The sequence below is a fragment of the Cheilinus undulatus genome, linkage group 13, assembly GCF_018320785.1.
Source record: "Cheilinus undulatus linkage group 13, ASM1832078v1, whole genome shotgun sequence".
Lineage (NCBI taxonomy): Eukaryota > Metazoa > Chordata > Actinopteri > Labriformes > Labridae > Cheilinus > Cheilinus undulatus.
The window spans coordinates 40,204,481-40,348,659 of NC_054877.1; the positions used below are offsets into that span (position 1 = coordinate 40,204,481).

Consider the following 144,179-nt stretch of genomic DNA (forward strand, 5'->3'; position numbering starts at 1 on the left):
GTCACTAATTTTCTTTGTCCATTGTCTCTCATCTGTGAGTTTCACCAAAGAAGAAAAAAGCTTTCAGGACACTTTGATGTAGAGTTATATTTTACTTACTGTGATCAGTGCAAACCTAATACTGCTGAAGCTTAAAAGTTTTGGGCTGTTTAAAGACACTTCAAAGAAGTTTCAGTACTACCCAGGAAAAGCAGGATTTTTTTCTCCTCCATGATTTAAGCGAACTAATCCTTTAAGTATTCTTCAGTGATAGCTGTGGTTTCAAATGGCTCTCTGTGGTCTGTCTGGTCTTTGTTGTGAGCAGACGAATCACTGTCCAGATAGAAATGCTGTCATGATGTAATCCAATGTAATACAGAACATACATAAAAATCTCCCATATTTTACTCTGTAGTTTTAACACGTATGCCTCTGAACATCTCTAGATCTCAGCACAGTGGATCCCTCACATCTTTCTGAGCTGAGTATTTCCACATCTCTCACAGCAATTTAAGGTTTTAGGAAAGGTATCAGGAGGAAGAAATAACACAAAAAGAAAACGACAAAACATTGGAAACAAACTGACAAAATCTGACACTTGACAATGGTTATTTTGCCTTGAAATCAGTGTAATGTGACATATTCATAGCAACAATAAACATGCAGAAATTTACAATTACAATACAATTACACATTGCATGATACATTTTGATCTGTGGTTATTTGGTCTGTGACAAAAATTTTCATCATTTACACTCCCCTCCAAAAATTTTGGAACTGTGAGGCCAGTTCTTTCATTTTTGTTGTAGACTGATAAAATTGGGGTTTGGCGTCAAAGCAAGAATATGAGCCAAGAGATCAACATTTCAGCTTTTATTTCCAGGTATTTACACCTGGATACACAACTTAGAAGATAGCATTATTTGTAACAGAACGCCAAACTTTGAGGTGAGCAAAAGTATTGAAACAGACTTATGTTACACTGCTACACTGACCCCCGCTAAATGTCACCTGACTCTAGGGCTAGAGAGCCCATAACCTAGTGCCTTACCCTACGTGATGCATTTTACGTGTAATTGTTACCTGGGTCTCCCTCGGTGTGTGTAAAACTCCACCTGTCTATGTTGTTTGTGTGGGTGACTTACTGCCCTGAGATGCCGTGCATGCCCTGACCAGCTCGCTCTCGGCCGGACGCCAATGCCGGTCTACTGCCGCCAGCCCATGCTTGGCAACATGGTACGTATGGGCGGAAGAAGAGATGGGACTTTTCTTAACATCATACTTATACCCTTATACATGGCTTTAGCCATACATACGGACTTTACCTCTGAGCTATCATCCATTGCCTTCATCTTTTGTTCAAAATTATCAAGGCAACCGCCGTAGATGTAACCAAAACGGTACAAACATGCAACAGGTTTTGAGCAACAAGCTTCCCTGCAGCAAATTCACGCAAAATTTACGAGAATTGCAAGGCCTATGCCCAAAACTCCCTTCAATAGAAACGCATTCAAAATGCAATTGTACTTAATCAAAATTTAAGAAATATCGCTTTTATTTTGCGAAAAACTGTAGTTGTTACCCAGCTTCTGTCTTCCTAAGAGTTTATGTTTTTCAGTCAGCTGTGTGACTGTGGTTGTTTAGTTTTGCCCTTTTGGCCTTTTACCTAATCTTGCAAAGCAAATGGATACGCCTGTTTTCTTGTTTTTCCACTGGTGAATCCATGTTGTTAAGCTCCCATCTGAACCGTTTGGGCCCGGTTAGAAACTGACAGGACCAATCAGCGACAAGGGGCAGTACTTTCAGGTTCGGCAGAGTCGTGACGTATAAAAAGCAGCAGCAAGAGCTGGTGCAGTTATGGAGGCAGAGATTAGCGTGGATGCTGCTAAAGCGGCAGTTTTATCAGAACTTGACGACATTTCTTTGTTAAAAGAAGAACAAAGAACAGCAGTGAGTTGTTTTCAAAAACAACAAAAGTCGAGTACTTACATGTCTATAGTCGCCATGTTTCACGTTATTCCTCAGTAGCTGCACACGCGCAGCTCGATAGCGGCTACGTCACGTGTTTTGTTGCTCTGATTGGCCCGTAGAGATGTGACAGAACATTCATCAAGTCACACTCCGAGTTTTTTTCAAAGCCTCTGGCTTTTTCGCAAATGTTTCCTATTGAAGTTTTCCCAGAGGGATGTCAAACAAATCTATCTGGCGTGTCAGGTTACCTTTTACCAGGAGTTTTCTGGTTTTGGCCTTTGCCTTTTTTTGTTTTGGTTTTTTCCCTTTCCCATTAGATCATTCATGATTCTAGTGGTTATCCCTCTGGGATAACTTTAAGAAACCCTTAGTCCGGACATGTGTCTCACATTCCCAAACCTAACATCTTTAGCAGGTAAATTCTCTATAGGGTTTAAGTCTGGAGATTGACTTGGCCAGTCTAAAACCTTCTACTTCTTGCCTCTGACAAACTCCTTTGTTGTTTTGCAGTGTGTTTTGGGTCATTATCTTGCTACATGATGAAGGATCTCCCAATCAGTTTGGCCTCATCTTTCTTGAAATTGGCAGACAAAATGTTTCTGTAGACTTCTGAGTTCATTTTTGCTGCCATCATGTGTTACATCATCAATGAAGATTAATGAGCCTGTCCCAGAAGAAGCCATGCAAGCTCAAGCCATGACATTACCTCCACTGTGTTTCACAGATGAGCTTGCGTTTGGGATCATGATCATGACCAGATCCTTTTATTTCTCAAACTTTAGCCTTTCCATCACTTTGGTAAAGGTTCATCTTTGTCCCATCAGTCCATAAAACTTTGTCCCAGAGTTTTTGAGGCTCCTATCTGTACTTTTTTTGCAAATTCTAGCCTGGCCTTCCTATTCCTATTGGTAATGAGTGGTTTGCATCTTCTGGTGTCGCCTCTGTACTTTTCTAATGAAGTCTTCTGTGAACAGTAGATGGTGATACCTTCACTCCTGCCCTCTGGAGGTTGTTGCTGACATCACTAACAGTTGTTTTAGGGTCTTTCTTTACAGCTCTCACAATGTTTCTGTCATCAACTGATGCTGTTTTCGTTGGTCTACCCATTTGACGTTTGTTACTGAGTACACCAGTGGTTTCTTTCTTTTTCAGGACTTTCCAAATAGTTGTACTGACTATGGCCAATGTTTTTGCAGTGGATCTAATGGATTTTCCATCTTCTCTCAGCTTCACAGTCGCTTGTTTTTCACCCATAGACGGCTCTCTGGTTTTCATGTTGGTTGCACCTCTAACTATAAATGCAGTCTGCACAGGCAAAACCCAAATCTGAAACTGAGTGTAGACATTCAGTGCTATTTATTGTTTGAATAATCAATGTAATAGGACACACCTGGGCAACAAAACACACCTGGCTGTCACATGTTCCAATACGTTTGCTCACATGAAAAATGGGTGGGTTCAAACAAATGGTGCTGTCTTCTAAGTTGTGTATCAGACCCAGATGCAAAAGCTAAAACATCTTTTGAACCACCTTTCATTATTTGTCAACCCAAATGTTTTCAGTCCACAGCAAAAATAAAGGGATTGGTCGAACTGTTCCATTACTTTGGAGGGGAATGTAGCTTCTATCAACCACCACAAAGGATTTGATGTAAACAATCAAGATTTGAGTAAAGTGTAGACTTGCAGCTTTGTTTTAAGGTGTTTCACAGAATTACTGCATTGCCAACTAGGATTTACAGCTTTTTTATTCCAGCGTGCCTTCATCAGCTGCCTGCAGGCTTGCAGTGATTTTTTATGAATATTACCTGCTGTGTTCACAGACACACTCAGCCTGACTTCAAGGAAGAGTTGCATTAGAGGGCAGGCGGGGAAAAGTCAGGGGGGAAAGCATGGCTGTTTGGATACACACATGTAGCTTACCCTGAAATGTTTTAAAGGCTTTTTATGTGTGAAGCAGCGTTCATTTAGTCAACCGAAATCATTCATCAACTTTTTTTTCCATGAAGAAGGTGAGACTACCTTAAAAGTGATCTTTGCATTTTAAATCTCTGACATTAAGTGAGCATAGTTTTGTCAGAGACATTCTCACACATACTGTGCATGCAGTGTTGCTCCAGAGGTGTGCTCCCTCATCAGGATGCATTTGTAGAGCACAACCCAAACAGCAGAGTCAAGTGATCGCAAGAGCATGGGAGAACTAGGAGAGCAGTGAGATCAAGTGATAATGAGTCCAGCATCAGAGTAGGATGTAAACAGATTGCCTTGCTCTTCTGAGTTTTATTTCCTTTTCATTTGATATTCCATGATTTTTTTGTCCTTCTACCATTGATGAGTATCAGAAAATTAAAAGGTTTATGTTTTCTTGAAAGGATCTGTGGTTTCATATAGAGACGACTGGTTTTCCACCTCAGAAGTGATGTTTTCTTTTATCCCTTGTGTGATATAACCTCTCTGAATCATCTGACTGACTGAAGACCTGCAGATTATGCCCCAAGATGGGGCATTATGTTGACACAGCGATGAGCTTTAGTATTGAAAGTCCACGCATTGTCTTGCATTTTGAAATTGACTGGATAATTTGTACATTCTGCTTAGTTATCCACGAGGATCAAGCCTGTACACAGATTGGCTGGGCCCCTTACAAACCCAGAGAATGGGCCCTCCCCAGGTTTGTGGTATTGATAGTGTCAATGTTGGTTCAGAGGTGCTAGCATCCTGGCTAATAGTTACCTCATTTGGGACATTTGGGTTCAGATGTTGTAATTAATTTGTGACATTTTTGAACCACTTTACCTACCCATTTTTAGCGTCAGTATTTGCCACTTTTTATCAGTTTTGCACAATTTCTGCCCTTTTTCCTCTGTACTCATTCTTGCCACTGTACACCAATTTTTGCTAACATTTTAACCGCTTTTCACCACTTTTACAATAAAATCCCATTTCACCACCTTTTCTGCAACTTTAAACCCATTTTTGCCAATGTTAGCACCTTTTCATCACTTTATACCTGCATTTTTGTGAATTTTACACTCCACAATTTGAAATGCCCACTTTTGCCTCTTTTTTTTTTAAAGATATATTTTTGGCCTTTTTACCTTTATATGATAGGACAGTGGATAGAGTCAGAAACAGGGCAGAGAGCGGGGAGAGACATGCAGAAAATAGTGCCACAGGCCAGATTCAAACCCGGATCACCTGCTTACATAGTGCGCGCCTTAACCACTCGACTACCAGCACGCCCACTTTTGCCTCTTTTAACCCATTTTGCCACTTTCCACTTATTTTGTGCCTCTATCATCCAATTTCCCACTTTAAACATATATTTGCAACTTTTTAAATCCTATCTCACCACATTTTCTGCCCATTTTTTTTTTGTCATTTTTAACCCATTTTAAGCCTGTTTTTAAGAAAAGGGGTTACAATTTTTAAGAAGGCTGGCACAAATAAATAAAAATATTTGTTGCTTTGATAAGAGTGGTTATCATTCTGGGGGAAAAAGGCTTAACTTAACAGTGGACCATGATTTTGCTGACTCTGTAGGCCCTCTACTGTGCAGAAAGCTCTCCCTTTTATTCCCCTTCATGGGCGGCCTTGATGTGGATTGACAGGTTTCGGTGGTCTTGGCTGAAAATAGACCCAGTATATCTCAAGTGAAACAGAGAGGTGTGGCACTTCCAGCACATGGCAGAGATGGTCCAGAGGGTGCTGTGGAATAGCGGATACTGATTAGAAAGGGAGTGGTTGCTCCAGAGTGAGTGAGCTTTGTCTGGGAAACCGCTGTTTGGATGGAGTATGTGGGACTCGAGGGTAAAAAGTTAGTGCTGGACTGTGAGCCATTCAAAGCAAAATATTTCTCCACTGTGTGTATAATCTGTCCATGAAAATACAAGCACAGGTGAAAGAGCAGGAGGAGTGTGTCTGTGTGTGCATTCCTGCACAAAGCAGTGTGAGAGAGCAGGAGCAGCAGGTGGGTTCAAACTTGTGTGCCTGGGGAAGTATTTGCATAAAAAAAGGTTCCTTAGAAAGGCTCAGAACACCCAGTCTGCTCCAGCACCTGCTGCTAGCAGCTGCTGATGGTGTACAGTCATTCTCATTCCTGGTCAGAGCAGCTGTGATAAACACTCTAAAACTTTGTGTCCTGTCCTGTTGGTTAGAAATATTAATCCTAAGTTTAAATCTGCAAGATCAAAGTTAAAGAGCTGGTTAAATGGATGTAGAACATCCTGATGTGTTTGAGGAAAGCTCAGTAAATTACTACAAGGTGGAAGAAATAAAACATCAATATGATGAAGAAAAAGTAAAAAAAAAAAAATCTTCGTCTGAATAAATACAGCTGTGAAGAGGCAAAATATGCGTTTTGTTTCCAGCAATATAAAGCAAAAGAGAATTCACTTAAGAACATGGTATCGTTTAAACTTTCTGATAAAAAGTATTGATATTATGGATGAAGACAATAAGATGTATTAATAAGGGCACTGATATTAGTGAAAATTAAAGATTTACATCCTTTATGTGAATATACTCCAATACACATAAGAGTTATTATTTATGCATGTCAGTATTCAAATTAATTTTTTAAAAATCAACTTAAGTGTTGATTAATCATTAACTCTTGTTAAAAAAAAAAGGACTTGTGTGCATCTCTACCTCACAGTCTAGTATGCTGCAGTCATGACGAGGGACATAAACAGGTTCCTGCATATCATCAACTCTGCAGAAAGGGTGATTTGCTGCAATTTACCATTTCTCCAAGACTGCCCCAAGACTTTGAGGTATGCAGATAAAGTTACTGACCCCTTTCAAGCACAGACAAAGGCTGTTTGAGGCTGTCCACTCTTGGAGGAAGTTGAGGTCCATGAGGAACAAAATGTCCCATCAGAACAGTTTCTTCCCCTCTGCTGTCAGCATCATGAGTAGTACTCCGGCCCTCAGTTTAGAACTGCTCACTATTATACTCCTTTAGACAAATGCACTATAAGCTAATCACCAGTAAACCGGCAAATCTGAACTTTAATTTTTTAGCACCGTTGTACATACTTTTGTGATTAAATATTTTTATTCTGCTACATTTTTATATTTCTTAAATTGTCTAGCCTCTTAATATTTTCATTAGACTTTTAATATTTTTATTCTTCATCAATGTTCTGCACACCAAACAAGTCATATTCTTTGTATATGAAAGTGTGCTTGGTAATAAAACCTTTATTCTGATTAAAATACAACAAATAATCTTTAAAGGAATTGTTGAAGGTGCGGGGAGTACCAGCAACATCTAACGATAAATTCTGGATTGTGATGCTCATTTCCATGGTGGAAACTGTGGCAACCAGTGATATTTAAAGGGGACATAGTATTATGCAAAAATCACTTTTTCAGGCTTTTATAACAAAAATATGTGCCCCTGGCCTGTCCACAATCCCCTCAAGTACCAGAAATATCCATTTACTCCCCTCCTCTCTTCCTCAACCTTTCAGAAAAAGTGTACTGGAACAAGCTGTTCTCAGATTTTCCCCTCATGATGTCATGTGTGGAGTTAGCTCCGCCCCCAGGTTCGGTTGGCCCTCCCCACTTGGAAGCAAGTTCCACTCTCCTCTCCTGATTCTGCCAGCTGAAAGGAGGATCCGGAGAGCCAGATCCATAAAGCCACATCCATTTCCTGAGAGGGGCAGAGTCAAACCACTCAGTAAGATTTAAAGCCTCATTCTGAGCAGGACTGAAACAGAGGAGTTTTTGAACAGGCGAAACTCTAATATAAACTTGTCTTAAAAGGGAAAAATATGTCCCCTTTAAAATAAATGGGTATCTGTAATTTGGTTCCTTTTGTGGTACCCTAGTATCATGCAAGATGCAAAAATCCAAGATGCTGGCATCTATGGATAACCTGATACACCTTCGATATACAGCGTTTGGGAAAGGGCAAAACCTTTGAAAACAAAACAAAAACAAAAACAAAAAAAACTTGAGGGTGATTAGATAAACGTTCTGTCACATCTTTACGGGCCAATCAGAGCAACTAAACATGTGATGTCATCGCTACCAAGGAGTAAACTGCATAATGCCTAATGCGAACCATGGCAACTGTAGACAAGTCAGTACACGACTTTTGTTTTTGAAAAGAAAACACTGCTGTTCTTTGTTCTTCTTTTAACGAAGAAATTTCTTTAAGTTCTGATTAAACTGGAGCTTTGGCAGCATCCAAGCTAATATCTTCCGCCATAACGGCACTCGCCTCTTGTTGCAGCTTTCTTACATCACGACTCTGCCGTGCCCTAAAGTACTGCCCTTCGACACTGATTGGTCCTGTCACTTTCTAACCGGGCCCAAACTGTTCAGACGGGAGCTTTGCAAGTTGGATTTGCCAGTGAGAAACAAGGGAAACGGGCGTATCTGTCTGCTTTGCAAGGTTAGTCCATGGAGGGGACCCTCAATAACTATGAGTAAAAGGCTTATTCTTCTATTAAATAAAAAATATATATAGTCTACATTTTTGTGTTCTGGTGATTAAATGGTAATTTTGATGGACCTGATCTACTTTTAATTATTATGTTTTATTTCTACCAGTTTTGTTTGGCCAAATGCTACTAGGCCAAATATTACATGCTGCACCACTAAGTATTCACATTTGCACTCACTATCAGTGAGTTTCCCTATGAAGTTTTTGTACCTGGTCTGGAAAAAGTGGCATCTGTGCACCCAGACTTGTAGCTGCGGTAGAGTTTGTCATCTCTCGAGCAGACAGTTGGAACATTTAATACCCAGTTCCTGCAGTAACATGTTGATGTGTCCTTGGTAAGGACACTTAACCCCAAATTGCTCCCACTGCTGCATCAGTGGCATGTGAACCAAATTGGGTGGGATTACTGTGGACTGCTTCATCAGTGAGTGAATGGGTATGAATGTATAAGTGTGACCTGTGTCATAAAAGCAAGGGTTAAAATATGACTTAGTATAATATGTCTCCTTTAAGTAGTAAGACGACTAGAAAAGCTCTATACAAGCTCATGTTTTTGTGCCATTTTCAAACCATGCACTCACTGTATACATGATGCGAGTGCAGAGTTCTGTCTGTTTTCTGTCCTTGTAATAAATTTCAAGAATAAAAGCCCCGGATTTGTACTACAAAAATGCTCTTCTTCATCTTAAGAGGATCTGTCAGTACAGTACATCCAGCATGGAGAACCATGTGGTCAAAATAACCTACAGGCACATTGACAAAGTCTTTTTTCTGTCACTCTCTGACTGATAGAACATCGTTCAGCAGCACGGCTTCCTGTGGCTCGTGTCTCTTCTCTACTGAGATGCATCTGCCAAGATAAAAGACCTTCCTGCCTAAATCAATATGTAATCAATGTTTTCCTCTGTGACTAAGCTGATGTGTCCCCAACAAGCCTGAGACAAAAGGAGCTCACTGTGAGGGACAAGTCAGACAGAAATTGATCTTGTTTCATGAATTAATGCAAAACATTCAGGGTAACAAGTTATTTTTTTATCTACAACTGTAATTACACCATTGTACATATTTCAGATATCAGTATGCATGCATTTATACTTCTGTGTGGGAATCTTTACTTGTTGCTGAAATATAACCGAGCATGTAGGCTTCGTTGTTTTGTTTCTGGGTTGGCGTTTTAGGGACTGTTGAGACATTTCAGCACATGAACTCTACTCACATGATCATTTCCACTTCAGGACATTAAAAACTCAGAGAATTAATGTAACACTAGCACCCCCTAGTGGTCATGTTGCTCCTGGATTCAGATAGGACACACATACAGTCAATACTATTACATTTTCAGGTTTCTTCCTGGAAAGTAAAAAATAAGCCCACTATTCAAGAATTACTCCTAGAATATTGTCTTCTTTAACTTTTTAATTAAATGTCATAGTAAAAACACTAACAGATCATATAAATATACATTTTTAATCAAGAATATCACTAAACAGCTTCCTCTTCTTGGACTCTCCAGTCTGGATTTCCTGCCAGTGTGCTCTCCTGTGGATGAAGTGAGAAAGGGCGAATTTTGCCCACACGTGACGAGCGAACTGGTCCGACCTCAGCTGGTTTTCATTCGACGCTGGAAGAGAGAAAGATGGGAGAATTTAAAAATGCTGAGTTATTCTTTAAATTCAATATGGTTTCATGTTGTGTGCTGAGTTGTTTTACCAAGTTCCTGTGCGATGTTCTGCCTGTGACTGACTGAGGCGCTGTTCCATATGGCCTCCAGCACCCGACTGCCCAACCTGGAGCACGCCATCTGAACAAACTGGCCCTGAGGAGAGGGTGGGACCATGGAAAGATAGTTTAAACATAGAAATGACTCATGGGACTGTAAAAGAATCGAGTATCCTCAACTGTTAATGTCATCTTGTTCTAATAAGGTACCCCGTTTAGAAGGGAGCTTTATTTTCTATACATCTACGACTGAAGACTTGAAAAAGAGAAAGGATCAAACAAATATGAATCTCTTGTTGTTAAAAGGGAAGATTTACTCCTGACAAGTTACACTTTAAACCCAGTAGTTAAAATCTCACTGTATTTGTTTAAAAATGTGTAAAATTAAAAGATTAATTCACCACTAAATAAAATCAAAGTCCTTTTTTTGCAAGTTGCCAGTAATCTTGGTAATAAAAACAAAAGCTGGCATGATCTGGTAGGCAGTATTTTGTATATTAGTGGAAATCTTTAGTATATTTTTTTAGTTGTTGTTATGTATGGAAGCCCTAAGTGGACATGGATCATAAAACTGACTTAACAGTTGATGAGCAGATGTAAGACAACCACAGGGATGGTTCAGAACTCTATTATTCTTATGTAAACATAAAAAGTGATGCAGATGACACTGCTGAGCAATGCTGCATTCAAAGGCTCCTTTTGTATCAGAATTCTTTTACATGTCAAACTGATTTTAGATGAAGTTTCTTTTTTCTTGATCAGATAGAAGTTACAGTGTCACTTCAGATTTTTAATCACTTAAACTTGATGTTTTTGTTTCCTCCAAGGGTGTCAAATCTACAGAGACGGGAAACTTGTGGAGAGGTGCTCTAACAAGCAGCTGAGTTTGAGGCAGATCTGTCTCCTGACTTCAGCAATTACTGTGAAATGTAACTCATCAAAAACAAACAACAGCATGAGGTACAACTGGGGTATTTTTTTTCCTCCTGCACTTATTTGATAGGACAGCTGAAGGGAGAGAGGAAAGGGTGAGTGAGGGATAACTGTGCCTAAGGGTTGATGATCAGGAGTTGAACCAGCAGCCTTTGTGATGAGGACTGTAGCCCCTGTAAGTGTGACGCCTGTTCCACCATCTAAGATGAACCAGCACCCTGACTGTAGACTGTTTAGAGTCACCAAATAGGAAAAAAAAAGACCAAAACCAATAATGTGCTAGATATTATCTCAATTCATTCCGGTGCAGGACTTTTGAGATGGTCTTCTCTAAGACTACAATTCCTGACTTGGCTAAGTCCTTCTTTTGTGTCTTGGCAGTTGTTCTGGGGTCTTTAGACACATCTCTCACTCGTTTTCTTTCCAGGGTCTTTGAAATCTTTCTCTTCCTACTTCTGCCAGGCTTATTCTGGACTGTGTGGCTCTCATTGAATTTCTTGATTATACTTCCCACTCCAGTTCTATACACTTGGAAACGCTGAAATAACTTTTTATATCCTTCTCTTGCTTTGTGAGCATCAACAATTCTTTCTCTCAAGTCTAAACTGATTTCTTTTGTTTTTTTGGCACAGTGCCTTCTCAAGTGACAGCCTAAACTCTTTTTGAGGCTTTTACACTGTGTGTAAACTGGGAAATAACTGTTGGTTTCAACTTGGTTTTACAATCTTTGAGTATTCTAAAGTTAAGGCACATCATTGACCAAGAGTGGTTTTTGCTATGGCTTGACTACAAAGTCGGTTCTAAAGGGGGCTAATAATTTCACCCTGGTAGTTTGTGGTTTTAGTGAAATAATTTTGATTCTGTGTGCAAAGTAAAATAATTTCAGCATCCAAAATAAAACTAGGATGTTTGGAAAAGCTGTGTTAAAAACTCTCCACTCTGTTTAACAGCACTTGGGAAATACTTGAGAAAAACCAAAATTTCCATAGGGGGGCTAATAATTTTGTCCTCATGTGTACACCAAAAATAAAAATTAAACTATGACAGTCATTATGCTTCCGCCACACACCCAGTCTGAGTTGACAGTGAGTGCCATGTGTAAATTTGTATAAACTGGGGGTTGGCTTTGTTGACTGCTGCCTGTTTCTAAAAACAACCCGACCTTTAAGGGGTGGGCATGTTAACAGGAAGCACTCTGTTTCTGAGAACTGAAGCAGAAGAACAGGTATGCCAGGTGTAGAGGGAGTATGCATGACGCTGATGACAAAAAAATAATAAATACAACAGATGTTTCAAAAGAATCTCTCCAGGCATTCCTGAGACAAAACAAATTCATATGGAGGGGATGGAATAGGGGTCACATCACATGAACTTTGACCATATCAGTTCCTTGTTCAGTCAGGCGGACATCCGTGCCAAACATGATAATAATCCCTCCAGGCCTTCCTGAGATATTACATTAAGACTGGGACAGGAATAACATTTATTAAAGTGTCTTTATAGGACATAAAAACTGCAGAAAGAAGCAGACTTTAACTTCATGTCCTTATTATTTATCCCATCACCCATTTCTGTGAATTTGTGTCATTTTTAGCGCATGAGTTTTGGCCAAAAACGTTTCTTGACCTTTAACAAACTAAATCGAATTAGTTCATGCTCAAGTCCAAGCAGACATTTGTGCCAAACAGCAAGATATTCCCTCCAGGTCTTCCTGAGATACTGCCTTCACATAAACGGGACAGACAGACAGACGACCCGTGAACATTCAGCCCTCAGACACGCCTCTCTCCAGCATGGAAGAAGAACAGGAATCGTTCCCTTAGACAGCTGGTCATTGTAGTTTTTATAACACTCATTTGTACAGGATGATTTTGTTTATTTGGGGAAAATGATGCAGGAAGTGTATGTAATACCAACGCTAAATAAACTACAACAGCCATGTTGAAGGAATGAAAACTGCCGGTGACTGACTCACACACTTTTATGCATCTTTTTTCAGAAGAAAACTTCTTCAAATGTGAAATGGATACATTACACTTTGATTAATTCAAACAAAGTGAAGGCATAAATGAGGGCTTTCATAGTTAATGCATTAATTGAGATTAACTACGGTCTGTAATTATGTGAACACTCACAATTTTTTCCTGGGCAGCCACCCAGGTGTATGAATGGTCACCAGAATACATTTGGTTATTTTTAGGTGCTTCATCTAATGTGTTGTTCGACAAACACAAGCAACTAATCATTCCTTATTATAAACAGCACAATATTAGATAAATTAAACTTTAAAAAAACAATCTATTTGCAATTTTGGCTCACACAATTTAAGGCTGGTATGAATTGTTATATAGAAAGGGGTGATCATTTCTTTTTTATTCTTGTTTGAATAAGAAAAAAACATACATAAAGAATAAAAGTAGGATTTTTGTAAAAAAACAACAACAACAACATAATAATAATAATAATAATAATAATAATAATAAATGTACACATAATTTGTAGAGCAGAGAATCTCTGCTGCAAGAAAAATTGTATCAAACTGGCATTTTGACACATTTAAGGTTAAAGACATATTGCACTGTTTGTGATTTAAAAACTGCAGCAGGCCATATTGTTATTACATCTAATTTGCAATTAATTACCCAGTCCTAGATGTATATCGATACATCGATTGGTTGATTAATTATCCTATCAGATCGATAGAAATTGAAGATATCGATCTACATTGTCACCTTCACACTATGCTTTTATTTTGAAATGCCCTCTGCACACCTGTTGACAGTTTCCACCCACCAGCAGCGTCCTCAACAAGCTAGTGGTAGCTAGCTAGTAGCTCTTGGCTGTGTGGACAGATTTCAGACAGAAACTACACCAGGGTGGGTCTCTCAGCTTATTTTGCTGACTACGTCTGCTTTTTAATCTGTATATAGCTGCCGTATGAGATCTTTCACGGATAAAGACCACTCTCGTCTTGTTAAAGCTGAAGTAGTGCAAGTAGTTTCTGCTACAGGCAGCAAACAGAGAGGGTAAAATTAGCTGCTGCGTGTCTGATTTGATGAAGCCTGATGCCTCACTTTTTAATTTATAATGGAAATATAAGCCATCTAAACTCTCCTTGGTTCAAGCAGGACAGCTGATCTCTTTATCAAGTACACCAAAAAGGTACCTTAAAACAGTACCTTTAGTAAGTGTAACTAGTAACTTTCCTCCCTTGAATTCTGCTTAGGATTCAACTTTGGCTACAGGTAGCCCTGAACTGGAACTTCCAGTATCCAAAGTTAAATTCTCATGATTTGACATCCTTACTTTTCCATTTAAAATATTCTAAAGTTCCTCTGATGCTCATACCTCGAGTCTCTTGAGGATCTTCCCCCTTCCCTTGTCGCTCGATGTGGTGATGAGAGCCTGCAGCACATGGCTACCTGAGGGGTCAGAGGCCAAGTTCAGGAGGTCAGCGGGGGTCAGAGTGCGCAGACTGCTGAGGAGGAGCGAGCGTTCTTTGAACCTGGACAGCGCCTGGACGAGGAGGGAGCCATGGTAACAGATGGAGGACAGCGGGACCTAGAAACCACGTAGCAGATGTGTAAGCCACTGCACCTGAAACACTTACTCAGCATCAAGCTGCAGTCAGCTTTAATCACCTCTCAGCTGGTAATTAACTGAAATGTTGAAGACTACAATTAAAACCAAGCACCAAATGAGCTGATAAGACTTCTCTGTGGTGTTCACCTCTGTCTGCGTGCTGCCCTCTGCTGTCTCAGTGTTGTAGTACACCTCATAGGTGAGCAGGGACATGAAGAGAGGGAGGCAGCTGACGTGTCGAGAGCCAGGCTCAGCGCAGTGAAACGCCTGGGAGGGATCATATCAGCGGGGGTTTTATTAGCCACATATCAATGTTTGATTTTCTGTTATTCTCTCATAAGTTACACCATAAAATAGAAGGCATGAAAAGAAAGCAGGGCATTCTTGTAACGATGATTTACTACCTCAGTGGACAGTCAATAAGAAACTCTCTGCCATACTTACATGGAGGAGGCTCTGCATCAAGTCTGCCTGTTTCTCCCCGCTCTCTGCACAGCTCTGTGCCAGCTGGACGATCACACCCATGTGACCTGTGGCCAAGATGGCCTCCAAACCTTCAATGAGCTCATCAAATAGCTTTAGAAACTATGAAAGGTGGCAAAAGACACAAAAATGTCAGTTATTCGTGTCGTTATAAAATCCCTACTTCACTGTGTGGCATGAAAACAGACCAGTTTGTATTTGGCAGAGGCCGCCGTAATTCTTTGTATGGGGAAGTTGGCGATGGGATGGAGGGCCAAGTCAACCAGGTGACCCTTCAGGTGACTCTTATAGAGATCTCGAAGAAGGGCCTTGTGGGAAAGCTGTATGATGGTCTCTATTAGGCGACTGGAAGCCTGGTCCTTGAGAAAAACCAGGAGTGGACTGAAAGAAGACCAAAACATAAAGGTAAGGTATATGTCATGGCAAAAAAGACTTATATCAACACAAAAAGAAACAACAGTAAAGAGAGACTTCCCTACCTGACTCCTGGAGCCGCACTGCGACTCGTCAGATACTCCATGATGCGTTTGAGGAGCTGTTTGCAGAGTTTGGGCCGTTTTCGGTGACAAACTGTCAGCATGGTCTGAAACACTGCGCTGGCTGCAGCATCTGTCACACTTACTAGAGAGGAAAGAGACACAACAGAAAGGAAAATGTTACTTGAACTCTCAGCTATTTTAAAGACACCCTATGGCAAAATAAAAAAATGATTTACTTTCAGTGTGCCTTGGTAAAAAACACTACTAGCTTCCTTGAGGTCTAATAAACATTAAAAGGGCTTCTCTTTCGGGCTAGACTGATAAATCTGTCTGGCTTTATATCTGCAGTAAGCTTATTGCAGAAAGAAATGGGTAAATATCACATTTTTTGTGCTGAAATACCACAATATTGCAGACTAGAGGTCATAAAGGGCATATAGCAATTCATTTTTTCAGCTGGGGGCACTATCAAGTAGATATTTCAACCGTGATATGTCCATCTAGTACACATCTCAGCTTCTCTCAGAGAAAAAGTAGGGTATACCTATCAATTAAGCTACGTTTTCTTTGTACCAGTTATTCCTTGATTCAAATAAAATACCCCAAATCCCAGATACAATTCACATTTATCATTCTGAACATGACTTAATAATGCACGCGAGGCAGAAATTGATGTTTTCTGAAAAGATAAATAGAAAAACAGTTTATTTCTGACAATATAGTTCATTCTAATTATAACCAACTGAGCGCAGAAAACATTTGTTTTAAAGATTTCCCTGCAGCCTTTGTTAACTTCCTAACAAACAGAGCATTAAGTGTCTCATTGAACAGAATTTACTTCATCATGCTTGTAAAAATGTTGCTTGTTTTATGTAATAGTTGCTGCTCTGCTAACTTCCGCCAATATTAAGACAAATTGGAAGAGCTGCATAAACTTTGATTGTTTTCTTCCTCTAGTTATCAAGACAAGCTGGGCTGAATTGACTCAAATATGCAGCCGTTTTACCGAAGAAGCTTTGCAAATGAGACGGAAAGAAACCAATTTACAAAATGCTTGCAAAGGGTGAAATGTATCTCTGACTGTGCTGCCAAAACAAAATCCATCTGATGATGCTACCTTAATGTTTGCATAGAAATAGTCTGAGAAATATGCATACAGTTTGGGAAAAAGGGCCCCTATCTTTGCAAATAAACCTCAACGAACACAAAACAAAAACTCACAAACACTCAACCTCAGAGACATGAAAGTTAAAACAGAAGTGTCTTTAATGAGCTGAATGTTACTGAACGTGCTAATAATGAATTTTCAGATTTCACTGAAACAACACCACCTTGGTGAAACCTAAAAAAGATATTATATGGCATCGATTAGTGATGTCTGAATTTTTTGTACGTAAGTCTGGTCATTTGGAAATTTCTGGGACTCAACCAGGTGCGTACTACCAACTACCATACTACCTACTTTACCCTGTGTGTGGTGGCTCTTGAGCCACTGACTCCAGCCTCAGTCTACTCCTTGTGAAGCATCTTCCCACACTTTTCCCTTCCAGTCCACTTTCTATGAATATGATTTGACAGAACCTCTGAGAACAGCTTGCCCTTTCATCAGTGACCTTCTGTGGCTTTCCTTCCTTGTGAAGGGTGTTGATGATTGCCTCCCCTATGATTGTGGTTGTATGAATTAAACCAGAGTGAGAGAATGAAGGCTCGGGAAACATTTGCAAACTGGACTTTTTCACAATATTCTAATATTTTAAGACGGTAGACTTTTGATTTTCATGAGCTGTAAGCTGTATTCATCAAGATTAAAATAAAAAACATGTCTAAGAATACTTGATTTTGCATGTGATTAATCTAGAATTTATGAAGTAAATCATGGGAAAAAATGAATTTTGATATTCTAATGTTTTGAGATGCACCTGTTCAGTGGCTACAAGTGGTGGGCGGCTGCTTTACAGTTTAGATTGAGCGTTTGACTGGGATTGTGGATCTGAAATGCTATAAAAATGAGAATAATTTGTGTAACCAACTTGTAATTCTGGTCCCGATGACAAAGGGATATAACTGTACCTGTTTCGCCAGCCAACTGCATGCACTCCTGGCCGCAAATGCTATGATAGCAGTTTAAAATACACATCCCCTACGGTGCTGAAAAAAAAGCCAACACTTAGCAGTAGAAGCTAAACAGCATGATGCAATGCAAACTTCACAGCAGAACTAACAATTATAAATGTAAAAGTCTATCAGCAAGACTACAAGCACAGATACTGGATTATTTCAGGTTTCTTCCAACAACAGAAAGTCATGAGTTGGACATGAGTCATTCAATATGCAACTGTGCTAAACAAGGTAAAACACTGCAGCAACACAGCCAACCTCCAGCACACATGACAAGACACCAGGCTAATTAGCAATTAGCATTAACAGCTATTCTTGCTATACCTTGCCAATATGTGTACCCAAACCAGCACTGAATGACACACTTTTAAGCTTTATTCATAAAGACTTGGCTTTTACAGTGTAGCTGATAATGAAAGTTTCAGACAACTGCTTACTGAGTATCAGTCATGCTGTTTATCTCCACTCGACCTTTCATCACAGAAACTTTAGTGCTTCCACTGTGTGCAGCTTTGTAGATGTAAAGCAATAGGGAATTCTTGCAAATACAAGTGGACTTATTAAATGCTCAGAAGGAATTATTTACAGAATATTTTTTTTAACTTCTTAGATCTCTGAGGACCTAATTTTTAAGTGTTTTGAATAGCGGGATCCTTAAAACTTTGCCTTTGCTGTTATTCTCTACAATATTGAACAGCTTACTGTTGTGAATTATGTGTAGGACATGTTTAATATCCAAAATCAATGGGTGCGTAGACACGTAGATGTATTGTGGCCTCTGTATCACAGTATGTATCATATCCTGAGGCTGTGGGGAATGTAAATGATTGCATACTGTACCAATCTGAGCTAAACCAGGAAATGCAGCTACAGGCACACACTTTATCCATGGGTGGAGACGATCCAGGGTCATTATGCAGGTTCAGGATCAGAGTATTTTTTATGGGCATAGTACTCCTGCTGGATTGCTCCAAAAACAAAAGTAAGGAGGAGTTATCAGGTTTCTCAGACACTGAAACTAGTTTCACATCTGTTGGGAGTCTTGCAGCACAGAATGGAAATGGAGAGACCTTCTCCTTAATCAAATCCATTAAAGGACTGATTGTACTAACCTTTTAAACTTTACTGACATGTTTCTGCTGTTATGCATTAGTGTGTATTGTGGGCAGATAGCTGTGACAAGTCATATACAGGTCCCAGTGGTGTATGCTGCTATAATCCATTCTCTGATAATCGGCTCCTCTGTGTTTTCTGTCTGTAAAAACAGCGGGCATAAAAGACTACACTCTTGTCCCAGTGCAGATCTCTATTATAGCTTCGAGCTTTCTCTACAGTATATGCACTAACCCTGAGGTTATTCATTGACTGTTTCATTTATTTTTATTTAAATCTGCAAGGCCAGATTTATCATATAAATTATTACCCAGACTGCATTCTATTGAAAAACTCTGCCCTTGAGCTCTTCCTCTACAACTCTCCTCAAATGCATTTAGCATGCTTTTATGTTTTTCTGATTTCCGGGAGAAATGTCACAAATGGTTTTCTGGATGTCTCAGAGATTACCTGAAAAAAACTACCATTGAAAAGATCACGGGGCATTCATTGCAGACTTTACCTAATGTTAAAAATCAGTTACATTTGCTTTTCACAAACATAAACCTTGCAAAGCAGATTGATTTGCCAGTCTCCATGTTTTTAATCTTGTAAATCCATCTTGTTAAGCCTCAGTCTACAATGGATGTGGTGGACCAAAAACAGTTCTAACAAATCAGCATCATTTGAGGAAAACACGGCGATAGCTACAGGTGGGGTTAAGTTGTACTCGAAGGTGTTAGCAATGTCTGCCGCAAGTGTTGCAATGAACTGGGATGTAGCTATAATACTGTGTCAGTTTCATCAGAACTGTTATGTTTCTTTATTAAATAAAGAGTAAAGAACAGCACTGAACGCTTTTCAGTGCTGTTTTGTGTTCTTTTTTTATCAGATAGCACTGCCCCCTGTAGGAGGTCCCAGAACACTACAAAGCTAAGTTGACTATCAACCTCTAAATCAGCTGCTGTAACAAAAAAATAAATTGTAAAGGACCAGCCAGTCATACTTATAGATGATTGGTATCAGCAGCATACCTAATTTTCTAATGTTGAAAAAAATAAGTCCCCTTGCTTGGAGAGATTTTTCTTTACAATAAAACTGAATTTTCTGTGTTACTTGAGTTTGGATTAGATAGAAAATGACTCACGGTTCACGTTGTCCATCAAGGTCTCTGTGAGGCTTTTCAGCTCGTACCAAAAGGACGTGGGAATCTCAAAGTCAGTCAGCTGAGGAGAAATGTTTCGTTCTTTTGCACCTGAAAGAAAAGAGGGAGAGATGTGAGGCAAAGACGCTGTTTGATTTGAAAGAGACAGGTGCATGGTTTTGTGCTGTGAACAAAAGGAAGCTAATTGCTGGCTGCTCAACAACACAGTCAGGAGCTGTTGCAGCAGTGATTCACGGCTTTAGAGTTCCACTAAAACATGAGCACGACTGCCAAAAAGAAGTTCAGACTCCATCTCAAGGTCAAAACTCACTCATAACTTTATTTACCGACATGATAGTTTATCCCTCAATGTGACCTTCACTTTCATGGAGTAACATTGGGCCTCATTCACCAATCATTCCTCAGAAGATATCTGTTCTTTAAACCTTTTTACACAGATTTTTATACAATTCTGATAGTAACCAAAGTTTCTTTATCTGTGATTTCATTCTTAGCTAAAAACAAAATCCAAGAAAAATCCGTGGAAAATGACTGATATCTTGCTGCTTCTCCTCTCTTTACAGTGTGCCTTCTGTGTCTGCACACTGCCCTACAGCCTCATGCCCTTATATGGACATAAAAGGGGCATTTCTCAATGTTAATTAGGAGAACATGCCTTCAGCCTTTAAGCACATGGCATTCATCATTTTAGAAACATGGGTGTAAACAATTCAATGGTTTAAGACCATGTCATGAATCCCACATAGACTTGTCTTAGAAACTTTATTAAGAACAAATTTTAAAAAGGCTCATAGAAAAAGGTCATAGAAAAACAGATAACTCTCCTTGTAAATATGTATGACTACCCTCAAAATTATCATGCCTTAGGGTTGTCTTGCATATCAAAGTATTGAAGTTATTGTTATCTGCATATCAATGTAACATCTCACAATCTGTTTACATTTTCAAAGCTCCTACAGTGAAAATGTGGTGTAAAAACATTTTTAAACATGGGTGACAAGTAAAAACAGTTCATAATTTTGTCATGTTGGACTTTTAATATCACTTAAGCTCAAAAGTTTAAACCAACTCTAGGCGTGGAGATACATTTTGTTGTGGTTACATTTCTTCAATCTTAACATTAACAAATATGCTGTATTTATAATAGTTTGTGTTAAAACTAGGACTGCAAAAATGTGTTAATTACAATTCACTGCTATATTTATTTTTTTAACTTCATTTAGTGATGCAAAACAATAAAAGACAAGTGAGAAACATGGCACATTTCAATAGTTAACCCTGGCTGATAACAATGCATTTGAAGACTGTTTTATGTTCACAGTAATAATCTGGAACAACTATCTTTTTTGGGAATCAAATTAATGCAAAGAGATTTACTTTATGGTAATATCTTTTAGGTTATTGTTTAAATTAGTGTTTTTCTCTCCCTCTCTGCAGTCTTTAGAGTGCCACCATGTACAGTCCTTACACTTTGGCTAATTGCACGTGACACAAGTGAGCGTCAGTGACAAAATCTGCTTGATTATATCGAGTTACAGTGTAGTGTTCAGACAGCTTGCCAGTGATGCAGCGCAATGTGGAGCTTTCTCCCTGTTGTCTGTTCCTATTTTACTCTGTCGCTCACATTGAAAAGAGCAAGAAACAAGGAAACAGATGGGCAGCAAGGCAAAATGAGTGTCAGGCAGAATATTCCCTTACTTTTCTTGCTCTGAAGAGCTTGTAAGCTTGTTTTACAAAAGACTTTTACACTGCAGGTCACACCCTTTCATGCCACTCACTGCATGTTTGCACACTGATCACAGAGGCTGTTATAGAAAATGGGCCATGAGTATTAGTTAATCCCATTCAAATGCATCTAAATCCATTTACACGCCACAGATGAAGTAGTGAGGGCAAACTGGGGTTAAGGACTATTGACATGTGATTGCAGGAGTGGGGGATCGAACCCAAAACCTTCTGACTCTACCTACTGAGCCGAATCTCACAAGGCTTGACTCAAATGCCTCCCAGTACAAAAGGACTGCACGTCCGTTTCTTCCCTTTCAACACAAAAGTGCTAGATGAAGTATTTTTTTACAAGGAGAGACTGAAATTCAAAAGGGAAAGAGCTAAACATTAAAGAATCCAGTGTGGACAGTGAGTGTATAATGCAACGCAATGTCTGACACTTGCATGGTGCTAGCCTCTCTTGTGGCCTCCATAATGTTACCCAGCCAGCTTGCTGTAGATCTTCTCCTCTTACTCCTCCCCTTAGCCATTCCTTGCTTGATGGTTTTCTACAAACAACAGTGTCTAGAGACCACAACATTTCTCTCTGGGGACAAATGTACCAGCTCAGTGCAAACAAAGTCACTCTGATCTCCCCATATGTCTGACTTAGCTACGACTGACTTTGAGGCTCAAATGTACTGTGAGTGTAACGTAGAAAGGTCAAATCTGTGCTCGGTCATATCATGGGTGTTCATTTGAATGTTTGCAGAACTCTGAGTGTCAGAATCAGAATCTCTTTATTGTCCCATGGAGGGAAATTAGTGTTGCAGCAGGAGCACACAAAAGACAAGGTACACAAGGACAACTTCATCAGTGAAAATAAGATCCAATTAAAAGACTAAGAGTCAGACATAAAATAAACAACACAATATAAGAAACACCTCACACATACACAAAATCACTTACAAAACATCAGTCCAGAGCTCATACCAAAAAGGAAAATTACTGCCAAGAAATGCCAAAAGTGCAATGTGAGTATGCGCAAATAAGAAATAACAGTGCAGGACGAACAAGATCAACCTAAGGGCTAACTGACATTAAGTAAACAATTTTCACCGGGGATAAATGAGACCTGTAGTCTTTAAGTCTTCCTCATAGGAGCCCTGAAACAACGGCCCTGAAACGAGTGTTGCAAAAAACACACTAAAACTCCTGTCCAAACTCCCACCAAACTATCAAAAGAAGAACTGGATAAGAAAAGAGGTAGTTATTTATTTAAAGAGCTAAAGGAGTGCTTCGTATAGCCCAGCAGGATGCTGTCTGTCTGGTAAATATCAAGCACGTCTCTCACGGTGTTTAAAATGCACTTCACGCCTGAGGGCTATGCTGTCTTGAATTGAGGAGTCTTGCAATCAAATTAGCACCCTGCAAGTTTTCTTTATTAAATACTTAATCACTGTTTACTTTAAATGGGTGATTATGACAAACTGAGAGGCAAAAGTTTCTTCAAAGTCTGTGCAGAATCTCAACAATCAGTCCCTGCGGGGCGGGGACGGCTCCAGTTTGACACATTTCATATTGAATGATAATTATTCTGTGTATTCAAAGCAACAATGAAATCCTTAAATAGCATAAATAAGTCCAATTACAGATGTCTATCAATCCATCCCTTTCAATGACAAATCTGTAAACAAAGTGCACTGCTGTCTGACTTTTACACTTCATGGCCATTGCTACTTTTGTTCACATTAATTTAGCTGCGTCCAACTTTTGAAACTAACTCTTTCTCTATTCCACACATTAAAGTTTCACCCAGGGTTAATGCAAGACCAGCCGGTGCAAAGGCTACAACTTTTAGTTGGTTATAACTTCGACCTTTAAGTCAGATGAAACATTACAGCCTGGCGTCCTGATTCCTATGATATATATGTTTTTGTCCTTTATAAATCCATAGTACCCTAAAGATTCTGCAGCAGCTACACATCTCAAAAGAATCATACTGCTTATTTTATCTGCAGTCTTCACAGTCCAGGACTCAGATGTGTACGATGCCACTGAAAAAGGCTGTAGATCTTAGAAGACAAATCTTTAGGGAGGAAGAGAGTTTGCTTTCCCCAAGCTTGGCCAAGTTCTATACTACATATCGAGTTTATGCTTGCCTGTGTTTTATCTACGTGTTGCAGTCCCCTGTGGTGTTGATGATAGAGCAGAGGATTTTCAAAGCTTTGCACTACTTAAAGGCCCTCGACATCCAGAGATAATCTTTCTGCTACACCAGAGAGATCTAACACCATGACATGGAGGTAGCAGACAGCTTCAAATGGCTTATTTTACAAAGTATGGTGTTTATTTTTCTATTTTTTTTTTTAAAGGATAACAGCGATTCAAACAAAGAAATATGGACTGCAGACTTCAGCATAGCGTACCAAGAGGAAGAGAAAGTCCATCGTCATGAAGGCTTTAGGTGGAAAAAGACACAGGGGTGGGTAGCTCTGGGAGGAAACCAGTACAATGGGCCACAACACTGGCCAGGGATCTCATTAGCTGTGTTTCCGCCTGGTGGCCCTGTGTGACTGAGTGTGGTTTGATTTGGTTTGGTTTGGTAACCCCCAAAACAGTTTCCAGACACTTGTACCCTCACTGGTGGGTGGACTATAGGGGGTATGCATGTGACATCACAGGCTGCCACTCCAGCAACTTAGAGGCAGAAAGCATGAACTGGTGACATAAATCAGTTGGGAGTATAAAGCAAACAGCTTTTTATCAATGAAAAGTGAGGCTGTTTTAATAACTACATCCCAATAGTGTTCACTGTAGTCAGTAACACTTCATGAAGTGAGCATATCTGACACAATAACAGTTTATATTTCTATAATATGGAGTTAAGAGTTGAATCATGTGCATTTATCAATCTAGATTAAGTAAGACAGCTGGGTACATCAATCTCATATCAAAATACACCCTGAAGTTTTGCTAACACATTTAACATCTACAGAGTGATGTCTATAAAGATTACCTAAAGTAAAAAGAAGTAAATGAATTACTGATCACACATCAACTGATCTAAAGCTTTGTAATTTAAGAACTCCTACATAAATACAGTTTCAAATCCATCACTGATGAACCTAGAGATGTGAGCCTTTAGGCTCTGCTTCATGTACTTAGAATCAGGTCCATAAAATGTTAGGAAACTTTATTTGTGGCCACGTAACAATGCCCATGGTCCAAGAAATAGTACGGATCTCTGTCAAGTCTGAATATCCCTAATTTAACCCTTTGAGGTCAAAGGGTAGTTCCTTGATTTAAGAGATTATAAATACAGTTAGAGAATTACACTACAGATTACTGGGAGAAGTCAAATCTACAGTGAGAGCATACATGAAGACAAGAGAGCCTTTTAATATTTTACTTAAAATAAAGGCTTTCAGAGAAAGTTCATAAGTACAGCCGTTGGATGAATTATTTCTAGAAGAACTTCCTCTCCTCAGTATGAACCAGTCTACAATCTGTAGCCCCCTATTTGGCAGCCACTGTGGAAAGTTTGCAGAGTTGTCTGAGCATCACTGTTATAAAACAATCCAGCATGGCCCACCTTTGGCTAAGGCAGTAGCTCCCAAACGTTTTTTGTTGGGCCCATCTTTGGCCCCCCCTGACCACTGGGCTTAAGACGTTGGGTCTCTGCTTTGGCAGAGTGCTTGGCCAGCAACTGAAACTGAGTATTTAAGACTCTACAAACTCTGTGTAACTCAATTTAAGTCGACAGTAAGTGCAAATAACTTAATTGTTATCTGGCATGACCTTGAAGCTCCCAGCCCCCTGTGGGATAAGCATAGGCATAGAAAATGGATGGATCTTGAAGCCGAACTTGCCATTCAAAAGTCTCTGTCCTTTATCTATTTCTGCTTACTTGCTATCAACAACATCACTATGGCCCCCCTTTCTGATCTCACAAACTACCAGATGGGTTGAGGGTCATACTAGGGGTGGGTAAAGTATCGATTAATCGATGCATTGCAGTAACTCCCCCCCCAATTCAAAATCGATTCAGCAAATCCTCTGAATTGATTCACCTCCTGGCCAGTGGGGGTCGCTGTGCCTGTGATTCACGTTGTATGGACGGAGGCTGCACTCGACCAAACAACAACCAACCATAACCATGTTATGTGAAGGTTATCACAATTTCCAAGAGGAAAGAAATATTATTTAAGTTTACATGCAAAATTTTGTATTTTCAAACTGTCAACAGGTTATGTATTTCTACTTGTGTATTTCTACTTCTTACTGAATCAACATTGAAGCATTTAAATCAATATCTAATTGAATCGATATGGAATCGAAACGCAACCTAAAGAATCGAATCCTGAGGGTCTTAACAATACCCAGCCCTAGGTCATATGGAACACATGTGCAACATTTAATAAATGTGATTTTGTTGTTCAATGTAGTGCAGTCAAAATTTTCTATCAATTTCAATGATTAATCACAGGGGTGCAAAATGCGATTAAAAAATGTAGTTTTGACTGGAACACATAAAAATTCTCCGTGCTCTTCATTTTTATAATTACATGGAAGAATTCCATATTCTATAGCTGTCAATGCCATCCTAGATTGACCAGTAAGTGGACGGTCTGTCCTTGGTCTGAGCCTCTCCTGTTTCAAAAGCTAATAAGAAGTTTTGACTCAGAAGCATGTCCTTTCTGACTGTTTTGGAACTATCATCTTTAAATCAATCAGTAATGCAATCTTTCTCAAATTATTGAAATATGTGATAAATTAAACATAAAGCCTAAAATTAATCAGATCAATTTTTTAATGGACTGACAGCACTAAGTCTACGTACTGCTTTATAAATAAGATGCATGGTCATTTTTCTACTGGTGGCCACTGTGAGATTTTGTTCTCAGTAAAAAGGGGCATATATAACCTGGTAAAACTGCAGTAGCTACACAGGGAAGCATGCTCTCAGAGCCACCCAAGTTATTTCAGCCCGAGCAGAAAACCCAACTAGTGAACTCATCTCAGCCTTGGCTTTGCTCTGGTTTATATGAACTGCACAGAACTGGACTTTTTAAATGAATCCACAAAATCTTCTTCCAGAGTCGATATCTTTCATTGAATTTTACCTCCATAACTTCCTCTAAACTTGCTTCAAGGGTGGAGCTAACAGTGCCAAATTGCCACAAACCTAGATTTAAGCTAACTATGAATACTTGTGTTTGTTTGTGTGTGTGTACCTGGACGAGCCTCCGTGCGTGGTGGTCCAAGGCAGCCAGCCAGCACGTGTAAAAGTGTACGGACCACATGTGAGCCGTGAACGTGCTTGATGAACTCTGCGCTGTTTTCTCTCACCACCTGGCTGACAGACAACACCTGGGCCTCCAATAATCCACAAACCTCCTCCTCTTCTTGTTCGTCTGTTGCAGCAGATGGCTCCTTCTGTGACGACTCTGAAAATAAAGGAATAAAGTAAGAACACAGAGTTGACTTTGTTTAAAGTTGTACTTGCCGGTTTATGACAAAGTAAATAAACATGTAGTGGTACCTGACCACCTGGACATCTGTCTGATAGCACTCTCCACCACATGGCCCCCACAGCGGTCACAAGATACCGCTTTGAATTCAGACCCTGATTCCCCACCCAGCTCAGCCAAGACCTCTGCTACCTGGTCAGGGCTGGAGAGAGGGAGTAGATGCTGCAGCGTGATGCTTCCTGTCCGGTCCATCGCCACCAGGGTCCCTTTACCTTTGACTTCAGTGAGGACGTTTTCCACAAAAATCTCTACAGAAAGAATATCAAGAATCAAAACAAAACATGTATTTAAAAATCAGCAAGGGATGTGGACTGGGAGGCCAAATTATCAACTACGCATGTTTCAGGTAAAATGAATAGAACTCTGATAAGAATATTATGATAGGAAAACACTGGGTCTGAGATAAACAAGAAAAACTCAAAGGTATAAACAGATGTTTTGTACTTAGCGGCTTGACATTTCCATTAGCAATACAAAAAAATAGAGAAATTATACAACAGAGAAGACAGAAATAATGGCACTGAACAGTGGTTAGACTACATATAACAAGAACTTTTTGACTGTCTACAGTTCTGTTTAGAAAAGAGCTGAAACTAAGATTTAATACAACAATAACTGGTGCACAAAGATATGAATAACCATCATTTATAACTATGAATGAATCAGCATCAACCACAAATGACAGCAAACTGAGCATCTTTGAGTTTTATCTAAACACTGCTTGGTAAAAGAGATATTTTAGAGCTTTAATAATGACACAGAGAGAACTACTTGGCCCTACTTTAGTAATAACAAAGTCAAGTTTACTTTTATAATATTGGACTGAAATTAAGCTCATTGAACCAACGATTCCCTTGTAATCTATTACTTTTAAATAGTTCTATATTCTCCTGTAAGGAAATTGTATTTTTCATAGTTTACATTCTATAGTTATTTGTTGTTTCCTTGCTGCCGTTGACACTCAAATATAAATAAAGGACAATCTTATCTTCCCACAGAGAAGTTCAAGAGGACATTTTTCTGTGTACTGATGATTTAGTAGTTCATTTGCATATTCCCAAGCTGTAATCATCACTCAATCCTCTGCTTTCTCAGATCTCCTGAGCAGTAATCCTTCTCACCTCTCTCCTCATTATCTTCAAAGCCTTCACCGAGTCTTTCCCCAACTCTGCGGAAATATCCCACACTCAGGGCATCCAGGCGCTTCCTGTCACCGTCCGCCTGACTGTGTTCTCCTTCTTCACCTCCCCTCCTCTTCCTCTCTCCTCCTCCTCCATTTTCATGAGGATGTTTCCTCTTCTTTCCTCCTCCTTTCTGCAGCCCCCTTTCCTCTGGTTTAGCCAGCATAGCTCAGAAAAACAGCAGGTTGAAGGATGAATGTGTCTATGTTGTTAGGAGATGCTCAGTCTGATCTTCAAGCTTTAATGAGGTCAGATGTGAGTAAAACAGGAAGTAGTCAGTCATTAGGAAAGCATGGTTAATATCTGCCTGATTTAAGAGCAGCATATCTTTATACACATGGATTTAAAGAGTGCAATACTGTTTCAAAAACTTAAGAATTTCAGCTCAGAGGGATTCTTAAGGCTCTGGTATAGTATTAGGTAAGCAGCGTGCATGTTATGATAGGACAGGATTTATTTCATCATGATTATCTCAAATCTCTGCACATTTGAAAAAAATACAAAAAAAAACCCCATATGATTACAAAGGCAGTTCTTGCTTTGTGGCAATCTTAAAATCGGTTGCATTTTCTGTCTGCTGGTCATTAACGCAGTGGAGTCGTAGACTGAGAGATGTCAAGGAAAGTTTAGTATTTATAATAAATGTTTATCTGTTGGGTAACTACAATGAACGCCGAATTCTTATTTGTCAACTGATGTTTTGGATAATGGTAATAGCCCAGATAACTACTTTAATACGCTGCCAGTAAACGCTGCCAGATCATAGTCATGTATTTCTGAAGTGTAGTTTTGTTTGGACATCGGTGGAAACGGCGTTCATGCTAACTCTGTTAGCTAAATCGATATTTTACAGAACCGAGCGACCTAAGGCACATTGTTACAACACTTCCAAACAAAACACTTTCTTTTTACTATCGAAATTTTAACTGATAAAAACAGTGATATTAGAGGGCAACAAACTGTACGTTTACTCACGTGTGAGACAAGCAGACCTGCGTTGTGTTGTGGACGCGTAGTGATGACGTCAAGAGAGGGGACGTCAGAGGATTTTTTTTTTTTTTTTTTCAGACGCTGAAGAAAATCGGAGAAGCCCATTATAAAATCTTGCATGGCATTCTTTCGGGTATGCATACTTTTCTAAAGACATTATGACGGAATTTAAAAAACAAAACTTTATGTTTCATGAAAAATCGTATTATTTTAGTCGGAAAAAATCACAAACATAAAGCCAGATTCTCTAAGTCCTTCCTTAACTTTGATATTTTCGTAATAGAAAGAAATACTTTCAACAGATTGAGGTATTGTTACACCTTTAAAATTTAGGTTTGATTTTAATTTGTTGTAATATTTTGCTAATCCATGTTTTTATTTGATATCTTCGTTTTTGGAGCATCAATGTTGCTTAAAGTGTTTGCGGAGTCACAAAGACTTAGGATACGTCTCACTTCTCTATGTGTCCTGAGTCTCTGGCTTTTCCTTGGATCTTAGTCCCTTTTACCAGAGACCAACAGAGGGACTGAAGGAATCAGAGCCGATGTTTTAAGGGAGTTCAGTTTGTGAGCTCTGGGAAGCCTGCTCTCATCTGTCTCTGATCAGCGGTCCTCAGATCTCTGTTCTCAGTCCTTCATAAGTTAAAGGAGTCTGATATAGACTTTAAGATGGTGGGTCAGGAGCTACTTCCGGTTTGTGTGAAGACTGAGGACCAAGGATGAAATAAACAATATGGGATACATGGAAATAATAACAAGCCACCGCCGCACAAGACAGTCTGGCTGCAAACCATTCATTTCTGACGGCCACTCTCACAACTGTTCATCTGAGACACCATAAATCTCAGAACGGAAATACACGCCAAACGTTCAAATAAAATCAGATTTAACTTTTGTTTAGGGTTAAGGTAGCAGTTATGATATCAAAATTTAAAAGTCAAAAACCTGACCTCCAAATCTGTTTATAAATGTTTAATAAAGCTGAGTAAACAGTCTGATTACAGGATAAAAGCTCATGCTCTGTAAAAATATTCTAATCCAGCCAGCCCAGCATACATAGCTCCATGATCTATGTAGCTAATGGAGCTACATAGCTAACATAGCTTTGTACCTAATGCAGCTAAGCTCACAAAGCAGCAATGTAATCTACATTAGCTACACATCTACATTAGTTATTCAGCTTTAGCTACATTTACTAAGGCTCACGTTGCTAAAACTTAGCTGTAGATAAAGGAGCTACATAGCTAGTGGAGCAACATAGCTAGTGGGGCTACATGGTTCACACAGCTGAAGCTAAGGTCATTTGGTAACAATGTAAGCTATGTCTCTATATTATCTGCGTAGCTAGGTTAGCTTTAGCTACTTTTGCTAAAGCTCGCGTTGCTAAAGGTAACTTAACTATAGATAATGTAATCATGTAGCCAGCGGAGCAACATAGCTAGCAGAGCTATGTAGCTCACACAGCTAAAGCTAAGCTCACAAAGCAACAATGTAAGCAAGGTATCTATGTGATCGATGTAGCTACATTTATCAGACAAACAAACAACAACAACAAAAAATAAAGCAGTTAGCATAAGCTTTAGCTCCATTTGCTAGCCCACAATGCTAAAGCTAATTTAGCTACACTGGCTTATGTGCTTAAACTAATTACATAGCTATGTTAGCCTTTAGCTAATAAAGTTAAAGCAAGCCACTTATTGTATAACTACTTCAAAAACTGATTCATGCATAATTCAGCCCCTGACTAGACCAGTGACCTTTTTTCTATTTTATTTTCTTTGTAAAGTTGTGTAGTCTGTAATGTTTGCAATGTGGTTGTTTTACGAATGTAACTGCCAGACTTTGCTGATAAATAAAGTTGAATTAGAAAGAACTCTAAAACTGGATATATGTCTGAGATTAACGATGTCGAAGATGAGCAGTTTGTGACAGCAGCCATCAGCAATGTACAGTCCGAGCCAAACCCTTCTCTGTTCAGGTATCTGCAATGTCACCTGAATTTTCTTGTCTAATGATCATCTCTTTAAATGTAAACCCTTACCCTGTACCTAAATTTCTCCAAAGGCACTGATTAATTCTCATAATCATGAAGCAATCAGCTCAGGAGAATGTCTAAGCATTAATTCAGCTATGACACTGGTTTTGATATCAAGATGAATGATTAAAAAAAAGTGATTTAAATGTTTTGGCTGTGTTTGTTAGTTTTGGAACTAACAGAATGTGGCCAGTGCACTTTGGTAAGGACTTTAAGCACACATTTTTCCTTTTCTTAAGTTTCCATGACTCTCCCTCAACTCCCCTGGTGACCCCCACACCCATCCCCAACCTGAGGGTCAGGACCCCCACTTTGAAAAATACAGAAATAGAAAACTAATTACACCAGTATACTCTGGGGTATCTGCAACATTTAATGAATAAGTATTTGCATATATCAATACTAATTTTCAATCATCATTTTACAGCAGGATATGGTCATATGCACCCATTTGGTGCACCTTGATTGCCCATTCCCAGCAGAGGGCAGTGTGGTAACTCTGCTGGTGAAAGAGTTTAGACACACTCACAAAATCCTCTCTGTGGGTGGTGAAGATCAGAGGTGTGGGCTGGAGCCTAGACATGTGAGTCAGTCAAAAAAAGATCCACAACTTGACTTCAGCCGCAGTGACTCAGGCCTTTATCTGAACTTTTGACATGGCAGACCTTCCCAAACACAAAGCAGAGCGGCGCCGGGAGGGTGTGTCTAAAAAAAAATAACCTGATCCAATTTTAAGCATACCTTTAATCCCAGCACATGCTGTCATGATACTTTTAATGTTTTATTTTAAGGTTAAAGCCTACTTTAAGTGCCAGAAAATAGCTGAGTTTTCAGAGTTTGTGTATTGTTGCTTACAGAAGTATGTTTTATTTTATAAATTCACATTTTCCAGCAGGTATGTGAAGAATTTGGTCCAAATAAACCAAGCAGAAATACCTTCATTCCAAGCAGTATCTCTTTGGGGCTTATTTTGAGCATAATGTTGTTTTTCCTGCACTATCTTATAATAGATGATCTGTGCTCCTTCGTGTTTTCACTTCCTGAGGGTTTTTATTGTTCAGGTCTGAGGTACATGCTTTGTTTAAACTCGAAACAGCCCCATAAGCAGAGTTTTAAAAACCAAACCAGACGATCTCAGCAAGTTTAGAAAAGTAAAAATCCAAAGCAACCAAGTTTTATGTGCTACTTAATCCCTGTGCTGTTGCATTTTAGAGAAAGATTCAAATTAAAGTAGACTTGTGAAATAAAACTCTACTGTCCTGTTTGCAATAATGACAGCATCATACTTCCCCATAAAAGTGACGTAGCCAGGTTACAGTCCATGTTGGGGCATGAACTTAAATGAATCAGACATGATTCAAGTTGAGCTGTTGTCATTTCTGATCGGTATGGAAACGCAGCATAATGCAATACTTTCCACTAGTCAGAGAGAAAGAGGAGGTAAGGTACATGCTGAACTGGTTGCCAGTCAGTCACAGGACTGACAAATAGAGACAAACAAGCAGCCACTCTAACAATCACACCTACAGGCATTTTAGAGTCACCAGGCAACCTAACAACCATGTTTTTAGTCTGTGGGAAGGAGCTGAAAAAGCCAGAAAAGCACAGGGAGAACATGCAGACTCTGGACACAGAAAAGATGCTGTCAAACGGGGATTCAAATCGTCTCGCTGTGAGGTGACAGCGCTATCCAGTGTGCAGCCCCAAGACTGGATAATTCTAATCAATAAGTCGCTACATTCACCCTTACGTAGCACCAAATTCCAATACTGGTTTTCTTATAAGTTTTTTTTTAAGTTACCTTAACTCAGATACTTTCTTTGTGTACTTGTACTTTTTAATCACATATTAAAATCAGAATTTCTAATTTTACTTCATTAAGTTTTAACCAGAGTGACTACACTTTTACTTGAGTATAATACTTTCACACTTTAAAAGGAAATGGTCTTTAGTGTTTGAGTTATTTGGTGCTGATCCACCAGTGTTCATTCAACTCTGAAAAGCATCAACTGATCTAAGCCCCGTCCACTGTTGAGTTTCCCATCATGCCCTTGGGCAGAGTGTTTTCACATGTTCTATACATGTCTATCTGTGCTGGACGTTTACTCTTGTACAGGGATCCCTGCTGGGGTTCTTTTGCTTATGTTTCTCATGGATTGTTGTTGTTTTTGATGTTAGACAAAGTTGCACCATGAGTGAAGTTATCCACCCAGTTACAGTTCCACCTGTGACTTAAGGTGATCTTAAGGGATGCATGGAAACCCTGCCATCGCTCTGCTGATGCCTGAAGTTTTATTCAGCCCCTAACTCTTCTCCTTCGTCCTCAGCCACCACCAGAAGCTGCCTTTTCCTGCCTCCTTAGCCAGCTCTTTCATTGCTCTTCAATGACAAGGTCCTATGCATCCCATGTCACAGAGCAGACGAGCAGTCCAGGAGCCAACAAACCTAATTAGGGATAAGGAACATTAATTTTTATTGGTGTAACTGCCACTCCTTAACAATCTAAGTCCTTATCAATATGACCTTAAATCCTTTTCAATTGTTTTTTGGTTGCAACTACATTTTGATTTTAGCTGGTATGAACTGAAACGAGCTTTTCACAAAGTTTTGTGATTGTTTTGATTGGATGATAACCATCCCAGAGCAGCAGGAGTTGCTGATAATGAACGGTAATAAATGTCTACACTCAGTTTCAGATTTGGGTTTTGCCTGTGCAGATTGCATTTATAGTTAGAGGTGTGACCAACATGAAAACCAGAGAGCTGTCTATGGGTGAAAAACAAGAAATTGTGAAGCTGAGAGAAGATGGAAAATCAATCAGAGCCATTGATCAAACATTGGCCATAGTCAGTACAACCATTTGGAATTTCCTAAAAGAAGAAAGAAATCACTGGTGTACTGACGAACAGAAGTCACACAGCAAGACCAAGAAAAACAGTAACAGTAGACGGTAGAAACATTGTGAGAGCTGTAAAGAAAGACCTTAAAACAACTGTTAGTGACATCAGCAACAACCTCCAGAGGACAGGAGTGAAGGTATCACCATCTACACATCTACAGTTAGTGACATCAGCAACAACCTCCAAAAGGACAGGAATAAAGGTATGACCATCTACTGTTAGTGACATCAGCAACAACTTCCAGATCACAGGAGTGAAGGTATCACCATCTACTGTTAGTGACATCAGCAACAACCTCCAAAAGGACAGGAATAAAGGTATGACCATCTACTGTTAGTGACATCAGCAACAACTTCCAGATCACAGGAGTGAAGGTATCACCATCTACTGTTAGTGACATCAGCAACAACCTCCAAAAGGACAGGAATAAAGGTATGACCATCTACTGTTAGTGACATCAGCAACAACTTCCAGATCACAGGAGTGAAGGTATGACCATCTACTGTTAGTGACATCAGCAACAACCTCCAGAGCACAGGAGTGAAGGTATCACCATCTACTGTTAGTGACAGCAACGACCTCCAGAGGACAGGAGTGAGGGTATCACCATCTACTATGAGTGACATGAGCAACAACTTCCAAAAGGACAGGAATGAAGGTATCACCATCTACTGTTAGTGACATCAGCAACAACCTCCAGCGCACCAGAGTGAAGGTATCACCATCTACTGATCACATAAGACTTCATGAACAAAAGTAAAGAGGCTACACCAGAAGATGCAAACCACTCATTAGCAAGAAGAACAGGAAGGCCAGGCTGGAATTTGCCAAAAAGTACAGAGATGAGTCTCAAAAATCTTGGGATAAAATTTATTGGACTGATGAGATAAAGACTTTACCAAAGTGATGGAAAGGCTAAAGTTTGGAGAAAGAAAGGATCTTCTCATGATCCCAAACATACAAACTCATTTGTGAAACACAGTGGAGGTAATGTCATGACTTGGGCTTGCATGGCCTCTTCTGGGACGGGCTCGTTAATCTTTATTTATGATATAACACATGATGGCAGCAGCAAAATGAACTCAGAAGTCTACAGAAACATTTTTTTCTGCCAGTTTCAAGAAAGATGCAACTAAACTGATATGGAGATCCTTCATCATGCAGATATTGACCCAAAAACTTTTTTATCATGACATGTGCTGCTGACCTCTTGGCCAGGTCGCCCTTGTTAATGAGATCTCGACCTCAATGGGAATTGTCTTGTTAAATAAAGGTTAAATAAAAAAATAAGAAAATAAAAAAACACACTGCCAAAACAACAAAGGAGTTCATCAGGGGCAAGAAGTTGCAGGTTTTAGACTGGCCAAGCCAATCTGCAGACTTAAACCCTATAGAGCATGCATTTTACCTGCTAAAGAGGAGATTGAAGAGAATAGGCACCCAAAAACAAAGATCAACTAATAGATGCTGCAGTAAAAGCTTGAAAAAGCATCACAAAAGAAGAACATAAAAGAAGTTTGGTGGTGTCAGTGGGCCACAAGCTTGATTCAGTTATTGCAAGCAAAGGATTTGCAACTAAATATTAAGTTTTATCTCTCTTTGGATGTTACTGACTATTTAAATAACAGAATATTTAATTTTACAAGTGGCAAAAAAAGAATACGAGTATGGGGAACTCTGACAACCATAATGATAATGCTTACACAGAAAAGACATTGTTGTGATAGATTCATCCAAATCTCTGCTGGTCTCTGGGTAAATTATTCAGTCGAAGGTCAGAACAGAATGTATTATATGTTTGGAAAACACATCGCCTGCATTAAAACCCAGAGGAGCAACTGACTCTGACATTCTCCAGATTTCTTTGGAAAGCTGGATCATGGGGTTTAAACAGGGAGGCAGAGCAACAGATAAATCATTTGTTGAGCAGCAGAGCTCCTGTCTGTTTGTGTTCATCTCCAGAGCAACTGCAGCGCATGAATCAGCCTCAGCACAGCAAACTGTGAATGAACACTGCAAATGCAATCAATTAAGGCTTCAGTATCACGCTGTCATACACAGACGCATTTCATCACGCCATTGTTGAACGCACACACGGCTACTGATGTCATATGCTGAACACTGTAATGAATTACACGAGGCACAGACGCAGCTGCTAATATAGGAATGAACAATTGTTTAGACCTAACCAAGTTGGTATAAATTCTTCATTCCCCTTAAAGTTGTCTGTTTTTTCTTCTCCCACGTTGTTGTTTTGACACAGTGTGAAAATAATCTCATTTTTCTGTGCTGAAAAAGGTTAAAAGGTTACACCAGTGTCTCAAACAATAATGCAAATGCCCTGACTTAAACATTTATGCAATATAACATCAATTTGATGTAAAAGCACCTGTTCAAAACAATACAAAAGACACTTTTTTTTTTGCAAAGGCTGAGCTCAGTAGATTAAGGCCTTGTTCATTTATCCATCAAATATGATCTGCCGCTATAATCTATGAAAACTACCAGAAATTGTCAGGGTTAGCTTCATATTTGAATGCAAACAGATCATTTTTCTCCCTGACTTTATCTAAAATTTTTGAAAGGCTCTAAGCAGTGGAAAAGAGTCAGGGGGAGCGATGAATTCAGAAGCATGAAACGTTTTTGGAAAAATAAAAGATTTTTATCCTGTAAGTGCTGCATGATTGGTGCAGTCTTCAAGCTGCTTCATCCTTATTTTTGTCTTCCCAGTATGTCTTATCCATTTATCCATCAGTAATATATGTGAAATAAATAGCATTGATTTAGACAAAGTCTGTTGCTTTTCTGCTGTTTCTTCAGTATCCTTTTCATATCATGCTCCATACCCCCCATAAAGACAATCTATCTGCAGACCACAGCTCTCATGTGCCCACTCTTGCAGACCACTACTGTGGGATACTTCCTCTACCAGGAAGAAAACTCTGCAAACTGGTGAAGATGGCCCGCTCTGTGGACAGTCTGGAGATTGTGGCTGTGAGGAGGGGGAAGGACAAAATCACATCCACCCCTCTCAGCCTCTCCAAGGCAAAATGTGGCAGAAGGCTCATTCAGCCATCACCTCATCCCACCCAGGTGCGAAACTGAAAAAAACTTTAGACACTCCTTTGTACTCAGTGCCATCAGACTTGACAACAGCAGATAGGGTCTGCACAGTCTGATTTTGCAAAAAAAACAAAATAAAAAAAAAAAAAAAAACCCCAATCAGTTTCTGCCATACTTTAGCACTTTTTTGTTATATTATATTATGTTATATTATATTATATTATGTTATATATCATATTATGCTATATTATATTATATTATATTATATTATATTATATTATTATATAAGATTATCATGTTATATCATATTGTGCTGTATTCTATTCTGTTCTATTCTAATAAAATGTGTTATATTTTATTACGTTATATTATATTTATTATAATAAATTATAATATATTATATTATATATCATATTATATATCATATTATATATCATATTATGCTGTATTCTATTCTATTATATTCTATTATAATAAAATGTATTATATTATATTATATTATATTATATTATATTATATTATTATATAAGATTATATAATATTATATTAAATATCAAATTAAACTAATTATATTATATCATATCATGTTATATCATATTGTGCTGTATTCTATTCTGTTCTATTCTAATAAAATGTGTTATATTTTATTACGTTATATTATATTTATTATAATAAATTATAATATATTATATTATATATCATATTATATATCATATTATGCTGTATTCTATTCTATTATATTCTATTATAATAAAATGTATTATATTATATTATATTATATTATATTATATTATATTATATTATATTATATTATATTATATTATAACATTTGTGCTTTTCTATTATCCCAGAAATATTCATCATTGATATTAATATAATTATTTGTATATATCTTACATTTTCTATATATTGCCTGTTCATCTAGACTGCACATATAACATCCCATTCTTATTGGACCATTTTTGCACTATCCCATATTCATGTCATACCATTGCTGTGCACAACACTGGCTGCTAATAAGTGGCACATGTCACTTTACCCTGACATGTGTCACTTTAATTGCTATTGACTGCACAGAATGTTAATTTTATTTATCTCCTGTCCTTTAAGTTTTCATTTAATTTAATTGCATTGAATTGTATTAGTTTATGTATGTTGCTAATTCTTATTCAGTTCTATTGTATTTTTACCCTCTTCTCTTTCTTTGTTGAGATGCTTCCAGAAATTCCCTTAAAGTCTTATCTTGTTTTATCTTATCTTATCTTATCTTATTTTGAAATACACAGGGACAAACATACCTTGAGTACATATTAAAGCATGGTCAGTGTTAATTCTGTCTACAAAAACTATGACTAAAATTTCTCCTCTGGGTGTATATAGTATGTCAACATTTTTATCACTGTATCTTAAATCAATTAAAGTATTGCTAGCTCATTAATGTGAGTGTTTTGAATTTATGTTTATGTCACAATTTGGATGGTTAAACAAGTTGAAAACAAATAATATTTGGGCTAGAATGTCGGGTTTTTTAACTAAAATCTGAACTAAATTGTTTATTATTTTTTGTTGGCTAACACTACAACTCAAAAGAATGTAAATGACAAAAAGTAACTTAATTTCTGGAACATTTTGATCTAAAGACAAAGACTACAACTGAATTTGAAATATCTGTCAAAATTAACACTATGTCGTGTGGAAAAACATCATTGATTTTGAATGCCTCACAGTTCAACACTAACATTTATTCTCATTTTAGTCTCCATGAGTTGTCAGAATTTTTAATTTCAAAGATCTAGTCTTATCTTGCCTATTTCATGTAAAAAGGTGGTTGATAAACATTTTTAGTAACATTTTAGTCATCAAAATTAGGACCCAACTTGCATCCCAGTAGCAGCCACCCGTGGATCTTCCCTCTTCACCCAAAGCCATCCAGAGGTTTTCCTCGCGGTGTCATTCATGAACTGGATGGCCCTCTTCTCTGCTGCTCCTACGATGACCAGCTGGTCTAGAACAAATCCACAACAGTCAACTTCTATGGGTTCATTGACTGTTTTCCAGCTTCTTTCCTGGCACTCCTCCACCAAATCCTGGTATTTTGCCTCTCTTTCCTTGTTTGCATCCTCAGTGCGCTCATCCCATGGAACAACAAGTTCCAGCTGTTTGGTCATCTCAGAGGTGATGATCACGTCTGGCCAAAGTGATGTTGCCAAGATGTGCCGAAGGAATTTTAGCTGCCTCAGCTGCCAATCAGAGGCTGAGAAGAGGATGACTGTCCTTGTTCTTGTTTTTTGGCTGGGTGTGTCTCCAGCCCTGGTGAAAATGACTGCCTTTTTTTTTTTTGCCCTTTTTGGCACATGCTAGTGTCTCTTTGAGCTGTTGGCAGTGTCTGTAACACCACCGACAGTCTTTAGGAGCCGCTTGTGTCACCAGTGATACCGACTGTCTCCAGGGGATTTTAGGGCTGCTGTTTAGGGGATGCAGAGTTTCCAGAGCAGAGTGAGCTTTGTTTATTGTGTGGTGTGGTGAAGGTGAAATCAAAGCAGGACAAGCCATGTATTAGCTCAAGTAAAACACTGAAAGCAGGGAGGGAAATAGTTGAATACGTGGCCTTTTTGGTGGCATTTCTCTACGCAGAAAGAACTTCTTGCCCCCCAGTTGAAGTTCTCTGCTGCAGCATGACTTCATCTGCAAAGAACCTATAGACAATTTATATTTTTGAAACATTAGTATAAAAACCAAAGCTTGAAAACATTTTATTATTGTAATTTGGCTTGATTTGAAGAATACCACCCCTTCCTGAATTTTATAGCTCACCCCATAAATATTCTTTATGTTTATTGTATTATTAAAGGCCGGTTGTCATTCAGTGAGAAGCAAAAAGTGCCAAAATAAAGTCTTAACTTTCACATATAGAAGGGAACTTTCAGTATTTTTGAAGTTGAGTTGTATGAGGTACCTAGCAGTAGTAGTTGCATTAGCCTCCAGTGATTTCAGCGAGCATTACTCCTTTAAGAAGGACTCGCTGCTTGTACCTGCCAAGAAGCTAGGCTATTCAGTGCAACAGATGGGTACGGTTTCTCAGTGGAATTTAGCAAGTTTCTAGTAAAAGTGGAATGCAAAGCAATGTTGGCTGAAACGTATATACTACATATTATAAGCTCTTGAAGAATTGTATTTTTTACCCAGAAAGCCTCTGTGTTTTTGTCACTATTTTGCAAAGCAGGCTTTGGCTACTGCTCTTGCATTGCAAAATAGTGACAAAAACACTGAGGCTTTCTGGGTATAAAGTAGCTTCCAAAATTGTTGATAGTGTGTACATTTGAGCCAATATTGATTTGCAGCCCATTTTTACCTAAAACTTGCTAAATTCCGCGGTGGCGCATTCATCTGACACCTCCCCCACCCCCGATCTGAGCTGAGCTGCTGCAAAATTAGATACTGATGTTTCCTGTCAGGATGCTCTACAGCTCCAGAGTTGATCTGGAGGAGTGCTGATAGGCCCGTTTATCCTCAGACAGAGCTGTTTCCCCATGCTGTCTCTTTTTGACGTTTTCACACACGGACTCCTGAAAATCCCATGGAAACTTTCAGGCAGACTGTCCCTGAAATCTTCCTGAGTTAGAAGGCTCATATAGGAGACTGACCCTAATTTCAACATCCTTCTAGGTGGGCGTAGAGTCCATCTTTATACCCTGGGGCAAATCACACCCTTTCTAATAGGTTTATGTCAGCACTATATCAACATCACATCAAAACAGGATGCAAATGAACAGCAAACTATCAGAGCAAAATTGTGTCAATGCTGTGGACTTGGACCCTGTAGAAATGGAAAGTCGCTTTTAGAACAACTTTCTGACTGGAGATGCGACAGTAACCGTGGTTCTATATGTATCTTAATAACTAATTCCTGCAACCTAAAACAGTCAACATGATAATGAAGTGAGAACGATGAACATTAAGTTGGGCAAAATAGGCAAGAAAAAAAAATCTGACTAAAAATTTAATGTGCCAATGTTGTTACAAATTTGCAGCTTGATGTAAATGCATCAGGTGGAGGTGAAGATAGAGCAAATATTAAACTACAGTGACAGTGCCACATGCCACTCTTTCCCCATTGACTCTCTCTCTCCTTCCCTCATTTAGCAGTCAACAAGCAAACAGTAATCCATGCTTATCATCCAAATGAGAGAATTTCACCAAAAAGAAGTTAAAGGAAAGTCTTTTGATTAATGATTTATGGGCCTCTAGATTGCAGAAAATGAACACAATCATATTTTTGGTGGGGCGATAAGAACAGCATTTTATTTTAAAAAAGGCTAGAATTTATTTGACTATAAGGGGGGGAAGGGTTAAACTTTTGTTATTAGTAGGTACAGACAAAGTCGTACTCCTGGTCTGTCCTGATTTCACTCATCAGTGGAACTCAGGTCATTTGCAACTATCAGACAGCAGTATGATCATATTAAATCTGAAGTTTTGGTTGTGTGTCACGAATGATTCAGTCAAACAGTGAATGCTGACATAAGACCACCACTGTTACAGAGTTGGAGTCGGCCAAAGCAGAGGCAGGGATAACAAGTACACTATATTGCCAGAAGTATTCGCTCACCTGCCTTGACTCGCATATGAACTTCAGTGACATCCCATTCTTAATCCATAGGGTTTAAAATGACATCAGTCCACGCTTTGCAGCTATAACAGCTTCAACTCTTCTGGGAAGGCTTTCCACAAGGTTTAAGAGTGCGTTATGGGAATTTTTGACCATTCTTCCTGAAGAGCATTTGTGAGGTCACACACTGATGTTGGACGAGAAGGCCTGGCTCTCAGTCTCTGCTCTAATTCATCCCAAAGGTGTTCTATCAGGTTGAGGTCAGGACTCTGTGCAGGCCAGTCAAGTTCATCCACACCAAACTCTCTCATGCTCGGCCATGGAAACCCAATCCATGAAGCTCTCTACGCACTGTTCTTGAGCTAATCTGAAGGCCACATGAAGTTTGAAGGTCTGTAGCCATTGACTGCAGAAAGTTGGCGACCTCCGTGCACTTAACGCCTCAGCATCCGCTGACCCTGCTCCATCATTTTACGTGGCCTACCACTTCGTGGCTGAGTTGCTGTAATTCCCAATCGCTTCCACTTTGTTATAATACCACTGACAGTTGACCGTGGAATATTTAAGAGCGAGAAAATTTCACGACTGGACTTGTTGCACAAGTGGCATCCTATCACAGTACCACGCTGGAGTTCACTGAGCTCCTGAGAGCGAGCCATTCTTTCACAAATGTTTGTAGAAACAGTCTGCATGCCTAGGTGCTTGATTTTATACACCTGTGGGCATGGAAGTGATTGGAACACCTGAGTTCAATTATTTGGATTACTACCACTACCAAGCACAAGCAGTTAAAGATGGGCAGGTAGGATTCAGTCACTGTTAATGTTAAAAAGAACATAGCAGAGAACTTTTCTTCATGAAAAATGAAGCTCAATCCATTTACTATTGACCCCCACAAATCAGTCATAGGCAGTAAAAACCCAGAATTTTTACCAGGGTGGTCAGGTGTAAACTTTCTTCATTGGTGTTTTATTCAGTTTGTTCTGAATATTTCTCACAGAGTTCTTACATTGACTCAGCCTGAAGTTTTCAAGATACCCAGGTAAGAAAAAAAATGTCCATTTGCATTTTTACATGAGGCTCATCCTGGAGAATTTGGGGATTATTCAAGAGTTAGACTCATGTGTGAAAGCACACAAACATAGCTCTAATTTTCATTAAAAGCTGCTTGTTTGTGTTTGTTGTAGCTCTGTTCTTTTTTGATCCACATAAGTCACAGGAAAGGTAAGAGTGACTGGGTTATTATTTAACAGAGACGTGTCAATACAGTGCATACCAAAAATACTCTGCTGACACTCCTTGGTGCAGGGGCAATCCTTCTGTACTGTAATGTTAGCAGAAGACTGCTTCCCCGATTTCACCCACATACAATGAATAACTGCAATTGATTTCTTTTATTAAATTCTTTACTTCTCTCTGAGACACTTATACAATAAAAGGGGCACATTTCTCTTCAATCCCATCTCCCAAAGTCAGGAAGTTTCCTTTGGCCGGCCGCTGGCTGTTTGGTTTCCCACGAACAGCCAGAGAGCCAGGATCCAGTCCCATCTGTTATACTCAGATACTCGGCGAACCCGAGTCACCTTTGTGTTTCCTCTCACGCCCACCGCTCTGCAGAAGCTGCAAGTGCTGTCCGAGCCATTTATCATGCTGCTGTCAAGCCAGCAGCATCAACAATCAGATTCGTAAATGGAAAGCATTTTTCAAAATACAAATAGTCATGACAAAACGTAATGTATGGATGCAAGCTGTACAATTTTTACAGAAAAAATCAGGTTTTACAAATGGTACCAGAGGCAATATACAAAACCATTTCTTTAGGTTACACTACTTTTTTTTCAAAGAGGGATTTATCTTCAAAGTTTGGTTCCTCTTATTTCAAACAAACTGTTCTTACAACTTTTATTTTTTTCCCCTTTATTTCTTGAGCTGCTAAACTTAAAATCAAACCACTGGGTCTGGAGCAGCAAACACAAAAATGCCATTTGGCTAACACATTATTGACCTCTTGTGGTCACATGATTACCATGATGTCACTTCCTATAGTAAATGTATATGTACTTTATTTATGTAGGCCTTAATAATATCCCACAGGTGTAAGTACTTTATAAAAAATCAAATACCAAAGCTCACAGCACAAAACAAATCAATAAAATCAAAAAAATAAAAGCATTATTAAATACAAACTAAGAGGATTAGAGTATACAGTGTTTTGTGTTGTACAGTGATCAGTGTTGGGATTCCTTTGCTCATGGTTCCAGCGAATAATTGTTGTCTCTATGTAAAACACATCTGCACCATGATTGAAGCCGACTATCACGTTAGTCAATCCCTGACTGTGGAAGGGATTAACCAACAATATAGAAGGCAATACAGACTTTAAACTCAGGGTGTATCCTCTGCATTTGTCTCTTCTCTCTGGCCATGTCTGGCTGGAAGGAGACCTTTGGGAAGTCCCATAATGCACTGGAGTGATTATACATCCTGTCTTGCTTGGGAACGCCTCAGGATCCCCCAGAAGAAGTTGGAAAGCATCGCTGGGATGTCTGGGTTGACTTGCTCAGCCAGCTACCACCATGAAGCCCTGTCGTATATTCATTTCTTATTCTTTTACATTTATAAATAATTCATTTCAATTTTTGGGTGATAAACATAACCCAACCTTGTTGAGCTGGTCCCTTATGGACCCAGCTGGGTTTCCAAATTAACCCAAAATAGTTGTTTTTTTAACCCGGCTATTTTAAGTGTGTAGAGAACACACTCTTTTTATTGTTTTAATTTCATATTAACCACAATCTTTACATATTACTTAGGCTGATCTAAATGGTTTTTACTTTAGTTCGTTTGATGCTTGTTTCACTGTTAGTGCTTTCCTTCCTCATACTTGTCCTTTTTTCCATTATCATTTTAACTCTCTGAATGTTTTTAGTTCTTATAGCTTCTCTTTAGTTACTTCTTAAAACTTAAGTCCTTGTGGTTTTTGATTTTGTGGTTGGGTTCCTGTGTTGGCTTGGTAGTCATGGGTTCTTATGATGTAATGTCTTAGTTCTCAGGATGCCTTAGGATGTCTGGGTTCCTGTGATTTTCTAGTGGGGGTTTTTGCATGACGAAGCACTTTGACATAGATAGAAAGCATTTGGGAAAGGGCAGAGCCTTTGATAAAAAACTCGGAGGGTGATTGGATGAACATTCTGTCTGTCACATCTTTACGGGCCAATCAGAGCAACAAAAAACATGACATCGTAGCCCCAAACCAAGGTGCACCGATACTGACAAGTAAACCGACAAGAGCTGCATAACGCGAACCATGGCGACTGTAGATATGTCAGTACATGACTTCTGTCATTTTTGAAAAGAACACAACTCAATGTTGTTCTTTGTTCGTCTTTTAACGAAGAAACGTCACGACTCTGCCGTGCCAGAAAGTACTGCCCACACTGATTGGTCCTGTCACTTTCAAACTGGGCCCAAACTGTTCAGATGGGAGCTTTGCAAGATGGATTTGCCGGTCTAACAACTATAACATGTATGTATGCGTGGGATGTCAAAGAAAATAATTCACCTCTTCTTCTTCTTTTTGACATAGTGTACCAAATTTGAGATTCATAAAAAAACTAAGAAAATTATTAAGAGAGTCCTATTCAAAATAGGCAGCAGGACAGTTAAGAAAGTATACAACACACCATGGGTAGCCATTCATACAACATAAAATACCTCATTCAAAAAACAAGAAAAAAACAGGACAAACTAACATAATATTAGTCAAAACTGAGGACAATCACGCATGTATTATGTTTGACTTCTAGGCCTGGTGTGCCTGCAGCCTGGTCATTTATCCACTGAGATTCAGCTCATTCAGCTGAAGGACTCTTTGTAATTTCTTTCAAGTAAAAGGAGCAACAAACTTACCCACATTTTCAGCACTTCAGTTCTGACCTTTGGACCTACTCAGATGCGCCTCACTGACGCTCCCTGATGGACTGGGGTGGGGTAAGAAGGCACAGCATGATGTAAAGGAAGAATGACAGGGAAGTGATGAAGGAACAGAGTTTGTTGCTATGGTGACTGTTTATATCAATGCTGCATGTAGTTAGACATGATCACAGAGTCAACAGAAGAAGCAGAAGAGAGGATGAAGCGTTTTTTTTTTTTATGCTTGGCAGAAATCTCATGAGTCATGTGAAAGTAGCAGGGTATACTGTCATCATCCCCTCCGAATCAGGTGGGAATTTTCCTTATTATTTTCCTCTGTGATCTTAAATGGCTCACCTGGTCCTCACATGAAAAGTTTGGGTTATGTCAGGGAGAAAACTGTGGCATGTGTGGTCACATGGGCAGCTCTCCACCAGTTAATTCAGGAAGTTTTCAGGTGTTTTTTGTAAAAGCACTATGGCTAGCGATGCTGTTTCACTTCCTGTTTGTGTATGCAACCCACTGCCACTTGACTATACGCACCGTGTGTTAATGGAAGACACCACAAGGGGGCACACAAGAGAGCTCAGCCATATTCAACTACCTGATGTGTGGGATGTAAACTACAAACATGGAGACACGAGCAGAGGCAACAGAACTAACTTTAAATTAACATTAATAATGGATAGTACAGATGTGAATCTTTCAGTGTCTCATAATTAGACGGGACATTACCAGTAATGTACCAATAAAGTAAAACCTGAAACAAAGAGACAATAGCTTGTTCTAATATTGCAAAATAGTTTGTTATGAATAAAATGTGTGAACTTTAGCAGGTCATGTATTTATCCAAAACTTGTAAAAAAATGAACACAAATCTAAAGCCTTCATTGTTGACAGTGCTGTAGATGAGCAGGTGTTATGGTTTAACAAGTCACCGTGTTAACTGGTGACTTATCAGATGGAAAGTGTCAATGGTTTTCATAGTTACAACACTGTTAAAACACTGAACATTTTCTGTTATGTCTAATTCATGCTTTGAAGGTATGAACTTGATTTACCCTGAACATGGAGGCTGTTCAAGATTTCATTATCTGTTATTAACTCAGACGTAGAGTCACCAGTTAAAATGGTCACTTGTTAAAACCCGTCTTTGACATGAAATGATGATAGATCCTGTTATCTTTATTGGCCGTGTTAGTCAGCAGTTGTTGGCTGATGTTCTACTAGTTTTTTCCCTGGGTGTAGCCTATGTATGATGTAAACTCAGGCGTATGACTCGTTCCTGAAGAATGCTACATTACTAAAATAGAAAAAGGATGTTGTATTAATCATATTTGCATACTGGTGCAAAAACTTTGGTCCATCATTAATTCTTTTCATAACAGGTTCTTTTTATTTTTTCATTATTTTATTTTTTGTGTCTGTCCAAGTCATTTAGTGATTGATTACTCAGAGCTGTGACTGCTGTCCCACCTCTCTCTCTCTCCCCCCGTCCCCGTCCCCTGTGCACTGCTTCAAACATTAAGTGTACAAATTTTGTGCTCAGCCACGAAACTGAGAGTGAATTGAAAAGTCGCTCTCCATCTTTCCAGCTTGACACAGCATTTTCCGATGCATGAGCTGTTGCTGTGTGATGCTCTCTGTCAGACTGGATGGATCCAGTGTGTTTTTTCAAGGAGTGAAAGAGGCACAGAATCATCTTCACTCCTTTTTTCTCTTTGCAGTGCAAAAGCATTTGACACGCTCTGTGAATTTTCACAGTTAAAACAAATAAAACATGTCAGACTCATTGTTCAAAGTATGAGTGTGTGATGTTTTTCACTGGATTACGGACCCAAAAAAATGCGTCCAAACAAATAAATAAATAAATTAATTAATTAATTAAAAAAAAAACATTCAGTGTTCAGAGACCTAAAGTCTAAAAACTATTCTTTAAGGAGAACAAGAGTAACTTGCTGCTCCAAAGATAGTGCAGATAATACATTGGTATGTTAGTCGCAACCATGTACACATTATATTAGTTGGTTATGCTAACAGCTAAGCTCAGAGCAACAAAAGCTGCTAATTCTAAAAACCCAGCTAAAGAGTCACATTAGCTACTGATTCTCAAAGCTCAGCTAACGGGCCACACCTGCGAACTACTTTAGCTGCTAATTCTAAAACTCAGCTAACAAGCCACACTAGCTGCTAATGCTAAAAATTCAGCTAACAAACTACTTTAGCTGTTAAAACACCAGCTTACGGGCCACATTAGGTGCCAATGCTAATGCTAAAAACTCAGTTTACAAGCCAAATTGGCGCAAATTTTTAAAAGTCAGCTAATGAGCTACATTAGCTTCCAGTGCTCAAAACGCAGGTAACAGGCCACATAAGCTGCTAATGCTAAAAGCTCAGCTGACAAGCCACATTCACTGATAATGGTAAAAACTTAGCTAATGAGCCACATTAGCTGCTAATGCGAAAAGCCCAGCTAGCGAGCCACATTAGCTTCTAATGCTAAAAACTCAGCTAAAGAACCTCCTCCAAATGTTTATTCAACGCTTTCATTCATGCTCAGATGTGACACTCCTGGTGTAATGGTTTAAATAGTGGCCGTGTCAACTGGTGACAGCTTTCATAGATGTGGTTAGAAAAGATGGAAAGAGTCTTTGCAACCAACCCTCATCCGATATGCATTTAATACAAACTAAACTAACACAAATAGACTATTGACTGATAGTCAATCAGAAATACTAACTTTTTTCCTTTTTTTTTTTCAAATTCAAGCATTGCTTTCCAAACAGGTGGGTGCCTGTATACACATACTGCACTGTGAATGTTTACATGTTTTGTTCTATAAAAACATGAAAACATAATTTTTGTGCGGTATTAGTTTAAGCAGACTGTGTTTGTCTATTGATATGACTTAGATGAAGATCAGAATACATTTTATGACCAATTTATGCAGAAATCCAAGAAATCCCAAAGGGTTCACATACTTTTTTCTTGCAACTGTAGTTGGTTTGTAAATCCACTGGGGAAAGAAAGAAGCAGCAGTGACCGCTGGCATCTGGGATGAGATTAGTTGATAATAGAGTTCATCCTTCTAATATTGATGTTTTTATAATCTAAGAGACGCCAACTGTGGCCCTCTTCCTAACTCCACAGCAGCTGGGCAGCTCAGAGCAAAGTAGAACCATCTTCTCTGAAAGCAGTGTTATTTGAAGAGACAGAGAAATTCAGAATTGCCTTTACAACTCTATTCTCTGATGACAACCCCACACTAGAGCTCAAAGCCCCTGCAGACCCTTCTCAAGAACACATGAATTGCCCTCAAGACCACTTCTTAAAGCGTGCGTTTGTGTTCACATTGATCAAAGCACCAGGGGTCAAGTGTACTCTCATCGGGGCCCTAAAGAGAAACTATCCTACGTCCAAATGTGGACTAGAATCCCGCAAGTGCATACAGCAAACAGAGATGATTTAGCCAGCATGATGTAACCAATGGAAGCCGACTGACGAAGGAAGGCAAGTTTGAATTTGTACCAATGCTTTAGTTCAACACTATCATCATACTGATGACTTCATTATAAACTGTTGCCAAAACACACACACAGAACTACAGTCATTCACTTTCTGCTCTCATTGGCTGCAGGCACTTTAAAATACCGAGAATCAGTGAGAGAAATCACCCAGTGTAAAGGTTTCATCAAAATGGGGTCTGAGCAGACACCTGAGACCAGTAGCAGACCCAGGATGTTTAAGGGGAAGGGGTGAAAAAATAAAAAGGACACCTAAATAAACAGATGAGAGTGCTGAAAGGGCTATAAGGGACATTTTATAGTGCTTTGTATACTGGAATCACATCCTTGAGGGCAGTTTATTCTATCTTGTTCACTAAAAGCACTCTAGAGGTTACCCAACCAAGTTTAGTCTTGAGAAAAGGCACCCATAGGAGCATTTTAAGTGTTTTGAAAGGGCATCCTAGAGGGCACTTTTTAGTCCTTTGTTCACTTGAAGTGCACCCTGAAAGACACCTCTCTCTATGGGAAGGGCAGGTAAAAGGGCAGCTCACTATATTTTGTTCACTAAAAGAGCACTTTACCATGCACTCCCTACAAAAAGGGCACCCGAGAGCAGTTTAATATGTTCGGATTGGCACCTTTAAAGGCATTTTACTTGATTTTGTCCATTGAAAGGACGGCTTTGAAGGCACTTTACTATGTTTTATATACTGGAAGGGCACCCAAGAGGGCACCTAACCAAATTTAGTCTCATGAAAAAGCACCCTGAGAAGACATTACGTACCTAGAGGGCACTTTATAGTGTTTTGTTGACTGAAAAGGCACCCTAAAAGGCTTTTTTTTCTCTGTTGGAAGGGCAGTCAGGAGGGCAGTTCTATATTTTGTTCACTGAAAGGGTGCACCATGTCCTGCCTGCAGAAATACTTCGTCCATTGGGGATCTACCCTTAAGGGCACCTTACCATGTTTTGCCCATTATAAGGGCAGCTTTGAGGGAATTTTGCTATCTTTTATTAACTAGAAGGCACCGTAGAAAGCACCAAACCCAGTTTTGTCTTTTGAACAGGTGACCTAGAAAGCATTTCACTTTGTTTAGCCCTTTGGAAAGGCACCTTGCAGGGCAGTCAACCAAGTTTTGTCCAGTGAACAGCACCTTGGAGCACTCTAAGAGTGTTGCACCCTAGAAGCCACTATGTAGTGATTTAGCCATTGGAAGGGTACCCTAAATGACACTTTTTCAATGTTTTTTTCATTGGAAGTGCAGCCAGGAGGGCAGTTCACTTTATTTTATTTATTGAATGGCACTTCACCATATTTTATTCATTGGAAGGGAATCCTACCGTGCACTTTATGTTATGTTATGTCAAATGGAAGACCACCCTGGATGCCACTTTATCACATATTCCCCACAGGGATGTTACCCTCAAGGGCACTTATCACATATTGCAAGCCGGAAGGGAACCAAGTTTTGTCGAATGACACAGCACCGTAGAGAGCACTTTGTCCACTGAGGGTACCCTAGATCCTTGGTTCTCAACTGGTGGGTCAGGACCCAGAAGTGTGTGCAAAGCTATTTTCAGTGGGTTGTTAATGTTGACCTGGAAAAAATTGTGGCAAAAAGTCTATAATGTGCTTTATTTCGAAGTAAACATCTTCATCTCACATCTTTTGTTCCTTTTCAAGTCCAAGATACCACATTTTTCATTAAAAGCATTCGGGTACGGTTACTAAAGATCCAAAATTTAGGTCACAACTGGTTAATAAGGAGGTGGAGGTGGGTCCTGGCACCAAGCCAGTTGAGAATCACAGCCCTAGAGGACACTTTACCATGTTTGTCCAATGAAAAAGCACCCTGGATGCCGCTGCATCATCTATTGCCCACTGGAAGGGCACCCTAGAAGGCACTTTATCTTGTATTGTCTGTGGAGGGGCACCTTAGGGACACTCAAGTTTTGTCCAATAGAACTGCACCCTGGAGAGCACTTATAGAGTGTTTTGCCCACTGAAAGGCACACTGGAGGGGACTTTATCACTTTAATGCCCACTGAAAGGCACACTGGAGGGCGATATATCATGTTGAATTTACCTTGTCTTGCTCTCCCTGCCCCCTCTCTGAGTCCATCAGTGCCTCAGACTGAAATCAACAATATAAAACAGCAAACTCATGCTTGGTTTGTCTCCCAGATCTGTTCTCATGATAAGAAGTCAGCCTTTTTGGCATGTGATCAGATGTATCTTTTGATGTGGCTGGATTGGTTGGGCTCTGAATGCCCTCTGAGGGTTTCTTAAATGTAGAACTGAAAGTTTGCAGGGGAAGTTCAATTTCCTGTGAAGTTTTCTACATTGTGACTCCTGTGACAGTGACACCCTGGGGTTTTCTCACCCTTGAATCATACAATCACACTTACTGTGGGTTTGGTCGAGTTTGGTTGTTAAGGCTATGTAATTATGCATCTCTTCATGGGCTGACACATATAGGGTATTTCTAAAGCAGCCATGGCCTTATTTTTCACTTTTTAAACTAAAATTCTTTTTATATCATGGATGTTTTCATTATTAAGTTTGTTCTCTGTCTTGTAAACATGTCTGGAGTTAAAGCCTCAGATTTACTCTTTTATTGGATAAACACATTCTCTCATCACATCTTTTCACTTTCCTGCAATCCACTGTCTGTCTGCTTCCAATCTCTTCCTTGGAAAAAGTTGGGCCAAGTTGCGTAACAAACGTATCTCATAAGACTTCTGGTGAGAGTGCTGCTCATCATGTAGTGAAACAGTACGTGCGCTCTTTTACGCAGCGCGCCATAATCGCTCTCAGCGGAGCGGAACCTCGTCGGTGGGAGTGAGAAACTTCAGGCCAGAGAGGGTGGGGCGTGGTGGGCCGAGCTGCGAGAAAGAAGTGGGTGTGTTTTTTGGTGTGAGTGTATGAGTGTGTACATGAGCTTAAAGTGCCGTGCAGAAGGCTACATACCAGGACAGGCGTATAAATATTTCTGATCCAAGAGCGCAGCGAGAAAACTCTCCAAAAGTTTCACGCTGAGGGAAACTTACTGAAGGCGAAGCAGAGGATTTCATCGCTGATCCGGAGGAGAAGCCACGAAGATAAAGTAAGACTCTCACTGACTTCTTCTCAAAGTTTCTCTCTCTTATGAGGAGACGTGAACTTCAAGCGCTACGGCGCATGACATAACGGTTTCTAACAGACCAGAGAGACTCTGATTAAAATGTTAAAGGTTAAAATGGAAATCTCTCACTGGAAGAGAGTTTCTCAAGTCCAACAAGTAAAGACAATTGACATTTAAGCGTATTTCAGTTCACGCGTCAAAGGCTTTTATTGGCAGAAAGGTTCAAGGCTTTCAAATGAATTTCATCAATAGACTTAGAAAATGATTCATGGTGACTGATAATTTATTGTTAGTTTAAATAGATGGTTGGGTAGAAGTTTTGATTGGTCAGGGTTGTGTTAACTTCCACTTAACTCATGCAAAGACCAGCTAACAAAATGATTCAGTTAAAATTAATGAGCCAAAAGATGTACTTTACTCAAGTATAAATGTATTAAAATAGGCAAGGCAAGTTTCTACTAGAGTACCAGAGCCATTTAAATCACTTTGTGGGATTAAAAACAGAACATTTATAACATAAAGAGTCTTAAATGGCAACAAAAGATAAAGGGAACTAAAGAAAACATCATTTAGCAGAAATAAGAATTTATGAAACAAAATAGAAAACCCTCAAATATTGCTCCTGCTCTGTGTGCCTTACAGTGTTAGAGTGCTCTCAATTGTAGACTTACCTTCCCAAAGGATGCAGATTCACCTGCTGGTCTTGCCCAGTAGAATTAGATTCTGTTTAACATCCACTCTAGAACATCTTGAGGATTTAGGCTCACAGTTTGCCCTGTCTGTGTTGGGCACAGCCCTAAGCTGCCCTGGAAACCCTCCTCAGATGCTTTGGTAGAAAAGCCCACTAATATTGTTGAGATGTTTCTAGCGTGACAGGTCCACTTTTTCTCACAGGAAAATAAATGAAGCTCACTTCAGGCTAGGGCTGGTAAATTAAACTAAATTTAAATTAAATCACAACATGGACTACTGCAACTTTCAAACTGCAAAAGGTGAATATTAATTTAACCAGAAGTGTGCGTCTAAATACTAATTAACATTTTTTTTTTTCAGCAGAGATGTTATGCTCTACACATCAGGGAAACATTTCAATTTCTTAGAATAGTTTGCAAAAAATTTTTGCTTTTTTTTTTCTCAATGAAAATGAAAATGGCATGAAAGTGATCATTACCTTTGATACAACAATTATAATCCAATTTTTCAATATGAATCCAAATTAAATATTTTCCAGAATCATTAAGCCCTATAGTTTACTCTATCTAATGTTGTGTTGGTCAAAACAGTGTAATTTGTTATTTGTTTTTGTTGAAAAATACACGAGATGAAGAATCAAGAAAATAATCTCATATTACAATGCAATCACAATTTTAAAAAAATAAAATAAAACTGAAATTGTGGGTTGGAAATTTGCACGTTTTGGGTCTTGAGTATGCAGTCAGGAGAATTTGCACAACCTTCAGGACCTTACTCTACTCAGAAGCGGTCTGTAGCTCTGACTCTGGTCAAAGGAGCATCTGTAAATACTGTACTGCCCCATCATGCCTTCAATGACAGCTGCTCCCAGATGTAGGTCCTCTAGAGCGCTGTTAACTGCATGATCAGCACTTCTTATTACAGACAAATATTTCAAAATAAAATTTCCCACTTGGTATTTTGTTGAAAGGCATTTATTATGAAAGAATCCAACAGCTGAAGACTGAAGCCCTGAACCCTGGCTCTGGGGAGTCTTCTCTTAGTCTTTGTCAGTCTTCACATTATGACATTTCACCAGTCTTTGGTTGACATGCACAACTCAGTTTACGATTTACAAGATTAAGAGGAAGAAGTGACCACATACATGGAGCAGTAGTAACCACTGTTGACTCACAGCTAGAAGGACCCTGGTTTGATCCCTGTTTGAAGTTTTTTTTGGACTTAAGGGAGCCAAAGTTGATGTCTGTGTGCCCCCCTTGTTCAGTGGCTGCGGTCCTCAAAGAAAGAGGCGTGGGTTTAGATCAGGTCACCTGTGGCTCTTTTCCCATGATGTTGAGGGATGTTTAGAAAAACCATGCATTTCAGTGAAAACAAATCTTATAAAGATCATGATCCAAATCAGGCCGGCTTCCTAAAATGACTCTTGTGGCTCCTTTCTCACATGTAATTCCCCTCTCCATCTCTCTTAGTGTGTGTAGTTACTGACTCTTACTGACTCTATTGGCCTTGTCTCTCAAATAAAGGAATAAAAGCTCAAAAAAGTTAGTTGGACTTGGAAAGGTTTAGTACAGATGAACAAAAAAATATATATCTCAGCACTTTCAAATTTGTTCAGTCCAAAGGCAATTTTAAACTTCAAACAACAGTATGTGGAAAAGATTTTGAAATCTTAGAAAATAGATATGAAATAATTAATTTCAGATGATGACCTTTACAAAAAATAGCTCAACAGATTGTAGCGATGGGGATTTGGGAGCTTTTGAGAGATATGGATCATTTGGCTCAGCTCAGCAATGAGAACCCCCTCTTTAGGCTCCCGAATGGGTTGTAACTCTGTTAATTTTTGCTCTATTAAAAAATCCAATTTAGCAACATTTGATATGGTTGGTCAGGATTGATGTCTTTTCACTCAGCTGGTATCTGTTATTATTTAATCAATGAAAATCTCACATTGAATTTCCCAAAACGTCCCATCTCCCCAACATTTTCATTGACTGCAACTGAACGATTGAACAGTTTAGCGGTTTTGGAAGATAATCTAAGTGTGATTTTTTTCACCTTAAATGCTTCTTATGCATTTCTCAACAAACTAGCAATCAATCACTCTGTATTATAACCAACACAATATATATTATAGTCTCAACTAAGGCTGAACAATTTTGAAAAAAGTGTCTGATTGTAATTATTTTTGACTTATTGCAAATTTGATATGATTTGTTGTATTGTAGGGAGAGATGATTTGATGTCTTTTTCATTTTTAAAAAGAAAAAAACACAAACAAACAAGAAAAGTGTTTTTTTTTTTTGTAAACTATTCTAGAAAAAAATAGCACTTGAAGATTTTTGTGATGTGGGGAGCAAAACATCTCTGCATAAAAATAAGTGTTAAACTCTTGAAACACATTTCAGGTCAAAGAAACATGCTCAGTCCTAGGCTGGACCGTATGACAACCCAGAGAAGTGTGTATACTCTTCATTTATCCTCAACCTTCTTTTTAAATTTGTCCTGCAAAGTAAAACCACCCCTTATTTATTTTGGTTTGTTTTGTAAGCAGAGAAAACTTTTGTTTTTTTGTAAAGCTTACTTTATATTTAGTTTCAGTGTGTTATTCTGTTATTTCTAGTCTACTGTAATAACCTTGGTCCCAGATAAATGCCTCATGTGGCAAAAAGTGCATGATGTGCTTTTATTTTGAAGGACAGATTCCCATCTGTTTGTTTTGTCACAATTTTTGTTGCATCTTAAGCCCAAACTGCCCATAAATCATGATTAACATTTGGTTATGACATTTTTAAAAGTGTGCTTGACGGAGTTGATGGTGGTCCCGACTCTAGACCAGTTTAGAGCCACTGATGTAAACAAAGACATGTAGGAGCACCCTGCATATTTAGTTCATCTAGATGGTTATTTGTCCCTTCACTTCTCTGCCTTAGGGAGAAAGGATCATTATGAAATGAACAGAAGAAGAAAAGCAGATTTTACCATCAGCACCAGCTCACAGACTATAGGCTAAGACAACAATGTGCATTTTGAAGTCACTATTCCATGATTCTTGGGATGTGTTGGACAGCACTGTACTAGTTTTCTCTGCCTTTTTCATCCTAGGAGTAAGGATTTAGGAGTGGGTATACTCTGCAGGGAAAGAAAAATAAGTATCTGCGCCACAGGTGTATCTGCAACACATCCAACTCTGCCCACAGAATTAGCAGGGCCCCAGTAACCCAGGGAATGGGTCTTCCCCAGTTGGATTTACTGATAGTGTCATTGTATGTGTGCTAAATCCGTAGCACTGGTGCATCCTGGCTAACTAACTAAAGTGTGTGAGATTACTAAAGGACTGTGATGTTGGAATTATTCATTTGTTCCTCTTTTGAACTCCTTTTCACCACTTTTCCACTCACTTTGGCCACTTTAAATTGCCAGTTTTTGTCAATTTTGCACACTTTTGCTTCTTTTGACCCATTTTTGCCACTTTTTAAACCCCTTTTCACACATTTTTCTGCCTGTCTTGGCCACTTATAACCAAATTTTTGCCACTTTCCACCTTTTGATGTGTCTGTTACCCAGTGTTAGACACTAGTAGCTCTTTTTCACCACCTGTCATGCCCTTTGTTGCCACTTTTAACCCGTTTTAATTCTGTTTTAAGAAAAGGAGTTTTCATCTTGAAGATGGCTGTATACTTTGTCATATATAAGTTAACAATAGTGGCTGTTATTCAGGTGAAATAAATAAAATAAATGATGGTTATCAGCTAAACCTCAAAATGGATCATGATCCTGTGACCTCTATGGGCCCCCCTTTTGGCTGCAGCTAAAATTGAATCAGTCAGTTCTTGTCATTGGTTCCTCCTGCTCAGAAGAAGGCCTTCTTTTCCGCTTAACTCCAGTAAGTTTGTTTGCTGTTGTGTTCACTTGAGTTGCATTTTCCATGTTGAGTAAAAAAGGCTTAATTGGCTCATTTTCATGCCTTCAGCCTTGTTTGTTTCTGTCCAAGCAGCTGCAGCTGATTTGATTCCTGCTTGTGATGGCATTCCTGGCTTTTACTGAGCTTTAACCACTTAATGTTTGTCTTATTTATCGATTCATTATTTCTCTTACTACAATCGCCAGGCAAATAAGCCCTGCGTTTGTGTTTTGGGAACAGCGTCTTGGATTCAAAGTGCTTATCTCGAGGGCCAGTGGACATACCAGCTGAGAGGGCACGCCAACACAAACCGAGAAAGGAGAAGTGCAGAGAGAGAGGGAGGAAATGATGGAGGGAGTGATATACATGTGCTAGTGATAGGCAGGAGAGTAGAAGAGATGAAGAGGAAGAAACACTTCTTTTCAAGCTCGGCTGATGGCTGTATTAAAAATCCATTTAAGTTTGTGCGACACAGTGCGAGGGACGAGAGAGACTGCCAGGAAATTAATCTTGTGGAATGACTTCTCAAGGTTTTAAAGGAGGTTGAGTGGATGAGTCTAATTGGGCAATTTCGGGCCACCAAAGGTGCAGCAGAGAGATAACTGGTTTTTTTTTTAAGCATGAGAAGACACAAATTACCAAGTAAAAAGCCTCTCAAAGTGTTTCCTCAGTAGTTATATCAGGAAAGAGCTTATGTGTGCAGCATTTTTAGGCCAATTATAACTGCAAATTTCACTGTGTCACCCAAATATCTTGTCACCTATTGTCTGGGAGAAAATAATGAGCTCAAATTCTCTCTTTCTCAACAAAAATATCCCAATTCCTGTCAAGCCATCTAATTGAATTCTCCATCTTTGTTCCTCGTTCTGTGCTGAAGTTAGTGATGAAGGAAAGCAGCAGGTCAGAGTGTGACCTCAGATCTGGGTGGAGGTGATGTTGCAGTACACACAGCTGTCGCTCTCCATTGTGCTCTTCATAATGATTAACAGTGTTTGGAAAAATATTTGGATGATTTGGAAACAGTGTAAGGGAGGAGAGATATGATATGACCGACAGATGAACCCAGACGAGGAGTTACAAAATGAGAACTTCATGTTAAACAGACAGACCAGCTCTTATCTACACATATGGATCCTGAGCTTCTTATGCTGTGAGGCGCCGCACCCTCCCTCCTTCTCCTCCTCAGCTGCTGTGCCCTCTGACCTTCACTGCATAACTTCACTATCGTTGCCTTCACACATCACTAGAGAGCTCGGCCTGATTGATACACATGACCAGTGCAAACACGCAACAATGGAATCAATGGAAAAGTAGCTGCACTTCACGAAAGAAAGGACAGAATTCAAAATCTGCTAGAAAGTAGGGCTAGGCAATTAATCGAAAATTACATTAAATTGCAATTTGGCCAGCTGCAATTTTCAAATAGCAGAAGGTGCGATATTTCTTTAATTCATGTCAAAATAGCAGTTTAAAACTTTTATTTTGCAGCAGAGATATTATGCATTACAAATCATGCAATCATCCACAGGCAATTTTTTAGAATAGTCCACAGAAATCCTACTGTTTTGTACTTTTTTCTTATTAAATTTGAGAATGACATAAAAAATGTAACTCCCTTTAGTACAGGAATGTCAAACTCAACCACAGAGGGGCTGAAATCTGAATTAAGGTCTAACCTGAGGGCTCAACAGGGTCAACATTTAACCATAAATGGTCAACCTTATTTTCACAGATAGTTAATTAAGGGTGAGAAAAACTGATGGAAAATGATTTTGATATTTTAAAAAAGTCAAAATGAGAGGTTTAAAGGCTCAAAATCTGAGATAAAAAGTCAAAATAATTGTTTAAAAGGTCAGAATACAAAATGAAAAGTCATCAATATGTTTTCAAAAGGCAAACATCTGAGCTCGAAGGTAAAAATCATGAGTTTAAAAGGTCAAGATATAGTTAAAATTTAAGATTGAGAATCTGAAAGATAAAAATATGAGATGAAATTTCCAAATTGTGAGTTTAAAAAGTCAAATTAGGGATTAAAAGTCAAAGTTAGGGGTTTAAAAGGGCAAAATATGAGATTAAATTTGAAAACATGGTCTTGAAATTTCAAAATTGGAATCCAAATTTTCACATTATGAGATAAAAAGTCAAAATGCTAAGTTTAAGTTAGAATTTTATTTAAGGCAGAATGAAAACACAAATTAATTTCTCTCCCCCATTCCTTACTTTCTGTCTCATTATTTTTACTCTTTACTTTTTCAAATTTTTATAATTTAACAAAGGATATTTTAAATCTTCAAGGTTAAATTCTCATTTCTATACTGAAGTAAATCTGCAGACCTCAGACCTGCAGGCCAGTTCTAATTAAAATATTATACGATCCTGCGGGCCAGCTTAAACTGCACCATGGGCCGGATTTGGCCACTTGGACCTTGAGTTTGACACCCTTGCTTTAGTACATCAGTTACTATCCAATTTGCAATACGAGTCAAAATCATCACAATTAGATTTTTTTCAAAATTGTTTTGCTCTAGTTTCATCTAATATTGTGTTGTTATAATACAGAATGATTTTTCCCTGTTTGTGTTTGTAAAAAATATAATATAAGGAAGTCAAGCAATAATTGCATATCAAATTGTGGGAAAAAAATTGCTATTAGATTATTTTCCCAAATTGTTCAGCCCTACTAGAAAGACAGTGAGAGGTCATTTTAAGGGAAAATTGTAGTTGATGTAGAACAATAGCTTTAGGAAAAGTACACACTTCTTTTTTTTTTTTTTTTTTGTGGTTCCTCTTTATGTTTCTGTACAATTACAGAGTATTTCAGTTACATTTACCCAATTTAACTTGGCAATTCTATTAACTCAATTCATGCAGACATAATTACAAATATAAGTTAGATTTACTCATTATTAATGATTTGTTTTACTTCATTCCAAAGCTTTGAAATCTGCTCAATTTTTGGAGTGTAACAATGTTCACTAGTTCACTAGTTAATCAAATAAAGTGCACTAATATTTTTAGAGTGTACACTGCAAAATAAAAGGAGTTGAGCTGAGTTAAAAACATGGAAAGTCTCAACAAAAAAAAACTTTACTTTTGTGAGTTCCAACAACTAATTTATTTTAAATGTGCTGCAATCACACTAATTTAATATTTCTGAGTATTAAAGGGATATTTCAGCATTTTCAGCAGTAGTTGTGGTATTATCCTCCAGTGATTTTAGTGAGCATTGCTCCTTTAAGAAGACTCGCTGGTTGTACTGGCCAGGAAGCTAGGTTATACAGCGTAACAGATGGGTATAGTTTACTCCTGGAGTTAAGTAATTTTTTGGGGTAAAAATTGTCCACAAAACAATGTTGGCTCACCATCAATTTTTTTAAGCCTTAGTTTCATACCCCTCTGTGTTTTTGTCAGTGTTTTGCAATGCAAGAGCATGTTACTGGAGGCCAAATCCTGCACTGGAAAATTGTGACAAAAACACAGAGGCTGTCTGGGTAAAAAAAAAAAAAAAGCTTCCAAAGTTTTCAATATTATGTATGTTTGAGTTGTTGTTTTGTAGCCAGTTTTTCTCAAAAAACTTGCTAAATTCCACTGATTAATTGTACCGGTTACAATAGGTGCTGCACAGTTGCATTAATAATGTATGGATGTTCAGATTCTCACAGTAGCCTGTCAAGTCTAAGCTTTGCTTTATTTTGCCAAACTGAGCACCGTTAGATAAGGACGAGATGCATTCTTTTCATGCATGTAGATTTTTTTTTTCCATGTGTAGTGCTGCTGAAATGCACACAAGATGATAGTTATTCCACAAACGGTTGATGCATAATAAGACTTTATGATCTGATCCAAACTGTGATGGCCATTTCAGACTCTGTGCTGTATATTGCTGCCTCACAGCTTGATTTTCATTGCTTCATGCACATTAAAAAGTCAGGGCTTTCAGATTACCTGCATGAGCATTGCATCTCCCACACCAAAAATCTGGAGAATAGAGAGCTCGCGTATTTTTACTGCGAGCTGCAGGTATCTTTCAACCAAAGTAAGATTTATTTTCTGGCTTTTTTATGCCTCTACAGTAGGGATGGGACAGCGGATAGAGTCAGAAAAAGGAGAGAATGTAAGAAAGGAGCCATAGGCTGGACTTGAACCCAGGCCAGCCTCATACATGGAGAATTTTTAGCTTATTTTAGCGGGTGTTTGTCCACATCTGTTAAATATGTCCCAGCTTTTCACAGTAAAAGCCTGGTTTGGCATTTTTGTGGGAGCAAATACGCTGACTTATTATCTGTGCTAATGCAACCCAGTTCACCAGTGAAGCCATCTGTTAACAGACTGGTGACCTTCGAAGGGCTCAGTTATGTCTGCTCATCATCATTGCTGCTCTTTCTATCATAAACAAATAATGAGCCACGTCTATTATACATACCTCTGTGCTGCACTCATTATGATCCTATCTGAACAAATTTCTGTCATTAAAACAACTCAAAAATCTAGTTTAAAGCCTTTATAATAAAAGAATACTTTATCTTTCGAAAATGTTGGGTTCAAATCTGGTCTGACTTTGCGAGAACCTGCATAAGTTCATGAGGGTTGAGCTTAAATTTTTGGTCCCCATGTATGCTCTAGTATGGGTAGATTTTAAAAGAACTCAGCTTCATTTTCATGCAGTGAAATGAATATCAGATTGGCTGTCATCTACACTCAAATTACTTGTTTGAAAAACAGAGAATGGTAAATCAACTTGAGTGTTTTGAGGGATAAAAGACAGCCCAAGTTTAGAAACAAGAAACTCTGTATTGCACAAGCATTGAATGTTAGACAGTGGCAAACACTTTTTAAAGGGGTGAGGCTTATAGAGAGGAGTGTATGTAACTATCTAATAAACCTAAAATCCTCTGATGCTAATTACAGTCATGTGTGTTTTAAAGAGCAAACAAAACTTTAATGGTGTTTTAACAGTTTATAGCTTTATATATGGTAGAGAGTGGAGATATGGACGTCATAGTGTGGGGGGTTAATGGGACTGACTTTAGCTTCAATGCTTAAATGAAGTGAAAAATGTACAGTATGTATGTTAAGATTTTTTTCCTTTCCTTGTGCCCCCCAAACGCTACAATAATATAAAATCATAGCAGTTCATCTCAGTACAGTTTGTTGTTAGCTGGTGTCACTGCCTTCATTAAGAGTTAACAGCCAGTTACATGCTGTGTTTTTGTTCATTTTGAAGCAAATTTCCCAAATCTGTCAGCCACAGTGGTGTATGGGTCATTAAAAGCATCATAACAGAGAAGTTTGTGCCAGAAAACAGCACAGAACCAGGCAGCTGTGCTCAGATCAGAAGTTTTTTTTTTTTAAGAGAATCATATTTCTTATGAGTGGGCGTGGCTTCAGCTCATTAATGGACACACCCACACCATCCTAGAGCAGATTTTACTGCCTCATTTTTCATGACTTTGAAGCTTAATTTTATAAACTTACCAGATGTTTTTTAAAGCTGTACTTTGGCCTGGTGCTTCATTAAAAACAGAGGCCTGTCATACAACAAACTTAAAACATTTTTATCACATTACAGGGACTTTAACTACTGATTCTACGTTAAAAACATCATGTAGTCTAAATGTACAGTCTTACAGATTACCTTCCAACCTGCTAACCCCAACATTGGAACTTCAAAAACCCTGTAGATTCTCATTAATGATTCAAATGTTAAAATATAAGTTTATTACATACTGTTAATCATGGTTAGGGTTTATTTTTACTCTAACATCTTTTTTTTTTTTGCTAATATTAATTATGTTGGTATTTCCATACTCATTTTTTGCAGACACCCATATGTAGCCTATATATCATGTATATGGTTTTCCTTTAAACTCCAGCAGGGCTGCCCCTGGCCAAAGTGAGGCCCCAAGCAGACTCTGATATGAGGCCCCCAAACACTGTTTATGTGAATGATTGGAGCCTCTTCCTGTTATACATGTTCAATGTTACAAAACACAGCTCAGAATAATGGGAAGGTCTTTACTCCACACTGATTGACCACTGGCACTCATGCTGCTTGGTGGTAAACCATGAATGTTTTGTTTCAAACATCATGCAACATTTGTTGTAAACCATTCGTTCACAATGAGCTGAAGTATTTGTACAGAGAAGGGCCAGGCAAAGAAAACTAGAACATTCTTTAAGTCCCAAGAGCATGTTTGGAGGCTCCAAAAGGACCTTTTGAAGTCTGCCTTGACGTTTCCTTACAAAAAGCCATTGCTAACAGTCATTTTTGATGGTTTTATAAAAGCTTTTAACTTTAATTTGATCAAACATACAGAATATTCAGATCTACATTTTTTTCTGTTTTGTTATGTAGCAGCCTGATTCTACAGTTTAAAAAATCTTTTGTCTTCATTAATCTACTCTCAGAACCCAAGAATGACAAACTGAAGCCCACACTGCTCTGTTTTTGTGAACTCCAAGCAGGCTTTCATGTGTTTTCCCCTAAGGAAAGGCTTCTGTCTAGTCACTCTGCCATAAAGCCCAGATCAGAGGAGGGCTGTCTTTCTGGAACCCTGTCCCATCTCCATTCAGGATCTCTGGAGCTCAGTCAGAGTGAACATCAGGTTCTACCAGCTCTGGAAAGAGTCCTGGTTGTGCCAAACGTCTTTTATTTGAGAATTAAGGAGGCCACTTTACTCTTGGGAACTTTTCGTACCCCTCCCAGGATCTGTGCTTTGTAACACCCTGTCTCTGAGCTCCGAAGGCAGTTTGGCTTGGTTTTTGCTCTGGTTTTGTCAGCTGGGAGGTGTGTGCCTTTCCAAATCATGTCCAATCAGGTGGATTTTAATCAAGCTGTAGAAACATCTCATCAAAGATCCAGAGAAACTGGAGGCACCTGATCTAAATTCTTTTTTTTTTTTTGCAAAGGTTCTGAATACTTTATGTGATGTTTCAGTTTTTAATTTTTAATGAATTTGCAAAAATTCATAAAATTCTGCCTTCACTTTGTCATGATGGAGCACTGAGTGTAGATCAATGAGAATAAAAACATTATTTTTTTCACTGTAGCATCTGGCTGCAACATGACAAAATGTAATAAAGGGAAGATGGTCTGAATTCTTCCCAAAGGCACTTTATAACAATGGCTCCAGTGAGTTTCTAAGCCCAAAAATGACAGCCATATCTAAATATTTACCAATATTTCACTGGCTTTAAACTAACGTTTAACTGTGCCAGATAGACCTACAGTCATCCTGATACTCCAAAGAGAAATATCAGAGCCTTTGCTCTCAGAAATGGTCAGGGGTTTGCTTGTCATCCCAGGGATTCATGGACAGTAATTATGGGGCGCCTTAAAAGAGATGACAAAGTGATGCATATGTTGACGTAAATCAGACAAGCAAGATTTAATTGAGATAATAACTCAAGCAATATTTGCACGTACAGATAAACAGATATGATCTAGTTTTTGGTCCAATCTCATTTATGTCTCAGTTTTAATGAAGATAATTCCATTAGACTTAAGATCAAAGATGTCCTCCTCCCTCCTCCCTTGCTGTTTAATGTAGTTAACTTTTTAGTTTGATTACTGTTCTTTTGTCGACATTTGGTGTGAGACATTTCGCCCCTGGTCGTAAAATCTGAGGATGTACAGGAAAGACAGGATTATCTTTAGTGTGACAAATGATCTAATCTCACAGGGATTATTGGTGCAATGTATGAAGGCGGGGATGTGACAGTATGATAAATCATAAGATTTACTGTACTGTACAGGACACCGACACCCCTATATGAACACACTGAGATATATACACACGAACTCCATCAGTCCAGCAGCTGGGCAGAGGCTGATGGAGTCCAGCTGCCTGTAGGAGGTATGTGAGATTGCTCAAGGAGCACTGCCGACAAGGACAAAAGGCTAAATACCCCAGAATGCTTTGGGAAATCCTTTTGGCCAAAGAGGGTGCACTTCTGGAACGTTGTAATTGTGGGAAAAAGTTAAAGGAAAAGTGCATTTGGTGGTGGAGATGAAAGGGAGGGAGAAGAAGAAGTGGAGGACTGTTTGGCTAATCAGATTGTTATGAATACAAAGTCCTGTTGGAATGAAATGCACTGGAGCGCACTGCAAATGAACTCTGCTGAGTCTGTGTGCAATCTTGTTTTACAAGATTTACATTTCTCTGTCTGCTTTATTGGAACGGTTGTTGAGCTGCAGAATATTTTATCACATTTGACAAGATGCTGCAGACAGGTTTGATTTTATTCTGCTCTGAGGTTTATGAATTTCCCTCAGCTTTCAATTGTTTTACTCTATTATAGTAACAAAAACGGCTACATCTATTTCCTACAACAAAGAGCATTTAAGGCTGGATCCAAACCTCAGAACATTTACATGCACAGTTAAGTTGAGCTACAGTTAAAGCTCAGTAAGGCCAGTTACCATGACTGCAGCCTCTGTTCAAGTCTACAAGCATGCAAGATTAAATCCATCCCAGACTACATTATGTTGGAGTGCCGGTCTAACTTGTGGACATTCAGTTACATTTTCAGTCAAACCATTTACATATATTTTAAAAGTCCAGAATTAGTGGCACTGATCCTACCAATTCTGCCTGAACGATAAGAGCCGAATCCTGTCTGAGAGCCGTTTCGCAATATTATTACCATCACCAATTATATTTTATATAGATTGTATGTGTCTGTGTGTTATTTGATTGATTAGTAGAGATGATCTTTTGTCCTCTACCACAGGCACACCATGCATTAAGGACTATTGTTTGATGGTGTAACATTAATGTTTTATGTCAGGTGTGTCATACAGCCCAGCCAATGGGCAGATGTCATCTGACCTGCAAGGTGTTTAGGGGGACAGTACATTTTGAAAAACAGTTGCATAATATTTCCATTAATTTAAAAAATTGAGCATGGTTCAAGTAAATTACCTACCCAAATATCAATCATATGGTATGACCTTAATTTTGGAGACATGTCCTGTTGTTCTAATGAAACTAAAATTGATTTGTTTGGCAATGATGGCCATTGTTACATTTGGAGGAAAAAGGGGGAAGCTTGCAAACCTGAGAACACCATCCCAACTGTGAAATACAGGGGTGGCAGCACTATGTTGTGGGGGTGCTTTACTGCAGGAGGGACTGGTGCACTTCACAAAGTAGATGGTATCATGAGGAAAGAACATAAGGTAGAAATATTGAAGCTACATCTTAAGACATCAGCCAGGAAGTTAAAGTTTGGGAGCAAATAGGTCTTCCAAATGGAAGCATATCACCAAATTAGTTACAAAGTGGCTTTAGGACGACAAAGTCAATGTTTTGGAGTGGCCCGACAGATCCCTGATTTCAATCCTAGAGAAAATTTGTGGACGGAGCTGAAGAGGTGTGTGCACTCAAGGCGGCCTACAAACCGGACTCAGTTAGACTGGTTCTGTCAGGAGGAATGGGCCAAAATTCCAGCATGCTCTTGTGAGAGGCTTGATGAGGGTAATTTATCGTTATCTTAACCGCCCTAGCACGACAAATACACAACAAAAAACTAGTGTTCTTTTGCTCAATCATGAGTAACTCTAAGTTTTAACATTATTGTTTGCAGTTTCACTTGCTCAGAATGCCTCTAGCATGCTCAGGTAAAGCTAGTGTTGCTAAGCTTACTTTGATAATTGGGGAAAGAAAAGGGGACAGAGAGGAAGAGGTGGACTCCTGGGTTCTGAACCTGATTTTTGGCTCTGGTGGCAACCAGCCAAGGATAGTCCTGCCTGAGGTCGTGCAACTACTAGTGATGGTATAAAATATGATTGGCTGTATATTGGTATGATGACATAGCACACTGAGATTGGCTGTACATTGGAGAGTTTAAGGAAGTAGTCTGCAAAATCTGGAAAAAATGTTTTATAGAAAAAGAAGACATCCTAATTAGTATGTTCAGTTCTGAAATTTGGCCTGATGGTTAATTAAATAGTCTTCTGGCACTCAAAAGAGATACAAAGACATAACATACTTTTCTTAATTTCTCACCACAGACTTTAACCACGTTTTTTTTTACATTTCAGTGTTTCAGTATAATTTATTAACAGTTTCTTGTGTTGAGGTGATGGCGCTTGATCACTCTTCCTTTCTCTGAAATATGATTTACTATTTAATATGATTTTCCTCTTCGCTTCTCAGAATGCCAGGTGAGCGGTTGACAGTCAGAGGCACAGCAGATGTTGGGCGTTTCCCTGGAGCAGCCCCGCCCACCAGGGTGGAGCTGAGCATTCAGAAGGAGGATAAAGATGACGAGGGCGGCTGTCGCAGCTGGTTCAGGAAGATGTGTCCTTGTTGCTGTAAGCGTCAGAACAGCATTTCCTATGATGTCACGGACAAGGTGGAACTGGTCAAAGTCCCGACAGCAACTCCGACCAACGACTCCACCAAGCCGAAGGCTGAGAACGGAGAAGCAAAAGAGATGGAGGGTAATGTCACTGACTTTTGTGATAAAATGGGAATCAGTTCTAGGTCAGCTTTTGTGGTTTAGTTTGGATATTGAACTAACACTTCATACTTTTATGTCTCGGCTCAGAACTGAAGCTGTTGGTGCGCTCTGTGGATCTGCTGAGTGCCAAGAAGGGTCAGAACAGACTGGAGCACCACACCGACCTGTACCACGGGGACAACATGATCATCCGCCGAGGACAGACCTTCCAGATAGAGGTGGAGCTCAGCAGACCCTTCAATTCTGAGACTCACAAGCTGCACCTGGACCTGAGGACAGGTAGGGATGGATGGACAGTGTATATGTGTATGTTTGCACTTGCATCTTCAAAACACACCAGTAAAGACAGTCCCAGCTGTGCCTAATAAACTGACAAACCTGTGGAAGGCAATGGAAGCAGTATACATGAACAAAACCACTGAGGAAAGAAAAAGACCTGATGGAACTCTCAAGGTTTACAGAGTATCCCAGCTTATTTAAAATGACAGAAATCCTAATTTCATTTAAAAACGTACACAAATCATGTTAGCATAAAAGTCTTTACCCTTAGCCAAAAGGTATTTGAAAGCAAGAGGAGATTGCAGAGCTCAGAACCAGCCTGTGTTCACCCCAGTTTAAGCAGAACCAAAGTGGGAGGACATGATGGACATGTATCACCACGTCTAGCTCCACTTTGGCCAAAGTCTTTCTTGCTGTCCCGGGATTCCTTCCTCAGTTTCTTAAGTTTATCAATTATTTGGTCTGGTGTTCAGGTGAACCCAGCCTTCGCTATCTCTTCCACAAGTTCAGCACAGAATCCATTCTTTCTCGGCTTGAACGTGCTGGCTGTCAGTCTGAAAGGCCAATGGGAGAGCTTGTTATCAAGGCGTTTGGGAAGGGCAGGACCATTCAACAAATTCACGATTTGTGATTCAACGAACATTCTGTCCATCACATTCATCTCAGGTTAATCAGAGCAACAAGACATGTGAGTAGTGGAGTAGTAGCACACCCTAGCTCTACAACAAACCTACCATGGCCAGTTTGGAGAAGAGCAACAGTGTCTTCTCCACCAATAGGAGCCTACAGTGAGTCTCCTTGCTCTTGTTTTAATGAGGTCCAGTTCTGATTAAACTGCCTCTATATCAATGTTACAGCCGGGCTAACCACTCCACCAACTCCCATTGTACTGTGTATACCAGTGGTTCTCAACTGGTGGGTTGGGACCCAAAAGTGGATCCCTGAGCAGTTTTCAGTGGGTCATGAATGTGTATCTGGAAAAAAGGGAGGCAAAATTCTTTGAAGAACACACATCCATACCTTTATTTTACTCTGATTTATTCTGGTAATGGGTAAATGTAAAAGTTTTATCAATATTTAAACTCATTTAGCTTCTTCTCTTGCAATAAAATAGTTGCTTTTACCAAGATAATGAAGTAATTTCAGAAGATCTCTGGAAAAATGGCTAAAATTTACATGCTATCATGGGGAAAGGAGGGTGCAAAACATGCCAGTTTTGTCCTCTGTCTTTGTCCTATCATAAATTCTCAAAGATCTTTCCAACATTTTTAATTACTAAACATGCATTGTTGAATTTTTTTGGTAATATGGGTTGTAATTTGGCATCAGAGACATTGGTGGGTCCTGAGGCTGGACCAGTTGAAAACCACTGACCCACACTCGTGATATGTCCTTCCATGTTAAGGCTTCAGGCATGTGTTGAATAATCCACAAAGATTTTTTTGAAGCACATATCAAGGCTTGTGTTGATGCAAATGTGGGTCGAACCATGTGACTGATTCACAAACTGGTGTGCGATTTGAGATATGAGGGGCAGTGAAATGTAACGGATCCTCCCTCCCATTTTGTGGACTTGGGACTTTATTGCACATTCCATTTTGACCACACCATTGTATCATAAAGACAGACAACTTAAGTAACTCTTGCAAACTCAAATCGTAGCAGGTCGGTTTTCGCCATAAAAGCTTAATGCTGTTTCTTGTTTTTATTGTGTAACGGAATGTGATCCAGTTTTGATAAAACTGCCGCTATGCTCCACCGAGTTAACCACAAGTAACACGGATGTTGCTGTAGCTCACAGTACAACTAAACCCCGCTCGCATCTACTCTTAAAATAAGACAGATTGGTCAAAACAGAGTCTGGTTTGCTGTAAAAGTTGCAGATTAGAGCTTTGCAAGATCCTGATGACAGACATGGAGCCGGGCCAGTCCGTCAGTTTTGCAAGTTTAATCTTTCAAAGCTCTGATCTGAAATGTTTTTGAACTGCAAGCCATGTAGCTATAGCATCAGTTATACTAGAACTGGTTGACATTTCCTTATCAAAAGAAGAGCAAAGGACCACACTGAAAGCCTCTATGGCAGAAAAGTTGTTTTTGCTCTTCTTTCAACTGGCCATCTCACAAACTGGCTTAACTAATAGTGACTGCATGTCCAGCTTATGTTATGTAAATGGGGATTCACTAAGACATTAAAGTGCAAGTGCCTAAATGTTAAAGTTGTATGCTTAGAATTGGCCATATTGGACAATAGCTGTGTGGTATTAATGGAGGTTAATGTGACAGAACTGTGGGGCACGCCGTACAAACAAAGATTCAGTAGATAATCTGTGTGCTTTACCAGAGCGAGTTGTTGTATCCACCATGAAACAACAGATGTGAAGAGCTGCTGGAGTTTTGCTCCAAGCCTGTGTGAAACCCGGCGTGAAGAGCAACTGATTCAAAACAAAGCATGAGAAATGTGGTCAAGATGCCACGCATAGCTCGCACATTAAAATAGAGCAGAGCAGCTCAGTCATAACCGCACCACAAGTTTTGGATCCCGCCCAGTATCCCTCGGTGTTAACAGTTTCCAGACTCCAGGACACCGGACACCTCGCTCTGGTATTCCCAGGCTTCGTACCAACACTGATCCACTGTGCATCGGGAATAAACAGCCATTACATCACCAAGGAGAGAGTTACTTTCACCTGCTGCTTACAGTTAAATTATAACAAAGACGTGAGAAAACTAATTGGCACTATTATCTGAGTCAACCACCTTCGACAGGTTTTCATTTCCTTTATGTTCACTGTCTTAGTCCATGAAGTTTAAAGTGCTGCACTCTTTGTCACTTCCTAAGCTGTTATTTTTGGTCAGCGAGGAAGTCAATTTTCATTATGGGTGAGGTTTTCCAGCAGAAAAGAGAGCGTTTTTTCATCGATTTCCTTTTAAACAGGCAGGGATGAGAGAGGAAGTCCTGGCGGCGCTCAGATAGAGAACAATGGTTTCTTGATAAACTCCATTTTCGCCTGAGCAAATTGTAGCTTAAGCCCAGCAGGGTGCCAAAGAGGAAAAAAAGCAGAGAGGAAAGCATCCAATAAGTCTTAATTCAGCCAGTAGGTTACAATTAAAGCCTGTGCAATGTTTTTAAAGTGTTTTGGCCTTCAGGGAAAACGTCAAATCATGTAAAGAGGCAGCTTCCAAGTTAGTAGTCATGGATTAAACATTCATGGATGGGTGTTTCTGCTCTGATATGTGCGTGTGAGCAGTGTGGGAGGCTTTACAGCTTTAAAAAGATGTTTACTCAGACAAACTATGCACAGCCGGATGAAGGGCTGTGATGCATATGGTTTTCTGGTTTGATATGGTTGTGTGGGAACAGGCAATTACAGTGATAAGAAAAACTGTGTTTACTATGATTCCAGCTATGATGTCACAATGAATCCTCGGGGTGCCATTTTGTTTGATCTAAACTTTAAGGTTAGCTGGAGTTAAGTTAAAGGAGAGTAAGTAGAAGTACTTTGAGAGGCTGTGCAGTATTTATGAAACATTAAAGACAAGAATTTTCAAAGAAGGATCCTCAAAGATAAAGTTTATGTGCATTTAGACATTTAGATGTGCTCTCTTTGGAGCAGATTCCAGCCAAAATGTCAACTTCAAGTTTTGATAAAAGAAGCCAAATGTCAGAAGTGCAAGAAACTAGCTCCTAGAGAATCTGTTTGAGGCTGGCTCCAAAAACCAAGGACCTTAGTTTAGATCAACTTCTTGTTGACTGCCCAAACTTTTTTCGCAACGTAAGCCCCAGTTTTGCATATTTTGCATAATTAGGGGCAATGCTGCATGACTGAAAGGTTGGCATGTTGTAGCCGATTGCCAGGGGTTTTAGTCTTAAGATATACTTGCTGGTATGATGCCGACATGGATGTATCATGGCTACCATACGTCCCATGTGTCCATTTGACATGTCAGCTCTGCATGTCCAGATGCAGTATACATGTGTTGGTAGAGCCAAAGGGGGTGTAACAGTCAACACAGCAGCAGAGACGATAACAAGGAGGTCTGGCTGCAGACTGCAGATCTCAGGTGTCCCCTCTTGCAGACCTCTAAGGTGAGACATCACATCTATCAGAACAGAAGGGATGTACAACAATTAGACGTTTCTTTTTTTTATTTACATTCAAGAATAACCACATCGCAAACATTTCAAACTCAGCAACATTTCCTAAATAAAACAGTTTAAAAGGTTAGAGGTCTAATCCAGGATTAAATTATGTATGGACCCATTTTAGGAGTAGTTTCATGAAATGGTGACTCGCCTTAGCTTCCTTAGCTTTAGCTAAAGCTGTCATAGCTTAACTAGCTACGTAGTTAACATTATTATGTGAGCTAATAAAGCTACATTGGCTTAAGCTAAAGCTAACGTAGCAACCATTAACTATTTCTAGAATGGGTCTAGCTTTAGCAAATGTAGCTTTGTTTGCTTTAAATTAGGCTAAGTAGCTACATAACCAAAGTAGCTTTGTTAGCTCTAGCCTTAGCTATGTTAGCTGCGTTAGAGTGTTTACTCTGCTTTATTAAAGATTTGATATCAGGTTTTGCAGGCCTGGTTTCTGACTTTTCCCCACCCTTACCTCAATCCTTACTCAACCCTAACATTTAATCTGATTTTTATTTTTAAAGTTTTAGTGTGGATTTCCATTCTGACGGAGGCGATGTCTCACTGTACTAGTTTAGGTTGGGTTGCGGGGGCTCGTCTGAGATCAGTCCTCCACATCTTTACAGTTTGTCACTGCAGAGATACAACAAAGTCCATTAAACCAGCTTGCGACATAAATTCTGTTGTATGAGCCAACCTGTTAAAATAATGCACATAGCATCAGTGTCTAAGCTCAATCAGTGACCATGCATACAGATGACTTTCAGCTGAGTGTTTGTATTGGTTTAGTTTTTCTTCAGATACACATCTAAAAATACAGTATATAGATTTCAAAAAGGTTAAATACTTCCAAAATAAACTTTGCTGATGACTTCTTCTATTTACCTGCTGCTATGAATACAACAGGCTGAAAGTCACCAGTTAACATGGTCACTTATTAAACTATACACAGCATCTTCATACTTTGAGAGCAACAGCATTGAACACAGACGTCTTGGTGAGCCATTGTTTTCTGAGATACACTTATGACGCCAAAAGATGGTGATTGCTATATCAGAAATGTTTTATGCCAGTGGTTCCTAAAATGGGACTCTCAGAAGGGCCCTAAGCAACGATAATCTTTCCCCTCAATGACTAATCTCAATAAGACAATGCCCTGCTAGCAAATGGCGCCAAATTTTGTGAAACAACTTTCAGGAAGCTGTGGGGCTAAAAATGAATCTGAGACATCACAACTACTAACACAAAGATAGAAAAATAGGAGGAGTCATGTCTTTCCATCAGCTTCACCCATATTTATGCTGAGAGTCAAAGACAGAGCCATGCTTTGACAACTTCCTACCATGTAAGATAAGCTTACTAAGTATGGTCAGGGATGGGGGGTTTGAAACCGTTTTCTTCTGCCAAAGGGAGGCGTGGCTGAAAGAGTTTAAGGGAACCAGGCTGCAGACATCCATAAATGCATGTGCAGTTGGGTCCCAGTTTTTTATTGGTGAACTGAGAGGACTCATTAGTGGAAGCTGTTCTCTTTAGTGCTGTTTTCACAAATTTAAGAGGTACATTCATATATCTCAGCTACACATGTTTACAGAACATCTGCAACCAGGTGCTTTTTAAAAGTTTGGGAACTGCTGTCTTAAAGTAACTTTTAATTAACCTTAAAAAAGTGAAGAGGTGGAGCTGAGGAGAACCTTTAGCCGGCTAGCTAACATCTGCATGTCAGATCAGCCACCCCCCCATATAATGGGTGAGTTATTTACAATTATCTCTCCCATGGACTGTGTGAAAAGAAATGAGCAATTTCATAAGCACAGGAAGTTTGAGCCCGATTGGACTATGCACAGCTGAGTTAAAATCAACTTCCTGTTCGTCAAGAAATGTGCACTTGAGGTCTTGCCACAGCCACAGCTTTTGACTAATAAAAAAGTCCCAAAAATATTTTCATCATCATGGTCTCTTCAAGGGCTATGACAAAGTACAAGTTGACCAGATGAAATCCCCCAGATAAGTTCGATGAAGTATGACCCCTGGAACACGCCCAAAATACCCACATTTTTGCAATTTTATTGAAAATGACAGATTTCCTGTTGGAGGTAGAAACATGGTCCCATTGGGTTTTTTGTAGAGCTCCCCAAGCCGCATCTACACACCAAATTTCATTACTCTAGGTCAAACTACCTTTTGACTGTGTTCTTTTAAAGCACAAAAGTTAGCGCTATTGAGGCATTTGCCCAATTTTTCAACATGTGACATCACAATTTGTCTCAAGACTTCAAGAGACAGACATACTTTACCTTTTAATTGTGTGGAAATGTACTCCAAAATGAATGTACTGTATCACTCAGAGCACTTTTGTAACATCTCATGCACTGAAATACAAATATTTAACTTCTTCTGTTTTCGTGTTGTGTAGGTCCCCTGCCCATGGTGTCCAAAGGTACCCATGTCATCGTCCCCCTGGTGGATCACTTGGAGGACGAACGCTGGGAAGCCAAGATAGTCGAGCATAACGGCAACAAGATCAAGCTGTCGGTCAACTCCCCGGCCAACGCTGTGATTGGCCTGTACGGCCTCACTGTGACAACCAGCTCGACAAAGGGCGAAGCAACAACTACTTACAACTCCAGCAAGAACATTGTCATGCTCTTCAATCCCTGGTGTGAAGGTGAGATTGGCAGTGGGTGTGAGCTGGGCTGAGGATTTACAAGAATGTGGAAGGGAGGAAGGAAAGAAGACGTGCCAGGGGTGATAAGAGGAGAAAAATTAGAGGAAGGGAGAAACAGCTTCACATAGCAGGCTGAGAGTAAATAACAAATTATCTTGATTATTATAAAGATTATGTGGAATGATTCTAAAAGTCAGTGTTTTTCCAGTAGGGGAGTTGTCTGAGGTAGCATAATTGTGAGAGAAATTGTTCCCAGAACACTGAGCTCATGAGCAATGTCATCATTGTCTCAGCACTAAGTAGCTACGTGTCATTTTTGCGGTTTAATCTCTGAGAGGACTCCTGATATAAGGTTACACAAGGGTGAGAGAGGCCAGGTCCATCCATGAGCATGTTGCCGTCCATCAAACTGCTTTAGTGTGACCCCGTGTGTAACTGTGGCGTTACGTAACTCCACTGGCTATGATTCAAAACTCCTGGCACTCTAAGTTATCCCACTTATGCACTCTTGAACTATGTTTGTGATCCAAACCGTAAGATGAAACAGACCTTCAGGAGCGTCACCAGAAAACTTTTGTACGTACAGACATGCTTTTATATCACTGCTGACATTAATCAAGCAGATACAACACTATTTCTTTTTTTATTTTGAAAGTTAATGCACTGATTGTTTCCCAAAATTATTAAAAGGTAACATTACAGAGTGCAGACATTTGGTCAATTCGTGCTTTAAACATTTCAGAAAATGTGCAAAACAGATCAGTTAAGTCGCCGAAGTGTTAAAAAGGAATCAACCGGATTTGAAAGTATTCCCATAGGAACGTCACATTTAAGTACACTTTGCCAGTTAATCTTTTAATTGCTGCTGATAATCCTCGTGTACTTATAATAATCAGGCCTTTTTTGCCTGTTGAAATTAGATTCTTTTCTAGACTTGTGCCATGTGTTACGTGTATTTAGTTCTTCTTAGAAAAAAATACAGTCTCTCTGAAATCAAACACAAAAGTTCAATGTTTTTCGGGACGCATTCCTGACAAAAATATTATGAATAGGAGGAGTTTCACAAGCAAGGATATACAGAGATATCCATACATGTACTTGAACTTCTAGCAGTGGCGGATGTAGAAATTTTGGGGCCTTGGGGCCCAGTCATGGGGCCTTCCCAGTTTTAATTTCGTCAACTAAAACTATGACTAAAAATATTCATCAACATCCTTTTTTTTCCATTTGAAAAACTAGACTACGACTAGCCAAAAAAAGATCTTTGATGACTAAAACGGACTTAAAGTAAGTTTAGTTTTTGTCAAGATGACTAATACGAGACTAAAATGTAATTTAGTTTTCGTCCAACATACAAAATCTATGCTATTTCTCCACTGTGGGTAAATCTGTCAATACACAATGCATCTGTAGCTCTTCTGCCTCTAAGCTGTAGAAAGCAGCGACCCAGGTTTGGTACGGTGTGTAGAGCATGGTACCATGATTTGGTACCAGATTTAGGCAAAAGAATAAATGCTTGGTCTGAAAGTTAAGAGTAAAATGTTAGGACATTTTATGGACTAAAATAAGATTAAAATGTTTTTGAGTATTTCATCTGCTAAAACTAGACTAAAACTAAAAGGATAGAAATGACTAAAATGTGACTAAAAACAACCAAAAATGATTGTTTTGTAGTGTTTTTTGTCCAGAAATGTACATTTGTAGACTCTAAACTCTCAACTCAGGACCCACCAGTCTGTCCTACAACAGATCACAATCAAAGTTTCCAAAAAATGTTCAACAACACATGTTTTGGTAATTGCATACTTGATTGAATAATGCAGTTTGGAGTATGATTGGACCCAAACACCTGATATAAAAAAGAAAAGGGACACAACTGACACATTTTATACTCTATTCCCCACCATTATGTGTCATTTGTTGCCAATTATTGCCAGAATGGGAGATAAATTAGTTGAAATATTGATCAAACATTTTAATTTACCCAATTTCACAGTAAAACAGGGTAAAATAAAAGATATCGATGCATGTCCAATAAGGACTTTAGGATTCTGCCACCATTGTTCTTTTCAGACACTTAGTCACGACCCACTAAAAACTGCTCTGCTACCCACTTTTGGGTCCCGAACCACCAGTTGAGAACCACTGCTTTAAACATTTGGTAACCACATGACATCAGAGCAATGTAACACTAAATTGGTGTGTTTATTTCAATGACAGATGACCATTAACTCAAAGAAAAGAAAATTGTTCAAGTTTTTAAAAGATTTTGGTTTTATTTATCAACTAAAATCTCTCAAAAAGTGGCCAACTATATTTCTTTTGTTGATATGTTTGTTTTATATCTATTATATAATATTTTGTCAATTAACATTTATACTAAATGGCTAGTTTTTGGTGTTTTTCAAATGAAGAACTTGAAAAAAACATTATCCACACAAATGTATAATTTTAAACTATAAACTATAAACTATAACATGACCAAGTTTACTTTTTCTGCATAAAGGGCCCTATCATACGGCCAGCGTCGCTGCTAATGCAAGACAAAGGGTTCAGTTAGTCATGTATTCAGGGGGTCCCTAGTAGTCCAGGGCTTCAGACAGTGGTAAAATCCGCCTCTGACTCCTGGTTGACACACCTCTGAAAATCTTATGCAGGTCAAAATGAGGATTTTTTTGTACCCCTTTGACTAATTTGTCAATGAATTACATTTCAGTTAGTTGATAATGCTATAGAAATGACTAGTCAAGCATTTACAAATGCTTCACCAGTGCTTAGTAGTGTTTACTCATTAAAAGATAATGAGTACTGTTTTCAGAGCAAACAGTACAGTCCAAAACCCTGTTGGAATGAGAGTATCAGTGTAAGTTAAATAGTTTTATTATGATTCTAAGCTGTGGCTTTGAATAACAACCCTAACTCTTAACTTTGGGCTGTGCTTTCCAGTTAAATCCCACCCCAGTCACTTTCAGCAGAATTATGCCGTCACTTTCATTCATTAAACCCAGCTGGTGTGAGCGGACTGATCGAAAGTTTCTGAGCTGAAGCATTTCCCTGGAAATACAAAGTTAGATGGCCAAGAAAAAACTCCTCAAAAGCAACAGGGGGTGCTGCAGCACCCTCAGCACCCCTACTTCCTGTGGCTATTCAGAATTTCACTACTCCAATATAGGTTTAAGCAACAGTTCAGGGCAGAGACACCTATGTTCTCCTGCTGAATAAGCTCTCTGAAATAGAGAAACAGGAGGCCGTACGCTCATGCTGGCTGCTGTCCATCTTACCATAAAGGAGCAGGAGTCAATGCAAGAAATGAAAACGATGCTCACAGACACCAAATCTAAATGAAATACAAGGTTTTAAAGATGTAATGACGTTAATGCTTTTTAAATTTACATCCATGTTGAAACTTGTTTAAAGTATTGCCTATAACATGTGCCATGCAGCTCTGGGTAGCACTGTGAGATTTTGGCCACCTGGAAGCAGCAGAAACAGGATGTAAACATGCTTAATGAACTTTTCTGTATATCTTTCTGTATTCTGGCCTGCTTAAGAGATGCATGAATTCTTAATCAGCTGTTAATCATGCAAACTGGTCATTCTTGTCTGTCTTGCAGCTCCTCTGAGGAGTTTATGAAACAGACTGATGCCCTGATATGACCTACCAAAGCAAAAAAGACCACAGCAACCAGATTAATGATTTCTATCAATTTAATTTTGATGCCTGTTACCACAGCCTCAGGGTCTGTGTCAGTCATAGTGAGTTAAAGCATGCTGCAGAAAAAGCCAGTTCACATTCCTACTGCAAAGTTTCTTGACAAGTGACATGACTCACTGATGAAAAAGCAATGATTAGATTGTTTACACCTTCACAGACCTCAGCCTTGTAAAACTTTTATAGCTTCATGACCCACCATCACCATCAGTCTCTTCAACTACAAATCAGGACCCAAATGTCTGAACCACTCCTGTATATTTAATAAAAGAAATTCTAGTTTGGACCTTAGATGGAGCAAAACACATGACTGAAAAGAATCAGGATAAAAATAACCTACTTTACTCAAACTTCCTGTGACTATGTGAATTTTTGACTTAGCAGTCCTTCTCCAGAGGTTTAAGGAGTTAGCTTGTTATCATGGGAAAAGTAGCTTTGTCATCCCAAGAAAGAATTGAAAAGACTGTAGAGTTGAAATTTTGTTGAAACTTTTGCTCCACATATTCGTGACCCACTGAGAACAGCTCCACGGCCCACTTTTGGATCCCGACCCACCAGTTAAGAGCTACTGGCCTAGTGGTCTCCATGCCCCATGCACAGAGGGTGTTGTCTACAAAGCAGGCAGCCCACCCCGGCTCAAGTCTGGCAGAGGTGACCATCTAGGTCAGTGTTTCCCAGTGTTTTCCTTGGAGCCCCCCAGGACCAAAGTGAGAAGAAAAAGTGGCACACTGTCGTCAAAAAACAACATAGATTTTAATTTTTTCACTGATAAAACCCTAAAAAAAGGTCTATGCCTACTTTCTTATCAACAGACCTTTGTATAAAATACTGAATAGCTGCTTTATCCTGGTTTTAGTCAATATTTGCAAATCGAATTTTGGCAGCCTCAAAGCAGACAAAGCCCCGCTTTGGCACCACCCCTGGGGGTTCCCAGACCTATTTGGGAACCAGTGATCTAGGTCATGTGACTTATATGTCCAGTTTTAAGATTTTTTTCATTTTATCATAAAAAGTTGACAGTCAGTGTTTTTTTAAGGACATGAAATTGAACATCAAAGAAAGGGTTAAAAAAAAGCATTTTAATGTCAAATAAAAGTTTCTTATATGGATGAGAATTGATAGGAACCATTGATATCAATGCCATTATTGATTTGTTTTACTGGTTAAAATTTTCTTAATTTTTTTTTGAGGGGGGGGGGGCAATGGTATATAGGTTTTCACTGTTAACTCAAATTGTATTGATCTCTTTACCTCTGAATACTGAACAAGATGTTTACCACCCTCAATGTGAGTCAATAACAAGCACATTTCAATCTCTGAGTAAACAATTTTAATGATAAAAATGTTAATGCTAAAATGCTACTAATAATAAAACCAAATGTTTGCGAGGTGAACATGCTAAATGCATTAATTATCTTTTTTATGGGAGGGGGATGTCTCAGTAAAAACAAACCCTGGATCTTCAATCCATAAACTTGAATTAGAGTGCAATACTATGACTCATTTTCTTTGAAAGATAAAACCTTGAAATAAATATAAACCAGTCTCTGCATCCTGGATATCTGGACAAAAGAAAAGAAATCTTGTATAAGATTAACAGTTGTTGTGTTAAAAGATGCATGTCTTGCATGAAATCACTGCTCAACAGATGTTTTTGTGATTTTCCAGCATGTTTACTTCCTTACTTCTCTGTTTTGTTCCCATCGCTGACTGCCTCCCGTGAGACCATGATTTTTAAGGCATGTTGAAGTAAGGCAATGATAAGGGAATTGTTAAGATTAAATGCCAATGATGTTGATAGATTGAACTAATTGGAGCCAGTTCTCAACTGGAATTGCTTCTTGATTTCCATCACAAAAATTGGTATAATCCCAAATCTTTATCTGGAGGTCAGACCAGGAAACAGCTGAAGTAGAGTTGGACAGTGGAACTGAATCCATGCCTTTCTGGCTCAATACTACAAGAGCACAAAATTGTTTAAAGAGGAAACCTTTTTAATAAATACTGTATATACATTTAGCTTCTTAATTTTGCTCTAAAGGTGCATTAGATCAATGTTAATACCTCCACTTAGGAGGTTATGTGATCGGCAGGGTTTGTTAGTTTGTTTGTTTGTTCGTATGTTCGATTTTTAGCAACATAACTCAGAAAGTCATGGATGGATTTTCATGAAATTTTCAAGAAATGTCAGAAAAGGCATAAGGAAGAACTGGTTAAATTTTGGGACTGATCCGGATCACTATCTGGATCCAGGACTTTTTTTAAGGATTCTGTACTATTGGGAGATAGGGCTAATGGCAGAGGTCTGCGCTGTTACCACTTTACACCAGGAGATGGCAGACATGAGTAACTTCAATCCCAGCAGCACTTTGGGTGTGTTTCTATTCAAAGTCTTGGAGTTTAATAGAGTTTGAGAGACGCATGCCCAGTCGAGGAGACGAGTCGGAGCGTAACAGAGAGAAAGACAGCAAATTGTAGTGAGAATACTTACAATGCTGGGAGGAATAGAGGAATATTAACCCTTTGCCATGATTTTCAGTCTTCCGGTGAGACCATGGGTGCTTCCGCCATGACAATCCACATGTAGCGAAGCCGGTACTTTGCCTCACCGTGTCTCCACCCCACCGGGGAGGGAGTAATCAGCAAATTAGATTTTGGGAGTGATCCAGATCACCGTCTGGATCCAGGATTGTTTTTAAAGGATTCTTCACCATTGGGAGAGAGGGCTAATGGCAGAGGTCTGCGCTTTCTGAGTGTTTTTCTAGTTAGCTTTGAAATGTACACATTTTTCTCCAGTGGGAGCACTCCCCCGGAGCCCCCTTGAAAATTTGACATATGATCCGGATGGTATCACCTCTGCTGTGATTTTTAACCCCCGATCACAACTGAATCAGTGAAGTTATCTCTCCCTCACGCTCTCGTGCATGTGCTTGGGATGCAGTGGTGATTTTGTCCACTAAAGCTAAGACTATCAGTCGACTATTTTTTTCCCTGAAAAAGACAAGACTATGACTAGCCAGAAAAAGATCTTTGGTGATTAAAACTCTGACCAAAAGTGTTCATGACAGAGACTAAAATAAGACTTTAATGCTCCTACATAAGTATACCTGTCTGGCTGTTTTGCCATTTGAGACATCCCTAATTTTAATCATTGCAACTTTAAACAGATTTTAAGCCAAAGCCCTCAGATTTACTTGCACTAAATTAGACTTTGCTGGCTTTTAATAACCTACATAAAGGGTCCTATCATATGCATTTTAGTGTGCAGCACAAGTGTCCCTCCTCTTTCCCACCTGGTGCAGCAGTCCTTTCTATACTGGGTGCTTGCATTGTTCAAATAGCAAATTGAAATGAGTTGAATTTATTTTTTATGTATTTATTATTACAGTTTAGCACCGTTGCATTACACAGCATGGAGCTGCACAGAAAATTTACAGCTATTTCTGATTCCCAACTCAGTGTTGCAGTGTGATACTTAGAGGATGCATTAGAAAGATGGACGGATATCCGTGAGTTCATCCAGTTTGTGCACCTTCAGGACAGCAAAATGTAGAAGGACACGCCTCAATGCATCCCCAGCCTTAAAAATATGGCCCTTACATTTCAACTTCATTCACAAACTGTTGGTATCTAAAGAGAAAGTACACCCCGTTTTTTACCTTGTGTCATCTTATTATTCAGGTAATAAATATCAGGAAATGAGCTCCATTTTTATTCTGCTCAGTTTCTTCTTTCTGCTGAGCGCTGCAAACCATCTACACAGGATATTTCAGCAAAGAAGTTTATTTGCATCACAGCTAAATATATAAAAAAACAGTCGGCCTGGATTTGATAAAGAGAAATTCTGTCTTTCATTATGGCGTTGCTGCTTTTGGCGGAAAGCCCAATCTTCTCTTCCCCCACTTCAATCTCCCTTTTCCTGAAACCAATCTCTCCCTTACGCTCATAAAAGTAAAAATCCTACAATTACTGTATAAAACCGCCACGGGGCAAGCTCTCAGTAATCCTGCAGCTGGTGACAACCTGTCCTCTCCTTGGCTTTTACTGCATCCATGTGTATTTCCTGACTTTAGACGCCCCTCCCGTCCAATCCTGCTGTCTTTCTGTTGTCTATTGACCCATTTCCCCCTTCACTGCCCAGTGGCTCTGTTTTCTGGCTTCCTCCTTCTCCTTTGTACCCTCCTGTATGTGCGCCTACCTCTCTTTGCATTGCAAAAATCCTCACTAAGAAGTGAAAACCACAATTATCACAGCTGCCAGATGCTATCAGCGTCACCTCCCTCCACTTTCTGCAGTAAAATCTCGAGACACGCTGTTATTCTTCACTCTCCCTCCACCCGTTACCTCCCAAGCATAACTTCCCTCTTCCTCCCAGCCGTCCCTCATGATTTTCTCTGACCTCTTCCTTCCACTGTTGTCTTCTCATGCCCATCATGAAGAGATTCTGATAGATTACTGCTTTCCTTTCACGTTCCTTGTCTTGACATGGTGGCGATCATGGCAACATCAAAAGACCAAAAAAAAAAAAAAAGATGTAAATAAAAAGATCATGTCAAAGGAGCACACCCAACTCTGCAGCACTGATGTCATTCAAAACAAGCTGTTTCCCCATGAATGAGGCCGGGCCTCACTGCAAGGTCCATGGTCTCATTGTGTTTCTTAACCATTTCCCGGCCTTTGGGACTCATCCACGTAATTTGTGAAAAGAGAGCGCATTCTTTAGAGGTTTGGTCACTAAAACACAGAATAAAGCACAGTCTGGGTTACTCTCACAGACAAGGAAGGAGGCAGAACCTTGTCCAAAGTCAATGTGATTAAAAAACATCCTGCTGTTCAACAGAAAAGGGACTCCCTGTCATGGTTGGTTTGGTAGACCCACACTAGGTCAAAAGAGATGAAGACAGAAGTGCGGAAAACACAGAATAAACCTTGAAGATATACCATCAGTACTGAGTTGATATTATGTTTTTATCTCTCCAGAGGACACGGTGTTCATGGACAATGAGGAGGAGAGAAAGGAGTACGTTCTGAGCGACGTTGGAAGGCTCTATTATGGCACAGAGAACCAGATCGGGGCTCGCACATGGAACTTTGGACAGGTATCAAGAAAAGACACGTCTAAAAAAGGACTGAAAGCTTAATTACATCAATCAGTTTGTTTACATGCACAGCAGAGTCGATAAGCACTGAGGGAGAATTGATTTATTGACACAAGTGTGTCAGACTCTTTACCGTAGAAGGAAATAGATCTCCTTTCAGCTGGTTAGTATAGCTTTAAGTCATGTGACCTGCATAAGGGCCTGAAGGTGTTGCACAATTAATCTAGTTGCAATCCTGAGGTCAGGATGTGCAATTACATAAGTGCTTTAAAGGCTGCAGTTATTTTTGTATTAAGAAGTATTTGAAAGGTTTACAGAAGTGTCTGCAGAAGTGTCTGCAGAAAGTCCTTTAAGTTTACAATAGTGCCACTTTTGCACTTGGTACAAGTACCTTTATTTTCTAAAAAGGAAGAACTTTTAGGGCTGCAGGGGTTAGTACTGTTGCCTCACAGCAAGAAGGTTCCTGGTTCGCTTCCTGGTCAGGGCCTCTCTGTGTGGAGTTTGCATGTTCTCCCCGTGTGCATGCATGGGTTCTCTCCGGGGACTCCGGCTTCCTCCCACCAGCAAAAGACATGCTCATTAGGTTAACTGGTGACTCTAACTTGGCTGTGGTTGTGAGTGTGCCTGGTTGTGTCTAAATGTCAGACCTGCAATATGACTGACGACCAGGGTGTCCAGTGTGTACCCACCTCTTGCCCAGTGACAGTTGGGATAGGCTCCAGAGTCCTGTGACCCCCAATGGGATAAGCGGTATAGCAAATGGATGAACTTTTATCTGTTGGAAAATATGAAGTTAGTATAAAAGCAATATTGTTTTAATGTAATTATTATTCTCTGCATTTTCCTTGATAACCAAGCAAGTAGACTCATGCTACCATGTATGTATTATATTGTAATTACAATTGCAATATTGCCCACTATAATGACAATTGAACATTATTGTCAAATTATTCTTCACCACCTGGAGGACCAAAGAAAATAGGACAGTGGCAGCTACCTTTGAACGCTACTTGGTCAAGCTGCACCAGGCACTTTATTTTCAGGATCTTCTAAATGACACATTTGCACCACCTCACAGTCGCAGAAATAATAGTTTTAACTGTTATGTAGATACTGCTAGTGCCAGCTCATGGTGATTAGGGCTGGTCTATATAATAACAGGCCTCATCAGAGAGTACAGTCTAATAAAGGGTGACACAAGATTTTTATTCCTGTCCCATCCCAATCCCTTTGCAATCCCCTCCCCTCTTTATTTACTCCTGGCCCATCTCACTCATTTGAATAGTTGAATATATAACCAAACATGCCCAACATGGCATCTAATGTTGTATTTAATGTATTTAAGAAATCGTTCGAGACCTTTGGCAAAACAACCTGCAACATGCAAGAGAAGAGTCAGCTGTGTGTTTCTGATGGGGGAAAGTCGAGTTTGTTTGACTTGTGTTGAAAATGACAATGGCAAGTGTGATCAATGCGTTGTGCTTTTTTCCATTTTTTGCTAAAAACACCCCCTAACCAAATATCCTAAAAACTGCATTTGCATATTTATATTTAAAATGGTTATGGTAGTACCTTTATTTCAGAATGACTCCTATCCCTTGGGAATCCTGTGAAAGTCTCATGATCTATGTAAATCCCCCAAAAAATGTCCGCCTACACAGTCTACACCTGACCTCTTTGTAAAAAAAAAAAAAAAAAAAAAAAAGATTATTTGATTGATTAATGATATACTGTCTCATATATCCATTGCGTTTCATTATTTCACATTCATCTGTGAAACTTCCCTTACAAATAGTTTGGAAAGGGCGGAACTTTTCAAACATTCTCTGAAGGTGATTGGGTAGACGTTCTGTCTGTCACATTCATTAAAGGCCAATCAGAGTGACGAGACAAAATGAGGTAGTAGACATGCACAGCTCTGGTTGTAGCCTGAGCTTGACAAGCACACTTTGCTAGTTTATGAATGGTGGAGCTTGATGGTGGATAAAACTCATGCCGAGGTTGGTCTACCAAGAGAATCTTACAGTGTGGCTCTATTCTCTTGTTCTTATAAAGGGATACGGCCCAGGTATGATAAAACTGCCACTATACTGTAACTTCATCTGAGCTAATTGCTACACCAGCAGCTGTTGTATAGACAGGCTTACAGTTCAAATAAACCCCATCTGTAACAATCGCTAACTAATGCAGAGGTTGGTCAGGGAGACGAGTGAAGATACCTTTTCCGTCATGAAAAGCTTTCAGTCAGGTTCTTTTCTCTTTTATTTAATTGAAAAAATGTGGTCCTGATGAATGTCGTACATACACCTCTGTGCAGGAGAAACTCAGCCAGAGATAAGAAAGCTAAACTAGCACTTATGTGCTGGTGCAAAATCATCCCAGATAAAAGTTTCTTGCAGTGGCTCTAAGAATGTTTTAACTATGCTGCAATAGTAAGAAATGACTGTTTTAATCCAAAAATATGGTAAAAATTCACATTTGAATGACTTATATTCCTTTGGTCCTGATTGGTAGTTTCATGAGGGAGTCCTGGAAGCGTGTCTGTTTATCTTGGAGAAGAGCGACATGCCTGCATCTGGCCGAGGGGATCCTGTCAACGTGGTCAGAGTCTTATCTGCCATGGTGAGTTTGAATTTATATCGACATCCCACCATCTCCATAAGCCAGGATATTAAAAACACCAAGGTCAGAAGTCCAAGTGCGCATATTTCATTCATACGTTTTAACTTTTCAGTGGCATTTTTGTAAAAAAAAAATTCTCTTCAAAATGAAATTCCAAAGCCTTTTGCTCTCTGCCAGGAATAAAATACATATAAAATACCCTCCATATGTTTTCTATTTGAAAATGTACGTGATCTCAGGTCACTGAAATTTATAGGAAATACGCTCTTGTAATTGACTGTGTTATTACTCCTTTTCCAGATAAACGCTCAGGATGATTTTGGGGTCCTGGTAGGGAACTGGTCTGGGGATTACTCTGATGGAGTCTCTCCTGCAGCGTGGAGTAGCAGTGTGGAGATCCTGAGGAAATACCACTCCTCCGATGGGACGCCTGTGTCATATGGACAGTGCTGGGTCTTCTCTGGGATCACAACAACAGGTGACTATGAGAAAAACACAGAGAAGAAGCATGTGATGGTGTTTGTATGTGCAAAAAAACAGAAACCCTGAGTGTTGCATTCCCTGAGTTTATGTGAATTTAATTAACCAGTCAAATGATCAGGATCATGGCTTCAGGCTCTTTCCATTAAGTCTCCCTGCTCTGCAACAGAATACTTCATTCATTCATTTAGTGTGCACGCAGGGTCCCTCACATGATAGCTAGCTGACCTTAGCACATAGCTTTGCAGCTGATAGCTCATATACACGCTAAATACATCGCACTGGCATTCCTGTCATACCTCCTACTTTTGCCACTGATAGAGACACATGTGTTGCTTTCATTCATGCCGGATAATAGTCTCCATGCAAACGCCATCTTAGCAGAAATAGCTGAAATGATCATGCTCATGTGTAAGCATGTGGTAACAGTTTTATCACTCTGTCTGTGTTTGTCTTTGTCTCCAGTGCTGCGTTGTCTTGGTATACCTGCCCGCAGCGTCACCAACTTCCAGTCTGCTCATGACACTGATGTTTCTCTCACCACTGATATCTACTTTGACGAGGACATGGAGCCCATCGACTACCTCAATAGCGACTCTGTCTGGTGAGATGTGCTTCTTAACATTACTGGGATATCAGGCTCAGAAAAATGCCTGCTGCTAAATCCACACCTTAGGTATGCACAGTATATTAGGATCTGCTCTAAAAGCAGTCCCCTCTAACTTGAAACCTATGTAGACATCATGCTTTTTCAATTATTTGCAACTCTTCCTGGACTACAGAGACTTATCTGGAATCCATATGCCAACTGGTGGTAGTCTTTAAATTGTCCTCAGAATGATGAATGCTCTTTCTCCCTCTCTCTGCATGACTAAAGCTCCTCTGGCACTTGTAGCTTTTTAACACCAGCTTAATTTGTATCAGTGCCAACTGTTGGGGTTAAGAGCTTTATTGACCATCTGAGTTCCCATTATTTATTTAGGGGCTGTTTTGCCTTTATTTTAGAAGCAGAACAGAAGATGGAGGAGGGGAGATGGAGAGGGAAAGGGGTGTTATTGGAGAAGGACTTCCACCCTCTGCACAAGAGGCATGCAACCTAACTTACAGACCAGATGGTCTTTTTTTAAATACTGGGCTTTACTCACCAGGATCTTCTTGTTCTTTACTCTTTATGGGGCGAGGAGCCAGATATGGACACTTTGGCCGCCCTTCTTTGTGGCATCCCTCTAACTGTCTGTGATACAGTAGAACCAGACTGTTTTTTCTCAGCCGATCGTGGAGATCAGTCAACGTCACAGAAAGTGACATCTCAGCATCTGACCAATCAGCAGCGGTGCAGAGCCTCTCAAACTTCCTGATCCTAGCTTAAACTAAGACTGAATCCAAAACTGGCTGTCAAAATTAACATTGTTTCCAACAGAGCTTACAAAATGCATTTTCATGTTTCATTCATATATATATATATATATATATATATATATATATATATATATATATATATATATGTATGTATAATAAACACCAACAATTATCATAATAGAACAATGCAGGCATTGTATGGAACACAAATAAACTAACAGTTGTGCTATTTAAACAACTTTTCTACCTTTCAAACTGCATATGTTCCCACCCCCAATCAACAGGGGGTGCTGCAGCACCCTTAACACTCCATCAAGTGTCAGTGATCAAGGAAAGGCAAGCATTCATGTATAGAGAGAAGAGTTGCGGTGCAGAGCCTCTCAAACTTCCTGATCCTACCATTAATTAAGTCGTTAAAACAAAAACAAAGATAAAAAATGTTTTTTAACAGCCTTTGCCTATCAGCCAGGGGAGCTGATAGGTAGATTAAACCTGAAGCTCCTCTGTATTCTAGTGATAGCCTTTACAAGACGTTAAACTAAAATGCAGCCAGCCTACCTTTAATCATTGAAACTCTCCATCAGCTGTTTAGTAGCATAGACGATGTAGAAGCCCTTTAACCCAGATGATATTTTTAATGCTAAAATATAATTATTGTTATCCATGAATTTTCAAATTTACTGATTTACAAAACAACTGAAAAAATAGTAAAGCACATTAATATTTCTTGATTGAAATGTCAAGTTATTATTTACTTGCACTCCTGAACACAAAAATTAGTGTTAGTGGTTGACTTTTATTCTTGATTAATTTCTGACTTCTCAGAGAAGCCCAGTGAGCCGGCTCAAATTTGGGTGAATTCAGTTTGAAATCCCTCATTCCTGTTCAAAATGGTAAAACGTGGAGAGCTCACTGAAAATGAAAGAGTCTGCATTAAAGCACTTCATGATGCTGGATGGTCTCTGACACAAATATGACAGGTGGTCTAATAAATTTGTTAAGCACTGTATATAAAGCACAAGTTCAGTTAAAACATATAATCTCATTTTCTACCCTAAATGCACTAATATTCCTATCAATATTACTAATATTGTCAATAAAGAGTTTGATAACTAAGTTCCATCAATGAGAGAACCATTATGAATAAAATTTCAATGACTCCCACCTCTGTTATCCAATGAATGTTTGTATTTTCATCATTTATTTCAGATTATTACGGGTAGGCTATTGACTGTATAAAAATTAGTTGTTGTTTTTTTTTGTTTTGTTTTGTTTTGTTTTGTTTTGTTTTGTTTTGTTTTTTACATTTTGGCTAATTTTAAAGAGAGAAAATATTATGAGACTAAAAGTAAAGACTTAAATATAAGGACTTTTTGTTGACTAAATCTGTGAAAGGGACTAAAATGTGACTAAAACTAAAACTATTTTTTTGTCAGAAGGCTTAAACTAAGACTGAATCCAAAACTGGCTGTCAAAATTAACATTGTTTCCAACAGAGCTTACAAAATGCATTTTCATGTTTCATTCATATATATATATATATATATGTATAATAAACACCAACAATTATCATAATAGAACAATGCAGACATTGTATGGAACACAAATAAACAAACAGTTGTGCTATTTAAACAACTTTTCTACCTTTCAAACTGCATGTGTTCCCACCCCCAATCAACAGGGGGTGCTGCAGCACCCTTAACACTCCATCAAGTGTCAGTGATCAAGGAAAGGCAAGCATTCATGTATAGAGAGAAGAGTTGTATGATAAACTGAAATGAATAAATAATTAAATAAGCTAGAGATCCCTGTCATATGATTTAATGTTAAACAAGTCCACACACTTGTGAAGGACTGCATGGCTCATGGACCTGAAGATTCATATGTGGAGGTATTTTTTTTTTCCTTCGTCATGGCCAAATTTATCAGCCATCCAGTAATTCACTCATCTGTTTCCACCTCAGCCCAGTTGGTGGCAGCGATGAACTGATCTAAAAAACTTCCACAGAAGTGCAGATCACATCACCAACAAATTGGGTTACTAGCTGCTTATAAGTGACTTATCAGCAGGTGAAATCCCAACAAAAGTGGAGATGTAAAAGCAAAAACAGTAAACAGTAATATTTCATACCTGCAGCAGCATCTTGCAATAAAGGTCAACTGCTGAATAAAGTTAAAATATAACTGTCACTGAGACTTTGAGAGATGGAATAAATGACGCTGTTGAATCTGTTTTAGGAACTTCCACGTATGGAATGACTGCTGGATGGCGAGGCCAGACCTGCCGCCTGGCTACGGAGGCTGGCAGGCTGTTGACTCTACTCCCCAGGAAACTAGCCAGGGCACCTTCCGCTGTGGCCCTGCCTCCGTCAACGCCATCCGTGCTGGCCAGGTCTACCTCAAACATGACACGCCATTCGTATTTGCTGAGGTGAGTGATGCAAATTGGTGATACTGTTTATTTTTTATTATTGATTTGATTAATTTATATAAATAGAGCTGGAAGGTGGTTGTTTGCCAGGCTTTGAGTTTCAAGAGAGCTTTTCACAGGAGGCTTGAATTATTTTTCAATTAGGATAGATTTGTTGGTCCTGATTCTCACCAGATCAGTAACTGAACTCACCTGTGTTTCCATGGTGTTACTCCTTGTTCTCCTTTTCCACTTAAACCATGAAAATATTGATTAAAAAAAAAATGCAGGTTTTATCACCATCAAGATCAGTTTAAAAGGTAAACTTTTTCAGGTAAACTTCTGTACATGCTGATAATGTTTGCTGGTTCTTCCTCGTCAGGTCAACAGTGATAAGATCTACTGGCAGAGGAACCAGGACTCAACTTTCACCCAGATCCACAGTGAAAAGAAGGCTATTGGCCACTGCATCAGCACTAAAGCAGTGGGCTCAGATGATCGGGCAGATATCACGCACCTGTACAAACACCATGAAGGTACAGGAGCATGCTGGAATTTGTTAATTGCAATTCTTCCCAGATTTATGTCCAGATTTATTGCGCACTGCCTGGAACAATCTTAAATTGTGATAAGTATCTTCATAGATCACTTCACTGTTCAGCTGAAATAACCCCTCTCTTTGAAAATATGTGCCTCTGTTTGCTTCGTTTGGCTCACTGTGTGCCGTATCTCTTGTACCTGTCAATAAATCCCATCACATCAGCCTGCACTCACCTTCTCCTCCCTCTATACCAGGTTCAGAAGAGGAGCGCATCGCCGTCGAGACTGCCAGCCGCTACGGCAGCAAGCCAGATGCCTACTCCTCACCCGTGGCGGAGGATGTGATCGTGGAGGTGAAGATGGAGGATGAAGGGCCTAAGATGGGTGCAGATGCCAAGCTGAAGATCGTGGTGAAGAACCAGAGCTCACAGCCTCGTAAGACCACTCTGCACAGCCAGGTGTCCGTCATGTACTACACTGGTGTGCTGAAGGGCACCATCAAGAAGGAGCAGATGCCCGTGGAGCTTTCGCCACATGAAGGTTGGATTTCCATCATGCTTTTAAGCTGCTTTAGGCTATATTTTTATACTTAAAGATAAAAGATAAATAATGAGGTTTATGTTCGTACCAAGAGCTCTGAATCATTGTTTCATCTATAGAAGAACCACTATTTAAGATGCTCTAATCCAGTGGTTCTCAACTGGTGGATTGGTACCCAAAAGCGGGTCATGAAGCCCTTTTCGGTGGGTCCCGGATGTGTGCCTGGGAAAAAAAATGGTCTGAGACTCTATAAAACATGCATTTTCTTCCTTTTTCGTTGTTTTGTTACACCTTTGTACTGTCTTAGGCCTAATTTGTACTATTTTTTATTAAAAACATCTTATTAACCAAAAAGATCTCCAAAATTTGGGTCGTGATGCTCCTTGAGGAGATGATGAGGGGTCCTGTGACTCAACCAGCTGAGAACCACTGCTCTAACCAGTATTGTGCTTCAGAACATTAATAGCATCAGGACCAGATACCCCTTTTCAGGAGGTGGCAGTGACCAAAACAGAGCTTAAAAGAGAGAGACGGATGCTAAATACCTCTATATGTTCCAAGCATCTTCATGCTAATCTCGCAGTATTAACAAGAAACTAATAACCCAGTGTTGGCTTTATTTTGTAACCCAAAAGTGGGAAAAAAATGGTTAAATTCAGTGCTTGATGAGATAACAGTGAGTCTTTCACTAGACAGTGGTTCTAAACTACAGCGGTCAAGTGATTACAATTTTCAGTAATCATTAATCTCAGAATTCCTGTAGTATATCTTAATTTATTTTATTTCTTAATACATTTTGAGGCTTTTGATGCCTTTACTTAGAGAAGAAGACAGTGGGTGGAGTCAGAAATAGGGATGAGAGGGTGGGGGTAAGGCCAGACTTGAACCCAGGGCTGGAGTGCGACCTAACCACTAGGCCTCCTGTGCTCCATTAAAGTTCTTGCACAAAGGGGTGTTTTTTTTTTCATATGAATAATTTGAAATAATTATTTTCATTAGTACCAGTAACAAGTAAATGCCAGATTTCACAACAGCAATGATATTCTGGGGGCTTTTTTTCTTTCTCTCTTATTGTGGCAAGAAGAGAACGGAAATTGGAGACATTTTTTCAGTAATTACTTTTAGGAAAATGTAACTAATAACGGATTTCTTGAGTTACAAAAATAATGTGGCTCATTACAACAAATAAGTAATTGTATTAATAGTACTTCGACATGTTATGTAAAGTCTAATTTCAAGACTTGATCTTGATGACCATGGCTAACAGCTCACAAAAATAAAAAATCCACCATCTCAAAATATGAGAATACTGTGGAAAATTCCAAATTGCAAAGGTTTCCTGAGCCTTCATTCTCTCACTCTGGTTCAGTGCACACAACCATAATCATAGGGAAGACTGCTGACTTGACTCTTGTCCAGAACAGTGTTAAGTTCGTCGTCTAAAAATTTGACTAAAACTATTCGTTAACAACCTTTTTTCCATGGCAAAAACTAGACTAACAAAAACAGATCTGTGATGACTAAAACTGACAAAAAGTAAGTTTAGTTTTTGTCAAGATGACTAAAACTAGAACACAACCAACCAAACTTGATTGTAAGCTAAGGTGAAAAGGTAGAGCTAGGATTTTAAAATGCCAACTACAGAGTGTATATGAACACTTTTCCATACTTCTCCACACAGAGAAGATCATTGACTGGATGCTGCCCTACCAACAATACCAGAACCAGCTGGTGGATCAGGCCGCTCTTATGCTAACTCTGTCTGGAAGAGTCATCGAGACCCAGCAAGTACTCGCCAACCAGACCACCTTCAGGCTCCGCACACCTGACCTCACCATCACGGTGCGGTATTATTTTTGGAATAACTTCTCCTTCTTTGACTTCATTTCATAGAAAAGTTTTCTTCATCTCTGCTCTTATTTTCTTGCAGCCTTTGGGAGACGCTGTGGTTGGTAAGGAGATGGCAGCCAAGATTACCTTCACCAACCCCCTGCCCCGTATGCTCAAAGGAGTTATATTCAGAGTGGAGGGCCTGGGTCTGCAGAAAGGCCATGAAGTAGTAGTTGGGTAAGCACACAGGACACCTAGTCTCTTTTCATATCTGCTTTAAGCTTTAAGCTTCCTCTACTGACTAAAATTTTGCTCTCTTTTCCCTCTAGCGACGTTGGCGGTCTCTCCACTGTGACATTGACAGAGCACTTCATCCCTACCCAGCCCGGGCCCAGGAAGCTGGTGGCGTCTCTTGACTGTAAACAGCTGACTCAAGTGCACGGAGTGGCTGATATTATTGTTCATGAGCATTGAAAGGGTGCTAGAAGCGTTAGCTTCCTGCCCTGCTTCACTCGCAGATTATTCTGTATGAATTATAAACTGAGAGCCTCAAACTATAAGAAAAGTGTGCTCCGATTCTGTATCTTAAACTCTCTTGTTTATTTGTCACTACAGTCATTTTTAAAGTCTCTGTTTAGCCTGTTAGCCAGTGTAGCACTGTCAGTATTATTTTTTTAACTTGAAAATAACTAAGAGAAGAATTCACGCTTCTGCCTTGCTCTGGATTTAAAACTGGTGAATGCGTGCACAATGAATGAAGTGCCTGGATTAACAAGCTTTCTTATTCTGAAGTTATTAAGCTGTCACATTACATACACTAGTACATTTTAACACAATGAAATTATGAAGAAAAGGGTCCACAAGTGGGGTCAAGATAATTAAGTAATCATGTAAATATTTTATTTCTATCACTCATTTATTGTTATGAGACGAAGAGGACGTGAAGCGTATTTTCAGACAGAATAAACCTTGTTGAGCTCACATGAAGGAAGAACACTGTGAGGTGTTATTAAAGGAAGTGATGCTGAAATTGGCTTTGGCATTTTGCAAAAGGGCACATTATAATTTCTCCAGTTTTCTCAGATCAACTGGCTGATAAAAGGGTGCAGATTTTTTTAGAAAGATTGTCATAATAATCAGTTTTAATTCAAATTTTACATCCAAAAAATAACCACTTTTATCATGGAAATGTCTCAGTTTACAGAAGCAATCCCGTATGTCTCCCCAGGAAGGATGTTGCTCTGAATGCATTGTGTGTGTTTCTACGTTATGTGTGTATAATAACACTGATATCAACCTTACAGGATATTGCAAAATTAGACTCAACTGCTGTGATTCCCAGCCGGAGCCGTTGCAGGCCTTAACTCACCTTAGTTTTAGCAGGTTTGAGTCTGTGTGACACAATGTGAAGGAAACTAGTTCATTAACAATACACTATTTATCTACCTTATCTACTTGAATGTTTTTTTGTATTGTATGTTTTGCATTGGGAATAAAACTTACACATCCCTGAAGGCCTGACTCCTGAGTTATTTTCTACATGCACACATGATATCAAGAAGAAACAACTGCTTTCTTTCACGCCCTCTTTTCCTGCAGTTTAAGCTTGAAAAAACTGCAGATGAGGACAAAATTTATTTTTTTAAAGCATTTCCTAAGTATTCTTAAACAGAGCAAGGAATTCTTAACACAGCTTTTCAAAACATTCTAGTTTTATTTTGGATGCTTACATTATTTTAATTTGCACGGAGAAACAAAATTATTTCACAAAACCTACCAAGGTGAAAATATTAGCCCCCCTATCATGGTTATGGCCCACTGGTGCTAGTAGTCTCACAATTAGTGAAATAGAGATTAGCTGAGCGCAGTGACTGTGTCTCAAGTGACTGCAGTATAAAGACACCTGTGTTTGAAGGTCCAGTCACTGGCTAATCAGTATGCATGAATACCATTACGCCATAAAGACAAAAGAACAATCAAGCAACTCAGAGTAGAGATTATTAAAAAAAAAAAGAAAAAAAGTTTAAGTCAGGGGATGGATACAAAAATATTTCCAAGGCACTGAACATCCCTGAAGTTCAGTTAAATCCATCATCAATAAATGAAGGAATCTGGCACGTGTAAAACTACTTAGATCAGACCGTCCTCACAAACTGAGTGAAGGAGACTAGAGAGAGGCCACCAAGACACATAGACTACTCTGGAGTTACAAGCTTCAGCAACTGAGATGGGAGACTCTGCATACAGCAAAAAAAGTTTTTTTTCCCCCCCTGATTTAATTCAAGTTCAAAGTTTTTTTTTTGTTTTTTTTTTTTGTTTCAATCTTGATGATTATGGCTTACAGCTCACCAAAATCAAAGATCCACTTTCTCAAAATATGATAATATCACAACACATCAGTCCAAAAAGGATTTATAAAACAGAAACCTCCTGACCTCCTGGAAAATTATGTTACACACTCAGTAATCAGGTGGAGCTCCTTTTGCACAAATCACTGCACAGCAAAAAAAAAAAAAAAAAAAAGGGGGGGGGGGGCTTAATATAAGATAAAAACACTAAATCTGACAAGAAAGGTACTCAAAACTAGCGAAATTATCTGTCCATGCAGCAAGATAATTTGATTTCATAAGATATCTTGAAATAAAATTTTTAAATCTACAAATATGTATGTTGGCAGAACCCTTCAAAAGGGTTAAAATAAGCAGAAAATGCTGGTTTTAAGCTGGGATTGCTTAAAACTTCCTACAGCCTAAAAATAAGTGAAATATACTAAATATAAGCAAATTAATTTCTTTAATTTCTTGCTTTTAGCAAATTAAGCTGAAAAATTATGATTATATAATAAAATATGATCAAATTTAGTGAAAATACGTAAGATTAGTAAAGTATGATTAAGCCGTGTTTTAAAACAAGTTGGTTCATCTTGAAATAAGTCTAAATCATGTTTAAACTAAACCATAAAACTTAAAACCAGTCCATATTTTTAGACCATAGATCTTAATGTTTCTATTGAAATCAGGATATATCATTTTTATAATTTTTTTTTTTTTCTTCTTTTTTAAATTTGCAGTGTGCATCAACATGACATAGCATGGAGGCGATCAGTCCGTGGCACTGCTGGGGTGTTATAAAGCCCAGGTTGCTCTGATAGTAGCCTCCAGCTTGTCTGTATTGTTGAGTCTGGTGTCTCTCATCTTCCTCTTGATATTTCCTCTGAGATTTTCTTTGGGGTTCAGGTCAGACCAGTTGGCTGGCCAATGTAACACGGTAACACCATGGTCAGCAAAGCAGTTTCTGGTAGTTTGGGCTTCACTGTGGGCAGCTTCCAAGTCCTGATGTAAAGAAAATCAGTATCTCCATAAAGTTTCTTAGTAGATGGAAGCATAAAATGCTCTAAAATCTCCTGGTCTGACAGTGATGACTCTAGACTTGATAAAGCACAGTGGACCACCAGCAGCAGACATGACACCCTCATGAGCTCTAAGCTGTAATCTCCAAGAGTAAAACATCTATCTATCTATGCAGACTAAAATCCTAACTCATAAATTTTTTATTCAGCTCATTATGCTACACTAGTCATTATTCATTGTAAAAATGGTGCTTAGTACTGCCCTCTACTGGTTGGGCCTTGAAGTGCAACAAATATATTCTACAGCACGGTTTGTCATATAATATTTTATTTTTTCAATGTATAAAATAGAAACAGCTGGTTTGATACACAGAGAAATGACAGAGAGAATTAGGGTCAAAGAAAAACGATCTCTTACAGTACTTATGTCAGGCACATGTATGAAGTGTAAGTCAGTAGCAGTTTCTCTGCTCTGTTACACAGAAACTCAGTGCATCCAGAGAGATGTGCTTTGTTTTAACTTAATTTTATAATGGGATTAAGCAATAAAAAAGTGTCTGAATCTAAACCCTGTATGACTACATTCATAAATAAAACACCACATATATAAATAAATCCTTTAATGCTAATTTCAACATATCAGCTTATAAATGTAAATATGCCCTTAACAGAATAAAATAACCCGCTGATTGACTCTACAATCACACTCTTGATGTTCAGATAGGCCCTGACGCAGATTCAGTCAGAATGCTTGACATGCAAAGTTTACTTTACTAAAAGTAACATGAAATGCCTGCATACGCTCAGCCTTTACACTCACACGCTCACTCACACACAGTCAGGCTGTCAGTTTACAGTATTACATATTTTTTCCACCACTCTGTTGAACGTCTCTGGTTGATCAGCGTAGACATGGTGAGAGGCTTCATTTATCAGCTGCAGAAAAAGAAAAGAGAGATAACAAAAAATTAAACTATTTTACAGACATTTTCTTAGTAAAATAAAAAACACTTTAAATTACACTGATAAGTACCACTGTTTCATGATATCAAATTATTTCTCTCATAGTTGTGCCTCTACTCACCTGCACTTTAGTGTAGGCCTTTTCTCTGATCTGGGCCACCATGTCCCCAGACGAGCTGTCCACCCAGGACCGAGCTCCATACAGCATGGTGAGAGGCATGGAGGGGGGCAGCAGGTGAACCCGCTGCAGCATGGGCCTTTTTGCCCAGCCCAGAGACTCTGACATGGCCCGGAAACCCACCTCACCACTGTGAGAAAAAGAAGGATTGATGTGAAGTTGTAGGTCAGATTTTTCAGGCATTTTTGTCTTATCATGGACTGTATGAAAAAATGGACACCATGATTGCTCCCTGGTCAGAGGTTGCTTACAGGATAATGGAAAATTTTGGAGACTGTCTGCCATTTTGACCAACTGGAATAAGAAGGATGGCCTTGTGTGCAGGCAAACTCACGCAGACCTTTACTAATTTACACTCATGGCCAATGATAGAGGTAATTAAATCTATTAAAAACTGGATTCCTCTTGTATCACTGACTTTGACTGTAGATTACAGGATATGTGTTGCTATCTGAGAGGTTGGAGGTTTTTAAGTGATTCAGTCACAGAGAGCTACAGCTGCTATTGTGATCTATTGGGTCAGCATGCTTGTGCAGACTTTAAAGCAGTGAGCATGTTGCAAAAACTGTAGACACTGTCTCATAAACTTCAGGTTTAATTTTAGATTGAAGATACAATTTGCAGCCATCTGAATGCAAGCTGCAGCAAAGAATCATGGTCAGAGTGAGGCTGAGCCATTACACAGCTATTTCTGGAGGATAATGTGATCTATATATGCAATTTACCCCATACAAAAAGACTGACAGCCTTGTGTGGAATAAATAAAAAGGACCTTTTAGTGAGAGCAGGTAGTGAGTGTTCTGTAGTATTTCTGAGATTGCACTAGTAAACTTTCCAGTTTTTAGAGGTAGCCTAAACAAAGTCAGTTATAATTCTTTAATAGGGTCTGAGCACCGACCTCAGAATGAGGACCCTATTGAAATTGAGGGAATTAGTATTATTTTAATTTTTTCAAGACACCTTATGGCTTGTTTTGGGGGTCTTAACAAGCCCTAAAACTCATCAAACTTCGCCCAAAATTGTCTCCTAGTGGAAATAGTTGTCTGGTGGAATTGTGCAAATATATCCCAATATGGCAAGGGGTACCAGGACTCAGTCAGGGGACTTGGCAAGAGCTAAACACATACAACTTTTTACAAGCTATGTATCCTTACTAGACAAAAAAAAAAATCATTTTTCACAGACGGACAGGTTGCACATTTTGAAATAAATTAAAACAAACATTTTTGTCTAATTAATATACTTTTGTTTAAATGCACAGTATGTAAAATTCTGCCACCAGGGGGCTCTAAACCAAAATGATAATACTATGATGAGTAAATGGTAAATGGACTTGAGCTTATATAGCACTTTTCTAGTCATCTGACTACTCAAAGTGCTCTTACACTGCAGGTCAGACCTATACACTCCACATTCATACACTGATGGAGGCTGCTTCGGAGAAGAGGACATCAATATTAGCGAATCCCATTCAAATGCATTTATACTTATTTTCACGCCATTGACAAAGCAGTGAGACCACTGGGGTCAGGTTTCTTGTTTAAGGACACATCAACATGTGGAGCCGGGGATCAACCTTCTGATTGTGAGACAACCAACTCTACCTACCGAGCCACAGTCGCCCCTTCAAACACTCGTATTCATTTCGTACAATTTAAGACAGCAGTGATATAAAAAGCCCCCATTATCTCCAGACCCCAGCCTTCATCTGGTTGTTGGGTGGTAGCGGTTTGCCCAGGTGGGTTCCCCACTGTCAGTCCAAACTTCTTCACCAGCATGTTTTTCACTGACCTCAGGTTTCAGCCGGAGGGACTTCTCCCTGTCAAAGCAATCCATGAGAACGAAGGAGAGTGGCTCTTCTCCAAGGAGAAAGCCTGGTGGCACATGCTTCATTGGGAACAAGGGAAGAACTCAGAAGGTATAAGGGGTCAGAACTTGGAGACCACAATAGTGCAGGATGCCAATCTGCAGAGGCCAAACTGTGACGTTCATGTCTCCATTGATGCCTGAGACTCTGTGGCATCCATGGCCTTCTTATCCCTGAAGACTCCAAGGCTGTATCACTATTTGTGCATGCATAGCCCTGTGTAAGCATCCGGTCAGGAACAGTGAACCAGTACACTGGGAACTGAAAGCTAATGAGGTCAACCTCTTTGAGTTTGCGTCGCTCCTCAGTGATGTCAGCAGACAGTTTTCCAGCCTCCCATGCCAGCATGGTCTCTTCTGCATAATGGAAGTGATCTCCATTCTTAACCTCCCTGATGATGTCCCAGGCAGCGGCTTTAAACTTCAAAGTATACAGGCCAGAAACTTTTACAATGGAGCCCTGAGCAGTTAAAACTTCAACTGCAGAATCTTTGGCTGCAGCACGAAATGAGCCAGCACTCTGATGGACATACACGATGAGAACTTTCTTTGCAGCCATTCTGGAGCAGTATTTCAGCTGTTAATGATGGCAATTACAGCACTGAATCAGTGCTCTCCCATCTCTGCTGTTTTGAATTGAGGACTCTGTTTAATACCCACACTTCTTAAGGCACGTTTTATGAGCAGAAAATTGATTTTTTGTTTTCATTCCTACATTTCTCATGAGGGAGAAAGGCACTGAAAAGGGCACTTCCGGGTTCATACTGGAAGCAGTCCCAACATACTGGAAATGACATTCAAGAGTGACACAATCAAGTGTAGAGACATAGAGAGCATTTCAAGAATCATACGATGTGTATGTCCCTTGTTCAAGTATTGTCTTATGAGCTCAATTTCCTCTTCCATCCCGGTAAACACTTTAAATTTTGCGCTAGATACTCGCTAGATTGGCTATTGTGGTATCCACTGGAAACAAGAAATTACTTGGTTTTCATCCAATCAAAGACAAGGACCAGGGTCCTACTCTTTTGTGCTTCCTGAAATATATTTTGTGCTCTGTGAAATGTATTTGTGTTTTGTGAAATCCACTTTGCACTTTTGAAATATTAATCCTGTTGGCCTTCAGGGCCACCGTATTTAACAGATGAATGTCTTAATTTACCTCGGGGTTTGTGCGTTACAGTGGTAGATGTACTGGGTCATTGTGTCGTCATCAAATAGATCTTCAAATTTTCTTTTAAAATCAGGCCGGAATCTGTTCACCAACCCCGGACCTGAAACAAAAACACACTGTAAGAGGAGCAGTCACAGTAATGCATTTATTATAAGATGATATTATATAAAAGTAGTAAATCTTACCCCACGGGCCTGCTGCTCTGATGACAGCCAGGGGGTTGAAGAGGGAGACCACCGCTGCAATAGCTTTCACCCAGCGAGGAGGGGGTGGTCTTTTTACCACGTCTGCCCCTTGACCCTGAGCCTGCTGGGTCTGAGCCTTGGGTCGCTCCGGGAAACCCCAGGGGTCGACCAGGATTAGGTGAGACACTCTGCAAGAGGGGGGAAGAATACAGTATATCAGCTAACATATCAGTGTTGTTTGCCTACATTTATCCAGTAGAGGGGGTGTCTTTTGAGTTCTTCCTGTTCTTAACCACCTCAAAAACCTGGGCTGTATTTACAATGGCATGAGAGGCAACATTGGTAAATTTTAAAAAGGGTGTTATCCAGCCCTGAGGTTCCTAAACTGTTCAGCCCATGACCCATAAATAACGTCCCTGAGGGTGGACAGTGGATATCATGTTGTGCATAGCTGCACATAAATAGGCCTTTTCAAACACTGGCATAAGACCAACACAGAAAAAAAACAGCAGCTTAAAAACATAATGCTACTTCAAATAGTTGTAGGTTGTAATAAAGGATAAAAGCAGCAGAGCTTTACAGTTGGCTGTCATGTGAAAATGAACATTTTAAGGATTTTTTACCCATTATTTTCATTTAAGTATAAGAGCCATGGTCCATAGCTGGAGCTTGTAGCACTGGCAGCATTCATTTTCAATATGGAGCCAAAGAAGTCGAGCATTTTCAGTGATCAGAGTCCTCAGCTGTTTGTGTTGCTGTGCTTTCAGTTGAAAACTTATGGACCAGCAACACACTTGTCAAAGCTAATTCCCCCTCACTGACCAATCATCTTCACTTCTGACTCTTGGGGGGATTGTAGACAGGCCAGGGGCACATATTTTTGTTAGAAAAGCAGGAAAAAGTGTATTTTGCAAAATATATGACCTTTAAGGTCATAGGTAAAAGGAAGGAGTATAGAGATGAGTTCAGATTATATTCATCACCAACTAAAGGCTTGTGGTGTCTACTGTAGAGCCCAGCTTCCTCCTCCAACTATTTTGGGGTTTAGTGTTCAGAGTCATACTAAACTGTAAATGCATTTTTTATTTACTTCCTGCCTGCTGCTGTTTTTCTGTAGCATTTTTTAAATCTTTCAATTTTTGCCTCAATATTTCACCACTTTTGGGACACAAAAGTCGCTAAAGGATGTTTTTATTTCCACACTTTAATCACTTGGCGTAGTCGTGAACAGCTCAAAACTTGGCCCTTTTGGTAGTGTTTCTCTATGAGGAAATCACTACTTGCTCCCATTGGAGGTCTGTGCTGCTGCATGATGTTAATGTTTATCATTATCTGTCAAATAAAGTTTGGGGGAAAGGATGGGGCCAGGCAAGAGGTTTCCTAATGCTTCCAGTCTTTGTTAAGATCTAACGTAACTGGCTGGACCATGCAAACATGACAATATATTACTGTAAAAAAAGAAGAGAAGCTTGTTCTTCAGCTCCAGTGACTCTAGAAAGTAGTTTAAAAAATGTTTAAACCATATTAAATAATGTGTATTTGCATGAAGGCTGTCAAAAAGGCACATGTCAAAGAGATCCTATCTGACTTCCATGATATAGTCATACATTTTATCTAAAATTAACAGATTTTTTTCTTTCTTCAGATAAGAGCGTAGTTAATATTTGACATGGAAAATTCAGTCCATGTATCAAAGCTTAATCTCTTTCTCCAATTATCTTTATCTTGGTCTTTGTGTGTACATGATTGATGCTCCTAATCATCAAAAACATAATTAAGCACATAATTAAACACTCCCAGCAGCAAGAATTAAACTCTGTTACTTCCTCTGGCTGTTTCATGTTTTTCATGGTTTCCCATAATTACCTAGACGGGTACTGGATGGCATAGGAGGTAGCCAGGTATCCCCCCAGACTGTGCCCCAGCAGAATCATGTTCTCCAAGCCAACAGATTGCCTCCATTGCTCAATGGAATCAACAAACTGCTCCTCTGCTTTGACAGCGTCTGAGGGGAAGTGAGGCCTGGAGCTCCTGCCGAAGCCAAGGAGGTCAAAGGCGTAAACGGGCCGGGAGCGACTCAGCGGCTCTAGGTTCCTGATCCACAGGCCAACCCCTCCTCCAAAACCGTGGACCATCACCAGGGGAGTCTTTGTGGCTGGAGGAGACAGGAGGAGAGTTATGTAACAAGGATTATGATCTACAGAGCGCTGGCTCCTCCTAATAAACAAAGACATGGAGCTGGGCGTTACCTTGTTCTGCAGGTTTCTGCGCTGCCTTGTTAGTGACCGTAAGAGTCCATATTCGATCCTGGTTTGATAGAGTGACAAATCTAGCCCAAAGGTCATTCTGAATACCTGCCGCAGCCAAACAAAAAGGGAGAAGCAGTTGTAAAACAGGTGTCAAATTACACTTGCAGAAGCTCAAGGTTGCAAAATGGCTATCTTATAAAGGCTTAGAAGCCTCAGTTTAATGCCTAGTTGCAACTTTTGTGTTTTTAGTGATTGTAAAATCAACAAAAAGCAGCAAAACAATCATACATGCAAGAATCTTGGACTCTGTAGTCTTTAAAAGAGACATGGAGGTCGGACGCCAGGAGGGCCACCAGCTCCAAACAGAACTAGTCCTGGAAACAAAAACAGAGACATGGAAAGACTTGTAATAAAGACAGTTCATTAAATTCTGAGTGCATGCTGACAGTCTGCTGCTGATGTTTATAGAACAAGTCCAAGGTTGAAGTTGGTGTTATCACTGTTTGCATTAAGCACACATTATACATGCCCAGTAGAGTCACGTTTCACAGGCATAATGCTGTCAAAGTCCATGCTGAGACCCTCAGTAGTGACGCACTAATATTTCCTCATGACAACCTCTCACTTCTTAGGAGTGACCATGGCTTACATCATTTCACTGATAATAGGCTAACTTGGCTTTTTCTGTTCCGTGGAGGTTGCAGAGCTTCATGCTGTCTTTTGGGAATTCTGAATCACGATACATCTATAGAAATAAATAATTTATCATGCAGTGTGGACACAGTTAGTCAAAAGTTACTTGCTGGATTTAAAGATCAGTGGTTAAGAGACATATTCATAAAACTACAGAATGTTAGGTATAATTATACCACTGAATTTAGTTAGAAGTGAACTTAACAAGAAGCAAGAGATGTTTTGGTGCTCGTTAGAGAACAGGAATCCTTTTTCTGGCTCTTGAATTGGCAGATTTAAAAAATCCTCCTGGAGGAACACAAACTATGTGAGCTACATGATTTAGTAAAAGAGTAACTCGAATTACTTTTGTACTGACACTCACAAATTTCAGCACAAAAGACTATGTACAGAGAAATATAGTGTAAGTATGATGGAGACACTTTTACATCTGTCAGCCTTAGTTTATTAAAGTTAGTAAAACCAGCCCAATAGACTAAGATGTATCATAACTTTTCATTGATGGCTAACAGGGCAAAAACCAGCTACTGTTGGCAGTGTTGATTCTGTCGGTTAAAACGGACTAAAAATATTTGTCAACAGCTTTTCTTTAATGAAAAAACTAGACTAAGACTAGCCAAAAAAAGATCTTTGATGACCTAAACGGCCTTCAAGTAAATTCATTTTTTCATCAAGATGACTAAAACTAGACTAAAGTGTAATGTAGTTTTTGCTGGACATCAAAATATGTCAAATCCGTTCAATGCATCTGTAGCTACTTTGCTTCTCAGCTGTAGAAAGCAGGGACCCCAGGTCTGGCAGGGTGCAGAGAACACAACCATGGTTTCATAAGAGAATAAGTTAAATGCTTGGACTAAAAGTAAAGACTAAAATGCAAGGACTTTTTATGGACTAAAACTAGATTAAAATGTTTTTGAGTTCTCCTCGACTAAAACTAGACTAAAACTATAAAGGGTAGAAATGACTAAAATGTGACTAAAATTAAAAGTCATTTAATCCAAAGACTAAGACTGAGACTAAAATAAAAATAGCTGTCAAAATTAACTCTGGTTGATGGATTCTCTTTTGTCCAAATGTTTTCAACCCTGGTGATACATCCGGAGAGCACCAGAGGTTTTCGAGCCCTTGGTACATCCACAGCAAGACCAGGGTCTTGCGGCAATCATACTACCCTACTGGGCAGTACCCTGTGTTAACTCGCCAAATCCATCCCTTACTCTGCCCTAGAGGTGTGGACATTGCCATTTTTTCAACAGATTTTTTTCCAATGCCAGGACATCCAGAGCACGACCAGAGTTGTGTTAATCCTCCTTCCTTCCCAATTTAGGCGGGCTTAACTCGCTACATCTATGCCTAACTTCAGCCCCAAATTTTGGCAAGTTCTGCACAGAACCTTAAGCATAATCCATGCAACTAATTGCTGCCATGATCTTGTTGTCTGTATTCATCAGGGAGCTTTGAATTAAGATATATTTCCCATTTAAGATGAAATCTTAATTCAATCAATAAAAGTCAACAAATTCACACAGTCAAAATGTTTGTTTACAGAATTATCACAGCCATATTGCTCAGTGATAAAAGCTAAGGAGCACAGTTCAGTTGAGCTTCATGTTCTGACGGGGCACATACTTTGTTTTAGTTTAAAATTTGATGTAATCAAAAATTACTTCAGTTGGTCCCTGGGCCATATTTTGGACAACTCTACCAGCAAATGAATATTTTGACACTTTGAAAGCACTGATTTAAGGCTCAGATTTTTAATTTGACAGAGTGAAAATCATAACAGACAATAAAGTTGTGTAGTCTGAGGCAACCTTTAATGAGATAACAGTAACTTACTCATGGAGAGCAACATGGCGACAGCAGGCAGCTCAAACATAATTGGACAGTTCTGTTTCCTGTTGGTTGGTTCATCATTAAAAAAAATCAGAGCGGAAATAGATCATAATCATAAGCAAGCAGAGGAAGTTTTGAGTTCTGAGTCCAAAATCAATGAGTTGCGCACTCAAAACTTTAAAATGTGCTCTTGAGTTTTGTAACAATATTGACTCCATACATCTTGTATTTTCTTCTCTTTTATTTTTGTGTGACACTGCTGGCTGTAAAGCAAAGCGACACCCAGGAATAATAAATCATTGAGTTGTACATTTCAGTAGCCCAGTGTGTATCAAATGAAATATGCTTATCAATACTCAAACAGAAGCACTGTCAAACTTCTCATTTTAACAAAACATGTTATTTTAAATGAGCTACATTGGGTTTCCCCCTCACCTTCACTCTTAGAAAGAAAAAAGGTCAGAGTTACGTTTCTACCTCCACCGTAAATACATCAGGAACATCACAAGATCTTCACCCTCTCTTGTCATCAATGGGCAGTTTAAATTTGCTGAGTCATCCTAACAAAAGGCTCAAGCTGACTGACTCAGAGTAGCTCTTTCCCCCACTGAGGGACAACTTTTTAAAAGAGCTGATTAAACCGTCTGATTTTATCAGCATAACCTTCATGGTGCTGTATCTGGGGGTCTTTGCTAACACAATATTCCCAAAACAACCTCTAATTATGTTTTTTCGTTCTCTTTGGCCAGTAATACTCTGCTTACAGTGATTTATGCTATCTCTTCTTTTCTACCTTGCTTCCTCTTTAATGTTACACAAGGCTAACGAGGATTTAAAGATAAGATACTGAGTCTTTGTGTTAAGAATAGCCTATAAACTATCTTTCTACATTAATAACATTGGTATCAAATACTTTTTAGCGTCCATATGTAGTCTCACAATGTTAAGGACTTAAAATACAAGGACATTTTTTATTTTGGTGTTTAACCAGGTTATGTGCTGTTTAGGCACGGTAACACAGCACTACAGTGGTTTAATTAAGCGACACAGTGAACAAATTTAGTGACTTAAAGTTGAGCAGAAACGTGATATAATCAGACTAGCAGCGTGCTAAAGGTTGTGTGTTTAGGGCACTTACTCTGTCTCACAATCGTTCTGTAACGGCGGTACGGTTGTAGCTGGATCCATTGGTGAACATACTCCGGTGATTACATCCAATTAAAAGGAGTATTAATGTTTGCCACGCGCTTTACCGTCTCTGCTTTGATAAAACAATACAATCGGCTTGTTTGTTATGTTTTGTAACAAGTACATTCCTCGATCAGCTGACCCAGCACAAAGATCGACTATTGTGAAGATGCTTTAACTGTGCAGGAAAAAAGACCCATTATACCTATCGACATGAATGCTTATGAAATTCAGGATTTCCTTTTTCTCACAACCTGCCAGATGAACAAAAAAAATAAAATAAAAAAATGCTTGTCTATTGTGCCTTGTGCTTTTAATGGTTTTTGCCTTCGAATTGACATTTGAACTTTGTTGTGATTGATTGATTCTAGAAATCAATTTTCACTAAAAAAAAAAGAAAATAAATATATTTCACCCTTGTGATGTCACATTTCAGTTACATGTGACGGTCAAAAATATGGAAGCCCTAAGAGGACATACATCCATCTTTTCCAAGTAACTTTTGGTTGTTCAGTGCATGATCTTGACCTTTCTTTTGTTTTATCAAGATGAAGAAAAAAAATCTGTTTTTAGCTGGATTTTTTTTTTTCATGAACTTTTGACTTAATTCTCTAAGTTTAGACTTTATCGTCAGTGCTGGGATTTATCTGGTAAATTATTTAGTTTTATTTAAATCCTACTTTTATCCTTACTTTTGGCACCTTGTTGACATAAGTGACAACTAATCATATAGCCACTATATGGACAAAAGTATTTGGACACATAATTACAGCTAATTTTTGACTTCAGGCACTTCGGTAAGACCTGTTGTCCCAGGTTGTTATCTTTGTTTAGTCGAAATCAGCCTCATATGAAAATACTGACCGAGTGAGCCATCTGTATATCTTTCCATCTTTGTTGTTCAGGGGGCTGGGCCTGGGGTCCCTTTAACGACGGACTCTTGCTCCGCTCTGAATTCCGTTCCGTCCGACTCGGAATATGTTCTTTGCAACACCGTGTCCGCTTCCGGTTAATGAGGACACGTCACTCATTCAACTGAGGAAGAGAACCTGTGCATCGCCCGCTTGTTAACCTAGTTTTGTACAAATTAGACAGAAAAATCATGTCTAATTCGGTCATATCTGTTATTTCCCGGTTCCTGGAGGAGTACACCACCACGACCCCCAACAAACTGAAGGTGGTGGATGCTTATCTCCTCTACATCTTGTTGACAGGAGCGCTGCAGTTCCTCTACTGTCTGCTCGTTGGCACCTTTCCTTTCAACAGCTTTCTGTCCGGATTCATCTCATGTGTGGGCTCTTTCATTCTCGCAGGTAAAGATTTGTGGGATTAAATGTTCATATTTAGCTTAATCTGTCTGAATGTTTCAGTCTGTCAGGCTGAACTTCTGGCTTCATTTATGTCAACGTGTGCAGACACAAGCTAACATCAGCTAGCCAAGCTAAAACCTCCCAGCTGCATATGTACTCAATGATAATAAAATAAATAAAAATAATGTTTGAGGAGGTAAAAGTTCACAGACATGCTTTTATGTTAAGGTAACAACAAATGTTGAATAAAATAATTTATAAAAGGCAACGATACCAGATAAGTGCCTAGCATAAGCCTAGCTTATCTGACTGTCATTAGCCTAGTCTTCATTATGCCAAAACTCTGATGAATCTTACATTTGTGAATGTAATGCTGCTAAAAGGTAAAGCAAAAAGGCTTGTATTTTACAGTTGTTACAATGCTTTAAATAACATCCCTGATGAAAAAGCCTCTCTAGCAGGACTGTTGCAGTAGACAGTATATCATCAGCCTGACTCCTTTTATGCAAGTACCAAATCGTTATTAGGGCTGCTTGATTATGTCTAAATACACAGTCAGGATTATTTTGATGGCTATTAAACAGATAAATACATATACTACTTTGTTAGTTATTTTGAATGGTCAGAGATTCACAGTATTAATGGAATGATATTGGTGATATTCACAATATTTGGCCAAAGAATAAAAGAAATTAGTGCAGATTCAAGCAGGACAAACATGTCAACTGGAGAGTTTTTATCCTCATTCCTTACACTTGACAGTGATTTTTAGGACTGAAGTTTTAGGTCAGAACTACATTGATATCTCAGTTTCACTGGGTATTTGCTAAAATGAATTTCTAAATACTGGCATTACAAATATTTGCAAAAATCCAATATTGTACATTAGTGCTGGGCAATTGATCAAAATTTAGATGAAATCACTATATGTCCATAATATGTTTTGAAATTGCAGAAGGTGCAATATTTCTTTGGCCTTAAATTTGTTTGAAAATATATGTTTAATTCATTTTTGTGAGGCAGAGATGCCATGCTCCAGACATCATGCAAACCTTACGTGTCCATTTTTTCTAGAATAATTAAAAAACTGCTTTCCTTGTTTTTGTATGTTTGCCTTATTAAAAATGAGAGAAACTAAATGATCCTTCCCGTCAATAAAACAGGTTGTATAAAAATTGTAATGAGTCAGGCACAGGTGGCTTAGGGCCCACTCTCACTAGCGCGTCCGTGCTGTGCTTGGGCTCGTTTGAGCCTAAAGTCCAGTACTTTTGACCGGTGTGAGTGCATTCGTTCCGTGCTTGAGCACAGCACCCTACACAGCCCCAGCACGGAGAGACAAGGTGTGACTAGGCCCAGTATGAATGCAAATGAAGGAGCCCTAGCGCAGAGATGTAAAGTAACATGAATTAACAACAAAGGGACCTACTTCAGAGCGCACAGAGCACACCAGGCTGCAGCAGCATGCTCAACAGAAACACTGTCCTAAAGAGTGAGAGATGGCAGGAGTTTTTCTAGAGAGATGGAGCGTGAAGTATATATTTTCTCTCAATTTATTAGAAAAAGTTATAAAGATTTTATCAGAGCTGAAAGATTTAAATTCGCACAGCTCCACTACAGCCTTGTTCTAATGGATCCCTGTCCAGTTCATATTTTTTACCAGTTTCTTGCAAAGTCAGGCTTTAACCTCTGTGAGAGTTTTTTTGGTTTGTAAAATAAAGCTTCTTCCCGTGATTGAGCCACAAACAGCAGCTCACAGGTAAAACTGCCCCCGTAAGACCTCCCTGGGGCAGTCAGCTTTTTCTATACGAGGCTCTCAAATGTGGAATACACTACCGACTGATATGAGACTGACACAAAACACAAACATTTTTAACAAAAATGTTAAAGAGTGGCTCAAACAAAATCAGAGATGTGAGCACTTTTAAATAGTCTATGTTTTGCTGTAATTTTATGTAACTATGATGTAAAATTTTACTATTTTGTCTTTTAACTTTGCTCTTTTAATCAATTGTAACTGTATTTATGCAATTTTTATGTAAATCTTTACTTTTACCTTCTTTCATTTCATTTTCTAAAAGCCTAACTAGGGACAGGAGATGGAAACTAGCAATAGCTATAATCTCTAGATGTGAAACATCAGTTACTTTTAGCTTGTTTGTAACAGGCTGAAGTTTTACTATGTAATTTGCATTGTCCCTATCAAATAAACTTAATAAAGAAATAAAATATGCAGGCAAATGTGTGCCTGGGTTAATCTGATGGCTGATTTAATCTCTCATTATTATGAAATCATAATGCCATAGTACTATCCACTTAAGTAATTTACCTATGATTCTATTTCATGTCATCAATAAGTGAAATTGTGGTCTTGATCGCTGATGTTTGAACAGAACATTGTTTATCAATCCTGCGGCATATTCACAGGATGGTTAAAATTGCTCTTGTCGCAGTAACAGATTCTTTTAACTGAACATTTAATCCTGCTCTGGACACAGGCTGTCCTATGACATGAGAGCTTGTTTGGTGCAGCACTGAAAGGCATCCAAAATTACACAGAGAGATGGCACAGTTCATGGCACATAAAGGAATGCCAGGGGGATTCAGATAGTATACGGACACGCAGAAGGCTTACCTGTCATCACTCTTTGTCAATGAATAAACAGTTTTCTGACGTCTTTAAGAATAAGAATGTTAAATCAAAATAAGGTCACTTCTTCACTGCATGACCATGTGTCACAGACATTAATCCCATTCTGGGTTATTTTGAAATTGCCTCATTTTTGTCATTCTTACCGCTCTATAAACAAAGCTAATATAACTCTGTAATATGAAACTGCATAGGAACAGGGGCTATTAGTATAAAGCTACTGTTATTAAAAGAATGCAAAAAATATTGTATTATATTATATTTTGACTCTCGCATTGAGAATGGGTCCAAATATCCATAAATTGCCCAGCCTTTGTGTTAACATATTCATTAACGTTGATAAAGGGGAAGTTGTGAAATCTTTTCCTTCGAAATGGGACAACCTGTCAAGCTCCTTTTATGTCATCAATTGTCGGTGACAACGTTATGCTAACAGATGTAATAATTTCTACTACAAGCAATTTTTCTAAGACAGTCTGGGTGCAGACCATTTATGTCTAATGGCCACTCTAACAGACCGTTTATCTGAGACGCCATTAATCTCAAAACTGAAATACACGCTAAAACTTTGGAAATAAAATGGTTTTAAACTTCCTTATAGGGTTTGGGTAAGGATTAGGATACCAAAAGGTAAAATTTAAATACCTGACTCGAAAACCTGATTGTAAAATGTTAAAGAAGCTGCATTAGCTGCTTAAGCTACATAGATAATGTAGCTACGTAGCTAACCAACTGTACAAAGCAACTACAGTATGTAAGCTATGCAGATATGTTTTACACATAGCTTAGTTAGCTTTAGCTATGTTTGTTAAAGCTCATATTGCTGAGGCTAACTTAGCTATACATAATGTAGCTATGTAGCTAATGGAGCTACTGCTAAAGACAACATATCAAGCCAATGGAGCTATGGGTTTAAAACTTTTTACAGAGCTAAAGCTAAGCTAACAAAGTAACATTGTAAGCAACATATCTACATTATCTGCACTGCTATGTTAGCTTTAGCTATGTTTGCTAAAGCTCATGTAGCTAAAGCTAACTAGTTATGAGGCTAAAAAGATAACGGAGCAATGTAGGTTATCTAGTTAAAGCTAAGCTCATGAAGCAGCTATTTAATCTATGTAGATATGTTTTCTACATAGCTACCTCAGCTTTAGCATGGTTTACTAAAGCCCACCATGCTAAAACTAAGGTAGCTACATTGGCTTATGTAGTTAAGTTAATTATGTGGCTAGAATAGCATGTTATATTTATTAAAGCTAATGTAGCCAAAGCAAGCCACCGTTCGAGTAACAACTTCTAAAACAGTTTTTAAATGATGTTTCTCATAACTTTGTTTGGAGTGTGCCAGATCTCTAGTTTAAGGGCCATATAACCCTTGAACTCAACCCAACTCATCCATTCCAACCAGAATTGTGAGTCTGGACACCCTGCCATTAGACATGAATGCACAAATAGAGGCGGGGCCATGTTCTAGGGGAAAGGCCTGCACTGGGACTGAACCTCTGAATCTTTCTCCAGGATTTTGACAAGATTATTATATGGGATTTTTTTTTTTTAGATTCAGAGCCCGAAGTCAGTTAAAAAGGAGCCAAAGGAAGAATAACGGCTTTCTTGTAATAAATCATTCCATGTGTAGTATTTTTGTAGCTAAACCCATGTTAGATCTGTTGCTCATGAACAGCTATACCTTTCCACATTATTTACTGGTTCACTAATAAAATTTCTTCGGTCTTTTCTGCAGTGTGTCTTCGCATCCAGATCAACCCACAGAACAAAGGGGACTTCCTGTCTATCTCTCCGGAGAGAGCCTTTGCTGACTTCCTGTTCGCTCACACTGTCCTCCATCTGGTTGTAATGAACTTCATTGGTTGAAAAAGACGTGCATCTGATTCCCAGCGTTCCCCTCTCAAATGGTTTGTTTTTACACATCAGACCTCTTGTCTCTACTATGTTTCTATTTGGTTGGTTTTCTTTCAGCTGTATGCTTTGGTCAAGCATCAGGACCCACTGCCACCTTTAAATTTTCCAATCATAACCAATTTGGACTTGATATGGAAAGACAATGTGAGGGGACAATAAGATTAAAATATATCCTTCAAAATAAAAGCACATCAAAGACTATTTGCTCTATATTATTCCTGGCACACATCTGTGACCCATTGAAAATGGCTTCTCAGCCCCCTTTTTGTGTCCCGACTCACCAATTGAGAACCAAGGCTTTGCTGTGCTCAGAGTGGGATATTTGGCTTTTTTTTAAACGGAGCTGCAGCTTGCACTTACTAGGCAACCTTGCCCGAGTGCACTAATCAATTATGCTTGAACATCTTCAGTACTGAAAGAATGCATTATGTGTTTGAAATAGTTCAGAATCAGACATGCCAAGGATTACTGCTGAAAAGTTTCAAGAATGCCTTTTTTCATACTGTCATTATGTTAAAAAATGTATTTCAAAGGCAATAAGTGTTTATGGTTTTGTCTCTCAATGGACGAAAAATAGAAGATTTTATAAACTCATGGGAAGTGTTAAGTGGGTCTTTTATACTGATAAAAGCATTACTGTAATGCCTGTGCTTATAAAACAAGAAAATACCCTCGTCCTTTGGGTGCACTCAGTCACATTAACCGTTCTTGCCAGTTCATCTCTTCATTCTCAGTGGAGCAGCACAAGATAGCTAATGTGATAAGATACACTTCCTTCCTGTGTCTCAGGAGAGATCCGCATCAGACCCAATATTGCTTTTGCCTTGCTCGAAAACAGGTTTATTGAATTTCAGACTTGTAGGCGGGTTGGAAGAACAAACTGCATCCTCTTGTTTCTCTTTTGCTTCTAAATAACGACTTCAATAACTTCAATGTCAATAAAACTCTCACCTTCCTCCGTTTTTTTTTTCTAGATCACAAGACATGTTACCAAAATCCCCTTGGAGATGTGATGCAACATTTTGTGCCACTGATTCGGAGAGGCTCATCCCACCAGAAACACTGAATTCGATGCATAACGACAAATATAAGGCAGTTCAGTTTTCTTACTAATAATGGTTGATTTGTTTATTCTTTTTTTAATGTCAAATTTGTAAAGCATTCCTTTTTGCACTGAGGAGAAATAAAAACATGAAATGTGACTAGTGCATGAGTGAAAGGCTCTGTCTGAACACCAAAAGCCATGTTTAAATAATTTAAAACAATGTCATTTCAGAAAAAGTTGGGACGTGATGTGAAATGTTAATAAAAATAAAATGGGATGATTTGAAAGCACTAAAAGCCCATACTAGATTGAAAATTGTACAAATACAACATAATGAATGTTGAAACTGAACAAGCCTGCTGTTACTGGAAAGTTGGGATGCATATTTAATGCCAGCAACACATTTCAAAAAAATTGGGACAGGGTCACCAGCATGTTTAAGAGTAGCCTACATTCCTCATCAGCACTATGTTGAAGCTGGGCAGTCATTACACCTTACTTTTACACATCCTATTGGTTGCCACAGTGGTTTGAGTTGCTTTAATACCATTACATTCATGATTAATAAAAAAGTCTTCACAGGTCACATGACCATCTCTCACTTTAATTCAAACTAATCTTCCCTCAGAATATCTTGTGTCAAATAGGATTGGGTCGTATCCAATATGTTGTACCTTCCTGAAATTTCCCCACAGTTCACAGCAGAGGTCCTCAACTGCATTTGTACCAGGGCCTGCTTATGTCTATGCCAAACTGTTCAGCCCGTAGCCAATTTTTGATTGGCCTGCAGCAAGTTGTAGAAAAAAAAATAATTATGGCCCACATTAAAATATGGAGCTTGTGCTTAACTTTATCGTACTTTTTAGTTTCAGCACAAGGCAGTGCTACGGTGTTTATTCTGTAAACAAACATTCTGACAAGAAGATATCTTGATTAATAATGTCCTGATGAATTATCGCAGTTAATAGCACCAGTAACTTTTCATGGGCAGAGCCAGTGGTAGCCAGGGGCAAACGGGGCCCTCTGAAATCTGACTGGCTCCCCGAAATCCTTAAAATTACTTTCTATTTGCCCTGTCAGCCATAGGCCTACTCAGTCACTAAACATGTATTGACTTACATTGGGTTAGTCTTTAAAATCTTCATGGCGAGGAATATGACAGAAGCCCAATTACCCTTACATATTCCTGTATGTGGGCCACTGTGGGAAAAGTTTGGACATCCCTGGCCTATGCAGACACTGTGAGGGCCAGCGCATTAAATGAACTAAATAAAACATTTTTGTCTCTATAATTGTATTTTCTTTGAAATGTAGCATATTTCTAGCCTTTAGCAGTGAGCTCAGTCCCTACTCACACAGTTAAATCTCTGTACTGCAGCAAGCCACAAGGGGGTGTTTAAGATATTCAAGCCACATACTTCTGGAGCTGTCATGTAGTCTGATATGAATAGGCTGCGTCCTCATTGGTGAAAAACACATGGAGGAAAAATATATTGTTTTAATTCTCAGACAGTGAAAATAAACTGTCAATCTCCCCAAACTGTTGGATTTACACATGATGATGATCAGTGGTTTACAGTTTAAACTCCAGGTGTAACAACAGCACAAAAGGCAGGTCAGATCAAGCACTCCTACGGATGCACAAGCTCCACAAGCAGCTGGCAGATGAGAGGAAAGTCAGGAGAGGAGGGCGGTACTCCAAACAGGCAGGGCCAACCAAACCTGAGGGCGGTGCTAACTCCCCATATGACATCATGAGGGGAAAATCTGAGGACGTTTGATTGTTGTTTAATGGGATGTTTATGAATCACCTCATACTGGCATGTGCCACAGTGACATTAATACTGAAAGTGAAATGCTACAGGGGTGTAAGTATCTCAGCTTGAACTGGCAGTCTGATTAGACCAAACCTTTTTCTTTAAACAGCATGTAAGTACGTTAGAAACTAAGATCAGCTTCTGTAATTTTCAAAGAGGATTGTTAAACCACTCTGACTAATTCTTGTTTAATTTCATCAGTGGTTCTCTTTGTTATATTTTCATGTACCAGATATTTTCAGCGGATGAGTCAGGACTGAAGGCTGGCCTCTTTTATCACACTGGCTCTTGTCCTACAGAGCTGTCCAGTCCAGAATGTGCTTTTTAAATAAACAAGGCCTTCCCTGAAACAGACACTGACGATGTAGTTGTGTTCCTACAAAGCCTTTGTATATGGTTCAGCATTAAAGGAGCCTAGACAAGTGTGCAGGTTACCCATGATGCCATGTGCATTAATGTAACCCCATACCATCATAGATGCGGGCTTTTGAACTCAGCACTGATAACAAGCCTGAAGCTTGTAGATCTGTGTCAATTCTTTCCAAACAGAATATCACATTTTTACTTCTCACACCACAGGACAGTTTATTACCTCAACTTAGTCTCTTTTAATGAGCTCAGGTCCAGGAAAGATGCAGCTTTGCTGAATTCCTGCAAGGTGTTCCTGGTGTGAAATTCAAAACAAGTGTGCAGTTTTACAGAACAAGGACATTTCAATCAGGAGAGACAAAACAAGGATGAACAGTTATTGATTTTACATGTTAAATGTGCAGTGTTTTGGCCAGTAGACTCCATCCTGATGTCTCCCTTTACTAGCAGGTATAGGCTGTCAGCAGGATAGGATACCCTTGATGGAGCCTAGAATAAAAATGAAAATAGATTTGATGTAGCAGGTTTCTTTTGACTTGTTGGCTCAGCTTGCAAAATTTCCCCTGCATGTAGCCTTGCTGTGGTGAAAGCTTGATTTTTCTTTTAGTAACTTGTAGCAAAAAGAAACATCTACTTCACAAAAAGCAGAGCAAAGAGCTCAGAGCTGTCAGAGTGAAAGTATTTGTAGAGTCAATGGGAGTAGTAGTAAAAGCACTGCAGTATTCAGGAGTCAAGCTCAAACTCTCCAGTGATCAGAACACTTCACTTTCATGACCCAACAAATAAAAATCAATAAATACAGCATGTTTTTGTTACTTAGACATTGTCATTTTATTAAAAAAGAGGATTAAAAAAATATTTTCTGATCGAATCACGGTTCCCATCCAATCTGACAGAGCTTTAGAGGATTTGCAAAGAAAAATGGCCGAAAATGACCCATTCCAGGTGTGCAAAGCTTGCTGGGGCATATAGACCAGTGGTTCTCAACATGGGGGTCAGGACTCTCTTGGGGGTCTCAAGACTCTGAGTGGGGGTCTCTGGGTGCCTTAAAAACTAAAAATATTATTTTAAATCACACATTTGTCACTTTACACTAATTTTGCCAAATTTTAACCTGTTTTCATCACTTTCCCACTAATTTTAAAACTATTTTTGCCACTTAAAACCCATTTTTGTTGATTTTTAACCCTTTCCACCGCTTTTTCTGCCTGTTTTTGCCACTCCTAAACCAATTCTTACCACTGTTGTTGCCTTTGTTGACCCATTATTGCCACGATTTACCACTTTTTACACCCATTTTAACCAGTGTACTTTTTTTTAATGCCCATTATTGCCAGTTTAACCCATTTCTGCCCATTTCTCTGCCTCAGTTAGTCCATTTTTGCCAGTTTCAACAAACTTTTCTTTGAATTTCACCAAATCTTCCATGGATTTTAACCACTTTAAACACATTTCAGCCACTTGTTTTACCACTTTGTATGCACATTTTTGCCTTTTTTTTTTTGCTTAGTTTTGCCACTTTTATCTAATTTTTGCCAGTTTATCCAATTTCTGCTAATTTAAAAGTAAATCTCAGCACCTTATCACAAATTCCTGCCATTTTTTAACCCATTTCAATTCTGTTTTTAATAAAGGGGATTTACATTTTTAAGAAGGCTATTTAATACGGCACAAAACAATAAAAATATTTACTTATTTGAGTTGATATTATTCAGGTTAAATATAAAATATGGTTATGACGGCTTAACTTGACAGTTGATCATATTTTGTTGACCTCCATGCCCCCCTTTTGGGCTTGGCCCCAGAAAGCCCCCTTATCCCCCTTAAGCCTGATTTCTGCTTCTGCGTTGCCTCGACGGCGTAGCTATGCGTAGCCCTCTGTGTCGATGCGGACCACTACGCTGTAGCTTGATTTGCACCTCCAAAAAAATCCCAACTACACGTCACGGAAATGCGGACCGCAAGGGCTGTGATTGGTCCGCTCAAAACGTCATATCCGGCAGTTGCTTTTTCTGGTCTTTCTTCCTGCAACACAGTCATTTTTTAAAGTTTTTGTGGGGCGGTGCAAGTGTTTCAATGATGGATCAAATCGAAGAGAGAATAATTGAGGAGATTAGGAAATATGACCACCTTTACAACTCCTCCTCAAAGCACTACGAGGACTGCCAAATGGCACACACACACACACACACACAGCAACACCCCCTAGAGCCATGGTGGTGAATTGCAGAGCGACGACGATGGTCAACAACAGCGTCACGTTGACGGCATACCTACACTGTCGACGTTACACAGACTCATAAATCAGGCTTTATGGACGGCCTTGTCTGCACATGACTACTCTTGATTGTGCATAGCTGTGTTTAACCACTCTCAGGCATGGTGGGGGTCCCCGGCCTCTGGCACCTTTATTTGGGGGCTCGCGGGCTGAGAAGGTTGAGAACCCCTGATATAGACTAGGCTGTAATTGCTGCAAGTGCTTCAACTAATGCACTGATAGTAACATTTCTTCAAGTCAAACATGATGTTTTAATCTTTGCAAAGATGGTACAAACAGCACACAGTGATGAGAATCAACAAACTGTCAAATCAACAAAATGATTATAAAGTGATTATAACATAATTTTCCATCGTGCATTTTATTTTCTTAGATTTGGGTATGCAAGAAACCCCACAAACTTGGTAAGCATAATTCATTAGATTGGTCTTTAAACTTCACATTTGTAAGGCTTTTAACATCAGAGTCTGGAGCAGCTGTGTGCTCCATCTTCAGTCGGTTACAGGAAAAGGAAATATCTAATACTTCACGGCCTGACAGGGAAAAACATCGCTTTGTAAAAGTTGCTAGAAAAGAGCTCCATCCCATGAAAAACTTGTTTTCAACTCCAGAGATTGCATCATTTTTTAAAAGTTAGCAGAACAGAGCCTAAAGAAAATTCCTGAGCCAATAAGAAGGAGAGTGTAGGGTTCAATTTTAACAGCAGCAGACCTTTTTGCCTATCATGTAAAGAGAGGAGGAAAGCGAGAACAGAACATTACACCCCAGAGCAATGAGAGGCTCTGCTGCTATTACTTGTTCTGGAATAACTGATAGAGTCAAACAGGGTCCGGCCTGATCGCTTTAAACCGCACAGAGCCGAGAGGCGTGAATGTGTGAGCCAGTTTGAACAGGATATGAAAACGTCTCGCATACAGAGATGGACTAAATCACATTGGCACCCCAGGTCTCGCCTGTAAAGGTCAGATATAAATCTCTACCTACGCTGATTTAATAGCAGACAAAGAGGCAGTCCATCTACCTACCTCTACATATTAAATGAATAACATTAGCACCAGCACTTTGGAGAAAAGAGGAGGAATAAAAGTAGTAAGAAAAGGAGCAGTGGGAACTGAGGGACCAGATTAGGACATAATTGACCTGACAGAATTTATATGAAGAGAGGTGGGACACTCACCATTAGAGGGGCCAATAGAAGCGCTTACACCTCTCAATATATGGTGTAGTATGTGCTGTCCTGGATACATGGAGGGTAAGTTAACTTAGTTTCCTCCTACCATTGACAAATCAGCACATCCTTTAACTAAGAAAACAGCAAGCAGTTATAGATATTTCTAAATGCTATTTTTTCCCAAATCAGGTTAATCATATGAACACTGCTGGCACATTTGCATGGACTGTTGTCGTGACATATATTCTAATAATTTAGGGCTGCACAGTTAATTCAATCAGAATCGACACAATGCAAAAGTCTAAAGTTATTGCAATATATACGAAAAATGTGTTTAAAGCTTTCTTGACAAGTCTGTACCCTGGCTGAGGTCTATTAGAACATTTTTTCCCAATATGTGGCCAGCCTCATTTAAATGCTCCAATTCTGCAGCCCACTCCACATGACACAGACTTAATCCAGCCCCAGGGTCAGCAAACATTATATTAATGCTAATGCTAAATCAGATTTTATGCATTACACAAATCCAGACTGGACGAGTATTGACTACGTACCCTCTTGGTGCCCTAATGTTAAAAAAGTGCAACAAAAGTGCACTTTGGATGCCAACTATCAGGGGCGTAGCTAGGGATTTTGGGCTCCCAGAAAGAATATTACACAGGGCCCCCCTTAAGCAACAAATGTTGCATAATTTTTACAAATACCTATGCATTTTAATGTATTTTAACCATAATTTCCCCATTTATGAGCAATAAACTATTATGGTTGATTTAAATTTACGTACATTATTTTGCAGTGCTGAACCACACCATTTGGACATTTTTAAGGGCCTCAGAACTGTACTTTTACTCTATTTGATACAAATTTTAGTCTGTTCACTGATTCAGTTAGTCACTTTTGATTCAAAAATGACACTATTTGCTAGGATAAAATAAATAAAAACACGCTTTTCATTGCAGGCTTTTCAAGGGCCCCTGTGGGCTGGGTAATCAGAACACCCGCTACGCCCCTGCCCACTATAGTACATAGAACCTGATAAAGTGCCATACAGAACGGCCTTTTAGTCAGCAAATGTGAAAGTGCCCTCTGTAGGTTGTTTGCAATCACATGATTCCAGATATTAATAACAAGGGTTTACAAAGTGCTTTGACATGCAGAAAAATAAAGCAACAGCAACCAAACAAGAGATAAAGACAACAAAACAATATCAAAAGAACACTCGGGTAAGAAAACAACATAAAACCCAGCCAACAAAACATTATTTTCCAGCATTTACCACACTGAAACACTTCTATTCATACAGACCAGAAAAGGGACAGAATAGATTTTTTTAAAGTTATTTTGGACTACCTTGATGCATTGGTATCTCACATTGTCCCACGCAAACATAGTATATGTCCCACATTTAGTGAGTCAGAATCTGGTCTCAGTAGTTCTACATAAGCCAAAGCAGCTACATTAGCTTCAGTTAAGCAGATAAGAATAAGCTAAGTAGATGTTTTTGAAACACTGCTCACATATGATCCCTCTGCAACAATATGACCCATTGCAATTACGCCAAAATCGTTCAATAAAAAATCATTAAACAGACTTTTTTGTTGTCTGAGACCAGAAATGCCGGGTTTAAGACACTAAAATTTTACATTATTTTTATGGATTTATTTTTAATTTGACTCCAAATAACAATGTTCACACATTTCAAGCCCTTTAAAGGTCACATATCATGCAAAATACACCTTTCCAGGCTTTCTAACAAAAATAAGTCCCCCTGGCCTGTCCCCAGTCCCCCCAAGAATCAGAAAAATCCATTCCCTGACCCACCCCCCTTTCTCCACCTTTCAGAAAATGTGTGCTAAAACAAGCCGTTCTTAGATTTTTTCCCCTCATGATGTCATGTGGGCAGTTAGCTCCGCCCCCAGGTTCAGTTGTCCCTCCCCACTTGAAAGAAAGTTCCACCCTCCTCCAACTGGCAGCTAAGAGGAGGATCAGGAGAGCCACATCCATTTCCTGGGAGGGGTGTGGTCGGGGCGGGGTCAGACAGCTCATTAACATTTAAAACCACAGACACAGAAACAGCTCGTTCTGAGCAGGGCCGAATCAGATATTTTTTAAGACATGCAAAAATCCCACACTGGAGTGTTTTTTCAGCAACAAACTTCACAGGCATGTTTTGGGGACCTCTGAGACCAATATAAACTTGTCCAAAAAAGGGTAAAATTTGTCCCCTTTAAATGTCATTTTAAAAAGATGAATTTTCTTCAGATATGTTTGTCATACAAAAGATTTTAAAGAACTAATAACAGGCTACAGAACAGCTTTTAGATGAAAAAAGGACTTTCTGTCACATATGCTATGCTGTAAAATGGTTTCAGACAGAGGAAAGGCCAGTAAACACAACTGGTTGTGATGGTAGAGCAATATAGAGATACAAAAAAACATTAAAAAGCATAATGGCACTATTTTGCTTATGTAAGGCTTTTAGTTATGATGTAAATTAATACATTTCAGAGGAAGAAATGTCAAAAACTGTGGGGGATAATAGGAGAAACTGATCAAACATATTTTCTCCACAGATTTTCTTTAGAGAGAAGAGAAATTGTGACTATCTGCTCACAGAGTCAGTAAACAAAAGTGTTTTTAACAGTGCTGAAAGGAAGATCAGGATCCTGGATAATGACAAGGAGCACAATTGGCTGGACTTAACCAGATCTGTCAAAGTTAAGTTTCGATTCCCTCTACTCTAGAACAGTTAGTTTCCATTCTGACTCCTGCCTTCATTTTTCCAGGAAAATGGATGTTCATAAAAGGCTTTGAAGCCAGAGCGAAAAGCAAGCAGCTTTAGGGACATCCCTGACACCCTTCACAGAGCAAATTGAGAGGCTTGGAATAATTGTTTGTTCATTCGGTGGCTGTGGGGGCAGTGTGTAGGAGCTTAATCCAACAAATGAAGACTGGATCAAATCCAAAGTTTTCAGCCTCCCAAATCAAATCATTTTATTGTAGCCTGCCAAATCATTTCTGCATTCAGGGAGGGAATGAGGCACTTAGCATTTGGCTGCACGAGAGAATAAGTTATTATATAGACTGCTAACACTTTGGCTACATGATAAAATAGCAGCAGATGTGAGACTTAAGATGACTGTTTACACTTATAGAGGCCAAAGAAAAGGGAAAGGCTTCTTTATTGCATTATATTCAGAGGACAGAGACAAACAGCACCTTTAGAGCTGTGAACTGTGAGAAAATAAGCCGTTTACAGACTGTGGTTCTGCAACAATGCAGTGATGAAGCAGTTATGCCTTTGTACTTACATATTCCCTTATAACAGCGCAATATTGGTGTCCAGGTTTGTGAAATTACACTGTACTGGGACGCTGCAGAAAGCCAAGAAGGACAACAAAAGGCATGATATGTGAGAGCACAGCAGGATCTTCATTTACACCTCAGCTACCACATTACACCACGCCAGCTTGTTCCCCCATAATGCCTCAGTCACTGCCGGTAGCTGGAAAGAATTCACAAGATTTCTTTCAAAAAAAAAAAAAAAAAAAAAAAAAAAAATCTTAAGATGATTGCAAATGGTATACTTAAACCAATACTGAAAAAATCTACATACAATTAGTTTAGTTTGAAAAATAAAAACATGGCCATTGCAAGCAAAGCTTTCTTGGATCATTCTCAGCATGGACCATAAAGGACAATTTTAACAGCTTTTCTCCCCGCTTGTTTAAAATGTTTGGGGAAGAGCCTTTTTTTTTATCCCAACATGACTGTGCCCCAGCTAATAAAAGCAAGGACTTAAAAGATGTTACAATTTGATCGGCACGTACAGAGCCCTGACCTCAACCCCATCGAGGACCTTTGGGATGGCCTGGAAGTGAGATTGTGAGCTCAGTGCCACATAAAGGCTTTAAATGGGCACAATCTTGTGGAAAGCCTTCCCAAAAGAGCGGCAGCTGTTATACACACGTGGAAAAAATTGTTGGTACCCCTCTGTAAATGAAAGAAAAACCCACAATGGTCACAGAAATAACTTGAATCTGACAAAAGTGATAATAAATAAAAATTCAATGAAAATTGATCAATGAAAATCAAACATTGCTTTTGAATTGTATTTAAACAGAATTATTTTAAAAAACAAACTCATGAAACAGGCCTGGACGAAAATTATGGTACCCTTAACTTAATATTTTGTTGCACAACCTTTTGAGGCAATCACTGCAATCAAATGATTTCTGTAACTTTCAGTGAGACTTCTGCACCCCCAGCAGGTATTTTGGCCCACTCCTCATGAGCAAACTGCTCCAGTTGTCTCAGGTTTGAAGGGTGCCTTCTCCAGATGGCACGTTTCAACTCCTTCCACAGATGTTCAATAGGATTTAGATCAGGGCTCATAGAAGGCCACTTCAGAATAGTCCAATGTTTTGCTTTTAGCCATTTTTGGGTGTTTTTAGCTGTGTGTTTGGAGTCATTATCCTGTTGCAAGACCCATGACCTGCGACTGAGACCAAGTTTTCTGACACTGGGTGGCACGTTTCCCTCTAGAATACCTTGATAGACTTGAGATTTCATTGTACCCTGCACAGATTCAAGACACCCTGTGCCAGATGCGGCAAAGCAGCCCCAGAACATAACAGAGCCTCCTCCATGTTTCACAGTCAGGACAGTGTTCTTTTCTTGGTATGCTTCATTTTTGCATCTGTGAACATAGAGCTGATGTGCCTCGCCAAAAAGTTCCAGTTTTGTCTCGTCTGTCCATAGGAAATTCTCCCAGAAGCTTTGTGGCTTGTCAACATGCAGTTTGGCAAATTCCAGTCTCGCCTTTTTATGATTTGTTTTCAACAGTGGTGTCCTCCTTGGTCGTCTCCCATGAAGTCCAAACAACGGCTCAAACAACGACGGATGGTGCGATCTGACACTGATGTACCTTGACCTTGGAGTTCACCTTTAATGTCTTTGGAGGTTGTTCTCAGCTCTTTTGTTACCATTCGTATCATCCATCTCTTCGATTTGTCATCAATTTTCCTCCTGCGGCCACGTCCAGGGAGGTTGGCTACAGTCCCGTGGATCTTAAATTTCTGAATAATATGTGCAACTGTAGTCACAGGAACATCAAGCTGCTTGGAGATGGTCTTATAGCCTTTACCTTTAACATGCTTGTCTATAATTTTCTTTCTAAACTCCTGAGACAACTCTCTCCTTCGCTTCCTCTGGTCCATGTTTAGTGTGGTACACACCATGTCACCAAACAGCACAGTGATTACTTGTCACCCTTTAAATAGGCCGACTGACTGATTACAAGTTTGTAGACACCTGTGATGCTAAGTAGAGGACACACCTTGGTTGAACATGTCCCTATGGTCACATTATTTTCAATCTTTTCTAGGAGTACCATCATTTTTGTCCAGGCCTGTTTCATGAGTTTGTTTTTTTAAATAATTCTGTTGAACCACAGTTCAGGAGCAAAGTCTGATTTTCATTGGTTAATTTTCGTTGAATTTTTATTTATTATTACTTTTGTCAGATTCAAGTTATTTCTGTGACCACTGTGGGTTTTTCTTTCATTAACAGAGGGGTACCAACAATTTTGTCCACGTGTTGTAGCTGCAAAAGGGGGGCAACTGGATTTCAAAGTACAAGTGTTTGAATACAATTCCTTATGGCGTAATGGGCAGGTGACCGAATACTTTTGTCCATAAAGAGCATTTTTAGTGATGTAAGACCACAACTAATAAATATCTAAAACACAGGAGTGGTCACTCTTTGATTCATTTAGACATTTCAGTGCAAAGGTTTTACATATTATAGCTTTAAGAGAATTTGGAGCAGAGACATGGGACCTCGGGAGTGTTGAACCCTGTGAACAGACACGCTACTGCCAGATGTTTGTTATTGTGTTAGCGGGAATTCAGCCAACTATTCCAGAACAGGTTAAAGGAACAGTGCAAAAAAAGTCAAATATGTAAACAGCCTTAATTTTGAATTCTTTGGTGTGTCTGGTGCAGTTCTCACAGTGTATAAAGAAAATAACAGATGTGAGAAAATGGGTCACTTTGCAGAAATACAATAAAGAGCATGATTCATAACAGTTTTTTGCATTAGTGGTTGGTAAATTATCAATTAACTTACAAAAAAGTTAATTTTACATAAATGTCATAGCACCTTGTAGTCAATTATCTTACATGAATGCCAAATTGATTCCAACTTCTCATTAAAACCATGTCTTTGGAGTAAAACCAAACTGGTACCTACATGGTTAAAATCTGGAATATCTGAATCTATTTCTGCTCACATGACCGGGAGAAAACTTTCATTGCGGAAACTGGAGTCCATTAAGAGAAGGGAGTGGATTCATCGGGTAACTCAGACACTGAAACATGCTGAAGCTGTACGTACGCGCCATCAGCCTGCTCATATGGATCCCAGGTAAAAACTGAGGTCATGTAATTGTAAAAGTTGTACAATGAGGCTTTTATTTGGGGAAAATAGTTCTTAGGATGATTAATGTGTGGTTTGCTGTACCCTCTGTTTATTATTGTGCTTTTGGCCCACACTAGTGCTACAGTGTGAGACTTACTACATTTTTTCAATCATTATTGATTTATTTATTAGCATTTGTGTCGGTTATTCGTTATGGGCTGACTTGAAAGGTTGTCAGAGCAGCCCTTTTGTCTGGAGCCGCAGAGGGCTATTGTGTTTTTTTTCTGAATAATCTTTTAAGCCTCTGTACTGTTTGCACCATTGGCAAGAGTTGGTTTAATGTTTATTTTTCTGTTCTCCAAAGGCCCCTACATTTTTCAACCCCAAATCGCTTTTACAAAGGGATAATCCAATTTTGGAGTGAGGGGTTCAAGCTGGGAAGTAGGGAGAGTGTTTTGTTGTAAAGGAAACTGAAACCATGACTGTGTAAAACATTGAGTCATTTTCCCTCAGCTGTCCTGTGCGGGGCAACCACCGAGGGAGAGTTCTCAGTGCTGGAGGGTCAGTCCATTTCCGTCCCGTGTCACTACGAGCCTCAGTATGAACATTATGTTAAATACTGGTGTCGGGGAGCGACGAGAGAGTTCTGCACCAGCCTGGCCCGGACAGATAATATCCGTACGGCCAATCCAGCCAAGGATAGAGTGACCATTTCTGATGACCTGGACCAGCTGGTGTTCACCGTGACCATGAAAAACATGAGGAAAGGGGACACCGGCTGGTACATATGTGGTGTGGAGATAGGAAGTATATGGAGTGCTGACGTTGTCACTTACACAAACATACGAGTCATTGATGGTGAGTAACTGAAAACTGCTAAACTTGTATCCATGCATGAATACACTTAACATTTTTCTGCACTGTGTCCGTTTTTGTTGTCTGAATTTTTCACAAGTTAAAAAAAAGTCTCACTGACAACGCACACTGGCATTGAAACCTACTTTCATCATTATTTTTTCCTGAATGGGTTTGATTTTATGTGAATTTTCACATCAGTCCAAGTCATTTAGATGGGCGATTGATGATTCAGATCAGTACCTGCTGCTTCCTTCTCACTTGCTCACCCTCCCCCCTCCCTCTCTAAAGTGAAGCTTTACTTTAAACACCAGGATTTTGCCCATGTATTGTCTGGATATCTACCATAAAAATATAACAGATAAAGGCATAAGGGTGTAGCTACTCACAGGTCATATTAGAGACTGAAATACAAAGTAGTTCTCCATCTCTCCAACATAGCTTAGTGCTATGATGCATGAGTGTGTGCTGTATGAGGATCTCTGTCAGGATGGATGGATGGATTCAGAGTAGTGTCGACACTGAAGTATCGATACTTACAAAGTACTTTTTTGGTATCAATTACTCTCACAACATATCGATAACAAATGAGTACTCTAAAATATGTCTTGCCACCGCTTCTCCCCGTGTGCTTTCCTGTCTCTCTCCTCCAGACTGTGTTGCCTCCACCGGTTGTCCAGGTCATGTGACTTTCGAGACCAATCAGACATGTCTAGTTAACCGTACCATGTGACTTTGGAGACCAATCATACACAAGTAACAAATCTAAGCAGCTCCACTCATATATGCATATACTGTATGAACTCCGCCGTCCTTTTCACTCCATGTGGCTTCTAAGTCAATTTCAAAATTGTCAGAAAAAAAAGTACTCTGAGGCCACATGTAAATACTGCAAAATGTATGAAGACCAAATTGTAGAAACATAGAAAGATAAATATTTATATGAAAATCTTTGATGACTTGTATTTCTTAAATTCTCAAATTAACTCTGATTTTAAAAAAGAAACGAATCAGCATTTTTCATGTTGTAGATATTTCAATTATATTTTTATTTTTTATGCTATAATTATTTACTTTCATCTATTTCATTTTTCTATCTGCTTGCACAACCATTTTAATTTAATTGAACGTTTTTAAATTGGAGTAAATTTAAATTTAAGTTTTAAAGTTAAATTTAATGGAAGTACATACATTTCTGAATGACCTGATACCTCATTTTATTCACCTAAAATGTGTTCCTTTAAAAGATTGAGGGGGGCATGGCAGCACCCACTGCTCATCGAGAAGAGTAAAGAATGATACGTGCTTTCACGTCAGAGTCTCAAAAAGTTTCCAGTAATGCCAGAAGAAGTCACAAGATTTGTTGCTGGTTGCTAAATATAGCATCAAAATCACTAAGTTTGCAACACTGTTAGCAGCAACATTTATTTTTATGCTTTTTTTAAAATTATTATTATTATTTTTTTGTATGTTAAGCTTTTTTTTTCTCCATATGACACCATCTGGTGGAGAGAAGTAAAAAGATGAATTCTAAGGCAGAAGCCCAGATTTACACCCAGATATAAAGAACTGCAGTTTGAATGGGTTTCAGTGGCACATTTTTTGTGCATAACATCTTGAGTGCAACGCTTGCTTGTATATATTGTGTTTTAGACTTACTGTAGGAGCTGAACTGAAAAAAAATTAAATTAAATTTAAAAAAGTACACAATTTTGCCAAAATTCAGGCCATGTACATGAACACAGCCAAAATTATCAAAAAATGAAGAGAGAAAAGCACATAAAATGCACACAACCCCTATGGGTTAAAAAGGGTCCATCCATCCATCCATTTTCTTTACCGCTTATTCTGTTCGGGGTCGTGGGGGGCTGAAACCTATCCCAGCTGTCACTGGGCGAGAGGCAGGGTACACCCTGGACTGGTCACCAGTCACTTGCAGGTAAAAAGGGTCAAAATAAACAATATTATTGACTGTTATTTTTTCCTCAATATTTAGACAAAATAGATTAAAGAAGGGTCTATGTCAAGGTCCAAATTGCTATTCCTGTAAAAATAAGAGGAGGATTCAAAATTTCAGCAACTAGACTTAACTGGTGATCAAATTTAAAACATGTGTGAGTCTAATCCTGGTTCATCTGAGCCACAGGTGTAGCTGCAGTTCCTCCATTGTTTGGCAGACCTCTGGTGTTGTAGTCAGACATTTCTGAAGGAAGTCCTGACAGTCATGGGAGAGCCTACTGCTGATTTTTAGTCATATTCTCAGGAACATATTGGCCTGGCGCAACGCTCACACTGTGCTGCCACACTGTGGTGGGGCCTGCCTTGTATGTGTTCCTGTTAGCCTACTCTGGTGGGAAGTAAGCCGAAGTTAGAAAAGATGACAGAAGACGCAGCTCAGTCGAAAGTCCATGATTCGAACCCTGGGAACATCTGAACCAGTCCCAATTAGAATAATTTCAACCTTAATCTTAACCAGTAGCTCTTGAACTCAGTGTTTGTGGACAAGGAGCTGGCCTCCAAGTCATCCTGGCTGGTTTCTAATTTCCTTTTCTTCATCTTTGGAATTGACTCTTCTCTAATTTTTCCGGATCCGGAATCTGGATCCAAAATCTGAAAAAATGTCACAGACTCAGACCTTGTACACTTAGTTATTTGCCTTCATTGTTAAAATTCGTAGAATGCGGCGAATTGTTTGGTATTGTGAGCCTGTGGCTCTGTCAGTCCTTTAAATCCTGCCGGATCCATCCTGACAGAGAGCTCATGCATCATGGCGCTGAGCCAAGTGGGAGAAATAGAGAGCAACTTTATAATTCTGTCTCTGTTATGACCTGTGAGTAGGCTACAAACTTCTGACTTTACCTTATCTGTTATATTTCAGTGGTTGATATCTACATAATAAATGAGCAAACTTCGGTGTTTAAAGTGATGTTTTGGTGCGAGAGAGAGGGAGAGAGAGGAGAGGTCCGGTGGGGGTGAGCAAGTGAGGCTGAAGCAGCGGGCTGTTTTGAATCATCAGTCACCCATTTAAATGATTTGGACTCATGCGAAATTTCACATAAAATCGAACATGTTCAGATAAAAATATGTCGGACAGAAATTTCGCTGTCAGTGTGCAAACCTGATTAAAACAACATGAGATGGTTTTTTCTTTTTTAACGTACGAAAAAGTCGTTCGAGCAAAAACGGACCCTGTGTGCAAAGGCCTTTATTTTGTGTAAAAGCTTGACAGGCGTAGCAACAGTAACCAAGGAGGGTGGGGCTTGGCAAAGGGTCAATTCATTTTCATGCCCGTAGCTTTCAGTATTGCAAATGAGTGCATGAAATTTAATCCGTAAATCAAAGCTTGTGTTTATAACTTTCGGCTCACATTTGAGGATAGGAAGCCTGTGTGTCTGTAGCTCCTTTTCTAAGATCAAATTGTGCAATACAGGACTATCCCGGGGTTGTGTGAGTTCACCTACTCTGTTTATACCACACTCCACACCGACAAATGCAGAAGCAATAATCTTATAACCATATCAACCACTTTCTGATGATATCATTCTGAGCTTGGGATGACTGTTTGTCACTGTACCATGAAATTGCCCTCTTTAAATCATGGTGCGACAGTCATCACCTCATCCTGAACACTAATAAAACAAAAGAAATGATATTTGATCCCTGTGGGTTATTAAACCTGAACACTGTCGTAATAAATTACCATGCAATTGAGCAAGTGTGCTCCTACAAATACTTAGGAGTAATCCTGGATGACAAACTAAAGTGGTGAGAACGTGTGGAGTTTCTTTGTAGTTAGCTGGCCTAGAGGACTCATTTTCTTAGCAGGTTGAGATTGTTTGGAGCCAACGAAGAGAACATGCTGCTTTTTTACTTTGAAAGTATCATCAGGTATGGCATGACAGCCTGGTTTGGTACCTCAACTGTCCACTTGAGAAACAAAATGGCGACACAATTAAAAACTGCAATGAAAATCATTTGACATAAAGGTTAGTTGACTCTTCAGTCCGTCTGTGATGAAAGAGTAATAAAACAGGCACACAATTTCCTTAATGACCCAACACACATCCTCCATCAAGAATATGACTTCTAACCATCAGACTAAAACACATTTCTTTTGGGACAAAAAAGTTTGATCTTAACTCAGACTTTGTAAAATATTCAAAATGAAAATATTCAGGCACAAATTTTAAGGACACAAGCACAAATAGTGTTTTCAGTCACATTTTTGAACTGGGAGCACTAAATAATTTTACAGCTACATTCATCAAAATAACAGGGATTGTGTTTTGGAAATATGTGGTGTTGAAAAGTATCAGAGCACTGACAAGCTTATTGATTTTTTTCCCTGCAGGTATGTCGGTAGTGAAGAACCAAGTGATCGGTGAAGAAGGGGGAAGAGTCAAAGTTGAATGCCTCTACAGTGAGAAATACAGGTACTGGATTTGTTCACCTCAAACCCGTTTTATTTACCAAGCCATGCAGTATTTACACTCATACAATTCAACATTTATAAAACACAAATACGCCTGTGAAAAAGTGTTCTTTGTTTGAAACTGAAGCCGAACTCTGGACAGTCAGCCTCCTCTGACTCCCCTGTGATTGCTTGCCAACAGAGATAGTCGAAAGAAATGGTGTCGGAGTGGAGACTGGAGCTCCTGTCGGCTGACAGATGCTGGAGAGATCTACGAAGACTCTTCACTGGCCGTCAGTGATGACAGAAATGGGACTTACACTGTAACCCTGAAGAAGCTGCGTTTGAAAGATACTGGCTGGTACATGTGCTCCACGGGAAAGCACAAGATGTCTGTGAATGTGCTGGTCACACCTCGACCCACAGGTAATAGGTTGATAAAAATATATTTTCTTTTAAATTTTGAATGAACCAACTATCTTTTCGTACAGATTGTTACATTGAATGACAGTGGTTATTTAGAGTCTGATTAGGCTGTTAAAAGAAAATACAGGGGCCCCTCCAATCACCATTATTCTTAAAACAGGGATGTCCAAACTGCGGCCTGTGGCACATTCTTACTCGGCCCAGATGATGGCCCCCTTGGGAATATGAAGTTGGAACTAGACTGTACTGTACGTCTTAGTTTTGATAGTCTCTCCCATCTCAGCTGCTGAAGGTTGTAACTCCTTCAGAGTAGCCATAGGTGTCTACATGTATCCGTTCGGTACACGTCTCTACCGTACCGAGAGGCCCGCACCGAACGCATACACGAATGCACGTACCTTTACACCCCTACTAAGCATATTCAGGTACTAAGCCTATCTTAACCCACACTAGTTTTATTAACTTTAATTTACTATGTGGTATGTAAAAGTGGTCTTTTTATCCTTATATTTTTCTCTATTTGGCCCTCGTGGGAAAAGGTTGGACACCCCTGTTAGAAATAATCTGACACCAACAAACATTGCGAACAATTGCAGTAACACTGCCCAAAATCATTTTGAGTTGTTATGAAGTGCTAATACTATAACTCCTGGCTTATCCAGGTTCTTTCAGCTTACACACTTAGCTAAAAAGTCAACAACCGGAGCCCTGACTCTGACTCCCAATGGCATGCACACAGCTCACTGGTCACACTAGACCGCTTATGGTTAAACTTGAGAGAACAAACACCATGATGTAATGCTAGCAGGTGCTGTTAATTGGCTTTTTTTTTTTTTTTACCACAGATAAGGTGAGACTATCAGCATTTAATCATTCAGTAACATAGTTTATTTTATTTATTTTGTTTATCAAGGGATAGAGTGCAATGCCACTGATCATTCATACATCGTAAATGAAAACATGGTTGCACCAGATTGGGCAAGTTGCTCATTTCCATCTGTAGTCCTACGTAAACCTGGTGCAAAACACACATAAAACTCCCACGTAGCAAGGTCAAACACCTGATAAAACCATAGCTGACAAGACAAAGTACATAAAATACATTGATGATCATTATAGCGAACAATAAATAACAATATATAATTATAATCTACTTAATATGTATATATAACAATAAACAAGTCCTACTCAGTGCAAGTTGTATAAAAGTAAAAATCTTGTCTAAAATTTTCACACATGTATTTTAAATAGACTGGTTCTTGATGCTGAGGCTTAAGACTAAATAAAGCAACACATAAACCTCGATCTATGAGATGTTCGAAGTGCAAAGCATTATCATTAAGTAAACAGGAGGCTATAGCAGCGATATAGAAATACAGGTAGGCAATGACCAAGTATGACCAAGATATAATAGCAACATTATGTAGTGCCTAAATGCAACAGTTAGATAAACAAGTAGGCAAAAATTATCAGTAGCTTTAAGGGCTACAAAGATTTAGTAGCTACATCATAAATTGACTAAAATAGAATAGCAGCATTATGAAATCATAATAACTGCATTTCTAAGTGACCAGGATATAACTACAGCACTGTAGAGACCAAAATACTAATGCGGTTTCCCTGCTTTGCAGAAGAATCTGTAGGTGCACTCATCAGAGATGGTAGGAGCCAAATGTTGAATGTTTTCCCATTCATTTCTGATATAGGGTTCTAGCTGGTCAACAGTCCTGGGTCTTCTTTGGCAGATTTTTTGTTTATGATGCTCCAAATGTTTTCTGTTGGTGAAAGTCTGAACTGCAGGCTGGCCTTACCTAAAAGAGACGTCTCAGTGGGAGCATGTGCTTTAAAACCTCAATCCACCTTTCAGCATTGATAGGTCTTTTCCAGATATGCACACTACCCATGCCTCTGGCACTAATGCAACCATATACCAGCAGAGATGCAGGCTATGAACTGTACACTGATAACAATCTGGATGTCTCTCTCCTCTAGTCCGAAGGGCATGGTGTCAGTGGATTCCTAAAAGACTCAAATTTTTATTTACCTGACCACAGAACAGTTTTCAATTTTGCCTCAGTCCATTTTCAATGAGCTTTGGCCCAGAGAAGACCGGTGGCGTTTCTGGATCGTGTGCACATAAGGCTTCTTCTTTGCATGATACAGCTTTAACTTGCATTTGTGGATGGCATGGCAAACTGTGTTGACAGAGAATGATTTCTGGAACTGTTCCTGAGCCCAGGAAGTGATTTCTAGTACAGAATCATGCCTGTTTGTAATGCAGTACCGCCTGAAGTCCTGCAGATCATAGGCATCCAATATTGACCTTTGGATTTGCTCTTGCATGCAGAGATTTCTCCAGATTCTCTGAATCTTTTGATGATATAATGAATGTTAGGTGATGGGATATCCAAATTTGTAACAAAGTTATGTTGAGGAACATTTTTCTGAAATTGTTCCACAATTTTTAGACACAGTTTACAGCAGATAGCGAACTTCTGCCCATATTTACTTTTTAGGGAGTCTACCTCTCTAAAATGCTTTTTATATTCCACATCATGTTACTGGCATGTTTCAAATTTACTTAATCAGCGGCAAAATGTTCCTCCAGCTGTATTTTACGAGTACCACTTTTAATTTTCCAGCATTTGTTGCCATGTCCCTAATTTTTTGAGATGTGTAACATCAATCAAATTAGAAACAAGCTAATATTTTTCATGAATTGGTAAAAAGTTCTCAGTTTCAACACCTGGTATGTTTAAAAGCATTGCAAATCATTGCATTCTGTTTGATTTACTTTTACACTGTTCCCCAGCTTTTTTGGAATTGATGTTGTATTTCTCACACTTGGACTACCTGTGTGACTGCTTTTACAGTATGATGTAGAGTAAGCATTATTGATGTCTCATACTTCCCTTCTTAGTCCGGTGTGCCCTCTGTGTTTGTACTAGGGCTTAACGATTTGGGAAAATAAAGTAATTGCAATTTTTTTCCCCTACTATTGCAATTGCAATTTGATATGCAATTACTTGTTTCATTTCTCATCTCATGTATTATCCAAAAAACACAAGAAATAAGAATTTTAGTATTGAAGGGAGGTTAATAATTTTTATTTAATTCTCATATTTAATAAGAAAAATGTACAAAAATGAAGAAAGTAGGAATTTTTAGTAGACTATTTCGGAAAAATGACATATAAATGATTGCATGATATGTAAAGCGTAACACCTCTGCTGCAAAAAAAAATGTTTAAACTGGCATTTTGTCACAAATTTCAGGTAAAAGAAATATTGCAGCTTCTGCGATTTGAAAATTGCAGTAGGCCAAATTGCGATTTAATCTAATTTTAGATTAATTTCCCAGCCCTAGTTTGCACACAGCCCAGCAGTGTCATACCCTAATATGGACATAAAAGGAGCATTTCCCCATGCTAATCTGGAGAAACGTGCACAAGTTTCCGGCTTACAAGCACATGGCATTAAACAATTAAGGAACACAGGAGAGAACAAGTAAGCAGTTTAACAACACACCATGGACCGGATGTAGATTTCTTTTTGGAAACTGTCTTTAAAACAATTTAATAAAAATCTTTGGAAATGTAAGTAAATGAGGCGCAGTAAATGTAAATTACAACCATGAGGATAGCACTATAATAAGACAGCCTTTTAGCCAACCTGAACGTGACATTGAAAAGCCCAACGTGTGCACTCTTCAGAAAGAGCTACCTAGTTAGTGCATAGTAGTAAGTATATGATTCCAGCTTTACAATGCATCTTGCTGAGCTTGCTTTCATCTCAACAGCTCACTTTTCTCTGACATTTCGTTCTGAAACATTTCTTAAAAAACCCTTTCAGTCCAGTGAGAAATGGAGGCTTTTAAAGACTTGTTTAGATTGTGACCTGACATGCCTATTCAAACAGCAGACTGCTATTGAGATCTGGTTAATCCAGGCATTGTAGGTGAAAAGAGGCCAAATTTTGCCCTTTTGCCCACATCAGTCAGCAGTATTGAGAGGTAGCCAAGTGCGGCTTAGAGATCAATATGTGTTTGTGACAGATGGCAGGAGCTCTTTTCGCTCTCAAAGCTGTACAAGGTATTGATTATCATGAGGCACTTATCAAGAATATTGATGCTTTGAACTCTGCGGGCGTTGCTGCAAACACTTCTTTGCTTATAGTTGTAACATCATTTTTCATATCTTTTTTTTCTTCTGCAGAGTCTTTGACATCGACACCTGCTCCGAGTCAGTGTAAGGCCGTGGTGCCTCTCAAAACCGTCGCCAAGGAGTCCAGTCAAAGGTAAGAGTGAGGGATAATCAAAGCAGCTGGTAATGAGACACGGAAAGCATGTGTTTGGGCTATTAAATTCTAATCTGCTCTTCTAAAGCCTTGAAGGAGCAGGGATTGTAACCCTGAACTGGAATAAAACTCCCCCTCAAGCACTTGGCCCATATTTTTCCCCTAAATTTACTCCTAAAACTTCTATCAGCTCTTTAACTCTGCTTTCATATTTGATTGGATACCTTTTAGGTTTCTGAAAAGCAAAGTTTTCCATAGCCCACTTATAATAAAGCGTGACATTTTGTGAAAAAGATATCTGTAAGGTGTGACTGGCACTTTTTCTCGTATATTGTTACTAAAGTTTCTTGAACTTTCCTGTTACTTGGCTTGAATTGTGTTGAGTTAAGTTCTATCTTTGTAATGTGATTGATTTTGTAATCCAGCTGATAGAAAACAGACTTGTGATTGCTGTTTGTATCCAGTATTTACTGCTTGCAGGTGTGGTATTGACAGTTGCTGGTGTTGAGTTTCATCTGCCAATATCTATTTTTAGCTGTGGGAGTTAAGTGCAACTGTTGTTGATCTGATTTTTTGAAGCAAAGAAGCTCCATCTCTGAAATGTAATTGTTTTATGAGCAGTATTATTGTTCCTCTTTGTTTTAGCTATGTTAAACTATTACATTTTTTTCTTTAGTGCTACCTTAGGGTTTAAAACTACACAAGTGGTTGTTACCCGCCCCATTATCCAGTCCATACAGGTACTGAAGAGCCTAGGGGCTAAGACGCACCCCTGCCTTACCCCAGAATCAACTGGGAAGAAGTCAGAGGTGAAGCCACCACAATTCACAGCACTCTCTGTACCAGAATATAGGGCAGACATCAACTGGATTAGCAGACATGGGATCCTGTGGAGCTTGAGAATCCTCCAGAGGGCATCTCTATTCATCAAGTCAAGATAAGGTCAATTAATTTGATTAAATATTGGACATCAGAGCCCCCATGCTCTCCAGTACCTTTGTTGACTAGATGATGGGGCGGGTAACAGGAGCAGTGAACTGTGTAGTGTCATTTGTCCACTGATCTGGACTTTGCTGATCCCTACAGAGATATTCTCATCGGCTCGGAAATTGCTGTGCAAGGAGGCTGAAACATAGGGAATTCGCATCTCCAGGGCCAAAAGACAGAGCCAGGCATTCATGGTCACCTTAGGTGCTGCCATCAAATCTGTGTCTGTGAATGGTGAGAGCATGGAAGTTGTGGAGCAGTTCACCTGCCTTGGCAGTGTAAACCATTGATCCACTAAGTGCAAAGCTGCAATCGACCAAAGATTCGGCCTTGTGCATGGAGCGATGGATATGCTGGTTAAGGTGCTTTGGCATTCCTGGTATCTGAGCATGCAGACAAAAGTCAGAGTCCCTCTGGTCTTAATGTAGTCTTTTGAGGCCTGATCAGCGCTATGTGACAATGCTTCAGCCATTTTGGGGGGGGGGGGTTTGTTGGGAAGACCATGTGTCTAATGCAGATGTGCATGGTTTGGGAGGGCCCACTGCTGGATTCAGGAGTGGCACTTCACTACCGCATACTAGATGCCCAGGATCCGGGGTCAGTTGGGAAGATACCTGAAGATGGGGCATTGGCCTGGATGATGGCCATCAGGAGGTCGTAGAAGTTCAGGGCCAAGGCTGATATGGTAAAGTGCCAAACTGGCGTATGCTTCGTACTTGACCCTACCTAATAAGAAGGAATTTTACTCCAGTTTGGACTTTTTGCTTCATGTGCACACAAAAGTGGTCAAAGGAAATGTAAGTAGTTAGACATAAATCTGTTTTTACAGGCCTGTAGAGGTAAATATGTTATATACAGAGTAAAATATACTTAGATAAACATGGTGTAAACAAGATGTAAAGAGAAACTAGTGACATCAGTTAAAAAAAACAAACATCAGTCTCTGGTGCCTGGGGCTGGTAAAACGTAACATGAATCGATTGATGGTCCAACTTTTAGTGAAGTAAATTGGTTTACTGACACTCTGCTGCTTGTTATCCCAGCTCATTCTCCGTGCTCTGCCTTAGCATCTTCAGTCAAGCAGGACTTGTGTATTGCCTTTCCATGAAATTTTGTCTGCAGTGTTCTCCCCATCAGAAATGAAGCTATTTGGACTGAACAAAAAAGAAGGAAAATTTTACAAATGCCTGCATTTCTTTACACTTTGGAGAAAAAAATGAGTACAATGAAAGCACACACACCAAACAAAACCTGTTGAAGCAGCAGATCTACTTTTTTGTTAACATGCCAACTCTCGTAAGCAGCACAAACAGACCCAGCAAAGCTCTTGATGATCACAGCATCCACATTCCTGGGGTTTACAACTGTTGCATGCTTGTTATGGTGATTGATTTTCAGTCATGATTAATCAATTTAAGCCCAATGACAAGGTATTAAAAAGCAAGCTGTTTTGAAGATGACAATGCCTGAATGACATGAAGAACAAATACTCACACAAAGACAAATAATGTAAGGAGTCTAAACTGCTGTTTTCAATGTTGCTCACACAAATATAAATCAAACCAGGATACAGTGACTTGTGATGAGGAAATTACTCAAACACTGAGATGAGAGGAAGATAAAGGAGACTCAGATGGCTGATGTTGTGCTGTTTGCTTCGTCTTTTTCAAAGAGAAACAGTAGCATCATTATAATGTAAGGTTAAAACCACATTTTCCAATGAAGCCCAAAGTAGTTCACCCATTTATGCCTTTTTGGCAACCCTAACCTTGATCATAAACCCGAAACATGATTACACAGACTCCACTGATTTATGTCCAGTATTAACTCTGGAGTCAGGCTGTCCTTATGAAAAGTTCACAGACACACAACCTTGACTCTAGGAACAAACAGCACCTCTTATCTAATATAAGCTAATGTATTAAGGCTATCTGCCCACTCCTGACCTTACAGCTTGACCTGCAGGGGCCTTGAGGTAACTCAAAATATCTGTAGAGACAAGAAATATCAGGGGGATATAAAAGTGAAATTTCTGACAAAAATCTGAAAGACTTTTCAACCTGTATTCAACTGAATATCCATTAAGATGAGACATTCCACTCCATTTTTTAATAAAACACGTTTTGAATTTGATGCCTAAAACATTTTGCAAAAAAGTTGGGAAAGGTTGATAAAGACTGTGAAAGTTGTGGAATGTTAAAAAGCACCTGGAACATTCCATAGGCATCTAGCTTAATGGGTAACTGGTATTATAAATGGATGTAAAAGGACAATGTCTTAAAGGGGACATATTTTGCAAAACACACTTTTTTAGGCTTTTCTAACAAGAATATGTGTCCCTGGCTTGTCCACAATCTGTGTACTAAAACAAGCCATTCTCAGATTTCCCTTCATGATGTCATGTGGGGAGTTAGCCCCACCCCAGTTCAGTTGGCCCTCCCCACTTGGAAGAAAGTTCCTCCCTCCTCCCAGCTGCCAGTTGAGAGGAGGAGCAGGAGTGCCACATCCATTTGCGGAGAGGGGCGGAGTCATATAGCTCATTAACATTTAAAGCCATAGACACAGAAACAGCTCGTTCTGAGCGGGGCTGAAACAGAGAGTTTTGCAAACATACAAAAATCCTATCCTGGAGTGTTTTTTTTTTTTTTTTTTTTTTTCAGCAACAGACTTTACAGGCATGTTTTGGGGGCCTCTGACACCAATATAAACTTGTCTTTAAAGGGTAAAATATGTCCCCTTTAATAGCTTTGTTGTTCACAGCCAACAGTGGTGCAAGGTTCTCCACTTTGTGAGAGACTTTGATGGCAAATAATCCAATTGTTTTTGCATTTGTGGCCTTTATAACAAATATAGAGATTCCACCATCTATGGTCCATAATATCTTCAAAAGACTCTGGAGGAATCTCTGCATGTAAGGGTCAAGCCAGAAAACAACATTGAAGGCCTGTGACCCCTCAGGTGCATTCAAAAGCATCATCATTCTGTGTTAGAACTTACAACATGGGCTCAGGAACACTTCAGAAAACTAGTTGTCAGTTAACACAATATATTTCTGCATCTACAAATGTCATACATCCACAACTTTGTATTATTATTATTGTATTAACTCTCATTATGTGTGATGCTCTTGGGCACATATAGTATTTACAGACACTGAGACAATCTTATCTTATCTTTTCTTATCTTGTCTTATCTTAACATCCAGAGACATTGCCAGCTTCTGAGATGGACTGACCCAAAGTGTAAAAGTGGTAAAGTGGGCTGATAATAAAGTTGATCACTTTTAAACATTAAATAACTGCCTCTGTGCAGTATTTAATTAAGTAATAGTTTACCAAGATTTCCGATTGACTGTTTTTTTACACGTCTAAACTTTTGTGGAATTGGGTTATGAATTTCAAGTTATTATTCTCCTGTTCTGGCGCACACAGAACCCGGTCACAGTGTTTTTCCAAATCTCCTTTAATTGTTAAATTGGCTTTCATCTGTGCTCCTTGGGGGAATTAAATATTTGATTTAATTGCAGGATTCCATGATGCTAATGAAGTGTGAAGTACAGTAGAGATTTTTGTACCACTTTTAAAAAAGTTCATATTTGTCCTCCTAACTTTCCAGCAAAGTGGGACACTTGGGAAGTACTCTGGTGGTGATGGCTAATCTTTGACATTTTTTCAGTCTAAGAAATGTAAAAGATTAGCAACAAAATACATTTACTGCATTTAAAGTTTTTATGCAGAGTCCAGTTTAAAATTGGCTACAAATGCACATTAAGAACTTCAATTTAAAAAACTCCACTAACTAAAATGTCTCCTGATATAAACTGCTATAAACCATCAAAGAATATCATTTTTTCCTCTTTCTTTCCTTTTTTTTGGGTTCAATCTTTTAAATAACTTCCATTCACAGCTTTGAGATCTAGGCTAGCAATACATGTAAATACTAACTGCTACTGCTTTCTTTGGTGTGGATAGCAAAGCACAATAAAGCTCTTCATTTAAAGACAAGTACAAACAAATGATTCTTCAGGTGACCAGGCTCCTGGTTCCTCATATATATGCTATTTTACTTTATGTGATACCTGTAAAATGTGAATGTAATTAGCAGCTAGGGCTGCCGTTGCTCAGTGGTAAAGTCAGTCATCTCTCAATAAGAGGGTTAGCAATTTCATCCCAGTTTCTTAATTTTGATGCTGAACTTAGCACAAAAAGTAAGGAAATTTGTGTTTGAAAAAATTATTTCTTTATTGCAACAATGCTTTTTGGAAATAAATCTGATAGCACTGGAGAGCATGTTAATTTACCTTTTAAATGGTGCCACGTCTGTAAGGAACATGCATTTGTAGGATGAGCTGAGTACGAGGATTGCACCCATGAGAAATTTGACAAATCTTTTCTGCCAATGGCCGAACAGCTTATTTTGCCATCGACTCTTGTTTGGTGTTGTTTGATGGATTTGAAGTCCGTAGAAACAATACATATTGGCAATTTAACAATTATTAATTTAACTAACAGGAGCCTCAGTAGTGTGTGGAGGAACCATACACAGCCACAACAGCCTGGCTCCTCCTCCTCATGATGGTCACCAGCCTGGTCACACACACTGCTGTGGGACGGCATCCCATTCTTCAACCAGCATTTGTCACAAGTCAGCCAGTGTGGTTGTGTTGGTCACTCTGGCATGATCAGCACGCCCAAGATGATCCTACAAGTTTTCAGTGAGGTTGAGGTCAGGATTGCTGGCATCCTCTCCACTCCCAAATTCTGGAGGTAGTCTCTGATAAACCCCGCTCTGTGGGGGCAAGCGTTGTCATCTTGCAGGATAGAGTTCGGTTCCAGACTGTGGAGATATGGGATTGCTACTGGTTGCAGAATCTCATCTTGTTATCTCTCTGCAATAAGATTGCCTTCAATTAAGACAAGCCTTGTTTTTCCAGTGAGGGAGATGCTGCCCCACACCATCACACTGCCTCCACCAAAAGATGTTATTCTATCGGTGCAGCAATTAGCAAAACGTTCTCCATGTCTTCTCCACGCTTTGACCCTGTGATCCACCTGCCCTAAGCAGAATCTGGACTCATTGCTGCATAAAACATTCTTTTATGTGTTTAGGTTCCAGTGCACGTGTTGCAAACAGGCCTGCCAGTGAATGGCAGTCATGGCAGGCCTCCTGGCAGCGCTATGAGACCGGAAATTGGCTGTGTGCAGTCTGTTCTGGATTGTTAGACGTATCATCCACTAAACTTGACTCAAATCTGTAGAAGACAGCCTAGAGATCCAAAGTGCTAACAGGGTGAGGAAATGGTCTTCTTTAGACACCCACTTCATGGCCCGTCTCTGAGAACCCCCATCATATAGAACTTGGCCTTCAGTTTAGAGATGGCACTTGGGTTTACCCGAAATAATGCTGCAACTTGGTTTTGCGGAACACCAGCTTTAAGTTGCCCTGAGGCACAGGTCCTATCCAGATCAGTCAAATGTGGCATGCTGATTCTTGGAGCAGACACCTACTGACCACTGTAGCAGGGCCCATGCTCATCAGTTGGCACCTGATTGTAAGCACCTGGGGGTACCAGAACAGCAAAATAAGCTGTTTGGCATTGGCAGAGAAGATTTTGCAAATTTTTAATGGGCACAACCCACAAACTCAGCTCTGCTGCTCATCCCATAAATGCATGTTCCTTCCAAATGTGGCACCATGTAAAAAGTAAATTAACATGCTTTTCCAATGCTAAGAAGCATTGTTACAACAACAAAATAATCTGCCATCCTTAGCTGTGCTGTTTCCCATAGTTGTGCTCAATCAGAGTCAAATTTAAAATACCATCAAACTTTTTTTTTGGTAAGGTACTTTCTGACCTTCTGTCCTAACCTCGTCTGTCATCCTTCTCTGACAGTGAAGATTAGTATGATACCAAACCTTCGTTTCAGTCTTCTGTATGTTTTCTCTGTGTTTCAGTCACCACTTGGAGTCTTGGCTGGCATGCTCTGCTGTCGTTGTCCTCCTCGGAATAGCAGTATTTCTGAGAAAGATGTGGAAATTAAACAGTAGGTAAACTTGTTGAATTTTAAATATTTAATTTTGGCAGAAATTCTCCACTAATTTCCTCTAAAAGTTCATCAACATACTACATGTACAGTAAACAAATTTGGGTAAGAAGTGTCATAATTTGTGTTTCACAGGTCCAAGATATCACTCTGTAGAGCAGAGATCTCCTCCAGTACACAGCAAGGACCACAGAACAAAGTTAAGTGTAAGTTTCTCTAAATATCTCTGTATTATTCTTAAGAACAAATGTCATTATATTGAATGCTTTGGTTGCTTACCATACTGCATTTTCTTCCATTTTTACAGAAATTTCTTGGGGACAAAAGCCATCAGCAAGACTCCACTGTTGTTTTCCTAAACAGGGATGATAAGAGGGACGACACAGTACTGTACTGAGCTTCGTCAGTACAGCGTTTAATTGAGACTCTGTTTGACTACATGCCATGTAATGGTAGTTTCCTGCGAGTGACACATTACTCTGTATATCCTCATATCTATGACTGAATTTTCAGTGCCTTTTGTATTTTATACCAGCGCAGTTAAAAAATTTCATTACTTTTCTTTGCTGCTTTTCTTAAACAAATGTGACAGGCTGGAGATCTAAACAGAGAACTTGTACTTTAATTTATCAAAATACAATATTGTATTCTCATAAATATTGAATTGAGCCCCATTAAAACACTACAGACTGACTTTTGAGAACTGTTGTACACAAAAAGAGTTTAAAGATTAAAAGACAAGGTGAATGTTTAATTTGACACGTCAACTTTTAAATAAATATATATGTCAAATATGATCTCTTTATTTAGTTTTGTTAGTGTTACAAAAAAAAGAAAGAAACATTAAGGGTCACATATTGTACCTCTTTAAGACAAGTTAATATTGATCTCAGAGTCCCCAAAACATGCCTGTAAGGTCTGTTGCTAAAAAACACTCCAGTATTGGATTTTTGCATGTCTAAAAAAAGATGATATTTAATAAGTTAGAGTTTATAATATATATATTTTTTTTGTTAAAAAAAACAAACATTTAAAGTCTTTACTGGACAGAGTCATTAAACAGTCACAGTCCTGCTGGAAAAAGTAAGTGAACCCTGGATTTAATGACTGAACCTCCTTTGGCAGCAATAACTTCAACCGAGCATTTCTAGTAGCGACTGATCAGACCTGTGCAACTTTCAGGAGGAATTTTAGATCATTTTTCCTCACAGGACTGCTTCAGCTCACCCAT

General features: G+C 39.2%; 5 protein-coding genes and 1 pseudogene across 6 annotated transcripts; 3 read left to right on the forward strand and 3 right to left on the reverse strand.

Moving 5' to 3' along the window:
* Nucleotides 1-9,805: 9,805 nt before the first annotated feature.
* Nucleotides 9,806-29,463, reverse strand: LOC121520773 (nucleolar protein 9). The gene is made up of 12 exons (XM_041804387.1): nucleotides 29,376-29,463; nucleotides 28,341-28,638; nucleotides 27,231-27,467; nucleotides 26,923-27,135; nucleotides 19,961-20,068; nucleotides 15,604-15,745; nucleotides 15,313-15,505; nucleotides 15,086-15,226; nucleotides 14,789-14,908; nucleotides 14,408-14,620; nucleotides 10,118-10,223; nucleotides 9,806-10,028 (listed from the first exon to the last, which is right to left on the reverse strand). Exons 2-12 carry the CDS (start codon nucleotides 28,564-28,566, stop codon nucleotides 9,874-9,876), a joined length of 1,854 nt encoding a protein of 617 aa, XP_041660321.1. The 5' UTR covers nucleotides 28,567-28,638; nucleotides 29,376-29,463; the 3' UTR covers nucleotides 9,806-9,873.
* Nucleotides 29,464-52,328: 22,865 nt separating this feature from the next.
* tgm1l1 (transglutaminase 1 like 1) lies at nucleotides 52,329-94,786 on the forward strand. The gene is made up of 14 exons (XM_041803409.1): nucleotides 52,329-52,519; nucleotides 67,295-67,581; nucleotides 67,689-67,880; nucleotides 74,429-74,680; nucleotides 83,373-83,491; nucleotides 86,006-86,113; nucleotides 86,414-86,591; nucleotides 87,059-87,197; nucleotides 90,191-90,383; nucleotides 90,745-90,898; nucleotides 91,158-91,442; nucleotides 93,124-93,284; nucleotides 93,373-93,509; nucleotides 93,602-94,786. Exons 2-14 carry the CDS (start codon nucleotides 67,296-67,298, stop codon nucleotides 93,744-93,746), a joined length of 2,349 nt encoding a protein of 782 aa, XP_041659343.1. The 5' UTR covers nucleotides 52,329-52,519; nucleotide 67,295; the 3' UTR covers nucleotides 93,747-94,786.
* Nucleotides 94,787-97,226: 2,440 nt separating this feature from the next.
* abhd4 (abhydrolase domain containing 4, N-acyl phospholipase B) lies at nucleotides 97,227-107,089 on the reverse strand. The gene is made up of 8 exons (XM_041803908.1): nucleotides 106,904-107,089; nucleotides 103,525-103,610; nucleotides 103,237-103,341; nucleotides 102,854-103,142; nucleotides 100,988-101,175; nucleotides 100,791-100,902; nucleotides 97,706-97,892; nucleotides 97,227-97,557 (listed from the first exon to the last, which is right to left on the reverse strand). Exons 1-8 carry the CDS (start codon nucleotides 106,951-106,953, stop codon nucleotides 97,468-97,470), a joined length of 1,107 nt encoding a protein of 368 aa, XP_041659842.1. The 5' UTR covers nucleotides 106,954-107,089; the 3' UTR covers nucleotides 97,227-97,467.
* Nucleotides 97,901-100,780, reverse strand: LOC121520450 (annotated as a pseudogene).
* Nucleotides 107,090-107,932: 843 nt separating the features above from the next.
* Nucleotides 107,933-114,032, forward strand: dad1 (defender against cell death 1). Its single transcript, XM_041802469.1, has 3 exons — nucleotides 107,933-108,266; nucleotides 112,652-112,823; nucleotides 113,805-114,032. The coding sequence occupies exons 1-2, from the start codon at nucleotides 108,056-108,058 to the stop codon at nucleotides 112,780-112,782; spliced, it is 342 nt and encodes a 113-aa protein (XP_041658403.1). The 5' UTR covers nucleotides 107,933-108,055; the 3' UTR covers nucleotides 112,783-112,823; nucleotides 113,805-114,032.
* An 11,800-nt stretch (nucleotides 114,033-125,832) lies between these two features.
* pigr (polymeric immunoglobulin receptor) lies at nucleotides 125,833-143,745 on the forward strand. Of its 2 annotated transcripts, none has more exons than XM_041802504.1 (8): nucleotides 125,833-125,936; nucleotides 126,444-126,788; nucleotides 131,137-131,218; nucleotides 131,399-131,622; nucleotides 135,836-135,917; nucleotides 142,860-142,952; nucleotides 143,084-143,154; nucleotides 143,256-143,745. In XM_041802504.1, coding segments are annotated over exons 1-8 (948 nt in total). In that variant the 5' UTR covers nucleotides 125,833-125,887; the 3' UTR covers nucleotides 143,258-143,745. The 2 variants fall into 2 exon arrangements, with proteins under 2 accessions (XP_041658438.1, XP_041658437.1); XM_041802503.1 differs by having other exon boundaries at nucleotides 142,860-142,948.
* Nucleotides 143,746-144,179: the final 434 nt, after the last annotated feature.

Excerpts from the sequence above, each read along its gene's own strand:
- tgm1l1 (XM_041803409.1), top strand. The coding sequence starts at position 67,296 with ATGCCAGGTGAGCGGTTGACAGTCAGAGGCACAGCAGATGTTGGGCGT. Across the intron at positions 83,492-86,005 it reads GCACATGGAACTTTGGACAG|TTTCATGAGGGAGTCCTGGA; the intron begins GTATCAAGAAAA and ends CCTGATTGGTAG. Across the intron at positions 87,198-90,190 it reads CTCAATAGCGACTCTGTCTG|GAACTTCCACGTATGGAATG; the intron begins GTGAGATGTGCT and ends AATCTGTTTTAG.
- pigr (XM_041802503.1), top strand. The coding sequence starts at position 125,888 with ATGCTGAAGCTGTACGTACGCGCCATCAGCCTGCTCATATGGATCCCA. Across the intron at positions 131,623-135,835 it reads GGTCACACCTCGACCCACAG|AGTCTTTGACATCGACACCT; the intron begins GTAATAGGTTGA and ends TTTCTTCTGCAG. Across the intron at positions 135,918-142,859 it reads GCCAAGGAGTCCAGTCAAAG|TCACCACTTGGAGTCTTGGC; the intron begins GTAAGAGTGAGG and ends TCTGTGTTTCAG.
- abhd4 (XM_041803908.1), bottom strand. The coding sequence starts at position 106,953 with ATGGATCCAGCTACAACCGTACCGCCGTTACAGAACGATTGTGAGACA. Across the intron at positions 103,611-106,903 it reads CAGAACGATTGTGAGACAGA|GACTAGTTCTGTTTGGAGCT; the intron begins GTAAGTGCCCTA and ends TTTTGTTTCCAG. Across the intron at positions 101,176-102,853 it reads GCCATCCAGTACCCGTCTAG|AGTGTCTCACCTAATCCTGG; the intron begins GTAATTATGGGA and ends CCCCTCTTGCAG.
- dad1 (XM_041802469.1), top strand. The coding sequence starts at position 108,056 with ATGTCTAATTCGGTCATATCTGTTATTTCCCGGTTCCTGGAGGAGTAC. Across the intron at positions 108,267-112,651 it reads GGGCTCTTTCATTCTCGCAG|TGTGTCTTCGCATCCAGATC; the intron begins GTAAAGATTTGT and ends TCTTTTCTGCAG.
- LOC121520773 (XM_041804387.1), bottom strand. The coding sequence starts at position 28,566 with ATGCTGGCTAAACCAGAGGAAAGGGGGCTGCAGAAAGGAGGAGGAAAG. Across the intron at positions 27,136-27,230 it reads ACAGATGTCCAGGTGGTCAG|AGTCGTCACAGAAGGAGCCA; the intron begins GTACCACTACAT and ends CTTTATTTTCAG. Across the intron at positions 10,029-10,117 it reads GAACATCGCACAGGAACTTG|CGTCGAATGAAAACCAGCTG; the intron begins GTAAAACAACTC and ends TCTCTCTTCCAG.